At 42.1% G+C, this 101,613-nt stretch overlaps 2 protein-coding genes across 5 annotated transcripts; both read left to right on the plus strand.

Annotated features, from left to right (window-relative positions):
* Nucleotides 1-215: 215 nt before the first annotated feature.
* On the plus strand, nucleotides 216-11,943 carry BLOC1S6 (biogenesis of lysosomal organelles complex 1 subunit 6). Of its 2 annotated transcripts, none has more exons than XM_090270562.1 (5): nucleotides 216-402; nucleotides 4,588-4,729; nucleotides 9,372-9,459; nucleotides 11,112-11,198; nucleotides 11,642-11,943. In XM_090270562.1, exons 1-5 carry the CDS (start codon nucleotides 321-323, stop codon nucleotides 11,759-11,761), a joined length of 519 nt encoding a protein of 172 aa, XP_090126688.1. In that variant the 5' UTR covers nucleotides 216-320; the 3' UTR covers nucleotides 11,762-11,943. The 2 variants fall into 2 exon arrangements, with proteins under 2 accessions (XP_090126688.1, XP_090126689.1); XM_090270563.1 differs by lacking the exon at nucleotides 216-402 and adding an exon at nucleotides 502-559.
* On the plus strand, nucleotides 11,775-74,869 carry SQOR (sulfide quinone oxidoreductase). Of its 3 annotated transcripts, none has more exons than XM_090270559.1 (10): nucleotides 11,775-11,840; nucleotides 48,812-49,062; nucleotides 51,125-51,295; nucleotides 56,727-56,780; nucleotides 60,785-60,979; nucleotides 62,848-63,057; nucleotides 68,360-68,543; nucleotides 72,786-72,853; nucleotides 73,140-73,318; nucleotides 74,586-74,869. In XM_090270559.1, the coding sequence occupies exons 2-10, from the start codon at nucleotides 48,829-48,831 to the stop codon at nucleotides 74,641-74,643; spliced, it is 1,353 nt and encodes a 450-aa protein (XP_090126685.1). In that variant the 5' UTR covers nucleotides 11,775-11,840; nucleotides 48,812-48,828; the 3' UTR covers nucleotides 74,644-74,869. The 3 variants fall into 3 exon arrangements, with proteins under 3 accessions (XP_090126685.1, XP_090126686.1, XP_090126687.1); XM_090270560.1 differs by lacking the exon at nucleotides 11,775-11,840 and adding an exon at nucleotides 28,398-28,639; XM_090270561.1 differs by lacking the exon at nucleotides 11,775-11,840 and adding an exon at nucleotides 28,682-28,751.
* The last annotated feature ends 26,744 nt before the right edge of the window (nucleotides 74,870-101,613 follow it).

Below are 101,613 nucleotides of genomic sequence, written 5' to 3' on the forward strand. Positions count from 1 at the left end.
GCCCTCTTTCTCCCGTCCCCCCCTTGGTCCCAGGGCTGCGAACCCTGCACGGCTGACTCAGCCGACACCGCACCCTGCACCAACCACGAAGTCACCGCGGCGTCCCCGGAGGACCCGGGTGGAGACAGTGGGAGCAAAAAAGGCCAGGGGCAGTCGCAGACGCTCGCGGTCACGTGCCCGGGGCCCGCAGTCTTCCGCTTCCGTTACTTCCGGGTGCCACCGCGGCATCTGTCCGGCTGGGCGCTGGGTTTCTTTGGTCCCCGCGTACTGTATCTGATCGTTTGCAGAACTGCCCCTTCCCTGTTCCCAGCGGGCGGGACATGAGTATCCCTGGGCCGCTGCCCTCGAACGGGGTCTTGGCACGGCCACCCGATGGACTGTGGGCTGGGGAGCCGACGCCGGGTACGTGCTATCGGCCGGGCGGGCACCCGGGGCGGAGTGGGTGGGTCTTCGGGGCCGCCCCGCAGGAGTAAGCTGCGGCTGCCCGGAGGTCTGTGGCCCCGGCGCGGAAGTCGGGAACCGGCCGCCCTCCGGCTCAGCGGAATGGGTGGGAAACGAGGTTTGGCGGGGGCAAGCGGCGTTTTTTGGGTGCGGTTGGAGGCAGTTGATGGTGAAGTCATTCTGCGTTTGCATGACTCCAGCGCTTGTCGGCTGTTTGTTACACGCTGGTGGTTGAGGATGAATTTGTCAGAAGGATGATGTCTTTGTAATTTAGAGACTTGATGTTCCCATGGAATGCTGTCTTGCTTGTTGACGTTACTGCATCTGTATTCCTCCAGGAGTCATTCTTTATCCCAGTTCCAAGAGAAATTTATGCCCTGATGTCCTAAGGCATCCATTGAATGTGAAGGGTTGACTTGCTATGCATCCGGGATGGTGCCATTTCTGTACCATCCTTGGGGGAATTGAGAAAGTACTCACTCAAAGCAGTTTCGTGTTCTGTGGTTCAGATGGGGAACCCTAGATGAGAAAGGCTGCAGGGCTTTGGATGTGCCTTTGCTTATACCTTCCTTTCTAGAAATATAGGCGTTACCTCCAAATAGTACTCAGTCCTTTCTTGGCCATGCTTTTTCCTCAGTGATCTCCCTCTCTTCCCACCTTCCTAAGTTGCTTCTATAAATATATGGCTTCCTTGTATGTATGTGCAGCTTGGGTGCCTCAGCTTGCTCCTCTGTTTGCTGGACGCTTTGACATGGTTCTTTTGCACCAACTTCACCTACAGAATGTACGTAAATAAAAGCGGATGTCTGATCCTATTGATGATGCCAAGTCACTCTCACTTGAAACTCTGATATTACTCTGGACTCTTTCCTCTCACTTGCCTCTTACCTCTTTTTAATCTAGGGGATTCTACTAGACAATTTCCAACTCCTTTTTGTATTTTCACCCTTACAACAACAGGTGTAATGCTAGTCCGCCTCCACTCTCCTACCCTTACACCCCATCTATCCCACTACTGTCACATCAGTGCTCCAAGATAAAGCTCCAATCATGGCATTTCCTTGCTTGGAAGCCTTCAGTGGCTCCTAACTACTTACTAAATAAAGAGCCAAACCCATTAGCTTGGTGCTCAAGGGTCCTTGTAGGCTGGCCACATGGTTCTTACAGCTCACTACAGCATATGTCTTATGCTCCAACTGCCTTTTCTGTTCAGAGGAATTCCATATTCCCATCTTCCCTCATGCTGCTTCCTTTTCCCATACTGTGTCCTATCCACTCTGTCTTCACACTTTCTTACTCGTTTGGAAATAGTAGCTATCATGTTGGCGGGAATGTAAATTTTTGCCATCTTTTAGGAAGGCAGTTTGGCAGTCTGTTAAAAAGATTCGTAAACCTTTAGTTCTACAAAAACAGTGATGTAAATATGCAAAGACAAGCAAGAAAGCTCACTACAACATTGTTTGAAATAGGAAAAAGTGAAAATAACCGAAGTACTCATCCTTAGGTGTCTTAGTCTGTTCAGGCTGCTATAACAAGGTACCATAGCTGGGTGGCTTAAACAACAGACATTCCTTCTTTGCAGATTTGGAAGCTGGAAAGTCCAAGATCTAGGTGCTGGCAGATTAGGTTCCTGGTGAGGACCCTCTTCTGATCTTGCAGACAGTTGCCATTCTCACTGTCTTCACATGCTGGAGGGAGAGAGCTCTGGTTTCTCTTCCTTTCTTTTATAAACAATAATCTCATAGGGGTCCCACACTCATGATCTCCTTTAAACCTCATTACTTCCCAAAGACCCCACCTCCAAATACCATTGTATTGGAGGTGTGGGCTTCCACATGAATTATGGCAGGAACACAAACATTCAGTCCAAACCTGGTTAAACAAAGTATGTCAGGATTCTGTTCACTTAAAATGAATGTAGTAGATCCACATATGTTAATTTGGAAAGATATATAAGATATATATTTAAGAGTTGTAGAAAAATGCAAGTAATATTTCATTTGTGATAAAAATAGGGTTTAAGCATGGGTATGCAAAGACAGAAGACTGTGTAAGAAACCCCCGAGTAACTCTCTAAGGGCATGAGAAAGAGTATTTTTCTTTTCAGCTTATGCTCCCGCCTTTGTGTTCTAAGATTAACATTTAAAAAAAGAAAAAGAAATGAAAATTTCATCCACTCCTTAGGCTTCAGCACAAATGTCTACACCCCCGTTAGGAGTTGGTCCCACGCTTCTCTGGTCCAAGTGATCTTGCTCTTCTCTGAATTCCCCTCTAAGTTTCTGTTCCTCTAATGGCACTTCTCACATTCTGTGATTCTCCTGTATTGAACCATTCCATGGAAGGAGACTTGCCTAATTTATGGTTGTACTCAGAAACTAGTACATAATATATACAGACAAGCAGCAAGTGTTTTTTTGTATTAATAGGATAAGGACCCTTTAAAAAAAATCTCCTACAATAAAGTACCTTGGACTTAGTAACATTTAGTATGTATGTAAAAACACGAAAACTTAAGACACTTCCACTAATTAGAAGATTGCGGCAGGGTAGGGAGGGGATTCATGAGTTATAAAGTCTATATGGGTGAGGCAAAAGTAGGTTTACAATTGTATGGAAAATAATACAGTAATTAATAAATCATACAAGAATAAACCGTGTTTTGTGTACTCACAAATGTAAACCTACTTTTGCCCCACCCTGTATATTGTAAGAGAGGTGTATTAGTTATTATTTCTTAAAGTTTAAATGTCCTTATTTGGATATTTTTGTATAATACTTATGTTTTCTATATTATGCTTCCTATATGAAGAGAGTTGCTGTTTGCACTATAATTGTAATCAAGCCTTAAGCAATGGCATAAATTCTCAGATATACTTATTCACTTCCCATCTGATGGTACATCAGTGGCAATATCCATAAATGCTCCACACTTCCCATTGTATTTTTATTTCATTTGTAGAGTGCTACATTTTTTAGTTAGCTCTTACCTGTTTGAATATTGCCTTGCAACTATGAGAATTCCAAAGTTTGTTCATAATGTTTTTCAGGATCAGAATAAAAACCATACTATTTTATTTCCATCTCTAAAAGCTTATTTTGAATATGACAGCATGTTGTTTTCCTTAATCTTGTCAAAATTTAAATATGTGGTAAAAACTATACATGGAAATGGATTATAAGCAATGTGTTATGATAAATATATTCTATATAATGTTCTACTTTGATGTTACTGAATATTACCAGATTATGATTTAAAGAGAGATGTTTCAGAATTTAATATTAGTTTAAAATGTTTTTAGAGTACAATTTTAATAATGTGACCGTCTCATTTTTTCTCATTCTAAATCAGTGGTCCTAAAAATTTACAGACCAACCACTGAACCCTGTTAAGAAATTGTTTTATACTTTTCTTGGTAATAGTAGTGATTGATGAGTACTCATTTTAGATACTTTTGAATGCCTGGCACAATGCTTACAGTGCTTTTACTCAAAGAAAAAATATGAGGCACATTTCCTTGCATCACATTTAGGTTTACACTCAAGACATAATATGTTATTTTCTACAGTGAATTAAGATATTGATCTCAAGAAAGGAGAAATTCTTAGAAACCTTCTCTTAACAAATGACAAAACAGCCCCCCCTTTACATGTAAATAATATATCAAGTTACCTGCAGAATAAACGTTGACCCATATCTTTATTCCCATAGAAATGAAAAAATATTTTTAGGTATTGTGTTTTTAAAAAGTACATATAATTTCTGCATGTTTTTGAAAAGAAGAATTTGTTTTCATTCAGTGACTGTTTCCCACTCTTAGGCCTTAGATTTCTTTAACAATCCTCTTAAAAACTATAAATCCTCTGTCATGAAAAATACAAAAATACATAAACATACAGAATTTTGCATATGTTAATATTATTTTAATTAGACTTTGTTGTATTAGTAGCTTTAAAACTTGTTTTGAGTGCTCATAATCTGTTTTTTAGAGGACATTCAGAAGGTAAAAGTTAAAGAAAAGGATTCCTGTACTACCTTGTGTATGTGTGCTGAACCTCATTGCCAGCCTTCTTCCCTGCCTCCCTACTACTCTCTGTTCCCTGTGTCAATTTAAAAATTTTTTAAATTTGATTTTTTCTTGGGGACAGGTTTAAGTGACAGTTCTCCAGATGAAGGGTTAATAGAGGACTTGACTGTAGAAGACAAAGCTGTGGAGCAACTGGCAGAAGGATTGCTTTCTCACTATCTGCCTGATCTGCAGAGATCAAAACAAGCCCTCCAGGAACTCACGTGAGCTAACAAAAACCAGAGATGCACTCATTTCCCCTCTGGCATAGTCAATCATTTACTGTATAAGTATATACTTTGTTAAATTATATTATTTTGTAACATTTCCAGAGATGCACTCATTCCCCTCTGGCAGAGTTATTATTTACTATATAAGCACATACTGTATTAAGTCATATTATTTTGTTACATTTCATGCAATGGAGTATTTCTGTGTTTTTAGTGATAGCAAATGGAGGTGCAGGAATTTATATTACCCTAAATATAAAAAGTAAAATGAATACTTGTAGAGTATTTGGGGTCTAAGAGGTATGCCTAATCTTATCTAGACTTTCATTAATTTTGGTGTTTTACCATTATTTTATGAAAATCTTGCCTATTGGGAATGCTGCATGATGGGTATACACCTATTTCTGAGTAGAGTTGCAAAATGTGTCCATAAAAGTTACATTTGTATTCATTCGTTGGTTCACGAGTTGCCAGAAATCCTTAAGTATAGTTTATTGAGATGGCCCATTTCATCCTTTACTAGCTAAATAAAGGATTGGAGGGCACATTAAGAGAGGAACAGGATTAGGAAGAATGGAACCCATAGAGGGGGGTCAGTATGCAAAGATATACATTTTACTTGATCAACTCCCACCTGGAAACCACAGACTGAGTTTCTTCTTCCTCTAGAGTCAGGCAGGACCTGTCTGGATTGCCCAGGCTGGACTGTTTCTTTCTGTGATGGTCATCTTTCCACTGGCTCTGAGCTGCTGCTTCTCTAAGACCTACCCTCTGAAAACTTACCTCTAAAGACTTTATTAGGGCAAAAGGAGAGAAATAATCAACTATGTTCATTTTATAAATATTAGTAAGTAATATTATAATCCTTGGATTTGAAGGTGATAAATGAGTATAGAAGTAGTACTGTGTTCTACTACATGTAGTACATTTCTGTAGTTAGGGAGTTGGCAACATTCCGGTTTTCTGCTAGTTCCAAGTGAGATTTTTTTATCTCTAGTATGTGTTATGCCTTGTATTTTAGCAACAGTCAATCCTTGTGGCAAAAAAGTAATAAAGATTTTGTTGTGGAATTTGGATGAAGTGTGATAGACTGACAAAAGGTAAGAAACTCTGCAAGCAAAACATTTGGATAACACCTTCCAAACAGGAAGCTGGGAGTCAAGGTTTAACTACAGAGTTTAACTGATGAGGACATTGGCTAAACTTTAGTGGAAATCTCCACTTCCTAGGCATCCATATGATGATGATGATGTTGGAAAAATCAGCTGTTTATTACTATATTTACTACATGCTTGCCACGTTATATACCATATCTTAATTAAACCTGACACCTTCTTTATGAAGTATCATATTATCTCTGTTTATAATCAAAGAAACTGAGGTTCAGAGAGGTTAAATAACTTGAAAAAGATCACACAGGTAGTGCAAATTGAATATGATGAATACATCATACATCTTGAGAGTTAAAGCAAGATAAGCAGATTTCAAAGAAGGGAAAAAGAGAAATGTTTTCTAGTAGCTATCTCTTTCAAATTTCACTAATAATAAAGATTCAGGGGAAACAGTAGTTCCCTGAGTCCTAGTCCTGGTTCTGTCATTAAACATTTTAGTCTTCATTAAGCTACTTTACCATTGTAGAAACAGGCCTACAGATATAAAGGAGAAGGTAGTGGTAGACAGAAACTAAATTTTCTTTGTAGCTAACAATGGGTGAGGGAGACCAAGAACAAAATTTAGCTTTATATATAAGGAAGGTTACAAATAGCCTTTTTTATATGTGTCATTTTAAGAACATTGGAAAGAAAGAAAGAGGTTCTGGGACCCAGGTTCTTAAAAGTAGCCGGAAGAGGTGCAGCTGTGAATAATGTCAGTGGAGCTCCCTTTGAGATAAAATAGGCCTAAACCTTCCAAGGAAGGAGCTTTTTTTTCTCAGAGATCTTTCTTTAGATACTGCATCTGGGCTTCACAATCACACCCAGCATATTTACCGCAGATTATACAAAACTTCAAGGGAAAGGAAATTCAGTCTTTTTGCCCCACTATATTGTAGCTAAATATTCTCTGGAACTTTCTTCCAGAGTGTCTAAATTTCGGGATCACAAAAGTTGCAATTATAGTTTTGTTATAAAGCCTCAGGTACCTAGCAAAACTGGGAAAACAAGTATTGTTTGGGAGGGGGACCTCACCCCCAGGGTGACCTTTCTTGCCCTAGCATATGGCTGGTCATGTGGCTTAGATCCTTCCCTGACCTTAGAGGAGGAGCAAAGGGGTGGGAGAATAGCCTCATGTGATTCGTGTACAAGCCCTTGCAAGTCCACTCCCTTGAACATTCAGTCCTCAGGACAGTGAGGTTCTGACTCACATCAGGAACAAAGCCTTGGGTCTGTTGACCACTGAGACATAGTTTTGGTCAAGCTAGAGATAATATCTAGGCCTCTATTGTGTTTCAGCTCCAGGCCCACAAAAGCAGCAAAACCAGATGAAGCCATAGTATGGCTGACATCAGGACCAGCTACAATGACTAATGACCCCCTACACTAGCCCCGACCAATCAGTAGAGACCATGACCCTGAAAGAACACACCTAGAAAGCTGATGGATATGCTATTGAGATTCTTCCCTAGAATTCCCGCCTTTAGGAAACAGATAAAAACACATAATACGAAGGAGCTGGTTTGCTCACACTCTCTCTCTAGCACACCCATGCCTTTCTCTACCCACTTCTTCCCTCAGGTGTCCCCCAACCCCGTGTGCACATGTATGTCCCTCTCTCCCTCCACATCCCCTCACATGCCTCCATCTTTCCTTCTCCCATTCCACCCCCTTGGCCCACTACCTTTGCTTTCTTCTTCCTAAGCTCTGACGACTCCTTTTGCCTCTGTAATTTGTTTCCTGAGTATATGCAGCCCAGCTGGCTTCTTTTTCCTATGGCTCACTTCTTCTGCCTCTGACTTTATATAAAGAAACTTTCACTTGTATTTGAGTTATTTTTTTAAATAAGTTAGTGGTTGACACTTTTTAAAAAAGGATTTTATTTATTTATTATTAGGGATAGTGGAAGGGAGAGAGAAAGAGAAGGAGAGAAGCATCAGTGTGTGAGAGCTACATCGGTAGGTTGCTTCTCACACTCCCCCAACTGGGGACCTGGCGGCAACCCAGGAACCTAACCAGCGACCTTTTGGTTCACAGGCCGGCGCTCAATCCACTGAGCCACACCAGCCAGGGCTGTATTTGAGTTCTTGGCTCTGTATTATTTCTTAATGCAAGCTCAAGGACCAACAACTAACATCTGGTGCCATTTGCTGTTAGATGTAGGCCTACTTAGATTAAATTTCTCTTTGTGTGAGTTTTGGTAGTTTGTGTCTTTCAAGGAGGTAGCCATTTTTTCTAAGTTATTAAATTATGGACACAAGAGTTGTTGAAAGTATTCCTTTATTATCCTTTTAATGTCCATGGGATCAGTAGTGATGACTCCTCTTCCGTAAAGAATGTTAATAATTTATATCTTCTCTCCTTTTTTTTTTCTTTGTTAATTTGGCTAGAAGTTTATCAATTTTATTGATCTTTTGAAGAACTAACTTTTGGTTTTGTTGATTTTTCGGTATTATTTTCTCATTGTAACGGCCTCTATTTGCTTTCCTGCTTATCTTGGATCATTGACTTGCTAGTTTTCCCTCTCATTTATTCTGTATTTCACCTTCTGTGGTCTCTAGTCAGAGACCTGTGGTGTCTGCCAAACTTAGTGCTGGACGGTGGAAATGCTTTAACTGCCCTTCAGTCTCCTTACTGTTACCTCTTTTTCTCATCATTGTTCTCTGTTTAGCATAGTTTTGCAAGCAAATCATGTTATATATATTTTTGTCAATGGTTTAAAATATTTAATTAGGTGACCCCTCAATGTAACTTATTCTTGTGATCCCAGCATTGATTTTGATTTAGAGAAGTATATTAGGGAAGTTGGCTTCTCTTTCTCAATAGAAGGTTTTGAATCAGAATTTTTATGAGGAACCTTTGAAATTACGTTATCTGACTTGACTTTATAAATGAAAAAATTTAGGCCCAGAGAAATAAACTGAATCTCTAAGATCATACAACTGATTATTTCTAAGGGAATCTTGTAATTCCTAGTCTTTTTTTCTTTTCCATCTTGCTTCCTACTCATCCCTTTAGACTTATTTGTCCATTGATACTGCATTTTTCCCAACTCTAGTCTAAGAAGTCACTGCTGCTGATTTCCTTTGTGGTATTCTTCCAATTTTAATGTATATAAAACACCGAGTTTCTTGGGCAAGATAGTATAAAAAGCTTTGGAGGGGATAATACAGGAAGGTGCTAAAAATAATAACTGATAAAATAATTTTAAATGATTTGGTGATTTTAATTACTAGACTCTGAAATTGAGGCAAGAATAAAAGACACATTTAGTTATCAGAATGTGGCTTTGAAATATTATTTTGAAAAAGATTATGCTAATCCAAATAAGCCTTGAAGAATTAATAAATTAATAAATTTCTAGCTTAGTTTCTGCCTTTAACATTAACTAAGATGAATGTGATTCCTTTTAATGAACCAGCACTTACAGTATATAATGTTTATTTTGGTGTTGTGTGTGTGTGTGCATTTTTTTTTTTTTCCAGACAGAACCAAGTTGTATTATTAGACACATTGGAACAAGAGATTTCAAAATTTAATGAATGTCATTCTATGTTGGATATTAATGCTTTGGTAAGTATGATTTAGTTTACATAGTTTAAAGATACCTTGTTTTAGAAATAGGTAGGTTTATCCTCCCAACTTTGTACATATATATGTTTGGGATCTTGTCTTCTAATTTTTAAGGTTAGAATTTGTCTTTTAATAGGAAGCTTTACTTTACTGGAACTTCCATTATTTTGAATTGTTATTTTTCAAATATTGAACTTGTGATAGGAAGTAGAACTTAACTTGTGAAAGTCTGGAATAGATCTTCATTTTTATAAAAGAGACTAAAAGTAAGAAACTTTTGGGATACTATGTTTTTCCTTAAGGAAAGTGCATCTCTCTCTCTCTCTCTCTCTCTCTCTTTCTTTTTTTTTTATCAATTCATGTTTTTTTAAAATTCATATTTTATTTAATTGTATGCTATTTTCATAATGTCATAACAATGCTGAAACAGATCCTTTGAAGGTCCTTTATGGACCCTTTATATCTTTTATATAAATGACAATATTTGAAATTCATCAGAAGCTCTATAGCTTTTTGAGGAGGGAACTGATAATCTTTATTTTAAGAAACAAGAATTAAAAAAAATACGGAACTTAGGACTACCTTTCTCTTCATCATGAACATTACAAATAGCTCAGTTCGCATGATTTTATGGACTTCTAAGCATTGTACAAATGGTGGCTTATTAAAGTTTTCCTTTTATAACAACCAGGAAGTTCATGGTCTCTAGCATTAGACAGAGGCCTGCAGTAATAAATAGTAAGACTTTTGCTCTTGTGAAGGAGGCAGACAACGCTGCACTGACTTAAGACTATTTGTTGAATGAATTAATGATAAATGAACCAAGCAAATGTAATACTGTTGCTTCTGTCTGAGGGGGCAGAAACTAAGTCTTCCTTGTTTGTCTTCTCTCAGCCCCAGAGCATTCTGATTATCATCTAGGAACTGAAAACTGGAAGGCTCAGAGAGACAGGAGGAGGGTCTGTACGCTCTAGAGCTCACCAGACTGTGACTTTATGTATAGCTGCCTGAAGGTTGCTAGTCTCTGTACTGACACTGCTCTCATTTTTGGGTACCTGGTCTTCTCTTTCTGTTACCTTGACCGAGAATGTGGTGCTTTTTTTTTTTTCTTTTCTGCCATCTCTGGCTGAGATGGAAAGTCTAAATCTATAACTTCTTGGGAAGAAGTTCTGCTTGGTCTCACTTCAGAAGCTCAAAGCCCTCTCAAAGCTCTCTAGGCACAGCTTGGCTTTTCTTGATGGGCAGATACTTAAACTGTCCAATATATCCTGGCTTGGTCTTTCCCTTGTAAAGGCAGCAGAGAGTATTTTACTTTTCTCAAATGAAACTGAGAGCATTATTCAGTAGCCTTACTGAAATTTTAGGATTATATTGCATGTTTTTAAAGCAAAGTGTTACCTGTATACAATACAAATATCTCTTTTATGTTTAGTAACTTTTTATTATTCTGAACTGAATCAAGTGTTTTCAAAATCCTACTGATGGTTTAAATAAAATTTAAATATTGGAATTAAATTGCAGAGATAATTAAGGCTTTAAAAATTTTGACCAATTTAGGAAGAATGAACTGTAATTTTGGCATTGATTTATTTATCCATTTTGATATTTGAGTTTATTTTAACTTGGCTTTTCATTTATTTTTCCATGTTAAGTTCACTGAAGCTAAACAGTATCATGCCAAGTTGGTGAATATAAGAAAAGAAATGCTGATGCTTCATGAAAAGACATCAAAGTTAAAAGTGAGTTGGAAAGTTCTTTTACATTCTTTATAAAAGTAGAGGTTTAATTGTCTGTTCTTCTTCAGTACTCATTTTCTGACCTCTTATATATCTATATACAATAACATACTTAATTCATGGTACATTGTTTTCTTTTATTTATTTTTTATTGTTTTCTTTTACAACATCCTTTAGAATTCCACTCTGGGCTTTTTTACTAATAGCTGGGTGAGGAGGCTCAGATTCTCTGAATATGTCACTGCAATTCTCATTTAACAAGAGTAACACATTTTTTTGTTGTTGTTTCAAGGAGATGTTAAATTACCCAGAATGAAGTTTAAAAGTTAAATATGAAATTTATAAATATGTATTGATCACCTCAAATCAAAGCACTGTTACTTTTAAATTAGGCCCTAGCCTATAAATCTTGATTGTTCTCTTGGTTTTTGAATTTTTTGACATAGAAAAGAGCACTTAAACTGCAGCAGAAGAGGCAAAAAGAAGAGTTGGAAAGGGAGCAGCAACGAGAGAAGGAATTTGAAAGAGAAAAGCAGTTAACGGCCAAACCAGCGAAAAGGACATGAGAAGCTGAATGTGTTTGTGTTCTTCCTTCCCTGGCCCCTGTTCTTTGGATTTAAGATGACTGTGTAGACTGAAGTTAAGGTAGTGCCTTATACTATTGTGTCCTGTTTTGAAATCCTTTCCCTGGGAGTGCTGTCTCTGTATGTCCATTTTAGCCATTTAAGAAGCTGCTTTTTTTTTTTTTCTAAGTAGAAGACATAACGTCTTTTGGTTTGGATATTTATGGATAATTTTTCAACTTTTGTTTTGCTTAATTTAAAAATTCATTATTTTGGTCTTGGATCACTTTTAAACTGGAAAATGATTTCATTGTTTTTTAATAGTCTAGACTTTAAATGGTTAAAAATTAGTATGAATATTTTAGTTTCTTAATAACTGGATTTAAAAGTTGCAGTTTCTTATTTTATGAAATGACTTGCCTTTTTGGCAGTACAATACTGGTTTTGGCAATTTCCTTTTCATTGCTTGGGTAAGAAAAAATGCCAACGTTTAATCATAAATGCTGCTGGAAAAGAGGTGGTATAAGCTTTGTGAAGAATATGATATAAAAGTATGTACATAGTAAATAATAGTGTCTTAGACATAGGAGGATAGGTGAGCAAGAAGCCAGATAGATTCCACTAGCGATACTCTATCTGCTTCCTAGCATTGTTGCTATTTAGTTCTTATGTAGCCTCTGGGTTCACAGTAGACCACTGTTCCTAAAGTTTGGCAGGGGTGGGTGGTAAAGCTGTCACACACTCAAATATGCTTAAATATTTATAATACTCGGTAAGAGTCAAAACACACTGAGTTACAACTGTCAAGCTGATAAGATAGTGAGTTCAGCTTTCCAAATGGAAGATCTAACTTCTCGTTCTGTTCTCTGATTTGCTGTGTACCTTACATGTGGTTACTTTTTTTGTGCTTTTAACAAATTCTTAAAGTAGAATGATAGATACCAACTACCAATTTCATAGATAATGACAAGAATTGTGGAAAATTGGTAAATAGCTTCTTCACAGAAGAGGCATCAGGATACTGTTAGTGTTTTCTAGATATTCCCCTCCCCCCCAATATTATAAGTAGAAACTTATGTGAGGGAAATATGAAGTTTCATTGTTTAAAATTGAGAGTATATTATTTACTGTTTTAGTTTCTTTAATATCCAGCTGGTCTCCAGTCTGTTACACATAGACTGTACAGAATCTATAAAGATGTGCGATTAGAATGTGTATCTTTTATAATCCACATTACATTTTTGATAAGCTGGAATCAATACTTCTGATCACAGATCAGAATAATTAATAATGGAGAAGGCATTAGATTTGAGTGTCAAGAACTGGCCTGTTTAAAGGTTTAAATAGTTTGAAAGCCTTTTTCTTTAACAAATGACTTATGATCTCACAATTCACTTGACTTTGACTTTAGGTTAAGAATATAAATATATTTTATTTTAAAAGGCTACATGTTGCCTGAATTGCTGAGTGTACTCATTTACAATCCGAAAAAGGCTGGGCGCTGTTTCTCAGAGTGGTTTCTGGACCACCTGCAATGATTATTTAAGTGCTGGTTCCTGGATACCACTCTTAATCTGCTGAAGCAAATCTGTTTGTTTGTTTTGCTTTTTAAAAAAAGTTTCCTCAAGTGAATTCATGCACCTTAAAAGTTGAGAACCACTGGTCTAGTGGCCTGAGTCAGAGGTTCCCACATTAGACTGCATATCATTATCACCTGAGAACTTAAAAAAAAAAAGTCAGACATTCAGGAAGATTCTTACTTATTAGTTCTGAGGTGGGACTCATGCAAATTTTAAAGAGCTCCCCGCACTGGTCTAGACTATTTAGTGATTTATATTTATAAGGAGTGAAATAGTTTAAAAACCCACCCAGTAACTGTTGGGATTAATCTTATGAAATAAATTCTGAATTGCTGCTTTTGAAGTAAAGTCAGGTTTAAGATTGAAATGCATAGCAGACAGGAAATAAAGGATTCTGGTTAATTAATTGAACTTTTTGTGACCTGTATTAAAATAAATCATGTTTATTAAGTGAATGGCAATGCACCTATACTTTTAGAGTTATATTTAACTTTTGAAGATTTTTAAAAATGTCGACAATATATATTAGCATCTACTATTTTTTAAGTCAATTGTAAATTGGAAGTACTGTTACCTTGTGAGTAAAATTAAAACTTTAGCTGTATTTCAGTAGCATAGAAACATATCTTACTAAACCTGGACAAAACCCTTACAATTAATCTTATTGTATTTTTGCACAGAATAATGAATTGGTACTTGGGTTGAAAAAAATTGCCTTTGAATTTTGGGTTGAAAAATATTGTCTTTGTTTTGTAACTGTATCACATGTACTGAACTAAAATGATGAGAGTTGGTTTTGTATTTACTTTGTAGGACATATCATGTAGATGTGCAGATGTGTAATGTAACACGGATTGTGTCCTCACTGAGTTTTTGGGTGGATACAGTTTATAAATATGACAGTTAACACCCTCATGTACTTGTCTGATTTTTGAGCTTATAAAATGAATACTGCTCTTTACACATTTGTTTTAAAAGGCCTCTGAATCACCCAAAGTCATGGATCAAGCACTACTCTGAGTGTAGCACAGTCTACTTCCCTGGATGGACATTATTTCAACCATTTCACTCCTTTGCTTTCCTCTCCTTTCACCTTCCTCTTAATGTTCTCTGTACAGTGTGTCACATAATGACTAGTTCACTCCTGAAATATTTTTCAGAAGTGATAGAAAGTGTTGTGAAAAGATTCTAGTTGAAATAACCCAACTTCATGAAGTTTTTATTTGAGAATAAAAATAATAGCTACTATCTTTAGTGATTTGGTAGTTAGAAAGTGCTTCATAAGGATCCCTGCATCTGTAGCCTATAAATAATGGAAAATTCCAACTAATAGACTGTTTTAATTCATGTTTGTTATTATTTTTTTAATTTGGGAGTCCTTTGACCCCCTGAGAGAGGGACTTCTGTTGATGACCTTTGGAGGAGACATGAACTCACAAATTTCTCATAGAATTTTGTATACATGTGTTCCCTGTGATTGGGTTTGTGTATATATGTGTGTATGTCTATACACATACACAGACACACATACACATATGATTTCCTTCAAAGCAATGACTCAATGATTATTCAACCTCCAGACCTCACTGTGCACATAGTGAAAAGTTACTTAGTTTCTAGGCTTTTCATTTGGATGAAGATAGTTTCTGTATTGTATATTTGTTTAGACATTATTTTTGTATTGATTTGACAGATAATTTAAGATTTGTTCTGTTGCTAGCTTATTCATTCTGTTTTAGCTCTTTTGCATGTATAAGACCGTTTGGGTGAGATGAGGCTTATTTTAAAAGCCATTAAGAGAATGAAGGAAGTAGTCAAGGGAGACAGTTATGACTAGTTTTAAAAACACTGAAAGCAAACATTCCAAAGAAATACAATGTGAAGGCAGGGCAGCCAGAGCGAAGATAGGTAAAATCTGGAGTGGAATGCAGGTGGTGACTGAGAAAGAGAAAAGAAAAGGCCAAGGAAGTTGAAGGGAAAGGTGATGTATCTTTTGTGTACCCTGAACAAGGGAGGTTTATAGGCATGCAAAGAATAAATGAATGAAATTCATCTATTTTTAGGATAAGGTCGCCCCCTACTGTCACTTCATTTTGGTTTTGATCATAAATACATTCCTAATATGCTTCAGAAGGCCTGCAATGCTCAAATCTGGATAGGCTTGACTATTAGGACTTCTGAAAAGACAGTCAAAAGTGTAGTGAACACTTCGTGCAGGGAATATTAAGCAACAAAAACATGTATACACACTTGAAGGTTCCTGGCTTCTGCTTTGATCATAACATTAAAATTTTTAATAGTATATATGGCCTTAGTAATATTGTGGTAAGGATTGTGGACTCCAAAGTCAGACTGATGTGTGTTTATATTCCTGTTTGATTTGGGGCTGTGCACTTGCTTAAACCCTGTGTACTTAAGTTTTCTAAACTATAAATTTGGGGTAAGTGTTTCTGGCTTCATAAGGTTTTGAGGTGTTATGATATCTATATATAAGAAGTGTTGAATGATATATCATAATATCTTGAAGTCACATCTACGTGGGGGTGTACTTGTTTTGCCCTTTGTGCCTGTGTATTTTTGCTCACATGGTTTCCACTGCTTAGGATCTTCATTCTGTGATGTCTACCTGACAGACACCTGTTCATTCTTTGCAACTCAGTTGTCACTTTATGATTTTTCTAAACCACTTCCCAAAGTTCTTTTCGCTTGTGTTCTCATAGTACTTAATACATTTGCCTTAGCATTTATAGTAATAGTTATGTGTTTACATGTCTCTCAAGATTAAGGGTATTTCTTAATCATCTTACTATTTCATAATGCAGCAGTGCCTGGCCTATTGTTGGTGCGTTAATCAGGGTTCTCCAGAGAAAAAGAACCAATAAGATATGTGTTTATGAGAGAGAGACAGAGAGACAGAGAGAGACAGAGGCAGAGAGAGAGAGACAGATATTGGGCATTGGCTCACATGATTGTGGGGGCTGAAAATTCCAAAATCATTAGGGCAGGCTGGCAGGCTGGAAGGCTGGGACCCAGAAAAGAGTTGAGTTCAAAGGCGGTCTGAAGGCAGAATTCCTTCTCCCTCAGGGGACGTCAGTCTTTTTCTATAAGGCTTTCAACTGATTGAGACCCACCCACATTATAGAGGGTAATTTTTACTGAAAGTCTACTGATTTAAATATTAGTCTCATCTAAAAAAAAAGGTTTAGACTGGTATTTGACCAAATATCTAGGTACCATGGTATAGCCAAGTTGCCATATAAAATGAATCATCACATTTGAAATCAAATTGACTCTAGTAGGAGAGAGAGATACAGATATTAAAAATAGTTATAATAAAAAAACTGGATTAAATAACTGCTAAATAAGGAATATTATAATAAAAAGATTAAATTCCTGCAATTCAAACATGGTTTGTGGATAATTCAAGCCACTGCTTCCATGCCTAATAACATATGCAGTTAGGCTAGAAAAATGATAGCCAGTCCCAAAATCCTGGGAATCAAATGGACTCAGAGATAATGAGCATACTGGATGGTAGAAAAATAGGTGTTACATTCACTGTTTAGGGGCTGTGCAGGCCTCTTAAAAACAGGAAGAGTTGGGCAGTTCTAGAGCCTGCTCAGCAGATGAGCTTGTAGCCTGATGAAGTGTAGATGGGACAATGCTTCCATCTTGTGGTATTCTGCTCCCCCAGGTCTGCAGATTCTGGGTTGTCTTCATTAGTTTAATGCAGCTTGGCCTGAGCGTTTTCAAGTAGTATACAGGTTTTTTTTTTTTTTCTTTCTTTTTTAGGTAAGTGAGGATTTTCTGTGTGGTCTGAACTTTTGTTTAAACGATGAGATGTTTGAAAGTGATTTGTGTGGAACATTTGATAAGGTTTAAAACTATATTTTCCTAACTTCTTCAGTCTTTTAGTTTGATGTCGGGCTTAAGGTTTTTTATTTTTATTTATTTCTTCTCCAATTGTGTAATCTATTATCATCAACCATTTTTTAAGAAAAATATTCCAGGCCAAAGATTATGCTGGGAGCAAAGGCCCTAGGAATTGTGTGTTTTTATTCACTTGACCCTCCACATTAGGTCTTAGCTGATAGGATATGGGTTGGGCCGTGGCCCAAGGGAAGCCAACCCATGGTCTAATTGTTGAGAAATTAGCCTGGCAGGAGAAACTGTGCCTACACTATTGGGAATTCCATTGGCTTGGTCAATTACTGTCTTGGGAATATGTATTAGAATGCTCACTGGGAGAGAATCAGCCCTTTAGTAATTAAAGAAGTGAGAAGACACAGAGAAGCAGACAGAGAACATCTGAGTGTTTAGTGGGCAGGAGTTGGGATCTATGAACTTCTATTTCTGAAAGGGGAAAAGGTCTTCAGGCCCCTCAAAAGGCTGGATCCTGAATGGTTTTCCTGTATAGCTCTGTGCCACTTGGGTGGTGGTCTTTTCTTTCTTTTAAAAAAAAATATGTTTTATTGATTATGCTGTTACAGTTGTCCCAATTTCCCTTCACTCTGCTCCCCTCCACCCGGTGACCCCCTTCCTCCAGTTGTTTCCCCCTTTTAGTCCATGTCCATTGGTTGTGCATATAGTTCTTCTCAGCCTCTTCCTGTCTACTCCACTCCCTCCTACTATGCTTCTTAATTCCTGTACCATCTCCCTCCCTTTCCCCCTTCCCCTTCCCTGCTGACCTCCCCCCAATATGCTCCCCATACCTATAGTTCTTTTCCCCTCTCGTTGCCTGTTTAGTTTGCCTTTGTTTCAATTCCCTAGCTTCTGTTGTTGGTTCTTGTGATGCAGTTTTCATTTTAGTGTTCAAAGTTTTGATCCGCCCTTGATAAATCCGCTGATAGTCTAATTGGGACCCCTTTGTACATGATTTTTTTCTTCTCTCTTGCTGCTTTTAAGATTCTCTCTTTATCTTTAACTTTTGACGATTTGATTATAATATGTCTTGGAGTGGTTCTCCCTGGGTCCAGTTTTTCTGGAACTCTCTGTGCTTCCTGGACCTGTAAGTCTATTTCCTTCCCCAAGTTTGGGAAGTTCTGCTTTATTATATTTTCACTTAACTTTTCAATTTCTAGTTCTTCTTCTTCGCCCTCTGGCAATCCTATAATTCGTATGTTCGATCTCTTATAGCTGTCCCAGAGGTTTCTGATCCTCTTCTCACTTTCCTTGCTTTCTGTTTCCTCTTTCTACACTGGTTGACTGTTTGTTCCTTCCCTATGTTTCAGTTTGTTGATTTGAACTCTGGATTTTATTTCCTCACCAATTGTCTCATATGTGTTTTTTTTCTTTTCAGTATGAGTGGTTTTCAATCCTTTCTCATCTTTTTCCAAATCTTTTGTTAATTCTGTAAGCCACCTTATAACAATAGCTCTGAACTGAGCCTCTGACAGGTTTCTAATTTGTTCATCTGTCAGATTCCTCATCTGTTGCCTGGATAGCTGCGTCACCAGGATTTCTATAGTTGTCTGCCTCATTTTGACAGATTTGCGTTTTGCTTTGCCTCTTGGGCAGGCTATAGGGGGTGGAGCCCATGTACTCGTCACAACCCAGTGACAGGCGGAGATCTGCAACCTTTTTCGCGGCGCTGTGGCGCTTTGTGTGGGGGCGGGGGTCCAAGATGGATTCCTGCCGTTATTCTCCGCTGGGAGACCAGGATCCGTCCTCCCACGCTCTGGGCCTCACCGTCTGAGGCAATGCGGGGGCTGCTTTTCCCAGCGTTGGGGTCGGGAGCTGCTGGGGCTGGACTGCAGCCGGGGTTGTTCTCCCTGCCGCTGTCCCTGGTGCTACCACAGACAGCACCGCCCACTTTCACTCTTCTTACCTGTCTGACGAGCACCGCTGGTTTATAACTTAATACGTTGGGCTTCCGTGTAGTTTTATTTTCTGGAATTTCTAGTTATCTTTTGTTTTTAGGTAGTTGTATTCCTTTCTAGTTGCAGAGGAAGACCGAGCATGTCAGTCTAAGCCTCCATCTTGGCCGGAAGTCCAGGTGGTGGTCTTTTCTTAGGTTCCTATGGGATTTAATTACTGGACTAAAATTTCTGTTTTCCATAAATATCTCACAATACCATCTTTTCATCCCCTACTTTCCCCATTTATGAGATATTATGAGATAACCTTGACTGATCTCTATCTCTATTTATTGCAACTATAAGAATCTAACATTATTATTGTCTTTTAGGCTCCTCTAGCATGTTCTGTTTTTCAAAGTATTTTACTATGCATTACCTATTTTAATAGTAAGGATGCGACGTAGGAATTTCTGTGTTTCCATGCCCACTAATCCAGAAATTCAAGGAAGGAAATAACAATGACCAGCACCCAGATGCAGTCTTGCTGTCAGCCACACAGCGGCTGTCAGTGTTTGCTGGGTTTTTCCCCTTTGTTTTGTCCAATTGCTTAGAGTATTCTCATCTCTGGCTGGATTTCTAATCCCACAACTACTTCTGTCTCATTCCCAAGCCTAAAATTCAGAGCCCCAGCTCTGTCAAGCATCTGTTTCATGCCAGGTGCTTTACACAGGTTATCTCATAATGGCAGCCTTGGGAGGTCTTCACCATAACACCATATTCTCATCACCGTTTTACAGAAGGGGACATTTACAGATGAGGACACAATGAGTCTGAGTAACTGCTCAGATCACACAATTTAAGGAGTAGAGCTAGGATTTCATTCTGGAAAAAACCCGAAGTTAATGCCTTGTTAGAGAGTTTTCTTAGGCTGGAGACCCTAGGAACAGAGATAGAAATAGAACTCAGGAGATTTACTTAAAATATTTTGATAAAACTATACCAATGATAGGGAATTATATGAATACACCACTTCACCTGCTAATTCTCTTAATCCAGTTTGATAATATTGGCAGAACGGAAGTGGAGGCATGAGTGTCCCCTTTAGAGAGAGCCTCGTGGGAAGAATGCTCAGAACTCTCTGATTTCCCTGCAAAGCTGTTTTAATTCTAGACTGACTGTGAGCTCCACATGTCTCTGGTAGAAACAAGCAACAGTAAGGCTGGAACTGAGTGAGATGTGGCGAAGGAGCCTTCCCTTGAGATAATGCTGATATTGGAGCAGACGGAAGAGAAGTCGAGCTGCTGGGAGAAATGAGCAGCTCCAGAATGGCCAGGACATTCCCATTAGGGCTCTTTTGAGATGTTTCACCACCACCACCATCATCACCTTGAGAAAGCTGTCTTTGACGGTACCTTCCTGGATCTACGTTTCTGGGTCTTCAGCTTGTGGCTCAGCTCCGTCTCTTACAGCTTTATGGCTTTGGGGGGAAATGCACATTGGATTGGAAGCCAGGTTTTCTCACTGGAGGGCTCTGAGCAGTTCAGTGTCCCTCCGGCGTAATCATGCAGAGGACAGGAGATCCACAAAGCGCATCCAGCACGAGCACTCAGAGACACCTTTTATCCCGTGGCTCTCTCAGAATGCTGGCTCATACATGGGCTGTTGTGTTCACTTATAATGGCACCAGTCCATCTGATCGGAACAGTGCCCACATCCAGGCGGATGCACTCATCTCAGATGAGATGTTTCTGACTGTTAACTACCTCGCAATCTGAGCCTCAGATGAATTTACCCTCTCAGCATGGGGGAGCAGGGAGGAGATGGCTTCTGAAGGAGGGCAGATGCTCCTTTCCTGCCTGGATGGGAAGTGTAATGGCAAGGAAAGAGGAGGTGAGGCACACGTGAGTCACCTTGCCCCTCTGCAGTTACCCTGAAGCCCTCTTGTTCTGACTCGCCCTCCTCTAGCCAAGAGCAGTGTCATCCTGAGTGGCAGCTTGTGCCACTTTACAGGTCAGACCTGTTATTAAAGATGCAAACTGGGAGTTAAAGCAGGCTGTGTCACACCACCCTAATCTTTGTCCTGGGCTCCTATGGTGGCCATGAGAGTACATCTCACACACTTCTACTTACTGCTGTAACTGACCGAGGGCTCAGCTGTGGTGCTCCCAGGTCTATCTGCATTGCACTGCGGCATGCTTTCTACAGCATGCTCCTAGCCCATGGCCCACTCCCAGGAGACATGGCACTTCTCTGACGGGTGGGCGCAAGGACTCCCCACTGGCTTTGCTGAAGCTCTGCTCTGCCATTTAGGCTTCCCCCCAACCTTCCTTTCCTTTACGTTAATGACACAGTACAGGACAGAATAAGGAGGCTGAGGGAAGTGGGCATGCTGGGAAAGCTCCATTATGTAAGCCCAAAAGACCCACCACAGGATATGTCCCATGAGAGGGCACACAGGACACACCATTTGCCAAGCCATCCAAGTGTGCTGGTGAGAGGGGCACTGGCATCACTAAGGCCAGGGATAATGGAAGGAGAAGTGTTCACAAACTCAGCTTGTTAGCATCTGTGGGGATGTTAGAGGGTAAGAGGTGGCTCTTAACTGCCAGAAGCCAGAGGCCGTAATTACCTTCCCTAAAGGCAAGGGTGGAGGATAGTCAATGGGCTTCACTAGAAAGAAGTTGTGGAGATGCCAGTGGTGCCAATTTTGCACTGAGGGTCAAAGCAGGCAGACAGTTGCTGACCGTACTCCTTAGCATCTATAACAGGGGTCAGCAAACTTTTTAGGTAAAGGGCTAGATAGAAAATTTTATTTATTTATTTGTTTCTTTATTTAAAATGCTTGAGTTGATTTCATCATACCACCATGAAAAACACAGAAGACATTATACCTATAGAGGAAGACTTTGAACTAATCAGAAGGTCCTCTTGGACTTGTTCACTTCCTGTCTGCTGATCACTCAGAGAACTCTGGGGTGCACTGACAGGGTGGGAGACTTCCTCATGAACCCCCTCATCATGCAACCTTTCTACTTTGTTCTGGACATCTTTGGTACTCAGAGGCAAGGTGGTTTTGTGCTCTCACATGTCACAAAATCAGCTATTCTCCCTGTCTCAGATTGTCCAGGTAATTCTAAAGTCTGGGGTTTTCTGCTTTCTTACCCCTTTGATCAATTCCAAAAGGAAAAGTCCAGGGAAAAGCCAAAGAAGAGGCAACTGACTAGATAGAAAAAATTTAAAGGCCTAGGTAGTAAATGAAACGGCCTGTTTCTGACTCTTCATTGGGTTTATTTCCTGTTCTCCATAGTGCATGCATCCTATTGATATCTTTAGCATACTAGTCCGCTCTTGCTCATCCAGTCCAATCAGCTCTAAATCAACCGTGTAATGGATCAGTGTGATATTTCCTTGGATATCTAAGAAGTCCAGCTCTCTCAGACTCTTGTAATAGGAGGTGGGAGAGTTAACAACCCTGAGGCAAACTGTCAATGAGAATTCTTTTTCCTGACCACAGAGCTTCTGCCAGCATTTCTATCTGGATTCACAGGTTTGGCGTCCCATAGAGCAGAGCATCCAAGTGGAGGAGGTGTGGGAGTGGGTCATGGCCTTGGGATCCTTGGTTGTGTCATGTACTGCACCACCTACAGCAAGAGCTGGTGAGTGGGAGGGGCTCCTTTATAGCTGATGCTTGGTGGTCAGTGTTGGTTCCTTCAAGGTACTTCTTCCCACACTTGCCTTAGTCCTAACAGCGAGCCCCATCATTCCCAGTCTCTGTTCGTTTGGTACTCACTTTGTGCTGTGGTTACTGATTACTCCCTTTAATAAAGTGATGTATAATGTGACAATCTGTGTCTCTTCAAGAACAGTATAAACCCACCAAGATCAGGTACTGTTGTCCATCTTGTCCCTAGGGCTTAGCACTATGTTTTTCACACAATACAAGTGTTGGGTTCAACAGAATGGTTCCTACGTAGAAAATAGGCACCAAAAATGAGCCAAGACAGGTTGTCTCAAAAGACTGTTAAAAATCCAGTGAATTTATAACTTATATTTGATAAGCACCTGGAGGGTTAGTATTCAATAAAAGACTTAGGAGTTGGGGAGAGCGTGGGGATTGAGGGTCTTCCTGAGCCCTGGAGCAGGTAGCAGTTCTTCTCCTAGTTCATCTGTCTCTTTTCTATGCATGTTTTGAGAACACAGGAAAAGTCCATCCAGAAAGGAGCTTGGGGAGCTCTGAAGTTGCAGAACTGGGGTTCTGGGAATTGAGCATTTCCCTGGAGAGCTTGGTGGTGCTTTTGAGTCCAAAGGAAAACCTGCAGCATTTATTTGCCCTGAAGGATAGATTGGGGCCTCTCCCGCTTTTTGCTTCATCTGTTGGGAGTATTGCTCCTGCTCTCAGGTTCAATGTTATGACCAAGGGGAACTTTGCAGTGCAGTACATCTGCTTATACTGTAAGTAGTTAGCTTTTCCACATCTTAACCCCCATCTTTGAGAAACTAGATCTAATATTTATATACCAGGCCCAGTGTTCATACTAGTCCATTTGTCTGGCAGCCCTGTTGAACTTCTTTCTTTTCAGTATCTAGTATAACAGCTGCTTGAACATTAGATAACAATAATAGCTATAATACTATAGTCACTTTAGTAATTACCACTTATTACCTACCATATACTGAGTACTTCTTTAATGCCAGGTATGGTATTGATACCAATCACTTTAAATGTGTTAACTTATTTAATTTTCAAAGGATTTTGTGAGGTACATACTTATAAAAATATCCATTTTAATGATGCAGTAAAATACTTTCTCTTTGAGAGTGTGGTGTACAACACAAAGATAACCTTTGGTCTTCATAGTCTCACATACTCTGAGGTACTCATGGCCCAAAAGGCATAGTGTTTATTCTTCCAACACATTCTTGAGGGAGGGGGACAGATTTTATCTCATTCATAGATGAGGACATTTAGGCAAAAAGAATTTCCCAAAACCGAGTTTGAGACTTAAGTTTCTGAAACAGACGATTCCAGAATGCAGTATTTTTTCTGCAGTCTAGGGGACCCCTCTGGAGGGAGAGTCTGAGCCTTCCTGAGCCACAGCCTTGCCCTTCAGCATTCTAATTTATACATACTTAGCAGAACTCTTGGTTGCTCTAGGACTGAGAGTTTTCACTACTATGCCACCTTGCTTATGTATGTAGAAAACAACATATATATAACAAGTTCTTATATTTACGCAACCTAAAGTAAACATAGACTTTTTGTTTTGGCTGCATAGTATTCAACCCTTCTTCCCATTTTGGGGGAATACCCATAATAAGCATCCTGGGGGAAGTCAGAGGGGCCAAGTATGCTCTCTCCCTGTTCTGACGGCTATGATGCTGGCCTTTGCCATAGATTTGGTCAATGGGCACTCCCATCTGGATTCTCACTCCCTTTCTACTTGTGTCCCTCCTTCTAGAGTCATTTTTGGAGGCTATGGGAGTATTTTGCAGGTGGCCAGGCTTCCTGCTAAAAGATGGTCTGGTGATTTCTGCTTTTCAATTCTGCAAAGCTGTCCTGATTTCTTTCCACTTTTCCTGCCATCATTACCTCATCATTTTGATGGTTCTGTGAACCCCTGAGAGTCTTTAATCTCTCTTTTCTGTGTAGGTTGTTCAGAGCCGGTTTCTTGCTTGCAACCAAGAATCCTTATTGAGATAGAGCCTTTGTAGTTTGTGAAGCACCTGATGTCAATTTTTGTTATTATTTGATTTGTAGGATGGCTGTGAGGAAAACAGCACATTTGGGAGGTGTTGGGATTGCCTTTAAAAAACCTGGCATAAGGGGGGACCAAGATGGCCACGGAGTAGGAACAGTGTTCTCAGCTCGCTCCTGTTAAGGAGACAATCCAGGAGGAACAAACTCGGGGAGGAATGACTGAAACACAACAAGGACACCAGCCTGTTAAACCAAGCACGCCGTTGACCGGAGACAGCCAACTGACCTGGAGTCTGCACGATCCTTCCCCATGTGGGAAGGCCACCCTCCCCTCCACACCCCCACTCTTATTAGGGTTTTCTGGACCCAAGGGTAGGTAGGACGACGACCATGTCCAGCTTGAAGCAGCTAGAGGAGCTTGAGATCTTCGCCCATTGTCCTTTACAAGATTACAAAGGGTCCTAATATTTGAGAGGGGGGGGGATAGTTAATTTTTACGAACCAGGGGTATGGACTTGGGGGGGATTGCTGGGGGAGGGGGGGTGCTGGGTGGAGGGGAACAAGGGGGAGAAAATTGGAACTGTTGTAACAATATAATCAATAAAAAACATTAAAAAAAAAAAAACCTGGCATAATATATGATCATTTATACTCTGGCTGCTCCCCCCCTTCCCCCGCAGCGTGGTTTTGAGACCTCTAGGTGGTGTGGCAGGAGGAACACTGCTGCTTGGTCCCTATAGTAGGGACATAGAAGGAACTCATCCCCAGCTCCCCACAAGTTGCAATACAGCTCCTTAGAAGCTGGTGTCACCTTAGCTGGGTTGTTCTCTGAGCTAGGGAGGGTTTGCTGGGGCCAGGGAGTGACAGCTGCTTCTCTCTACCTCCTTATTCACCCAGGGAGGACTTTGCTACAGGAAAGGGATGAGGATGGGGCTTGCTGATTCACAAAACAGGGTACTATTTAAACTGTGCTTTTCCTCCCGGGCCTGCCCTTCCTGTTTTCAGAGGGTCCCTTTCTCTGTTTCACTCTCTATTCCTGCCCAATTTGTGCTGCCAGTCCTTCCTGCTCACTAGCCTGTGCATCTTCCCAAAGCCCTGCTGGTTTGCTTTTCATTCTCTAGGATGTTGTTGAATTGGGATGTTTGTCCCACTTAGTGCCAGCTCCTCCAATCACTTTCTCTTCCCCTTTCCTTAATGATGCTTTTTTTAGTTTCCCATCTTCCCAAGCACAGTTTTGCAACTTGCAAGCCCCACAGGGGTAGGAACTGAGTCTGATTTTTGTTAACAGTATATGACCAGGCAGCAGGCACAGGGCTTGCTTGACATACAGCAGGTGAGGACTCAGGGAATATCCATCAGATGAAAGAAGGTTGCATGAGTGAGTGAGTAAATGCTCAGCCCCCTCTTGGCTGTCTGATGTAGCAGTCCCTGCTTTTCTGAGGAGGAGGAGGGGTCTTAGGTAAGGTAATAGAATGAATGCACATAGAAGCCCCCAGCATGTGAGATCTGCTCAGGACACATTTCTTATCTGACTCAGATTCCATACCCACTAACCTCAAACCATCCAGCAAGCAGCCTGTATCCTGTGATTCTTTCCTGCCTGAAGTCCTCCCATGTAAACCAGGACTTCTTAACTGGGATGGGGAGGGTTGTGGGACTGGGACATGGGGTGCGGCCTTTTTGTCTGTCAGGATGATTGGAACGTAATCTATTGGCATTTAGAGGGTGGGAGTCAGAGATGACAGCATTGTGTCCTGTGCAGACAGTGCTACACAGCAATCATCATGAGTCCTGTGTGATTCCTGGTGCCCTTACCTCTTACCACAACATTCAAGTATGAAAAAAAGATTTTTTGTGTGTAAAATAAATTGGATCCTAGCTGAGATAATTTAAATATGCAATTTTGCATAGGGTGAAATTTCTAGGAGTTCATCTATTAGAAAAACTAAAAGAAGATTATACTTATTTTGTTCAGAGCCTTTTTTCCTACTATAATTTCATATATTTTTGCTATTTTTTAATTTTTTAAATTAAATTTATTGAGGTGACATTGGTTAATAAAATTATATAGGTTTCAAGTGTGCAATTCTATAATACATCATCTGTATATTGCATTGTGCATTTACCACTGCAAGTCAAGTCTCTTTCCATCACCATATATTTGACCCCATCTTTACTAACCCCCACACCTTTGCCCTCCAGTAACTATCATACTGTTGTCTGTGTCTGAATTTTTCTTTGTTTTGTTCATTCATTTGTTGCTTCCACTTTTATATCCCACATAGTGAAATCATATGGTTCTTTACTTTTTCTGACTTAATTTCATGTAGCATGATATTCTCAAGATCCATCCATGATGTCCTAAATGGCAATATTTCATCCTTTCTTATGGCCAAGTAGTGTCCCACTGTATATATATATACACATCTTTATCCAACCAGCTGTTGAAAGGCACTTTGTTGTTTCCATGTCTTGGTCACTGTAAATAATGCTGCAATGAACACAGAGGTGCATATGTCTGTGAATAAATGCTTCCAAAATTTTGGGGTAATACTCAGAAGAGGGGTTCCTGGGTTATATGATAACTCTATTCTTAATTTTTTGAGGAACATCCATAGTGTTTCCTAAGGGCCAGCCCCAGTTTACATTCCAACTAGCAGTGATGAGGGTTCTTTTTTCTGTTCAGAGCTTCTTTACCGGAGTTGTTCCCCATTTCAGAAAATCATGTAACAGAAGCAATGCTGTAGGTGGAACTGAGTTGCAATAAAAGTCTACCATCTGCATTTGTAGCTATAGTGTTCATAGCGATTTTATCATAGATACAGTTAGTCCCTCTGATTGAAGATGGAAAATGTTTATTGTAAAAAAATTTTTTTAAAATTATTCAAAAGTCATAAAACAAAATAAATGTAAAGAACTTAATTATACTTTCAAGGTCTTTTTTTGGGGGAAACCTTGTAACACATCCAGAGTTGCAGTAAGGCTTCTGGGGCACCCTTTATTTATTATTATATAGAATAATATTAAAAGGGGCCGTTAGGTCTGATATTATGGAGAACCACTTACTTATACTTTGCACCCACCTGCCAAGAGTAGTCAGTTGAAAAAGTCCAGTCAAGAAGGTATGACGCAACACGATGTGGAGGGCAATGGCTGAAAGCCGCCTGACCCCGGCAGCAAGGCAAGTCATCGGCTTTGCAGAGCCTGGGTTGTCTAATCTACGAGTTCGGGAGGGAACAGCAGTCTTCCTGAGCACTCGTGGAAACCAGGTGAGAAGCACAGGACGCTCCGGAGGACCCGACACGTACCAGCAGGGCCTCTACCCACAGCCCCGCCTCCACCGTTGCTCCTCCCAGTTACGCAAAGCGGTTACTACAAGGCGGGAAGGACAGGTGGCCTCCTTTGCCCCCCTCCCCCCCCACTGCCGTGCCCCAGGGCGCCCAGCCGCTCTGCACTGCCGTGCCCCAGGGCGCCCAGCCGCTCTGCAGGGTGTGCCAGGAGTAGGGCGGGCCTGCCCCGCTGGCAGCCCCCGGTGCCGGCTGGACCCGCGTTTCTGCTCTGCCCTCTGTGCGCTCACAAAGCTTGGGTGTAGTCTGCCCTTGGCCTTGGTGCCCGGGCTGCGGCGCCGGGCGGGGCGGCGGCGGGTTCTTTCCGGGCCTTTCCTGGGGGAAACCTCGTTCTCCCCGCCTCCAGCCTCCGCCCCGGGGGCGGGCAGGCGGCGCCCCAGCCGAGGCCCAGAGCCCGGGCTGGGAGCCTCAGCTTTCGCTGCGCCAACGCTGTGGCCGGAGGCTCTGCTCGCCGCTGGGTAAGAGGCGTCCGGCAGTTGATCTCTGGCCCTCGGCCCGGAGCGGGGGACCCGGCGGGGACGGAAAGCACCCCTGAGGCTGGCCGTAGGCCCACGTCTGCTCTCGCAGCTGGTACTAAGCGGACTCGTGCCGCGCGTTCCGTCCCGCTTCACACTTTTCTTCCCCACGCAGTACCCGCAGCTCTTTGCTTCTACGCCTGCTTCCTCCTGGGAGTTTCGGGCCTTGGAGGGCACGGAGGGACTGAGCCACTAGGGGCGGATAAAAACTGTAGAATCCCGTCTTGGTGTGTGGGAACTTCTGGCTCCTTCCGCTTCTTGACTGTGTCACTCAGCACCTTCCCGGGCGCGGTGGGTGCTCAGCCTCCAGGTCGACAGAGGTTGACGCTAGCCTGCCTGCCACAGTGGGGACACATTTATCCGCCGGCACAGTGCGTGGGACAGATGGGCACTTCCTGAGTTAGCTGCACCTGCGACAGGCAGAGGATGGCATTTAGGGCACGTACTGAATTGAATATACATAAAGGGGAGAAAGAAAGGGTCCTCTGGTGGAACTGTGGCTTCTTTTCTTTCATGTTTATGTCTCTTTTTAATTATAAAAACCCCAACCTAGCTTCTTGCTCAAAGACACAGAGAACAGAGCCCTGGATTTGTATGGGCTGTCGATTGCTATAATGTAGGGTCCTGACCCATTTTTGTGCCATGTACCCCTTTGGCAGTTATGGGAAGACTAAGAACCCATTCTCAGTACAGTGCTTTTAAAGGTATAACCTAAAGGCACAGTATTGTAAAGGAAACCAATTCCAAAACACTTAAATATTAAAAGAACTTATTATGTAGAAATATATATGCCTTTAAAAGTAATTCATTAAATAAGATCTAGCAGTGGCTGTAATAGCTACCATAATTTTGAAGTAGTAATGAGCATAAACAACATTTCAAGATTATAGGCCATACCTGTAATATAAGAAAATACTTGTGATTTCTGTTGAAAACAGTTATAGGTACTGTACTGCTAATAATTGCTGTGGGTTTTTTTTCCCCTATATATAATTGAAGGAAGTGTTAAATCTTAGAGAGTGAACAATAATGATAAAAGTTTAAAAAAAAATTTTTTTTCCACTCAAGTTCATTGACCCCAAGTTAAGATTCCTGATAGTGGAAAGGGCACTGGGAATCTGGTGACATGGGTTCTGGTCTCGACACTTCCACTGACTAGCAGTGTAACTTCGGCTTTTGAACTTCTTTGTGCCTTTACTTCTTCATTGTACAGTGGCGATAATCATGCTTTACTATGTATTTAAGGTGCCCAGCACTGCACATGGCACAGAGGGGTGACCTGAGTACCATTTATTAGAACTTGTTTGTCTCCCTCACTGGACTACAAGCTCATGGCCATCACCATTGTATCTCTAATCCTGGCACATGGAAGGCACTCAGTAAATATTTTTTTGGATGAATAAGTGGATTGGAGAGGGTTGCTTGTGACTACTCCTAGAAAACAAAAATTCATTAAGGGGAGAGTTGGTGGTTTGAGAAGCAACTGTTTAAAATTTGGGCTTAAAAAACTTTTTAAAATTGATTTTTAAAGAGAGGAGAAGGTGGGGGAGAGAAGTTTATTGTTCCACTTATTTATGTATTTATTTGTTGATTCTTGTATGTGCCCTGACGGGAAGGGCTTTAAAAAATAACTGGCTGGACAAATATGTAAGCAACAGGTCTGGAGTTGGTGTGCTTGAAACGACCACCAGGGCTCATGGGTCTGTGTGTGAGAGTCTGTGGCTAGTGTCCTCCCAGAGGAAATGAAAATGAGGATTCCTTTGCAGAACAGTTTCTCCTCCACTTGGCTCGTGTCTAGGCTTGTTAATCCAAGATGTTGTAACACAGGAAATGTCTTATAGGGAATGGAGACAGACACATGATGAAGTATTTCTGGTCAGAGATGCACATTTCTCTCTCCTCTTTTCTTTTCACCTTTCCCTGCCCTACCATCTACTGCATAACTCCTTTTTGACCCTGAAGATTTGGTAGATAGGAGAGTTGGAGGTAAATTTCTAGAAGCTACCCTGAGTAGGCCTGAAGCCAATTAGTTGCTTTTAAATTCCCTGTCTTAGAAGTCTATGTAAGCCAACAAATGCTGATGGTAATAAGAACAAGGAAAGTAGGTCCAGACATCCATTCCTGTGATTTACACTGTAAAAGTATGACATTGGGGCAGGAAGGTAGTGAGAGAACTTGTAAAGAACAGGAAATTTAGAACACACTGGGGCTATCTATGCCTATAACCTTGGGAAAGGCAAATACTGGTGTTATGGACTAAATAGTATCCCCTTGAAGTTCATGTGTTGAAGCCGTAACCCCTAGTACCTTAGAATGTGACTGTTTGGAGATAGGACCTAAACAGGTAATTAATGTTAAATGAGACCATAAGGGTAGGGCCCTAATCCAATATGACTGGTGGCTTTATAAGAACAGGAAGAGACACTGGGCCTGGTTATAAACCCTTGTCTTTCTTCGCTGCAATGATTCACAGCTCTGATCAATCTGCGATGTTAGTAGAACAAGTATTCCCATTTGAGTACCTGCTTGTGACCTCTATTTCCCTTTTCTGCTCATTTAGAGGATCACAGAGATTCAGAAAAGAAGGGATCTTTGAAGCCATCCCGTCCAATCCTTTATCCATTGATGAAGAAAGCATGCTTAGAATGGTTAAGGACAAGCCCTACCTGGCACTACCTGGGATGTAAACTTGAGTCTCCTGACTCCTGACACACCCTCAGACAAAACTTAGCCAGGATGGGGCACTGTGCCATTTGGTTAGACATAGGGAAGACATGAGCTTAGGGAACCTGGCACACCTGTTACTGAGCCTACCCCTCATCTTTCCTAAAGAATTCAGTTTGGTCTCTTTTCAATCATTTTTGAACAACAGATGTATAATTTGTAATTAAAGAGTCTCTTCTCATTGTGTTAAGACCTCACACACTGATTTTCAGGAAATCCTATGGCTGACCAGTGCCTGTTTATAATGAAACCCCATCCTTTAGAGTCTTCTTGTATGTGAAACTGAATGGAGATCCCAGCACTCCTGAGGCCGATGAGCAATTTTATTGTGACCATTGAACAGATTTAGGAGACAAGACCTAAGCTGATCCCTGCTATGTGATTGGGGGGAGTAAATTAATTTCACATCAAGCCTCCCTTGAAAAGAAACCTTCAATATACTTGACTAGAAGCCAACTGTGAATGATGGATTTGAAGGGGAATCAAACTGTGATGATCTACATACTAGAGCATGAGTGTTCAAGCTCCCACTGGCTACAAGCGGAAAAACAAGGCATATAATTCAGTCAAAACCTTTAACTTTCAATTGAAATAATCCAATTGGCTTATTTTTTTTCTGCTTTTGGAGCCACAATTAAGAATTTTCCTTCGGTAAATATAATTTCTATTTTCTGCTTAGCAAATGTATGGCTTAGTGAAATTGTCAGTGCCTCCCCATTATAAGGCTTTCTGATTGTAAAATGCGTGTAGGCTCGGAACACTTGGAGGATGTTTCTCAGCAGCAAAGAAAGCCAACTGCTTTATCGCCAAGCCCTCATCAGTAACCCTTAATCAGTGACTCTTTAAAGAAAATTCCTACAATTTGTCTTCAGGGAGCTAAAAAAGCCCAGTGTGGCTCTAAACCCTGAATCACCAGGGAGCTGTGTATGATTGTTTCTGTTTGCTGGACGATTTGCTCCTGGTCCACTACTAAAGCCTTGCTTCACAGCTTAATATTTAAACAACTAATAATACTTTTTTATTTTATTGATTTCGGAGAGAGGGCGGGAGGGAGGGAGGGAGAAGAGGAGGATGAGGAGGAGAGAGAGAGAAACGTCAATTTGTTGTTCCAGTTATGCATTCATTTGTTGTTTCTTATATGTGCCCTGACTAGGGATCAAACCCGCAACCTTGGTATTTCGGGATGACACTCTAATCAACTGAGTTACCTAGCCAGGGCCAATATTTAATAACATTTAAACAGCTTCAAAGGTAAAGTTTCAACTTGGCCCTGCGGGACTAAATGAAGATTGATCCATATTTATTTGTTAACAAAATCGCAATCCAGTTCCTGAACACGCAGGCCATGACAGCGCGGCTATTACTTAAGAGGAGGTGTGCCAAGCGGAAGGGTGCAGTCTGCATCATCCCTTTGTGGGCCACTCACTCGATTTCCATTTCCTTCTCTCACCCTACCTTGGACCTTTACTGCACTTTGAGCAATCCAGTGCTGTTGTTGCTTACACCCTCTCTTCATTATCTCCACCGAAACACGATCACAGTTCACATGTTTCCTTCTTCATCCCCTATGGCTAATTTCTCAGGGAAATTCCTTCAACCTGTGTTTTGCATCCACACCTTCATCTGTGTTCTTATTGTCTAACCTAAGCCCTCACTGGTGACTGGATTTCTGAAATAGCCACTTACAGACCTTCATATTCCTCCTGGTCTTTCCTGTTACAGAATAGACAAGCTCTACTTACTCTTCACCATCCCCCTGCAGTGTCCAGCACAATGCCTGGCACAGAGTAAACACTCAAAAATGCTGAACTCAACTAATTGCTCCAATTCATCCTCTCAACTTTCCTCAAGGTGTCTTCGAAGACATCTGTTTTGTTAAGAACTTCCAAGGACTCTCACTGCCTATTGGCAGGGACCACAAGCTCAGAAAGGATGCCAGGGCCCAGCAGGTGACATAAATAAGCAACATAGGCCAAGTGGAGCTCGGGGGAATGGGATCCTCATGCAGGATGCAGATAGGCAACGACTACTTGGTTCTGGCCAAGTGTGGCATGTGACAGTGTGGGCCCATCGTTGTCAGACAGGCCAAACATCGGGAGATTTTTTTTGTGAGATACCCCAAATTTTTAATGTGGGCACTAATTCAAAATATGAGAGCTCTGTGAGCCGAACAAAACTCAGCTGTGGTCTGCATTTGGCCTGCAGGTGGCTACTTTGTGACCCCTGGCTGGGATTATGATTGTCTAGGATTAAGACCCCAAACCAAAACTGTGTTTACATATGCCTTCCCAATCCTGTTTCTCCCTCTTCCCACCAGACATCTACCTTAGGCTGCCTTCCTCCTTGACCACAGTTACACAGTTATGTGATACTCATTCTAGGTGATTCTACGTCTCGAACCTCAAACCTAACCGTCCTAAACTAATCCAGACAGGCCCTTGCCTTCACTGTCCTGTTTCTGCCTACATAATTCCCCTTTCTTCAGCTGCCTCGATGCCACCTTTGACTTTTTTCCCTCCCAAGAGCCCTTTCTACCTCTCATCCAGGCATTCTCTTTTTCCTACCTCTGTCTTACCTGGATCTTTATTTGTATTTCTAATGCCAACACCTAAGCAGGCCCTTATCACTCATACCTGGGTCTCTGCACCAGTCTTCTCACTTCCGGAACTGGTTTTGTCTCTCTTCCAATTTAATTTGCTTCCTCACACTAGATTCATTTTCTCAAAGCTGCCCCTCTGTTCTATCACTTCTCAAAACTTCGATATTTCATTATGAAGCTGCAGTTCCAGAGTGTGACCCTTTATAACTGGGCTGTGACATTTCTTTCTTGTTTACACCTCACAACATTAGCCAAGTCCGGTTGGACTCGCATTGCCCAGACATACTCTGGCCTTCCCACCTTATCAGCAAAGACTTCTGGGAAACAGTTGGCACACTCAAACATGTCATTAAGAAAGGTTTAACAAAATAACTCTTTACAAAGGTGTGGACAAAGTAATGGGAACCAAGAGTGGTGAAGCAATTGTATTGCTTTGGGACCTGAAGAAGCAAGTGGAGTGAGTGATTACTAGAGGCTCAGGAGGGAGGGGTTTGAGGAATAAATATCCAAACCTTACTCTTTTTCCATCCTCTAATCTGGTTGAACCCAACTGGAAGCCAGAGGACAAGGCAGGCCAGGTGATACCTGGCCTCCAGGTCAGCTCTCAGGGCTCAGAGGGCAGAGAGGGCTGGAGAGAGATCTGAAGGGCAGTTACTAGCTCTTTGGTTCATTTACTTAATGCTATTCCCTCCTCTCGACAGTGTTTTCGCTGTCAAAAAGCTGCTAGTCTTTTACCTCCTGCTCAGATTCTATCTGTTCCATGAAGCTTTCATTGATTATTCCTTCTCTTTCCAAAACACCTAAGGTGTTTAGCTCATGTTGATTACATTGCACTTTGCTTCTGCTAGTTAAATCTAAACTGCAATATCAACCCAAGTTGTTGGAAGGCAAACCCAACTGTCCTTCCACTAATCCAGAGATGGTATAGGTGTTGGAAAATAATGGCACCCCATTTTTTGCAACTGTTCCTGAGAAAGTGGCCAGAGACATTAGTGCTACACTCTTGGCAGATGGCAGAGGTTTTCTGTCTAGACCAACCCAGGGGATGACAAGAAAGGCCCAGATACTTAACGTGTCAGTGGGGAACCAGTGTCTAAAACCACCAAGAGGTTTCAAACTCTGTGGGAAAATCAGTGCATTAAAATGCCAACAAGTAACTGAGTGACCGCAAAAAAGTTGTAAGAAGGGGAAGATAGGTAACAAGACTTGTAGAATCAACCTGGGCTGGAGGAACTGGAGAAGCTGGGACTTGGGCAGGACTTTGGGCCGTAGCTAAGATGGGAAACAAGAAAGGGCATTTAAGGAGGGTCTAAAAGTGGGGGGATGAGGGGTGAACATTTATTCCATTGCACTAGAAGTAAGCTCTGCCAGAACAAGGACTTGATGTGACATGTTCACTGTTTGTTTTTTTCCCGATTACCTAGCACAGCACCTGACACAGTGAAGCATCTCCATAATAGTTTTAGTTGGATTGGGCTGCTATAACAAATACCACTGACTGCGTGGCTCATAAAAAACAGACGTTTACTTCTCACAGTTCTGGAGGCTGGGAAGTCCAAGGTTAAGGTGCCAGCATGCTTGGTAGGGCCTTCTTTCCCGGTTATATAGCTGATGCCTTTCCCCTGTGTCTTCATGTAGTAGAAGGGCCTCAGGATCTCTCTGGGCCCTCTTTACATGGCACTCATCTGTTCACAAGGGCTCCATCCTCACGACCTAATTACCACCCAAAGGCCCCACCTATTAATCCATCACCTTTGGGGGTTAGGATGTCAACATGTGACTTTTAGACCATGGAATGAATTAATGGATTTACTCAATATCTTTACATGTCAGATGTGTACACATTAATGGAAGTAGAACTTAATTTATTTAAATGACTGTATTGAGTGTGGAGGAAAACAAAGCACTAGGACACATCTCCACCCAAACTAGAAAGAGACAGATGTGCACACATCTAACAACCCTTAACATTCTAATATTTACTGAGCCAAAATTAAAAAAAAATTTTCTGCAAAATACTTTTTTATTGTATTTTTTCCATTATCATTTAGTCCCCTTATAACCTCCCTTCCCCCTGCAATCACCACACTTGTCCATGTCCATGAGCCCTTTTTCCTTTTTGCTCAGTCCTCCACCCTTAACCTCATCAGCCATCTTAGCTATCATTCTGCTCTCTGTCTGTGAGTGTCTCTATTTTGCTTGTTGGTTGAGTTTGTTCCACATATGAGTGAAATCATGTGGTATTTGTCTTTCTCTTACTGGCTTATTTTACTTAGCATAATACCCTCTATGTCCATCTGTGCTGTCACAAATGGTAAAATTTTCTTCTTTATTTTTTTATGGCTGAGTAGTAGCCTATTGTGTAAATGTCCCATAGTTGTTTTATTCACTCATCTACTGGTGGACACTTGAACTGCTTCCAGATCTTGGGGATTATAAATAATGCTGCAATGAACATAGGGGTGCTTATGTTCTTTCAAATTAGTGTTTTGGGTTCCTTTGGATATATTCCCAGAGGTGGGATCACTGGGTCAAAAGGCAGATCCATTTTTAATATTTTGAGGTATCTCCATACTGCTTTCCACAGTGGCTGCACCAGTCTACTTTCCCACCAGCAGTATAAAAGGGTTCCCCTCTCTCCACATCCTCACCAGCACTTGTTTGACTTATTGTTGATAGCCATTCTGACTGGTGTGAGGTGATATCTCATTGTGGTTTTAATTTGTATTTCTCTGATGACTAGTGAGGTTGAGCATCTTTTCCTATGTCTATTGGCCACCTGTATGTCCCCTTTGGAGAAGTGTCTATTGAGGTCCTTTGACCATTTTTTAGTTGGATTGTTGGTGTTGAATTTTGTAAGTTCTTTATAGATTTTGGATATTAACCCCTTATCAGGTATATCAATGAATATGTTCTCCCATTCTGTGGGTTGTCTTTTTATTTTGTTGATGTTTCCTTTGATGTGCAAACCTTTTTAGTTTGATGTAGTACCATTCATTTATTTTTTCTTTTGTTTCCCTTGCTGGGGAGATATATTCAATAAAATATTGCTACAAGCAATGTCTGAGATTTTACTGCCTGTTTTCAGGTCTAACACTTAAGTCTTTAATCCATTATGAATTTTGACATTCTAATATTTAAATTAGACTTTCTAACATTAAAAAAACAAAAAACAAACTTTCCCCTGAAATTTGGCTTACCTTATTCTTGACCTACATTATTCATAGCTGAGAAGCTCCGCTATTCTTCCCTTAGCACCTAAAGCTAATAGGCTGGGCATGGGACCAGGGTTGGGGTGGGGAAATTTCTGTACATCAGCGTGAATCCTTGTATGTAGTAGGTGCTCAGTGAATGCATATGGAGTCATTTTTAAATACAGCAGAATTGTGACCATGTAGGTTTCATGTAACTCTATTCTTTCTGTAACGATATCCTTATACATTTAGCATAGCTGAATGTCTGAGATTTTGCTGACTATGTTTTCTTCTATGACTTCTATGGTTTCAGGTCTTACACTTCGCTAAATGTAATTTAATTTGTGTAGGGAATAAATCTGTAAATAAAAATATAGTTTAGATTATGTTTCCTGGTTTTTGGTTTTGCAAACTTAGCCACTCTATCATTGAGACAAGTTAGGATAGGTATAAACCTGAATTTGCACGTATATTTCTATCTTGTAGAAGATTCACCTTTCTGAGCACTTCTGGCTGGTGACACTTCCCTTTTATCAAGGTTAAAGGATAAAGAGATGTGAAAACTTTCCTCAGTGGAGAAGCTATCTGAAGTTTCAATATAGCAGGTGATAGAGTGGGACAAAGGAAAGTTAGGTGCTGTATTCTTTCAGAGTAATTATTTCATTAAAAATTCACACTGTTGCTGTATTTAGTTGCAAGATTTTGGCCCACTCACCCACATTATTTTAGCATTCTACAGTAATATGTAATTAAATTACTTTTAAAATGCCACCTGACAGTTTAATGGATATATAAGGAGAAGAGCAGGGCAAAAATGTGTTAAACATGTAAGATATTCCAACTGGACAGTCAGTGAATGCATATGAAGGTAGGTTATGACAATGTCCTGGGGTGTGTTTTAATCAGGTGTGGTGAGGACCACACACTGGGAGACGGCTGCCGTGAAGGAAGGTGTTTTTCCTCCCAGTTACCTAGGAACGGGAGGCATGGTGCATCGTGTAGGGCTGCATGGAGAAGCACCCAGGTTGGTCAGAAGGCAGACAATTTGAGGGGAAAGCATAGACCAAAACCTATATGTGGTTTTGTGAGGCAGGGGGAAGAGGCTGACCAGGTTTGGGATTGGCCAATATGAGGAATTTTCATGGGCTCTGGGATGTAAAGGCTGCCGGCATGGTCTGCTGTCCAGCCCTGGGATAAGGAGGGCAGCGGAATGCTGCCTCTTGGAGTAGAACGCCAGATGGAGGAGGTGGCTCGTGTATGGGCTCTGGGTCTATTAGCAAACTGTGCTCCTAGCAAGTGGTTTACTGTCTTTAGGATTTAGCTAGTCCTGGGAGGGGCAGGTTTTTTCTAACTTCTAGTTTTTAAAAACTTATTTTAAAAAAATTAAATTTATTGGGGTGATGTTGGTTAGTAAAATTATATAGGTTTCAAGTGTGTAGTTCTATAATACCGCATTTTGTGTTTACCACCAAAGTCAAATTTCCTTCCATCACCATATATTTGACCCTCTTTACCCTTTACCACTCCCTGCCCCTCTGGTAACTACCACACTGTTGTCTGTGTCTGTGAGTTTTTCTTTGTTTGTTCATTGGTTCCTCTCAGTTTTATATCCTATGTATGAGTGAAATCATATGGTTCTTGACTTTTTCTGACTTATTTTGCTTAGATTGATGTCCTCAAGATACATCCATGTTGTCCCAGATGGCAGTATTTCATCTTTTCTTATGGCTGAGTAGTATTCCACTATATCTGATTTATCTAATCCTCCATTGAAGGACACTTTGGTTGATTCCATTTCTTGGTCACTGTGAATCATGCTGCAATGAACATAGGGATGCATGTATCTTTGTGAATAAATCTTTTTAAGATTTTCAGGTAGCTACCTAGAAGATGGGTTTCTAAATCATATGGTAACTCTATTGTTAATTTTTTTGAGGAAAATCCATACTGTTTTTCATAGTGACTGTAGCAGTTACATTCCCACCAGCAGTGAATGAGGGTTCCTTTTTCTCCACGACCTCTTCAATACTTGTTATTACTTTTCTTGCTGGTAATAGCCATTTTAACAGGTGTGAGGTGATATCTCATTGTGGTTTTGATTTGCATGGGAGGGCAGTTTTGTTAGAACTAACGAAACCCCAAAATGTCAGTCATAGAACATAGAAAATTCAAAAACTAAAGAACTATTGTCTAATGCAGTGCCACGAATATGACTGAATTCTTTACTTGCATGTACTTCAGACTCAGATGTGATCATGTTAAGGAACCATAGCATTTCTTTAAAAATTTTAATTTTTTAAAATATGTTTTATTGATTATGCTGTTACAGTTGTCCCAATTTCTTTTCCCTTTGTTCCCCTCCAACCAGTGAACCCCTCCCTCCAGTTGTCCCCCACTTAGTCCATGCCCATTGGTTGTGCATATAGTTCTTCTCAGCGTCTTCCTGTCTACTCCACTCCCTCCTACTATGCTTCTTAATTCCTGTACCATCTCCCTCCCTTTCCCCTCTTCCCCCTCCCTGCTGACCTCCTCCCAATATATTCCCCATACCTATAATTCTTTTTCCACTCTTGTTGCCTACTTAGTTTTTCTTTGTTTTGATTCCCTAGCTTCTGTTGTTGGTGTGATACAGTTTTCATTTTAATGTTCATAGTTTTGATTCTCCTTCTTTTAAACAAGTCCCTTTAACATCTCATATAACAGTGGTTTGGATCTGATGAACTCATTCAGTTTTACTTTGTCCTGGGAGCACTTTCTCTGCCCTTCTATTCTGAATGACAGCTTGGCTGGATAGAGTAATCATGGCTTTAGGTTTTTTTTTTTTTTTTTCATTACTTTAAATGTTTCTTGCCAGTCCCTTGCCTGCAGAGTCTCCTTTGAGAAATCAGCCGATAGTCTTGTTGGGACCCCTTTGTATATAATTCTCTTCTTCTCTCTTGCTGCTTTTAAGATTCTCTTTATCCTTAATTTTTGACATTTTGATTATAATGTGTCTTGGTGTGGTCCTCCCTGGGTCCAGTTTTTTTGGAACTCTCTGTGCTTCCTGGACCCGTAAGTCTATTTCCTTCCCCAAGTTAGGAAAGTTCTGCTTCATTATTTTTTCACAGAATTTTTCAGTTTCTAGTTCTTCTTCAACTTCTGGCAACCCTATGATTTGGATGTTGGCCTGTTTATAGCTGTCCCATAGGTTCTGAGCCTCTCCTCATTTTCCTCACTTTTTGTTTCCTCTTTCTGCACTGGGTGACTGTTTGTTCCTTCCCTATGTTCTGATTTGTTGATTTGATCCCTGGTTTTCCTTCACTCACCACTTGTTCTGTATGTGTTTTTATTCATTTCAGCAGGACTAGCCTTCATTCCTTCCCTGTCTTGTTTAAGACCCGCTGTTAGGTCTGTAAGCTTTCTTATAACTATAGCTCTGAACTGAGCCTCAGAAAGATTATCTATTCGCTGGTCCGCTTGATCATATATTTGCTGTCTGGGTCAGCTGTGTGATTGGGATCTCTGTCATGATCCTTGCCATCCTGACAGTTTTTGTTTACCTTTGCCTCCTGTGCTATAGGGGCTGGAGCCCCATGCACTCGTCATTACCAGGGCAACCTTTCTCACCACCCTGTAGCATTTTCTGTAGGGTTGGGGGTCCAAGATGAATTCCTGCCATTCACTCTCTGCTGAGAAACTAGGAGCCTCCTCCTCCGTCCCCACCCCCACTGGCCCTCACAGTCCGAGGCAATGGGGGTCTGCCTTCCCGGTGTGGGAATCGCGAGCTGACGGGTCTGGTCTGCAGCTGGTGGTGCTCCCCATGCACTTCTCGCCTCCCCTTAAATATGGGTGTCTGTACTTACTGCCGTCCCGTGGCTGTTGCTGCAGCTGCCTCTGCCAGCACAGCTTGACCTCTCTGCCCCAGCTGCGTCCCTCCTACCTGTCCGGATGAACATCACTTGTTTATAACTTCATACATTGGACTTCCATGTAGCTTTATTTTCTGGAACTTCTGGTTATTTCTGGTTTTGTGGTAGTTGTAGGTCTTCTTAGTTGTGGAAGGAGACGGAGTGTGTCAGTCTAGGCCTCTATCTTGGCTGGAAGTCTGGAACCATAGCACTTATAGCACAATGTTTGTCATTTTATTGGCACCCAAAGTGGTACAAATTGGTCACAGAAACAGTTTCCTGAGTTTTTTCCAGATTTGGCCCTGTCCTTTTATAGCTTAAGTCAGAGGGTATGGTGGGTTTTTTTTTTATGTCCATTTGGTCAAACAGTGTCCTGGGCATGTCTTCGAGGTGTTTCTGGAGGAGGTGGTATCCTGCGTGAAGCAGATCACCCTCTCCACTGTGGGTAGCTTCTTCCAATCAGTTGAAGGTGTGAATGGAACAAAATGGACTCTTTCTGCCTGACAGGGTTTTCTCCTGTCTTCTCACTTGAACAAAATATCAGCTCTTCCTGGGACTTGAGCCTGCTGAACTTTGGACTGAAACTACACCATTGGCTCTCCTGGGTCACCAGCATGCTGACTGCTGGCTTGAGACTTATCAGCCTCCACAATAGTGTGAGTCAGTTCCTAGGAGTGTCCTCCACATAACAGGGAAAGTGATAATGTTTGCTTTGGTTCCTTCACTCCCTCTCCTCCACCCCCTCATGTTGAATCCTGGTTTTGTTCTTTATTGGCTGTGTGGCCTTCAGGATATAACCAGTCTCCTGCAGCTTTTTTTCCCCAGTTGTAAAATGAGGATGTTACTCTTATATCAAGCACTAGCATGGGGCCTGGTACATAGGAGTCTGGCATAGGGCTGTGATGAGCCAGTTTTACAATAGGAATCAGGACCTAGATTGTCCAAAGTAGCCGTGTTGTGCTGAGAAGGGGTTGGAGGGACATTGGCAGAAGTTGGGTCTGGTAAAAGGAGGGTACCGTTAGTCCAGCCAGTCCCAGAGGGGTGGGCAGAGTGCCCTGGAGGAGAGAGCTGTAGGCACTAGAGGCAGATATACTCAGAAGCAAATGAAGTTTCCTTCAGAGCCTCCCTCTTGCACAGGCCTAGGTGGGTGCTGGGAGTTCTGATGTGTTCCAGGAGGGGAGAGGTAGCTAGGTTGTAACCAGAAAGCATTTTTATGCTTGTATGTGTTTCTGATAAATTGCCTAAAAGATTTCAGAATAAAGAATCCTGAATCTCCAAGGATTCAGACATTTTTGTGATGTATTTTCCCATTCAAAATTAATATTAACCATTATATCTAATTTCATATTTATAATTTTGAGTCCCTAAGTTGTATAGGCTTGAATGCCTATTAAACCTGTATCTGCCCCTGCCTAGAGGCCTCCCCTCTGGGAGATGGCAGGTGGGGCCACTTGATGTAGCAGGACCCGTCCGTCCTGCCTGGCCCAGCAAAAAGGCCATCCTGAGACTGGCAGCTGGGAGAAGGTCCACACTGGGAGCTTCTTTGCTTCTGAATTGCTAGCTCCTGCTAATGCCTGTATTGCTGCTCTAAAGGGCATTCAGACTGCTGACTCACTGTGTAACCTTTGGAACATCACCTTTCTTCTCCGAGCCTCAGTTTCCCCATTTTTAAAGTGGTATCCATACCTCCAGTGTGTTTTCTGTGAATTCTAAAGCTATAGAGCTATGCACATGGGAGGGAAGTCATTATAATTTTGTTGCTCTTACTTGTATTTTTGTTGCCTTACTATTACTTGAAATATGCCCAGACTTTAATATTTCAGTGACTGAAGAGCAGAGCCAGTGTCCACTCTGACACACTGTTTTGATTTTTGTTTAGACCAGGGCCTGAAGCCATTGGCCAGTGATGTAAGCAGGAGGTGCTCAGCAGGCTCTCTCCTCTTTCAATCAGCAGGGATTATACTTCTCCAGTTAGATGACAGCTACAGTGAAGGATTTATTTTGATCCTTTGAAGGCAGCACTCCATTGATTTAGGATTAACTGAGGAATTTTCATCTAACTTTAGAGCACGACATTATTTAATTATAAAAATGCATGTGCTGTTAAATGAAATTTACATTTGTCTTATTGATTTTTTAAAAAAGTATGTGTATGAATTTATTTCACTTTGCAAGAATGTGGAGAGAAAGTGGCTGCACTCTTCTGTATCACTGGTAGTTAATTCTTATTTCTTAACAAGGAGGTATGTTTCAAGCTACCTTCTAGGGAGACTGAGAAATCATGTTACATTTATGTTCCTTAGGTTTTTTGTTGACAGCTTTTCTATTTCTTTTCTGCTGACTTCAGGGTCAAGTTTGGCCTTTCTTGTCTTTTCTTTTTTGACTTCTGGTTAAGACTGTGTGAATCCTGTTTTCTTCCAACTGTTTTCTTTTGGTTGCCACTGTAGACCTGGTTTAGGTCAAGGTCAATATCAGAACGTCCTATTGGTTCCTGAGTGATGTTTTCAGACACCACTTCAGACACCAAATGTATGTTTTTTTCTATATCAATCAGTTCTCCCACACCAGCTTGGTGTCCAGCAATTCAATTCAATTCTGATGTTAATTCCCAGAGTTATCTCAGACCCCACAGGATGGCCCCCATTATAGGTACTAGCTGCAAATGGGGTCCCAGGCAACTTACACTTCTTCCTGGCTGACCATACATTGGGGGTTCCCAGGATCTTCCCTCAGGTTTGATAATTTGCTAGAATAACACTTGGAACTCAGGAGAACACTTTACCAATGAATCAGTTTCTTATAGAGAAAGCAATTCTGGAATGGTCAGATGAAAGAAGTGCACAGCGCAAGGTTTGGAGGGGTGGGGTGGATAGAGAGCTCCAGAGGTTTTTGAGGCCCCCTGCCCTCTCTGCACATCAATGTGTTGTTCACCGACCTGGATGCTGTCAGAATCTGGTTGTTCAGGAGTTTTAGTAGAATTCAATCTCCAGCCCATCTCTCTTCCAAGAGGCTGGGAGTGGAGCTGAAAGTTCCAAATTTCTAACCACAAGTTTGGTATTTCTGGTGATCAGCCCCCATCCTGAAACTATCTAGGAATCCCACTTTGAGTAACCTCATTAGCATAAATTCAATTATGGTCAAAAGGAGCTTATTATTATTATTTGTTATTGACTAACTAATAACTTTTCACTTAGGAAATTCCAAGGGTTTTAGGAACGTTGTGCCAGGACTGAGGACAAAAGTTTAATATATATATATATATATATATATATATATATATATATATATATATATATAGTCTGTTCAGAAGGTATACAGCCATGTACTATGAAAAACAGAAACATTTACTGAAGAAGATACAAGAAACATTGTAAATAGCAAAATGACTCCTCAGTCCTCTCCAAAGTGGGCACCTTGAGACCTCACAGACTTCTCTTAATCGCCATCAGCTGCCTCAGTTGTATTTTCCTGAATCTTATCAATGGTTTGAAATCTCTTCTCTTTCAAAGGTGATTTTAGTTTTGGGAAAAGCCAGAAATCACAGGTTGCTAAATCTGGGCTATAGGGGGGCTGAGTCACCTGGGTGATTTGCTGTTTTGCCAGAAAACTCTGCTTGAGACGTGATGCATGAGCAGGTGCACTGTTGTGATAAAGCTGCCAGTCAATAGTTGCCCCTAGCTGTGGCCTTCTGAATCATCTGCATAGCTTCTGCCGAGGAATGTTGAAGCTTCATGCAAAATCTGATGCAGATTTGTTGCTCTACTGGCTCAGTCATTTTGAATGCGATGGCCACACAGTACACATGCTCACTCAAGGGCATCTACTGCCCCCGCTGACTAGTATAGGCATGTGCATTCCAGTCCACTCTCCTTGGCTGCCTGGTTATGTCTATGTCACACAAACTATCCTCATTATATTAACAGTGGCTGTACTTCCTTTTTTTTTTTTTTTTTTTTTTACTGTATCACAGTTCTTAAGTGGGATATTAAGGAATTACAATTAGGCATTACTGCCCTGGGTTGTTTGTAGTCTTTGACACAGTATCGTGCCCCACCTTCTCCACAAACAGTATTAGATTATTGTTCTGGTTTTTCTGATCTGGAAGTTAAATGGATTTATATCATTAGAATGAGAGTGTTATTGAGATTTTCTGGAGTTTTGAAACTTGGAACATTTTCTCTCATCGCAAACATTTTTTTGTGTGTGTCTTTGAAATTGTTTATACTTTACAAATGAAATTTGACTGCAATGGCCAGGCATTCTGCTTGATGGCTGCTACTAATAATGATAAAACTGGTTCAGGAGGACTTGATGTTTATGAATACTGATTCCAGAAATGAACATGGGTAACTGCTGAATAAAACTTACCTGCTTGGCTCTGGCTAGTGTGGCTAGTGTAGATTGAGAACTGGCCTGTGAACCAAAGGGTCACCGGTTCAATTCCCAGTCAAGGCACATGCCTGGCTTATGGGCCAGGTCCCCAGCTGGGGACATGTGAGAGGCAACCACAGATTGATGTTTCTTTCCCTCTCTTTCTCCCTCCTTTCCCCCATCTCTAAAAATAAATAAATAAAATCTTAAAAACAAAGCTAAACAAAAACAACTTACCTGCTTGGCTGAATGAGAGAAGTATTTACAAGAATGCTTCCTCTTTCAAGAGGTGAACCATGGAGTATTAAGCTGCAAGGGAAATGGAGGTTACATACCTCACGTGGAGTGGCTGGAAGTTAGAAAACGTAGCCAGCCCTCCTTCTCGATCACTGTTCTAATGAGGTTAACATATAGTGTTAGGACAATGAAAAGATGGCTGCCCTTTTCTGGGAAGTCAGGAGTTTTGCTGTGATTCTGTCATTCTGTGGCTATTTTAGAAAAGCAGATGCAACACCTTTCTATTCACCATAAAATATTTTTTTCCTTCCCTACCAAACAGCAACATCCTAAATGGTGATTTCCTCCACTCCTCAATCATAAAAAAACAAAACAAAAAATAAAAAACGAGATTGAGTGATTTTTAAAATTTAAAACAGTAGAGTTCATCAAAGAAAACTTGAGAAAAGCACAAAGAAGATATGAATTACAGTCACAGCAATCAAAGCATTGCTAATATTTAGGTGTTAGTATCATGAAGAATGGTTTTTACCTTTTCTGGGAAGTGTGGAAAATGCATCCTTTTAAAAAATTTAACATAAAGATAAAGATGACAGAGAAAGTAGCGCATAGTGATTTAAAGAAGGGATTGGCACCAGAGTGTCTGGGTTCAAATCACTGTCTAACACTTATGGGCTGTATGACCTTGAGGGAGTCATTTAATTGCTCCCTGCCTTAGTTTCATCATCTGTAAAATGGGAATGATGAGGGCAGCCAACTCACAAGTTAAATGCTTATGTAAAGGACTTAATATATGTTAGTTATTATTCTCAAAATATTTTATCTTGAGACTATCATGTTAAGAGAAATAAGTCAGTCAAAAAAAGCTAAGAATCATATGATTTCACTCATATGTGGGATATAAAACTGAAACTCAGACATAGTCCACAGCATGGTGGTTACCAGAGGGAAGAGGGTTGGGGGTATAAAGGGCAAAGGGGGCCAAATACATGGTGACAGAAGATAACTTGACTTTGGGTGGTGAGCATACAATGCAATATACAGATCATGTATCATAGAAATGTACACTTGAAACCTATATAATCTTATTAACCAGTGCCACTCCAATAAATTTAATAAAAAAGGGAAAAAAATTACTGTCACAGCATTAATATATGTATATAGTAGAAATTTTGTAAAATACAGAAAAGCAGAAGAATCAAAATCACCCATTATTCTAAAGCCTAGAAAAAAACCACTCACCCAGTGTTGACATTTTGCTGCTGATTTTTAGTGTATTTTCTCTTACATAGGTGAGCTCATATTGTATTGGCAATTTGCATACTGATCATAACATGGGCATTTTGTATGCTCTTTGTAAACATAATTTGGAAAGACATATAGTCTTTTATAATATCTTTATATAATCATCTTGTGTAAACATATTTTACTTAACCCTTCCCCAGAGTTTTGACATTTAGACTGCTATCCCTGCCCTCCTCTCCCAACCCCCATATTAAATTGAAATAACCATCTATTACCCTTGGTTGCAATAGTCTGGGACCTGAGCTTTCCCTGGCCAGTCTGGAGTTTTTTCTGTGACATGGATGTAATCAGATCCAATCCACAAACTAGTTAATTGAAGGTTGACCCTGCATTATGAACGAATATGTGATACATCTTTGTAAAGGTTTGTCTTCTTCAGTATTAGAGGTTACTTCCTTACACCAGAAATGGAAATACAGGGTCAAAAGATGATAAATGTTGTTTTCTAGAAGGGTCTTACAGATTCTAAAGTTGCAGCAACAATGTATGAACCTGCCTAACTTTCTGTGGCCCCCCAAATTGCTGGCTCACTTCTCAGACCTGAGACATTGAGGAAGTTTTCAGGGTGCCACACTGCTGGAATCAAGTTCATCCTATTTCAGGTCTACTGTCCGGCTCCTCCTCCTCATGTCCTGTTGTTTCTCCCCATTCCAAGGCCTTTCTTTCATCCTGGCGGAGCCCCTTACCCTCACAGCTTTCTCTAATCCCCTCGCATAGCTTTCCTCTTCTCCAGTTTCGAGGGAAAATAATATAATTAAAGTGTTCCCATTAAGAAATTAGTGACCTGAGCAGCTAGAAGTGTTAACCCCAGCTGGGTCCTTGCATTTAAATAAAGGTTTCCTGGAACAGTGTTGAACCTGAAGGAGTGAACCTGAGGTTGGAATTTGGGGCATGGTAATACCCAGAGAGGGAGATATTTTGATTCTGGGCCTTTCAAGTTATTCAGGTAGATGGGAGGAAGCCAAGGCCTGTGCCTGAGAAGCCTTCATTTCCTCATTTCCTTAATACCCAGAGCAGAAATGCCTTTTTCTAAAGGTTAAGTGTGTCTCCCAGAGGAACTATTAAGGGGAAATTGTTTACTGATTGTATTTAATGAAAGACTGCTCAGCAGCATGTGTAGATTCTTTACATAATATACAACTTTATGATGCCAAGCAGGACTCTTTTCTTGACTTTTTTATCATCTGGTTGAAATTGCCAAAGGTGTAGAGGGCCTTTGCTTGCATGTCTGTAGCCCGTGATTTGATTACATTGCATGTTCTTGGGCAAGAAGAGCCAGAGGCTCTGAATGGTGCCAAGGCCCCAATTTCCTTGGTGTGACCTCTGAGCTGCAGAGGGTGGTTTCTTAGTGGGCTATTTCTGTTTCAGCAAGGTCTTAGAGCCCCTATGGCAAGGACTTGTACGGCTGTTCCTCTGTGGACTCATATGTCTTTGGTGCCCTGAAAAGTTGAGCCGTGTGTCATAGAGGAGAATGGGTGACAGCTGGAGGCAACCACAGGATGCTCTAGAAGTTTTGATGGGTATAGACAAACTATTAGAGGCGTACTGGCTTCAAACAAAGTCCTAGATGACCTGAAAGAAGGAGGAAGGGGAGAAATGGAAGCTTAGCCAGCGGTTAGTTACCAACCTTGCTCTGTCAGAAGACTCTGGGACTACGGCCAGCGGGGGAGGCGGTCTTGAGGAGAAATGGTGGGACCAGCGGGAGCTGCCAGATGCCAGCCTCCTTCCTCTGGAAAGAAAGTGCTTTGGTGGCATAGGGGTCCCTTCCTTACTCATTGCCTTGTCTGTTCCTTTCTAGCTGGATCGAGTGTGAAGATGACCCAGCTGGTCGCTGTGGTGTCCAGCCCCCGTGCCCGGCTCTTGACCTGCTTTCTGAGGCTGGGTGCTCAGCAGGCTGGCCCACTTCAGCTGCACACAGGGGCCGGCCTCGCAGCCAAGAACCACTATGAGGTGCTGGTGCTGGGTGGGGGCAGTGGTGGGATCACCATGGCCTCCCGTATGAAGAAGAAAGTGGGTGCAGAGAACGTGGCCATTGTTGAACCAAGCGAGGTATGTCTCCCCCTTCTCAGTGCATGTGTGTGTATGTGCGTAAGAGTGGGGCGGGGTGACTGTCAGGCCCTGAGCTGTCAAGTCCTTGGGTAGGTGCTTCTGGGCACAAAAATCAGACAGTCCAAAAGGACTGGGGAAGGCAGAGGGAGGGAGGGAGGACAGATCTCTTGGCTTTTTGTGTTCTCTGTATGATTTTCTTAGGCTTGTCATACATAACACTTCACCACATGTATCTTAAAACAGTGCATACTTATTCTCTCACAGTTCTCTTAGCTTGATTACATCTGCAAAGTCCCTATTTCTAAATAAGGCCACGTTCATAGGTACCTGGTTTAGGACTTTAGTATAACTCAACCCATGAGGCCCTCTGCTGTCAGCATCATGTCCAGAGGAAAACCAATGGTCCTTGCACTTTGCTGTCTCTGGTCCAGTCTGGAGAAAGAGTGATGAGTGCAGGGACTGGGAGGCCTCTGGGAAGGTATCATTGGGTTTCAGAAATTTAAGTGCAAGGAATTATAAACAGATTATAAGGCAGAAAAAGGTAGCAAACACCAGGAGGGAAGTTGGGAAATGTTTGTATGTAAGGCACTATTTCAGGAAAAACATTTAAAAATTGTCCAAAAGCTACAGATAAATATACAAGATTTTGGGTAGTTTGTCTAAAGTTTAATAAGAAGCCAGGTGGAAACTGTATCCTTTGCAGGGCGGCTGGGAGTAAAATGGATCTGGTGCCTGTTTGGTGTGGAGGGGAGGGCAAGAAAGGCACACTGCTTTCCATGGAGTCTGCGTAGGCTTTGCGGCCGTCGCTGTCTGGTATGCTCTGATCTGAGAGGAGACTGCAGGCGCTCTCTATTTTTCTTGTTTAAAGTGACTAATTCAGGGACATTTTAAATGACAGTGATCTGAGAGCTTTGTCAGGTGGCCTACTTATAGTAGCTAGCCCATGGACAGGGCCTACTCTTTGCAATGAGACGGAGGCCCTGGACACAGTTCAGGGTGCCAGAATCATGTCTCTTTTGCCCCTTGTCTCGAGGGAGCTACCAGTGGCTCCGGTGGTTGGCACTTTCCCTCCTGTGTCTGGTTCAGTGATTACTGGAGTGGATGCTTGTTTGTAGTCTAAAAAGAAAAAAGAACATCGAAGCTTGTGCTTTCATTCCTTTTTCTGTTCAAGATGGACTTGAAATCATTCGGCTCTCCCAACTGGAGACCTCTGCCCCGTCCTCTGGGACCACAACCGTTAGTAGCTATAGGGAGATTGCAAAGCGATTCTTCTGCTCCCTTCACCTCTCCGTTGGCAGTCCTGTCCAGCCAGTCTGAGGTGTTGGGGCAGTGTTGAGAGCTCTTGGTCCTCAGTGCACTCCTTCAGTGAGCTGGAATTCTCAGTGGTCAGTAAAGCAAGCTGCCCTTAGGCCCTGGATCTAGAACTTTCACAACTAACTTAGATGCAGCGTGGATCATCTGAAGCCAGAGGACTTCAGAAAACAGTGGTAGTTTGGGCATATGTTGCATTATGGGGTAGCATTTGGTGCCTCCTGGCTGTGGGTCTAAAACCTCTGACAAAGGAGAAGGGGGCTAATAGGGCTGTTGGGGAATGTCTTTGCCTTCCACGGGCTTGGCACACCCAGTTGGAAGATAATGAAGTTTTGAGGATCCCCAGAGTGGCTGTGAACTTTTCAGACTTACCGAAGTCCCCACTTCTGAGGAACCATATTTAGGCTACTGGGCTTAACTTAATTTTTATATCTGTGCACATAAATGTATCCATAACGTATGTATAATGTATATATCTATAACATGTACATGTTAAACCCCAAATCAACTACAATGCCCACTAACGATAGTTTATGGCTTTTTTCGATGATCTTGGCAGAATTCTTGTAGGAGACATAATAGGAGACACCAGGGGATGGGTAGGGTGGGGAAGAATGACCTGGAGCCTTTCTATGTGATACTCCAAGGGTCAGGAGGGAGGGAGTAATTGAGAGTCTAGCTCATGTATCTTCAGCTATGACACTTTATCAGCCTCAAATTGAAATGACTCTCCAAATACTTTGTTCCTCAGAGACATTTCTACCAGCCAATCTGGACACTGGTGGGTGCTGGTGCCAAACAGTTGTCTGCATCTGGCCGTCCCACGGCGAGTGTGATTCCGTCTGGTGTAGAATGGATCAAAGCCAGAGTGGTTGAGCTGAACCCAGACAAGAACTGCATTCGCACAGACAATGGCAAGGAGGTAACCGCTGGGATCCTTTGGCTTTTATTAATCTGAGGGCTTGTGTGAAGTGTACAGCTATTGTCAAACTGAACAGCTTCATGGTGAGAGGGTGGTATATATGTGTGTGTGTGCATGTGTGTGTGAATTAAATACTGCACAAGAGTGGAGGGTGTGTGGTGAATGGAGGATGGGATGGATGGAAGGACTGAGTGATGTTGAATTTAATAAATGAACAACTAAGACACATTTATGAATACACCGTTTGTCCTATTGCTTAGTAGCATATCTTGCATCAGAATGTTTACTGAACAAATAATACTGCTACGTGTTAAAATAGTAGGCACCTTCCTCCCTTTTCCTTTGAAGCAGCCAGCTTCTCCACCTGACAGCTGGCTTCCCAGAGGAAGTGGGTGTTGGAACATATCCATCCCAGTCACATTCTGGGGCACTCTGCCAGAGTCGTAAGGGAACAGCATGACTGAGTTTTCCGCCAGCACTAAGGAGATTTGCGGCTGCTGGAGCTTGAGGTTCATAATGGATCAGCACCATTTAGAAGTCTCCTCCCACCCCCACCACCCAGGGATCAAAGCTTTTAAGAAACTGCTGCCCCTGAGTTTGACTGAGGCCATGAGAGCAGGACAGTGAGCTCACAGGCTGAGAAGCCATCTGCAGTGTCACATCCCCTCATCTGCTGCTGAGCCCAGGACCGTGGCTGGAAGCCGTCATGCTCCAGCTTCCCATGGTTCGTGGGCGCCCAGGGTGTTATTGGCCTTAATACCCAGCCTGCTCTCTCTCCAAATCGGGCACTCTGGCACTTAAACAGAATTGAAGAATTTGAGAGATAGTGGGGACTGAAAGGTTTTCAAGTCTAGCCCCTTCCTTTAGGCAGGAACTCATTGGCTGCAGGTATTCTTAATCTTTCCTTGGGTCATGGATCTTTTGAGCACCCAATAAAAGCCTGCGCTAGAAAAATTCACACATGCACCAAATTTTGCATTTAATTTCAAGGAGTTCAGAGATTCTTTGTAGCTTTTCCATGAACCCAGGTCAAGATTACCTGCCTGCTTTCTGTCCTCCCTCCTTTCCTCAACTATTTATTAAGCATGTACTGTAAGCTAGGTAAATTTTAGGGAATATATAAATGAACAAAAACAGATAAAACTTACTGTCTTGGATTTTATATTCTAGTGTAGGAGGTCGTATAATAGACAATGAACATACTAAGTAAGTTATGTAGAGTGTTGGAAGGTGATGAACATTAGTGAAAAATAATAGAATCAAGTAATTGGGATTGGGGTAAGTGGGGGGAGAGGGTTGAATTGAAAATAGGTTGATATTTACATGTCCCAGGGTCAAGGATTTCTCAGACAATGTTATCCCTCTTCATTTTTTAGACAGGTTATATGAAATTTTGCCTTTAATGGGTCAGAATCAACCTTCCTATAACTTCTTTCCTATTCTTTCTTGGGCCTGCAGGGGATTATTGGATTTAATATCTCTCTTGTTCCTCGTTCTTCTTGTAGTGTGGGAGAGAATGTCTTTTTGTGTGGAGAAACCCTTCAACTATTTGAAGATGGTTCTTATTATATATGTCAGCCTTTCTTTTCAGGCAGACTTGTCTCCTTGCCCCCACTTTTCTCAGCTTTTCCTCATATTTCATGGTCTTCTTTTCCCTCACTATGCTCTTTACCCTGCCTTTGACATCACAATACTTGTTAGTGCTTCCATGAAAGAGGCACCTGGAAGAGAAAGCAACTCTACAGAACAGCCCAGAATAACGTGGCACCATTCCTGGCCCGCAGGCAGTTACAGCCCAAGTTAGCATTTGTCTTTTTAGCAACAGTTACCACAGTGCTGATTCTTGGTGGGCTTGTGGTCAGTTCAGACTTCTGGGTGTTTTTCTCACATGATCCACTGCCAAGTCAGGCTCCCCTCATCCTGTTACAGGACCCTGCCAATGCTATTCTAGAATAGCTGTGGGATTTGATTTCTGCTGCCAAGAAGCATGACTCCCAATGAAAGAGTTTGGTGAAAAAGGAAAGGGGTTGTTTATTGAAAGGTATTACAAATTTAGAATAATGGCAGATTTCTGCCATTAAGTACTGTTCCCTTTAAAACCACCCCAAAACACTTAGTCCTGCCTCCCTTTGCCAAACCAGGCCAGTTGTAGAATATGCCAGTCAGAGGTACCATCCTTCAGAAAAGCAGAAGTCCGCAGCTCAGCATCCCCAGTTACGGTTCAGCTCCAAGCATCCCTCACAAATCCGGTGGCTGGGCAGGTCCCGTGCTGCTCCATCAGCTCTACCTCCCTCTTCTCCAAGCAGACTCAAACCTGGGTGGCTGGGCAGGTCCTCGCTGCACTGTCAGCTTTGGTGACCCTGAACTTCTGGCTTTCAGACCTCCTCTCTCTTACTCCAGACTGCGTGGCTCTCCTTTTTCACTCCAGACCATGTGGCTTCTCCCTTTACACACCAGACCTCATGGGAGACCCCCTTCTCTTTAAGCCCACCCTCATTTAAACTGCGTGGACTGGAACTTCCTGTGTGACTTCATATCCAGCCCCTCTTGTGATGTGCCATTTTTGCAAGTTCCCCCATATCTTTTACCTTCTTTTGGCTGCCACATTCAGTCAGGGCAAAAGTTCCTAATGATGCAGGGACGTGTGGGGTGGGCATTCGCCCCCTGCCTCTTGCACAGGTGCTATATCCTTGCTATGTCATGAGTCCATGAATGTTTTCACAGTTACTATACAATTCACTCTGGGTGGCAGCCCTCTTCCCTTCAGGAAGGCATGGCTGTGAACTTGGCATTGTTATGCAATGTATCTTAAATGCCATATCATCCACTCCCACTTTCTGCCAGTCAAGAATTGTGGAGGATATGCTCTGCACCCTGTTACAATCCTAGAATAAATAAATAATATTTAATATATTATTTAATAAAATATATTTATTTATTTTAAATTAAAATTTTTATGTATTATTTTCCCCCTGTTGATGAACTTCCTTATTTTCCCCTGTATGTCCAGGAGAGCAGACTGAATGAAACAGATGATTGTTCCCAATTCTTAAGATCGAGCTTTGGGGCTCATTTCTCTTGCTAGCCTGATGCCAGCTAACGGGGCCAGGAGTCTTGTGTCTCATAACCCACAACATCCCTTTGGTACGGCAGTGCCTGCCTCCTTGACCAGACCCCTTTACATTACAGGAATACCTCAGAGCCCTTTGAGGTTGGGTTTGTGTTTTTTTAAAACTTTTCTCATCTCTTGAGAATGAGAGGCACTGGTAGGTCTTCTCACTTCGGAGCCCTGCTTAGACTGCTGAGGCCTGGACCCTTAGGAAAGTTGTAGTGTCTTGTTTCTGGGCCAGGGAAAAAGTTGGTGCAAGCTGATGGGACTTTCTTCCAAGAGTTTTAAAGCAAAAGTATTCCATAGTCTTATCCAAAATCTGAACATAACATCCCATAAGAAATAGCATCTTGTCAGTTGCATGAAGTACATGTTCAAGAAATGTTGCCGTTAATATTTTTAAAATAATAAATGAAAATAAAGGAAAAAGAAAATATCTATTGAATATCTACTATGTGCCAGCATAGTTCTTAACTGTTGGTTGACCAAAAGCAGGTTTGCAATCTGAATCTATGATGATACTTTTCTTTTTCTGAATTACTAAGAGACATCTCTTCAGTAGATGAGCTGGAATTTTGAAATGGATGAACATCCTGTTTACTAACTTGTTAGTTACCTCACTGACCCCATGTATAAAATTAAAATATTTGCCCATATTTAGACTTTTGGAGAGATCTGCCCTGTTCTCTGCAGTTGCTCCAAAATCCTATTGACAAGTTTTAGCAATTCCTTAGGGTTTAGACCATTTGACCTGGAAACTTGAATTCACTCAAAGGCTTGAGGCTTTCTTCTTATTCTTTGCTACCTTAGGATTTATTCTTCCTTATTGATTTCTCATAATCTTAAGCTTATCTGTTATTACTAGTCCTAAGAAAATAATCAATATTATGTTCTAATAGAACCATCAAGGCACACACAAACCAAAGGCTTTTCTTGTTGACAGTGTTCATATATTTTACCTGTAGATCATCACCCTCAGACCCCATGTCACCTCTGACCTCACCTACCTTGAAGACTCAACACAGTTCAGTGAGCCTTTTAATAGGCCTAGTACACTTTCCCACACAACAAGGAATTTCAGGGCACCCACTGTCTATGGATAGGCAAATCATATGGATGACGATGTATATATTATCTATCCACTTTGATAAATTGTATTTTCATAAGCAACTGGACTCAATCATCCATCCATCCATCCATTCATCCAACAAACATTACTGAGTTCCTCGCTTTAATTTGGTGACTCTGCTAGATTCTAGGAATATAAAGAATAAGACACAATCTTTATCCTCTAGGAGTGTTTGATGTGGTGGGAAAAGACATGACTGCTATCTAACTCTACAAGTGCTATAAAGCATCATGTGCACTGTGCTAAGGGAGCTGCAGGGAGGGGCCCATAGAGAGACAGATTGAGTCATAGGAAGGCCTCACTGTGGAGGAGCCCATGGAGCTGAGTCTTCTGAATGCTGGGGCAGGACCTCTGCAGTGACTTGCTCCTCTTGCTCCCCACCATGAGCCAAGCACTCTTGCATCTTTGAGTCCCCTTTCTTTAACTGTGATCTGCACAGCTTGCATGCTGTGCTTCTCTGCTCAGTATAAGAGTGAGGCAGTCATCACCTGATGTTCTTTCTTGGCTCCTGACTTTCATTGCTATCATTCTCCATCTCCAATTTCCTAGGCAAGTCCTTTTACTTTACATCCTTCTTGCTGACTTCTGGCTTCAACTTGTCTTTCTCCTGATCCTCAACCCACATTTCCATCAGCATGAATAATCACAATACTCATATTTGAAGAAGGGCCTTTTAAGTTCCATTAAACAGGTCATTAAATCATCTCAGATACATTGTATCACATCCTTTTCAATGACCCTCAAAAGATCAGTTTCTCAATTATGATATTGACCCATCCACATGACAGGTCAGATTTGATTGGGATTCACACAATACCCCATAGATATTAAAGAAAGTTGGTAGTTTTTAAGATTAGAAAGTCATTCTCCCCCTTCTCAACAGGAAAAACTGTTAACACAAGCACTGCACGAAATGTTGTGGTCTCTTTGACATTATTCTCCATTGTCTCAAGCTCTCAAAAGCCAGGCAGGTTATGCAATATTTGTGAAGCAGTGAGGTATGAGAATGGTGGGTGTGATGACAGACTGGAGCGTGTATCCCCCCTGATGCCCTGCCCACCACCCACAGCCCCAACTCATTCACATGGGAAAATGGAAACACTGTGTTGGCCCCACTAGTCTGGGGCCCAAGTCAGCTCTTGCACGGCCACTTTTCAGGTCCTGGTCTAAAATGGCATCGTTCTGTATTGCAGATCTCCTACAGATATCTTATTATTGCTCTTGGAATCCAGCTGGACTATGAGAAGGTACGTTTCAAACTACTTCTGTGTTCCCTGACCTATTTATGCTAACATCAGACACTGCCTTTGGTGGCTTTATATTAATTTCGACAAGAAAAAGTACTAAGTTATCCTCATCTAGTTTTATTCCTCAGCAGTCTTTTTATGGTTTAAAAAAAATCTTCTCTAAGAATCTGTCAATGATAATATCATCTAGCTCTAAGCTTTAATCATAATTCAGCATGTCCATGCCCTAATGGGAATTCATGCAAAAGAGCAACTTTTTCTACACTTCCAAGGAAGCTACCTTTCTATGTAGGACTGAATTGGCTGTATTACAGATTAAAACTTCTTTTGAAGGTAAGACTTAGATTATGAATTTCTAAGCAGACTCTAAGGGTAGAACACCAGTAGTTAGTTAATCAGGAGCTGGAGGGAGGTTGGGGTCTTGCTGTGTGGAGGCCGGGTGTTGTGGTACAAAGTGACCGACAATGTAACTACTACCCTGGATGTTCCTTCAGTCTCTTTTTCCGTGACCTAGGGAGCCAGATGCTGTCTGACAATTGTGGGATTCAAGTTTAGTTTTCTAAAGCATCATGGAGTAAGTCAGTAATTATTATGATTTCCAGAAGTTTTCTGGGGACTGTGGATAAATAGTTGGAGCACATAAGCATAATGAGAATAACCAGGGCGCAAGCGCCAGGAATGTGATATAGGGAAGGGCCTCTTCTGAGTTGGCTCAGTAAGGGTCTTTGAAGTGTATTTCTGTGTCAAAATCAGAATCATGGTGTGTCCCGGGTTAGGGTGGTGACAGTATCCTGGGATGTGAACATTCAAAGAAACGATTGAGTTGGTGTGAAGGTCGTGATGAGTTTGGGCGACGGTGGCATGGTCATGAGTTTCACATAACGACAAGCTGTGGAGTAGACTATATGGAGAAAAGTGCCAGCTACACTCAGAGGTGTCGACTTAGCAAATGTGGTGTAGCCCCATGGTGCTGACTTCCCAAGAGTCCCGGTGCCATCTGAGGAGGACTGTGAAGAGACCAGTGCTGAGAGTCCTTCACAGCCTTGTGCAGCAAACCAAGAAACAATAATATTTAAATGTAGGTATTATTTTGGAGTCTCTCCTATGTACCAGGTATGTTCTCCTCACAGCTACTTGAGAGATAGGCATTTTTATCTCCATTTAAGAGACAAGTAACTAAGGCTATTCTGTTACCTGGTACTCTTTGATTGCAGACTATAGAAAACTACCCACATTATTGTAAACAGAATGGGGATTTATTTGATGAGGACACCAAGGTGTCTAGATCTCTAGGGAAGAAATGTAATTGGGTCTTCAGAGGGCTTAGTCGCTGATCTGGGTACTGTTGGGCCCCAGGCAGCCTCTTTGCCCCTTTCTCCTACCACCAGCCCCAAGGGGTCTCTGCAGCACAGCATCCTGCTCACTGGCTTGGTACGTGTGTTAAGATAGTCCACGGCTCCCAACATACAATCTATTTCTGTGCAACCAAAGCAGGGGTCAGACCTCATCTCTTCCTCTTCCTGCCCCTGCCTCTCTGCTTCAGAGTTCCCAGAAAAGCACTTAGATTGGATTAGGGTCATAAATTGCCCTTTCTGACCAGATCTTCCACCTAATGGCACCTTTTCCCTTAACAACAGTTTCTTCAGATAGAGAAAAACAATGAAGGTGATAAGAGAGCAGCTGTTTATCTCTTGAATAACTTTGCTTTGGAAATGACTAAGTATGGAAGTCTTGTAGGCAGAGCCCTAGGCAGTGGTCAGGGGCCTTGGTGTCTAGTTCTATAAGATTCTAGGTGGGTCTCTTAACCTTGCTCTACTTCAGTTTCCTCCTCTGTGTCTATGAGCCAATAATATCTCCCTTCCTCCCTCAGAGGAGTATAATGAACATTTAATGCTAGCATATATGTGAAACTGAGGAAATATTAAAAGGCAAGGTAATGTTATAATAATAAATGATTATTGTTGAAACTGCTAATATTATAGCTACTTAAACTGTAGCAGGAGATATGATCCATAATCGGGAATAGTTGCTCTTGGCATTGAGTGTGATGAAGATCACAGGACTCTTTCCTTGAGACCTGAGGGATGGGTGTCAGTGACTCTGGAGTTGGTGGCCCTACATTCTGGAGAACAGCCTGGGGAAGGTCTGAAGGACCAGTGCACTTTGATGACTGTTTTTTTTGAGACTCTCCTTCTCTTGCTGGAAGAACTGATGCTTGAGTCTCTTATTTCAATCTGTGCCATTTTCATTGCTCCCTCTGAACATTCTTCTTTTTGTTTGTTTGGTCACCACAGAATTCTAATAGTAAAAAATAAATAAATAGAACTTCAAACAAAAGTCATTAATCAAAGACTGGTTGAATCAGTTTTGGTATATCCATACTATTGAACATGTACGATACCATAAAACAAAGAAAGAGGTTACTCTGCAAGTGTGCTAAAATGAAAGACATTGGAGAAATACTAGTAAGAAAGTTTTAAAGCATTACCAAGAAGCATGTATGGCGAGTGTGAACCTTCTATCATTTAAGATAAGTCCCTGATTATCTTACTGGCAGGAATACATGACCACTTATGGAGCACTAACCTGTGAGTGTCATTGTTTTAAGTACTTTACACTGTGGTCTCCTTTACTCCTGTCAAGAATCCTCTGAAGCTGTTACTTTTATCCTTCTCTTACAGATGACGAATATAAGCTTCTCAAGCTTCAGTGCCCATTGAATCACCTTTTAAAACAGATTTCTGGGCTTGCCCCCAAGTTCCTAATTCAGTAGATCTGGAGTAGGGCCTGAGAATGTGTGTTTCAGCAAGTTCCCGGATGGTGCTGGTGCTGCTGGTCTGGAGACCACACTTTGAGACCCATGGGCTTAGAGATATTAGTACTGAGGTTTAGAACACCCATAAGTGGAAAAGCTAGGACTCAGGCCAGGTCTGTCTGAAACCACACAAGTTGGCATTTATGCTGCCTGTCACTACCAGAACCAATAAGTAGAGACAAGGATTGAATCCTTATGGGCACTTTGTTCAGATGCCATAGATCTGAGAAGATGGTGGGTTATGTACCTTCAAAAACCGTCTTAACATCTCATCTCAAGCCAAACATTTTATGAGAAGAAAGGGTCAGTAAGGGGTTTGGAAAAATGGTTAATTGGATAAGAGTTGCAGTCCACAGAGATTTTCCTAGTACTTCTCTATCTGCTGACCGACAATTCTTTATCTGCCAGCTTGGACATTCCCTCTCTGGAACACAATGGCTCAGATACCATTTCCATTGCTTGCATACCCCCTGGGGCACAAAGGTCGAATTGCTTGTCAACCTCGTAGAGTCACTGGTTCTCCAAAAAGGAAGAATGCCTGGATTCTTGTCCTCACTCTGATGGTGCAAAGAGATGTATTCAAATCATGGTCTCAAGGCCAGGGAGGCTGAGGGGCTCCCCTGGGCTGAGTCCACTCTGCAGCTTGACAGGGTGACTCAAGGTGCTGTAGCTTTGATCTTAGCAGACCCCTCACCTACCTGCTTGCTGCATGGTGTGTGAGGACTGAGGCCTAATAATTGTATTGAAAGATGCAAGGTTGTAGAAATTGCAAAGAAAAGCCTTTTGCACTTCTGATAAAAAATTTATTTTTACAGTTTACTTTCAGTTTTATATTGTATTGGTTTCAGGTATACAGCTTAGTGGTTAGACAATCGTATACTTTACATAGTGTCCCCTTCAATATTTCCAGTACCCACCTGGCACCGTAGATAACTATCACAATGTTATTGACTACATCCCCTATGCTGTACATCCCTGTGACTACCTTGTAACTATAGATCTGTACTGCTCAGTCCCTTTACCTCTTTCACCCAGACCCCCAACCCCCTCCTCTCTGGCAACCACCAGCGGGCTCTCTGTGTCTATGAGTCTGTTTCAACTTTGTTTGTTTATTTATTTTGTTCTTCATATTCCACATATAAGTGAAGTCATATGCTGAAAATTTTTTTCTTCATGTCCTTTGTTGCAGATTAAAGGCCTACCAGAAGGTTTTGCCCATCCCAAAATAGGGTCTAATTATTCAGTTAGTACAGTAGAGAAGACATGGAAAGCTCTGCAGGACTTCAAGGAGGGCAATGCCATCTTTACGTTTCCAAATACTCCAATAAAGTGTGCTGGAGCCCCACAGAAGATCATGTATTTATCGGAAGCTTATTTCAGGAAGGTATGCCTCCTTTCTGGGAACAGAGACAAGGTGGGGACGGGGGGAGGAGATGGTGCTAAGCTGACGATAGCCAGAGTTCCATTTTATTCATGTCAAAATACTTTTTTTAATTTCTAAATTTTTGTTACATACATATGAAATTATATAATTGGAAGTTTATAACATAGAAAAGGAAGAAGTTGATCATAATCCAGTTGTTTTAATACAGCTGCTGTCATCAATTTGACATGACCTTCCATTTTTTCCCTATGCATGTTTTCTAAAACATGGTTACAATCATACCGTACATACAAACTTAGATGTATTACATGATGTTAAATAGTCTTTGTAACATACTTAAAAAAAAAGTCTTTACCTGAGGATATGTTTTTATTGATTTTAGAGAGAGAGGAACGGTGAGAGGGAGGGAGAGAGGGAGAGAGAGAGAGAGGAAGAGAGAGACATTGATTGATCCATTGCCTCCTGTATGCATCCTGACTAGGGATTGAACCTGCAACTTTCTTGGTGTATGGAACAATGCTCCAGCAAACTGAGCCACATGACCAGAGCTGTAACATACTTTTTAATATGTTTAAAAGTCTGCTGGGGAGATATGTTAGAGACTGCTTAAATATTTCCATATAGTTAGACAATTAGTTGCACATTGTTCATTTTTATACATAATATTCTCAGCTTCCCCCTCTCAAGTTCAAGGTTATGAATATGTTCTGGCTCTTGATATACATTTTTGTAGTATAATAGGCAAAATGTAAGTTCTAAAGACAAAAAGAAAATGTTCACCTAGAACTTCAAACCTTAGTGGGAAGAGAGATTTGGGTGGGGACGCTTTCTCAGCATTCCTCAGATACCCTCTGTCAGAACAGGTGTTCGCAGCTCGAGAACACAGTGTGAGGCTGTGGGGAAGCTGCTCTTGCCCTCCTGCCCTTCTGTGGGAAGTCGCGTTAGATACACTAAAGCGTGGTCCAACTCCGGACAGTAGCTGGATTCTAAGCAGCCTGTGGTCCTGTAAAGGGACAGGTGGGGAGAAGGGGAGGGGACGGTGGGACTGAAGAGATGTTGAATGTGTGCTTGGAACCCAGCACAGGCAAGGGCCTCACCTGAGTCATGAAAATTAGCACCAACCCTGTGGGGTTGGGAATTAAGGAATGGTTCCAGTCATCATATCTGTTTCTAAGAAAGAACCTGTCTGGGTTATGAGAATTCTGAGTTGACACAGCCCTTTGATGTTCTTACCTAACTTCTTTCAAATAATGAGATCCAGGTGAGTGAATCCTAAAAGCTGCTGAACAAAGGCAAAGAGTAGTAAGATACTACCTGTTTCTTTACTCCTGGGAATTCTCTTTGCTTACCTCTTTTCTCCCAGCAATTGGGTGGTTGTGAGAGAACTCTCTCTCTCAGTTGACATAAGATCTTAGATGTTTGGGAGAATACTAGTCTCTCTGGAACATGAACAATGCTACAGTGAAGGGGACATGGTAGCTTTGTCTTGTTCACTGCTGACCCCTTAGCACCTAGAACAGTACCTGGCTAGCTCTATGACCTCATTTAATATTTATGGAGTGAATGAACAAATGAATATGTGAATGAACAATCCAGCTCTATTTTTATCTGGAATAATCTCTTCTGTGGCCTTCAATTGAACAGTGCCCACCTCAACCCCCTGACTCAAATGTGTACTTCATTGCTGTATTGCTGACAAAATAAGATGGAGGCAGTGGATTGTCCACACCTCGCCCGCCAGGCTGTAGTGATGGAGAAAGCTGGTGAGGTCTCCTGAAGGTTTTAATTCTTGTCTCAAGAGGGAAAAAAGGAAAGATGGGAGGAATATAATGCTTTGGTGTTTGTTGTTTCTCTTTCCTTTTTCTCAGACAGGGAAGCGATCCAAGGCCAATATCATTTTCAACACTTCTCTTGGAGCAATTTTTGGGGTTAAGAAGTATGCAGACGCCCTGCTGGAGATCATCCGGGAGAGGAACCTCACTGTTAACTACAAGCAAAACCTCATTGAAGTCCGAGCTGAGAAGCAAGAGGCTGTTTTTGAGAACCTGGACAAACCTGGAGAGACCCAAGTGATTTCAGTGAGTGGTTAGGTGAACAGTGTCACAGATGCAGGTGGCATTGTGGCTCCTGCTTCCCTGTCCATTGAGTGCTGGGGGAGGCTGGTTAAAATGAGCATCTTAGGACAGGGATGGGGGGAAGAACCAATAAGAGTGGGGAAGAGAAAGAGGTAGGAGGCTGTGTCCATGGGAGGAGAGAGGGTGTATCTACTGGTACCAGGTAGATTTTTATCCTATTTTATGCCTCTACTTTTCTTGCCACGGAGTCACTTGAAGCAGTCAAATATTCTACAACTTCATTTACTTCCTTGAATTCAGGAAGGGCTTCTTTAAATGCAGGATCTGGTGATGGATTGAGTTTATGGTATGGGAGAAACAGCCCTGCTTCTGGGTAGTTCAAGAATGACAGGGATGCCTTTCACCTCTGAAGAGGCTGTCTTGATACATTTCATCTGTGCACTTCAAACTCTTTGAAAGATCTGGTGGAGCTGCACTCTACTTGGAAGGATCCAGCCTCTGTATGTACATGGCCTTGGCTTCTCTGTGTCTCAGTTTCTTCTTCTGTGTTGGGAAGAGGACTTTTATAGAGGCATGTGAGGAGTAAAAACAAGATGAAATGGCATCTAGAGAGGCATGCATGGAAGAATCATTTGTTTATATCATCCTGGCAAGAACTGTTAGCGAAAACAGTACACAGTCGTATTTTATTCATTCAGCATTTTTAGAGGAATGACAGGTTCAATAAAAGTGAATTCTGAAGTAAACCAAAGATTAGTCTTCTAAACATCAAAACTTCACATCATAAGCTTTTTTAGCTCAAGCTCTTTCTGAATATATTACACTCTTCTTCTTTTACATGGAGTGTATAGAGTATCATTTAAAATGTTATTGATGACTCAAAGTCATAATTTATAAAACTTCTTTTTGAAAATAACCTCAATTTAGAGAAAGTTGCAGAAATAAAAATAGGAAATGTATGAAAATATATATAGAAAACTGTAGACAGCCTTCACTTAGATTTAATATTACATAGTATATGCCCCGTATGCCCCGACTGGGGATTGAACCTGCAATCTAGGTATGTTTCTTGACTGAGGATCAAATCCCACAACGTTTTGGTGCATGGGATGACTCTCTGACCAACTGAGCTACCCAGCCAGGGCTACCATTTAAAAAAAATTGAATTTATTGGGGTACAAGTTTCAAGTGTACAACTCAATAAAACATCATCTGCACACAGCATCATGCGCCCATCGCCCCAAGCAAAGTCTCTTTCCGTCCCCATTTCCCTACCTTTGCTCACCCCCTCCTGTCCCCACCCCCTTATTCTGTGGTTATCACCACACTGTTGTCTGTGTCTATGGGTTAGGTATATATATTTTTTGGCTAATCCCTTCACCTTCCTTCATCCAGGAATTTGTATTCCAGTTTTGTTTTCAATAGCATTTACAATATTTATTCTCCTCCAGGAAAGAACCCAGTCTATAGTCAGGTATTTCATTTAATTACATCTCTTTTGCTAGCCTCCTTTAATCTGGAATGTTTCCTATGACATTGGCATCTTAGAGTAATACAGCCTCCCTCCCAACACTTTAACTGTTTAATTGAATGTTCTTTATTTCAGGTTTGTCTGTGTTTTCTTGTGATTAGTTTCAGGCTATGCTTTTTAGACTGAAATGCTGCATAAGCAGTGTGTGTCCTTATAGGGCAACACTGTTGAAAGCACCCAGTGTTCACCTCCCCCTCACTGATGATGTTCATTTATACCAGTCAAGATATGGCCTAGTTTCTCCACTGTACAATTGTTCTTTTTCTCCCTTGCTGCTTCTAAGTCTGTGGGGAGACACGTAAAAGGCCATGTAAACACCCTACTCCTCATTAAAGTTTCCCCCTGGATTTAGCATCCATTGTGATTTTTTTATCACCTAATCCAATCTCTACTGCAGTGGTTACAAAATGATGATTTTCCAGCATTTTTTTCTATATTTATCAATAGGCTCTTGGCATTCTGTCAGCAAAAGCTCTCCCTTCTCTTAATTCATTTTTGGTATGAACTCCTAAGTTCCCATTTATCCCCCAATGGTTTATAATTTATTATTTGGTGCTCAAATTGTCCCAGATTTGAGGAACCCTTTTAGGTGGTTCCTATTTCCTTGTGACATTTCCCCATCATATTTTTGAGCACTTTCTTACTTTCAGAGTCATCATTATGAATAGATCTTATATAGTTATGCTCCTAGGGCCTACTGGGTGGTTTAGTGCTAGTTAGCACCTTACAGAAGCATCTCAGACTACTGTGTTCTTTGATTTTGTGTGTGTCCTTTTTGTAGTTTTCCAGTTTCCTTCTTTCTGAGCTGCCAAGGAGTTGTAAGTGATGTTGGAAGTCTCACCATCTTTAGCTCTTCGTAGTTGCTGCTTCCAGTATTTTACTGGATGGAAAATGAGATGGCCAAATGTTAAATTTTATGTGAAATAAAAGTGAATGGGCTATGAGTGAGGGCCCGAACCATACTGTTTTGGACAAAATGTATGATAAGCTTAAGTGTGTGTACTTTATTACTTTGTTTCTCGCTGTGCACTGGATAGTTGAGCTTACAGATAGAGGCTTGGATAAATAAATGGCTATTCTTCTTCTAAAGGAATTGTAAATAAAGAAGACATTTGTATTCCTTTTGAATTATAGATTTCGGGTCATATTTTCTTCCTAGACCCAATTCCACTCTTCCTCTTTTTTTAAAAAACAATTATTTACATATTTTATTTTATTTTATTTTTTCTTTCAATTACAGTAAAAAACAATATTATATTAATTCCATGTGTAACAACATAGTGATTTTTATAACTTACATGATGATTGCCCTGATAAGTCTAATACCCACCGGACACCATACATAGTTATTAAAATATTATTGATTATATGCCCTATGCTGCAATTTACATCCATGTGATTTTTTTTTTTATAACTACCAGTTTGTACTTCTCAATCCCTTCACCTTTTCACCCATGCCCGCTCTCCCCCCACCCCCCCATCTGAAAACCATCACTTCTCTGTATCTATGAGTTTCTGTTTTGTTTGTTCCTTTATTTTAGTTTTTAGATTCCACATATAAGTGATATCATATGACATTTGTCTTTCTTTGGTTTATTTCACTTAGCACAATACCCTCTAGCTCCATCCAAATTGTTGCAAGTGACAAGATTTCACTTTTTTTCTGACTAAGATTCCATTGTATATATGTACCACATCTTTATCCTTTCATCTATTAATGGACACTTTGGTTACTTCCAAATCTTGCTATTGTAAATAACACTGCAGTGAACATTAGGGCGCATATATTCTTTCAAGTTAGTGTTTTGAGTTTCGTTGGATATATTCCCAGAAGTGGGATTTCTGGGTCATAAGGCAGTTCCATTTTTAATTTTTTGAGGAAATTCCATACTGTTCTCCACAGTGACTGCACCAGTCTGCATTCCTGTCAACAGTGTGCAAGTGTTTCCTTTTCCTACATCCTTGCCAGCACTTGCTTGTGGATTTATTGATGATGGCCATTCTGACAGGTGTGAGGTAATAGCTCATTGTGGCTTTAATTTTTATTTCTCTGATGATTAGTGATGTTGAGCATCTTTTCATATGTCTATTGGCCATTTGTATGTCCTCTTTGGAGAAGTGTCTGTTCAGTCCTTTGCCCATTTTTAAATTAGATTTTTTTTTTTTGTTTTGGTGTTGAGTTTTATAAGTTCTTATAAATTTTGAGTTCTAACTAATCAGATGTACTATTGGCAAATATATTCGCCCATTCAGCAGGTTGTCTTTATTTTGTTTATGGCTTCCTTTGCTGTGCAAAAACTTTTTAGTTTGATGTATTCCCATTTATTTTTGTTTGTTTCCCTTGCCTGAGGAGACATATCAGAAAAAATACTGCCATGAGAAATGTCTGAGATTTTACTGCCTATGTTTTCTTTTAGTATCTTTTGGTTTCGAGTCTTACATTTAAGTTTTTAATCCATTTTAAGTTTATTCTTGAGTATGGTGTAAGAAGGTGGTCTGGTTTCATTTTTTTGCCCAGTATTTCATTTGTATGGATATTGGCTCAAGTAAAACATCATGCCTTTATGATGCTTATGAAAAATATTTAACTTAAAGATATCTGGAATTCACAAGATTTAGACGACAGTTTTTTAAAAAAGTATTTATAGTGAACTGAAGCAGGGCAGACATGGCCTTAATAATTTGGTGGATGATGGTTGCTGACCATTCCATCACTTAGCCCACACACTCCACCTTCATTAACAGGCCCAGCCTCAGGGACCCATACCCCTAAGGAGCCGCTCATCATTACCCTGCTGAGGAGCACTGAGCATTTTGCAGTACTCCTTCTTCTTTAATGTTAATTAAGCTTATAATTGTCTGAGAGTGACAAGCCACAATGAATGCGTGCACCTCCTTATGGAAACTAGGGGCTAGTGACTTTCACAAGGTCGGAATTGTCTTAAGATGGTAACGTTTTCACCTTAATGAAATGTTTTGTGAACATTTGAATCAATTTGAAATTTCTAGATGTAATTTATTAAAACTAAATCAAAAGAATAAAAAGGATGAACTACAAAAAGTAGAAGATACATAAACAAAAACCTTAAAGAAGCCATCAAACTCAATCAGGATGGGTCAGTGCACTATTGCCAAGGGTTATCTTGATAGAGCTGCTTGGGAAAAAATACCCAATGCCTTCTATACTGTCTGTAAACCCAGTACTGAATCAGACCCCTCTTCCCTCCAAAGTGCTAGCCAATATTCTTACCACCCTTTATTGCATTTTATATTGGCGTTTTGGCTGCTTCCTTCTAAGGGTTGACCCATATTTGGGAATGGTGCTCTCTTACCAGCTCCTACAATAGCCTTTACGTTTCAAGGACTCTGAGAACCTCTGCAGTTTCACACTTGCAAGTTTACAGATGCTGATCAGGGAGAGAGCAACTGAAATATGCCACCCTCTTTGTTTTAGTTTCAGTCTTAGGAGAAACATCAATGGGTTCTTTCAGAATGTCAGTGAGGTTCACTCCAGTATCTTAGATTCCCCCATGCCTACTGCCAAAGAGAACACGTGAACTCTGTGGGGAGACCACACCAACCAAGAGAATGGTTAGTTATTTTGTCACCAGACTGCAAGGGAGCCGGTAGGATCTTGGAGAAGGTGTAGATTAATATAAGCACTAATTGTATAGTGCTCTGTGCAGCCATAGCAGTATATATATGGGTGAGGAAGATGGGGGCTGTAAAACTATTGGAAAAAACACAAATTTGGATGCTCTCCTTTTTCTGTAGTATGAAATGCTTCATGTGACACCACCAATGAGCTCACCAGATGTCCTCAAGACGAGTCCTGTGGCTGATGCTGCTGGCTGGGTGGATGTGGACAAGGAAACTCTGCAGCACAAGAGGTACCCTAATGTGTTTGGGATTGGGGACTGCACCAACCTTCCTACATCAAAGACTGCTGCTGCAGTAGGTAAGATCAAGTGCTGTGTTTCTTCCCCTCTTAAAATGATGTCACCCCCAGGCACCATCAGAATGGAAACAAAACTGGCACAAATAGCATTTCCATTAATAATGAAGAAACGTTTGAAAGCTAAAATGACCTTGACTTTCCTGACACAGAATCAAGTTATTGATGAACTTAGTGTTGTGTAAAGAAGAAAGAATGTGTGAGGGCTTTGCACCAGAGTAGAATGACTTTTCTAGGCCAGAGGGGCTGTTTTTAAGGGGACAGTGCATTAGGGAGAGGGTACCACTTTTCCAGTGCTCTGTAATTCTGTTACTTCTCATACTGCCACGTGTTCATTCCTGACCTTCTTCACCTGACACCAGGCAGGTTGGCTATTTTTCTTCTGCCTGAAATACTGTAAAGCTAGGGAAGCATTTATTTCCCCAGAAAACACATGCAAGTCAATGAATGCTTGCAGACCAGAAAATTGTTCTGTTAAGACAAATACAGTGGAGCATGCCCTGATTGGTACACCATTAAGACCTTAGCCTGGAAAACTAAATTCTTTACCTCAATGTTCTGCTCTAGCAGTGATGGGGAGAATTGCCTTGTAGATTCCATCCTCTGTAGACAGGAACTGTCTTCTCTAGATGTTGTAAAACACAGGCCTCCCTGCCGATGGGGATGGCAGTGTTTTGTGTGAATTATTCACCTGCAGTTCATGGTGTTACTTGCACTGGCAACTTCAACCTAAGACTTTTCTATGAAACCCACTGAATGTATTTTCCACTATTAATAGTAATTTCCCCACAACTTTTTTTAAAAAAAGATTTTATTTTTAGAGAGAGGGGAAGGGAAGGAGAAAGGGAGAGAGAGAAAGAAACAGTGATGTGTGAGAGATACATTGATCAGTTGCCTCTCTCACGGCCCCCAACTGGGGACCTGACCCACAACCCAGACCTGTGCCCTGACTGGGAATTGAACCAGTGACCTTTTGGTTCACAGACTGGCACTCAATCCACTGAGCCACACCAGCCAGGGCTCCCTGCAACTTTTTATTTTAAAAAAAACTCAAACCTATGAAAAATTTGAAAGTACAATGAATACCTGTATACTCTTCAGGTATTAACCAATTATTAATATTTTGTGATATATGCTTTATCACTCTATGTAAAAAATTTTTTGCCAAATTACTTGAAAGTAAGTTTTGACAGCATCATACTTCACCCTCAAATACTTCAACCTGCATCTCCTAAGGAAAAGGACTTTCTCTTCTATATCTGTAAGACCATTATCATATACAAGAAATTGAACACTGTATTATAAAATCATCTTATGTACATTCCAGTTTGCATTTCTCCAGTTTTCCTAAAAATGTTCATGGCCCAACCCTCCCTTAAATGCATGGGCCAGTCAGGGATCACACACCACATTGTTTATCATGTCTCTGGTTTCCTTTAATCTAGAACAGACATTCTAATAATTTTTTTTTAAGTTTTATGACATTGGCATTTTTGAAGGTTCCAGGCTGGTTATCTTGTAGAATATGTCTTAATTTTGAATTGCCTCCACAAAGGAGACTCCGTGCCTCTCACTGCAGCACCGCAGGAGCTCATTATGCTAACTTGCTTCCTCCTTGGTGAAGCTAGATTTCATCATTGGGTTCTCTTCATGGTAAAATTATCTTTTGTCTTTGTGATTTATAGGTAGACTGTGAGCGATACTTTGAATTTACATTTCTCTTAATGTAAGTCTGCTGAATTTATGTGTTGAAAATACCTGTGCTGTATGTGAGGCTCAGATTACCCACCTTTGGCTTTCTTCCACAAACATAAATTTGATTCAGTGTTCCAAATAGATAATATTAAATATGATTAAATAAAAGGTTCTCAGAGTGTGTCCCTGTTGTTCTTACCTTTTTTAAAAACAGTCTGTATTCTATTGTATGGTTGCTTCAGAATTTCCACACTTATATTTGCGTTGTTTCCAACCCATATTTACTTCAAACTGTTGCAGTGAATGTTTTTCTTTGTGTCTATTTGATCTTCTCTTTAGTTTCTACGTAACAATACTCTTAACTTTCCCCAAGTGGATCTATATTTTTCCCCCTCCCCACATCCCCTGAGTATCCCTAGCAAGGTTTACACTTGTTCCACAAATCTATGTCTGGCTTTACCTGCCACCAGACAGGCAACTCACCTCAGTGGAGACCATTGTGCTAGAGAGTGAGACCCTCTTTCACCACACTGAATCTGGCTTTCCTGGGGCTCATGCCTCTTCTGCTGCTTCTCTCTGCCCCAGGATTCTTACTGAATTATATCAGCACAGCCAAGACCAGCATGTGGCACTTAACAAAAGTTAACTGAAGGCTGGTATATAACAGAAGGGGTTTATAATACAGGGAACCGCCCCCCCTCAACTCATATACGGGTGTGCATGCGTATACACCACCACCACCACCATACACACCCTTAAACCTGAACAGGTGGCACCCTCTGGCTCTTTTCCCTCCTTCTCTTTTGGCCTCGATGCCCTGCTGCAGGGGCCTCTTTGGGTTTTCTCAGTACAGATTCTAAACTCTTTCTGGCCCTCAAAGAGGAACAAAGGTTTCCAAATGGGAAATATGATCTTTAGAGATGTGACCTTGCCCACAACAGAGATAGCTGGTTAATATATTTTAAGCAGAGTTATTTATTCTTCATTTTTTCTGAATCCCCTCATTCCAGTAAAAAAAATCATTGCTCCTTTGGGCATCAGCAAAGTCCAGCTTGCTGCTTGTTTTTGTACAGCTGGCTGAGATGAGTTCTACAGATGAACACTTATAATCGATGTGATGATAGGGAACACTGCCTTTTTTTCTCATTCTTTAAAAAAAAAAAGAATTGCATTCTTCTCATTAGTAGACCCATAGCCCCCCCCCCCAAATTATCGTACATTTGTATTTTGAATTTTGTTAATAAAAATTTTTGTTTTCTTTCTTGTTATATAGTATCTTTGGTTTTGCCTCTTGGCCCACAAGGTCTAACATTTTTATTTAAAGAAAAAGTCTGCTGATTTCTGATTTTGGGGATTGCAAAATAATCACTGTAATAAGAGCATTTTATAATGTGTAGGTAACCCATCTTTGCTCAAGAGTAAATCCAGTCTCCTACCTCTAGAGACACAAACTGCTTTTATTTTTAAAAGGGCAGTCTTTTTTTTTTTTTTTTTAATGTATTTTTCAGTTACAATTGACATACACTATTATATTAGTTTCAGGTGTACAACATAGTGATCAGACATTTATATACCATATGAAGTGGTCACCAATAAGTCTAGTATCCACCTGGCACCACACATAGTTATTACAATATTATTGACTATATTCCCTGTGATTTACTTTATATCCCTATGACTATTTTTATAATTGGCATTTTGTACATCTTAATCCCTCACCTTTTTTACCCATTCCCCCAACCCACTCCTAACTGGTGATCACCAATTTAAAAGGGCAGTCTTAATTATTAAAAATTGAACACAAACTGGGATTAGATGATATTAAGGAATTATTGCTAGTATTTTGGGTGTAAACATATTATTAAGTATGTGTTTAAAAAATTCCTCATCTATCAGATATATACACAGAAATATTTATGGGTGAATTGTTCTGTTTGCTCTGAAAATACTCCAGGAAAAAAGTGGCATGTGTGATGGGACAGACGAAACAAGAATGAGAGTTGGAAAACTTTAATAAAAAGGGCAGTCTCCCATTCTTGCCACCAAAACCCCAAAACATCTGTCTGTCTCTATTTGGTCCCACCTCAGACAGGGCAGTCCAGTACAGAGGAAAGCTTACTGTTTTTATACACGTCAGCTAGGTTGCGTGCGACACAGGGACATCCTGGGGACAAGGGGACACAGGGACATCCCAGGTGCCCGGGGATACTGGGCACACAGACCAAGCTGACAGCCATTAAACCCTAGGAGGAGGGGGGTGGGGTTGGGGTATGGCCACTCTTACAGTTCTTCCATTTGAAGTCGCCAGTCCGCCTGTTAGAGAGCTGGCTCATCAGTTTCAGAATTATGGGGGCACCTGTGTGGGCCTGTGAGGAACTGAAGAACTTCTGGTATCCAAAAACTTCAAATAGTCAGTTGTGTTCTAGTTATAATTTAGAAGGATGAGGAAAGGAATCTTAAAAACTGGTTCACATTAAAGTTATTTGCAAATCAGTTTTCATGGAAAACCTAGATGCTTATAGTTTTCTGACTTCTGTATTTCTCTTACAGCTGCCCAGTCAGGAATACTTGACAGAACAATTTCTCTGATTATGAAGAATGAAACCCCAGTGAAGAAGGTCTGTATCCTTGTAAGAGTCACTGTCTCATTATCATCTTCCATTCTGCATGAAAAAAATATTTTCCTACAATTTTACCACTTTCTTAACTGGTTTCGCCAACATAGGCATTTCAGTTTTTGCCTTTAGTACTACTTTTTGTTATATAATTTCCATTTTTAACTATACAAAAGTTAGGATATGCAAAAAAAATTGCAACTGCTTATAGTAAAGAATAAATTCTAAGGTATCTATATAACATCAGGAAAAAAACCACTTTCCAACTCAGTGTCATGTGTGATTTTAGTATGATGGCTACACATCATGTCCACTGGTGACTGGCTACAACCGTGTGATTCTTGCGGAGTTTGACTATGATGCGCAGCCGCTGGAGACCTTCCCTTTTGACCAGAGCAAAGAGAGACTTTCCATGTACCTCATGAAGGCTGAAATGATGCCCTTCCTGTACTGGAATATGATGCTGAGGTAAGTGCATCACTGGGGAAGAGGCGCGCACCTTTTAGGTTATTGCACCCACTTGTGAAGGGTGGTTGTTTCCATAAGGCCTTCCAGCTTTAGAAGAAATTGACCTAGAGCAGGACTGGTGGATGGGACCCTCCTTGCTGTGCCATTTCTCTTGGTTTAGTGATGGCAGCCTGAGAAGGGAAGCCTCAGCCACAGTTGGTGGGAGAGATGCTGCCCTGGGTGAGAGACGGGAGCTGCAGCACAGCCACCACTCACAGGGGATGCAGCATCTTCCCTTCATTATTGGCAGTGACCAAGTCTCTGTCTTCCATGTTCTGGCTTTTTCTTCCTGCTGGATAAATAATCATACTACTACTACTCCTAACAATAATGGTAAATCACTTCATGGATTAAGTACTTTTTCATCTGCTACCTTACTTTAGTTTTTGTGTTATAAGAAAAATTAAACAGTGATTAACAGCATAAGCTTTGGAGTCAGACCTGTGTTTGGGTCATGTGTTTGTCACTTACTAGCTGTGTGTCCTAGGGCCAGTTGCTTAAACTCTATTTAAGTTTCTTATCTGCAAGTGAAAGTAATATTGCCTACCTCAGAGTATAGGGATTAATGATTAATGAAATAACACATTAAAAGACAGCTAGATAGTAGGCATTTGATAAATAAAGTAACAAATTAATAATTTCTCTTCTTTGTTCCAAACAATGACAATCTCATTCGACTTGTCCAAACCACTATGAGACAGGCAAATCAGGATATCTATACTAGTGGTTTTCAACCAGGGTGATTTTGTTCTGCAGGGGGCATTTGGCAATATTTGGAGACATATTTGGTTGTCACAAGTGGAGGACATGGTACTGGCATCTAGTGATCAGAGGTCAGCGATGCTGCTAAACATCCTACAATGCACGGGACAGCCTTCACAACACAGAAATACCTGGTCCAAAATGTCACTAGGGCTAAGGTTGAGAAACCTGGACCTATAATTTATTTATAAGTACATGAAAGTAGAGAGGATTATAGTTTGCATGTAGTAGAGGTTTGCTGAACTGAATCAACATGTCCAGGCTCATAAAGCAAGTCAATGTCAAAACCAGAACTCAAAGCAGGTTGTCCCCTCCTGGCCACAGGATCTTTCTACCTCACTAGACAAAACTTGCTTTATGTGCTGATAAGCATGGTCTGTGAGCAGTCTGGCTTTCTTTTCAACAACCTGCTGAGGTCACCCCCATCTTTTTTGATGCAAGTGTCTTCCATGTCATTTCTTAACAGGGGCTACTGGGGAGGACCAGCCTTTCTGAGGAAGTTGTTCCATCTGGGTATGCATTAAGGACAGCTCAATGCTTGCTCTTTTTGGATGACTTCTGGACCAAAATCACAGTCAATGATTGACCAAGAGCAGCATGAAGAACTCCAACCCTAACCCGGAAAGAGTTTACTGCTGGATAGTGGATGATGGGGACTAAATGCCTCCCTTTCCACTACCTCTGGACGGCCACCAGGATGAGCTTGATTCTTTGGAAATATTAAAATAAAAGTGACAGCCTCGGTTCCCATGCCGTCTCCCCACCCCCTGCCTGCTTGCAGCTGCCTGGGAGTTTCCCATGATAGTGGGGTGCATCAACCCAAGCTCCGTTTGGCCTTGATCAGCCCTCAGACTCACAGCTGTGAGATAACAACTGAATTCAAGTTTCCTTTTACTTCCTCCTGTAAGACAGCCCCCTCCTTCCCTAGGGCCCTGGAGTTGGGCCATACGCGGCACGGCTTCCTCCCCGCTTGCTAATTTCCTGCAATAAACTTCTTTTCTTCTGCTCGCTGCGTCCTCATGGTTCTCTGAGCGACACCATTTTTACATTATGGTGCCGAAACCTTGGATTGGGACACTGGCTCAACTGGGACTACTGAGTTGGACTCAGGCCCGAGTTGGCCCCAATCCTTGGATCTGGAGTCGCTCAGACCCCCATAGGTAGGCAGCTCGAGCTTCCCCTCTGGCTTGCCGACCCCTTCTGCATCCTTTTTCCTCTGACCCCTCCCCCAACTGCCATCTACTCCGAGTCAACACCCGACCTCGGATTTATGGGTGAATTCTGCGCCTCCGTTTTCTCCGGTGGTTGTTTCCTGGTCTAATCCAAGACCATTCCAGGCAATCCAGCCCTAAATCTGAGTGCTCAAGTCAGAACCACTCCTTGGGTTCAATACGGACCCTTCTTTCCGTAGCCTGATGAATCCCAGGGACGCTTGGGATAAATCAGTGCCTCTCCTCTGGGCCTTTGGTCCTCTACCCTCTGGTCGAAATGGGGACGCTTGTCTCGACAGAGTGCAGAGCCAGAAACGTTGGCTTGAACTCGCCATCCTCCTCCCCTTCCTTCTTGGACCCATAATAACCAGACCCACAATAACCGTAACTGTCGCCACGGCAATCAGCCAGTCCCTCCCACCCCAAAATACCCATCTTGGGTGTTTAACCCGTAATCTCAGACCTCTCCAACTAAATGGAGAAGTCAAGGCACTGTCGCGTGGCCCCATTATCCTCTAAATAACCAAAGTCAGTAGCCAAAAAATGGCACACTTAACTTCGGAGTTCTCACAGACCTCCATAACTTTCTCTGGCAGTTGGACAAGAGGTCAGGATTTCCCTATGCTCAGGCCTTCTAGACTCTTCAAACCACTCTCTCTCTGCAAACAGCTCACTGTCCACCAGATTCTCATCCGAAAAAACCACCTTCCCCTTGACCTTCTGCACCCCCTCTAACCCCTTCTCCTTCTTCTCACAGAGACCTGCAGCTTTGGGCGCAGCCAAGGACCAAGGGGGCTGCCTACTGCATTTTCCCATTTCCCAAGATTTAGTAATCAACGTCCTTCCCTTCGATTTTGGATGTCCTTTGTTCTCAGAGGCGTTTGTGCTGAGCCACATAATGCCCCTTTTCTAATGCTAATATTGTTAACTGTAGCTCAACGCTCCCCCGCCCCCATTATATTTGCCCTTTACTGTTAAATATTTTTCCACTGGTCTAGAAGCTTTTTACATTTAAACGCTTTCGCTCCGGCTCCCGGACCCACGCTGTCAGACCCCAGCTCGCGCCGTGGCCGCCAGGGCTTGGCGCCAGAAGCTAGAGCCCCTCGGCCTCGGCCTGCCTCCACCTAAAAGCGACCCCACCCCGCCGCCCCAAACTCCCCACCTGGCACTGTGCCCGGTGCACTCCCGTGTCCCCGCACTGCAGCCGGAGAGCGGGCGCAGGGCTTCCCCTCCCCCGGACCCCGCGTGCGCCGGTGCCACCGGCCGAAGCCGGGCGCGCTGCTGGGCCCCCGGGCATCACGGACCCCGCCCACCGAGGGAATCTCCCCTCGCCGCCTTCAAATCCTCGGTTGCCTGACCCCTCATGGTTCCCAGCTCTTCAAAACTCGGGACTGCGCCTCCCTCCACCAGCTCCCGCCCTCCCCGCCCACAAGGCCGCCCACGGAGCGAGTGCAGCCCGCGCTGGGCGCTGGGTGAGGAGAGGTAGCGGGAGGGGCTCGCTGGCCCGGGCTGCGCAGCTGCTGCGCCCCCGCGGCCGCCACCGCCACTGCCGCCGGGCTGGACCCGCTGAGCCTGCAGAAATCGAGGTCAGGCCCCACCTCCAGGGGCCCAGGACTCCCGACCCAACAGGCAGCCAAGCTGCCCCACCCCGGCCGCCGGGGCTGCTCCTCATCCCTCCTTCTCCTCCTCCAAAAGCTCCAAAAATTACAGACAAGCCCCCAAGCCCCCCAAATAAACTTATTTAAGTCGCCTTTTAAATATATACAAACCAACAAGAGGAGAGGGAGAAGGAGCCACGGAAACGGAAATAAATACAAGCACTCTCTTTTGCTGGCTGATGCCCTAAAAAATTCCTCCAAGGAAAAAAATTAAAATAAGCCTAAAAGCAAAGCCTTACCATCAGGCAGCCTCTGGGCCCCTGTTTCCAGTGCAGTCAGGAGAAACACTGGACAAAGCTCTGTCCAGACCCCCGCTTACCTCCTCTCAGTCCCTGCCCTTTCTGTCAACAGACAGGTCATTGGAAGGTAAGGTAGACTGTCCATCAGTCTCTAACCGAGGGACTAGCCCGCCTACCCTGGCAGTGGATCTGGACGCTGGCCTTAGGGTTCCAGGCCTCCTTGGACCTGCCACCACATGACGGGCCCGGGTTCGAGAGCCCCGCCTTCCACCATCATGGCTGCAGAACCCAGGGTAAACATATTGGTAGCAGGTAAGCTTGTCTCCTTTATCCTTGATACGGGACCTACGTATTCTGTTCTGCCCGAATTTTCGAGGCTCCTAACTCCCTCTGCCATATCGGTTATAAAAATAGATGGCAAGGCAACTCAACTCCTAAGTACCCCTCCCCTAACCTATCTCATTAAACATCAGGCTTTCACACACCCCTCTCATTCTTTTTCCAATTTTACAGCAGTCCCTTCACACAATCCCGGACACTCCCTTACCATCCTGGCTAACAGCGGTTAATCCCGAAGTCTGGGACACAAACAATCCTTCCATCACCTCTCACCACGCTCCAGTCTATGTAACCCTAAAAAATGCCTTCCATATCCCCAACAAGCCTCAATACCCATTAACCCCCTTGGCCTTTAACGGTCTGAAGCCTATTATAGACTGCCTGCTGGGAGCAGGTCTGCTCCAACCCGCCACTCTCCTGCCAATTCCCCCATGCTAGCAGTAGAAAAACCCAACAGATATCACCGCCTTGTCCAGAATCTATGTACAATCAATAAGACCACCGTCTCTATCAACCCCATTGTCCCCAACCCTTATTCCCTCTTGTCGTGCATGCCACCCCAAACATCCTCTTTTACTGTCCTGGACCTCAAAGATGCCTTCTTCACTATCCCACTCTCCCCAGCCTCCCAAGACCTCTTTGCCTTCACCTGGACCGACCCAACCACAAAAATAACCCAGCAACTGATGTGGACAGTCCTGCCTCAAGGGTTTCGAGATAGTCCACACCTCATCAGTCAAACCCTAGCAGCTGACTTACAGCAGCTTAACCTTCCCCCAAGCGTCCTCCTACAGTACACAGACAATCTCCTCTTCCGTGGTCCATCTGAGAACCTTTCTCATCTCCATACCGCCCAGCTCCTAAACTTTCTTGCCAGTTGGGGATACTGCGTGTTGTGAAACAAAGGCCAGTTCTCTCAAACCCAGGTCACATATCTCAGAATCTCCAGCACCCCCACTCATAAACACCTAACTCCAGAAAGACAGGACCTAATAACTACCTTCCCCCTGCTTCATACTAAACAGAAACTCCTATCATTTTTAGGCCCCGCCAATTTTTTCAGAACTTGGATACCTGATTTTAGACCCCTAGCCAAACCTTTATATCAAGCAACAGCTAGAGACTTGTCTAAACCCCTAGGAAACTCTCAAGCCCTCCTTAAGCCTTTCACCACACTCAAAGTAGCACTCAGTCAAGCCCCAGCTATAGCCCTCCCAAACCCAAATAAACCTTTCCTCCTATACACCGACACAAAAGATGGCTTTACTCTCGAGCTGTTAGCACAGCAATATAAACCAGACCAATGGATTGTAGCCTATTTTTCCAAACCACTCAATTCCCCCTTCCTAGGGTGCCCGGCCTGCCTCCGCACCTGAGCAGCGGCAGCAATTCTCAGTCAAAAACCCCTTAAGTTAGTTCCCTTTGCCCAGGTAACAGTCCACTCCTCCCATGCTATTTCCAGCCTACTAACACACCAGGCCATTGCTGCAGCCTCCTCTTCTTGATTTCAGTTCTTTCACGCCCTATTACTTCAAAGTCCTCAAAATCTCCCTACATAAATCAGCTCTCACCCTCAACCCTGCCTCATTACTTCCCTTCTCCCACTCCCACACCCATACCCATGACTGCACTCAACATCCCTCCTCCTTTTTACACCCCTTCCCCAACATACAAGACACCCCTCTACCTCAGGTAAAATCCTGGTTTACATAGAAGCTCCTACAAAGTTGGCCCAAAAGGAGCAGAATATGCCATCACTACCCTCACTTCCGTCATTAAGTTGGGACACTTGCCCTCTGGCACCTCTTCCCAACAGGCATAACTTATTACCCTAACGTAGGCCTTGACCCTTACAAAAAATCAGCATGTCACTATATACAAATATACCTATCACATCATACATTCATACATAAAAAACACATTAACATTATTGCCCAAGCTAGGGAACAGGCATACGGAAAATCCTTACTTAAAACTTTCCTCTCGTACTTCTCCTCTCCCTTCAAAGCAATCCTAGTGCCTCTCATAACCCCATGTTTCCTCAAACTGCTAGTTAACTTTATTCACAAAACGGTCCAATCCATGACAGCATCTACCGTACATAATGTACTCTTATTAAGATCTTTCAGATATCAACCCGTGGCAAGAGATAACCTGGAGCCAGCAGTCAATCACCTCTCATCATCCTAACTCCGCAAGAAGTCGTTATATAATAGAGATTAGATGACCCCCTCCCAACCGGTCTCCGCCACCCCCCCAAAAAATCACACCCCACTCCTCGCCTCCTTTTATTAAAAAAATGGCTAGAATGACAACCTCGGTTCCCACGCCATTCCCCCCTCCCCCCGCCTACTTGCAGCTGTCTGGGAGTTTCCCATGATAGTGGGGTGCATCAACCCAAGCTCCATTTGACCTTGATCAGCCCTAGACTCACAGCTGTGAGATAACGACTCAATTCAATAGTTTCTTTTTTCTTTCCCCTATAAAACAGCCCCCTCCTTCCCTAGGGCCCTGGAGTTGGGCCATTCGCGGCACGGCTTCCTCCCCGCTTGCTAATTTCCCTCAATAAACTTCTTTTCTTCTGTTTGCTGCGTCCTCATGGTTCTCTGAGTGACACCGTTCTTACAAAAAGAATAGACTTCTATTTTTTAAACAAAAAGCTTGTCATTGAGAGTCTATGAAAAAATTTTGTCTGGACTAGTGGAATGAAAGGTCATAGCATTTGGAAGGAAAAGATGGTGGTGGTGGAATAGCTTACCTGTTATCCGCTATGAGTATTCAGATGATAGCTGGCAGAGAGTCTGTTTGGATTAGCATAAAACAAGAGTCATTCCCAGGGAGAATATTATTTTAAACAGTGTGTGTGATAGCCCTGAGCATGTGGTGCTTAGAACTGTTGCTGCGGTAGCACAGAGGCCGAAGCATGCAGCCACTGCCCCTCTGTACGACCACCATGTCTACGCAGAGGCCACACCTTCTCCCAGCCCATGGTGGATGTGGTGGAATGTGAGCGCTGGCCCATTGCTGTAGGATGTGGGACTCCTCTACTGGGCAACTTCTGCTCCAGAATTGCCCATCACCATGGCTGAAACTTTCTTTGAACTGTGTCAGGTTTGAGATGCCCCTTCTCCCTCTTTTCCCAGGTCTGAGAGCCTCCCTGCCTTCTCTAGCCTTCACAGAAACTTCTTCCCATGCAATCTTTTGCAAATCTAATTCTGTCACGGCACCTGCTTCTCAGAGAGCTTACCCACAGTGAGAAAGAGGTTAGAGAAATGCTGATGTGTTTGGTAAACATTTACTTTATTCGGTCCCAATTTTGGCCATGAAAATTGTGAAGAAGTTCACATTGGAAATATTGCAAGAAATAGTTACAGCTTAGTTCAGCAGTGACTTCAAATCCATTTATTCCCAATGAGTTTGTAGAAGTTTACAGTTTAAGTTCACTGGGTGTTTGAAAGCTTTGTACCTTTCATCTTTGTAAGCTTCAACAAAGGGAAATGCACAGCAGTCTCTGCAATGCCTTCGAGTTTTACAACAGTTTAGAGTTCAAACCTTTATAGTGTTACCTAGGATTGCCAAGTCTCTCTGGTGTCTTGGAGTTCTGGTGGCTTTAGAAACTTGGCTCAGGCATTCATTCATGAATTCAAACATTTCCATCTGCCAAGCACTATTCTTGCCAGGAGATGCAAAGGTGAACCAGGCATAGAAGGGCTATGCCCACATTTTTGTGGTTCCTGTGATAATTTCCTCTTCTTTTCCTGGGATGCCAGGGAGCATGAATGAGGCCTTGATTTGATGTGGAAAGTAGACTTTCCTTGGTGGCATGTGTTCTGGAAGAGGCCAGGACTCCACCCTAGCAGCAGACCGCTAACCTTGCTCCAAGAATTGGACATATTTTCTGGGGTCACCACACATTCTGCCTTGTCAGAGATCTTCCTGTTTAGCATCTGCTATACTGGCATAACTATTAATAGCATGTCCTTTCATTCTCCAAAATGTCCCATTTGGACCATAGATTATATGACCACTCTAGTGATCACACTCACCCTTGCACCCCCTACCTGGCCCTGAGTGCCATGAGGTGCTTGTTGCCTTGTTTGCTTTAATGGGATTACTCTGCCTAGTTCTCTGAATCCTGGCAAGGAAACCCCGTGACTTTCCAAAGCTCCTGCCTGAGACCTGTGGCCTGGCTCCTGGCGGGCTGCTCACCCAGCAGGCATGCGAGTCAGGGAGAGCTGGGGGTTGTTCACCTCAAGGGATTCTCCTCTGATGGGCCCAAGGGCTCCTGGGAATGACCAGCCGGCACTCGCTTCCTGGGTGTGGGCAAAAGCTCTGGCAAGGCCGGTTTCTGCATTTTCAGGGGCTATGATTCTTGGAATGGCTGAGGCTCTGGGTTGAGTCACTTTGAAGTCCCTTGCAGAGTGAACTGGAGCCTCTTGGGTCTGTTTATGATCATGCTTTCTGAATAAACCTCCAAGCATCTGGGAATTACTTTGGGGTTCACACTATGCTGGGCAGAATTTATTGCCAAAGCTGGAGGGAGCAGTGGCCACTATTGGCTGGTACATTGGCCTCCAGCTTCCATTCCTCTGAGCTGGGAAAGATCAGAAATGTACGTGCTGAATATCACGAAAAGCTTGGCTTTCAAAACCTCATCCCCTGAACCAGGAATGTGGGATTGGCCCAGGGAGAGGTCTTCCCTCTGGGCTACCTCCAGTTATTAGGATCCCGCGTCAGGATGAAGGAGTAAGACCAGGACAGGAACAAGGATAGGAGGTTTCTCTAAAGGCAGTGCCTCAGGGTGGAGTGAGGGCTCTGACTCAGAGGATACCTTCGGAGTCCAGAAATGACCCCAGCTCGGACCGCTGACTCGGCAGTTCCCCCCTCTCTCCTGCTCTTTGTCCCTAGAGCTTCTTCCCAGGAATTAAAATTCCTGCCTTGGCATCAGCCCTGGGTGGACTGTGGGTGTAATAAAATCAGAGCTGGGGTGGCAGCTTAGAGACCCCTGGGAAACAGGGAGGGAAACACGGCTTAGGTCAGCAGGGGGAACACAGGGTTTCAGATTTAGTTGATTTTTTCTGGTGTTAAAAGCATTTTCAGGGTTTTTTTTTTTTTTTTTTTTTTTTTTTTTTTTTGTTGTTGTTGTTGTTGTTACTGTTCAACTTCAGTGGAAAATTTAGAGAACAGAGATAAAAGAAATAAAAATTACTCCAAATCCATAACCCATTTATTGAAACAACTAATCACATCTTGGTATCTTTTTATCTATTGACCTAATGTTTCATATAAATGTCCTAAAAACAAATAGGATCGCAATATAACTACTGTTTTGTGTTTTATACTTAATGTGCATTGAAGACCCTATGGTTGGTGCAGAGAAGAGGAGGAAGAGATTGGTGAGTAATTAATTACTTAAGGAGCACAGATCCTTTGAGCTGGCTGAGAAAAATCACTAATTAATTAATGTAACCAATGTGTGTCCTGTGTCTAGCAGGGTAATGATATGTAATTGGCACTAGATATTTTTCTCATGGAATTCTACAATAATCTGATGAACAGAATTATGAAAGAAATGGAATATTATTCTTTTTGAGGAAGGTGGCTTTTGTAATCCAACATTGAAGATTGATTTGGTGCTCATTGTTATAGTGTACTGGATAACTCCAGTCTGATTTTAAAACAAAGTACCTGATTTGTGCCCTAAGACCACCGACAGAACTTTTGTTCAAAATGAGCTTATTGTGATCATTTCAGGGAGGGAAGGGACAAGAGAGATGCTTTGGGTAAGATGAGGTTTTCCGAATGGATTAATGAAAACCAGCTCTTTGGTTAGGCTAACTGCCAAATAGCTAAGAAGACTGCTCGTCTATATGCTGGAAAAAGCCAAGGTTAATGCTTTGCAACAGATAGGTAGAAAGGTCACAAGAGGCAGTTAAGAAAGACGCATGATGAAATACTGGATGGTTTTCTCCCCCTATTGATTTTTAAAAAGTAGGTCCCCAGAGTAGAGTAGAGCATGCTGTGGACAGCCCTGAAGTAAGTCCTAACTTTCCATGTTTGCATGCAGTAGAACTCCGTGATTGCATCTGTAGGTACAATTCGGGGCCACTCCCAGGCCCACAGTGGAAACGTGCTAAAATGGCACGAGCTGGGTTCTGATCTTCTTGAGGGACGGCCCATTGGGACACAGGATTTGGAGCCACAGACTTGGATTTGGGTTCTGGCTCTCCTGCTGACTTTCAGCTCAAGCATTTTAATCCCCACATTCTCACCTGTAAATGAATAATAATACCCACTTCACAGAGGTAATGTAAGCATTCAATAGAGGCATAGCTTTAAAGCAGTTTAGCTGTTATTGTCATTGGCTCCAGTAGTTCAACACAACACTCAGAAACACAACTTCCCCTTAGACTAGAAATTCCTGCCTGTTTGGGAGAAACAACATCCTTGTAATAACTGGAAGGCAGGCGGATTCTGTTACTGACATCACCACACTTTCCTGCCTCATTTCAACGAACTTTCAGAGTTGGGAAATGCCCAGTGTTACAGATTAACCAATGTGGGTTAGTGGCTAAGAGCACAGATCTGGATCCAGTCTGCTTGGGTCTGAATCCCAGATTTGCCTCTCACTGGCTCTGTGACATAGCGAAAGTCACTAAAACTCTCTGGGTTCCAGCCTGCTTATCTATAAAATGGGGATTACAACAGCATTTACCTTACTGGGTTACAGTGGGGATTCTTATGTGCTCACCAAATAGCAGGCACTGCTATTATTAATTGCCTGAAGTCAGTCAAAATTCTACTTCCAAGTCAAAAGGCTGATTCCCTGTAACTTGTAATGAGGTATCCCAAGAAACAGCTGGGCTCCTTTCCTGGAGGTATTGTTTGGCTGAATTTGGTTAGTTTATATCACAGAAACTCTTTCTCTTCATTATCTGTTGATCTCAAACAATCCCTTTCTACAGGGTATAGAAATACATATGATAGACATATTATTGGGTATGCTATTGGTTATAGGAGTTCAATGACTCCAAGACTTAGCAATTACTCCAACGACATTGTGAGGCATCTAATATACACAAGCCCCGGGAGTTAAGAGATGAGAGTCCTTGTTCTCAGTGAGCTCTGTTGGATTACTTATGTGAGGTGCCAAGGTAGGTGTCCTGTCTGTTTGTGCTCATGGCCTTCAGAATATGCCACTGACTTATACCAGGCATTTGAAAAATATCCAAAAGAAGATAAATTTTGAGCTAAGTCCCTGTATAAGTCAAGAATCATTTGGTTCCAAGTGACTAAAATTCCAACTCAAATAGCCTAAGCAAAAATGAGGAATTTCTTGGTTCATTTAACAGGGAAATTCAGTGTCAACTTCAGGCTTGGCTAGATCTAGGAGTCAAGTAATACAATCAAGGTGTTCTCTTTTCATTTAAATTTCTCAATCCTTTTTCCCTCTGAGTCAGTCTTCTAAGGCAGACAGACTTTCTCGGTGTGGCCAGGGAAGAGGGTTACATACATATCCTCCTGGCTTGGCCTCCCTAGAGGGAAAAAGGAACTTTACTTTCTAAATGTCCCCATATCAGCTCTGGGAAGGATTATGATTATCACGTCATAAATAAATGTATTTTCCCTATCAGAATGAGTGCAGGGATTTGTCTTTGCTCAGTGCTATATTAGTTGTGTTAGTTGCACCTAGAAAAGTATAATCTAGAACAGCACACAGAAAGTTCTCAATAAATATTTGTTAAATAACTGACCTCATCAGCTAAATTTTGGCCATATGCCTACTCCATAACCAGGGAAGTGGTGTTTGCTACTGAAAGGAGGTTGGTAGAAAAATGTCATGAACACCCCTAAACCATTATGATTTCTGTGGTCCTGAAGCACAAGAAAGATTTGACCAGTAGCAGAGAGTGGGAGCTTCCCAGGCACAGGGAACAGAATGTGTAAAGGGTTGGAGGAGGGTGGATAAAATATTGGACCACATGAAGTCAGAGTGTGGAATGGGCTTGTGGAAGATCTTGGGTTGGGATCTCTTATGTTGCTTTTTGTTCCTCCACTTTCTGCACCCTGTTTTCTGCCCTGGGAGGCTGACCAGCTTGGGCTGAGGGAATGGTCTCTTCTGCTGCCTGGTTTCTGGCTGGGTTTGTTGGTAGAGATGGGAGAGAGGAAGGAGAGGAAGGTTGTCTGTGAGTCTCTCCCTGCAGTCTGTCTTGGCCCCATGATGAGGTAAGAACAGAAATTGAGAGTAAGAGTTTAGAAATGTGTATAGCAACTTGACAGGGAGATATTTTATCTGTTGAATCTAATACTGAAAAAAAAAATTGGGTTTTTATTTTATGTTTTCTCATTTCACTTTTTTCCTAATAGTTAATGTTGAATTCTGTTTTACAGAAGTAGTAGTGGAAAAAATTAGATTAAAACATTTCAAACAAACGAACAACCCCCACCCCCACACACAAAATTCCCAAACTTGATTCTTCAGCACAGATGGTTAGAGAAGCCCAGCTCTGCGTAACTATCTCCTTCTGAGTTCTAATGACTACTCCCTTCCCCCATCATGAAGGGCCTGAGGGTAGACACAGCTCAGCTCTGGAGCCTGAGTGACCACACTGTGCCTGTGGTTCCCCTGACCCAAGCCATCTTTGAAAATAAGCCCACTTTCCATGATCCTAACTTGACCGTGTTATCTGCTTCCTATTGCAACCCTGACTAGCATAAGGTGACCTAGAAGGGGATGCAGAGGTTTACACTGCATTTGCACTACATTTGAACTATGTGACTGAGACTGCATGTGGCCCTCAAAGCCTAAAATATTTACTGTCTGGCCCTTCACAGAAAAAGTGTGCTGACTCCTGAAATATTGGGAAATAGGTACGTACAGCACTGTAGCTATGGCCGGGGAACAAACATCATGGAAAACTTCTGTGGTTTTTAGGAGATGAGGAGGCCGCCCAAAATGCGGGAAATACTGGCCCCATTGATCTCAGCTGTCTGCCACATCAAAGCAGGTGACTGCCTGCAAGCTTCAGGTCTACAGACACATGTGCACATCATTACCAGAGGGCACAGGGCTTCTCTTCTGTCTTCCATGGGTGTAAGTGCCCCCTGACCCTTGCGGGCTCTAAGTGCAATTGCTTGTCTTTTCCCAGCTTTCCTTCTAGGTACAGAGGTGAGTGTAGAAGAGACAAGGATAACACAGGTCTAGGGCTTTGGGTTGACTAATAAGGGGTGAGGGATATGGAGGCTGGGACAACTCCCAGGCTTGGGTGACTGTGGTGGATGGCAGTGCCACCCATGGAGAGGGAGAGGAGCAGACAGTTCTGGACAGGAAGAGAAGCACTATCAGCAGGTTAGATGTCCAAGTCCCTGCCACCTGTGGAGTCATAGCCATCACCCCAATAAGGTTTTACTCTTACTCCTTCACTTCAGTGATATTCATGGAGTAAAGCCATAAGGTATTTTGATATAAAAAATTGGTATTTCAAGCCTGAGATAACTGATCTTGCCACAGCTGATGACTGTCCAGCTTTCAGGCTAAAGAAGTTATAAATCTTCCTTTTGATAGACCTTCCATGAATTGGAAAACACAGACAGTCTCTTTGGCCCACAGACCTGTTGGCGTGTGTTGTCCTGTGAATGGCAAACAGAGGCCTGAAGCAAGACATTGACATGAGAAGAACAGACTGGAGGGAGGGGTGAGAGGCAGTGGTGGAGAGGAGAGAAAGGGGTGTACTTGGGATGGGCCTCATTAAAAAGGCAAGAGGTCACCTCTTCCTTATACGGGGGCAATGGGAATATGGGGGGAAAGGGCATTGGTACAACTGCTGACCAGCCCTAGGACTCTGGCCCTACTTTGTTTACTATCCCAGTGGTCAGTAGGGCCCTTCCTCCCAGAGCAGGTGCCCAACTGTTGACTGGGGGCCGGTGCTCTGAAATTGAAAAGACTGTGGCAGAAAGCTCTCCCTTACCCCCATGTCCTCCTTATCTGAGCAAATGGAGGCATTGAGAATCAAGGACCTCAACTGTGTGCCTTTTCACTCCAGCAAAGCTGATTTTATTACCATACTTCCTCCAAATACATAATAGTCCATCTTGTAAATCCATCCTTAGATCCTACTAATCCACTTTATATCTGACTAATTAGTGGTTGTCTTCTAAATGAGGAATGCTTTCTAATGGTTTTTATGTGCAAATACAATACTGTAGGTGCTTAAACATCAATAACTGTTTAAACTAAAGGCCAGGGCCCACTAGCTTCAGTAAGAGATGATAAGGGCTTGAATTAAGTCAGTGTCATTAACGAAGGAGGGTTGGAGATAAACAACATAGTAATTTGAATGACTGTAGTTAAGATGAAACTTTTCTAGAGTCTAATTCATAAATCTAGAAAAGAGTTGTCATTTGTGACTAGGAGCTCTGTGTTCCTTGTCATAAGGCCTAAAGAGTTTCAAGATCACTTAGCCCATGAAAAGCAGAACTAGGATTTGAAACAGTGTCTGGGAAAAATTGTTGATATCAGGATTACTTTGTAAGGCTTCTCATAGTTCAATGTTGTCATATTTCTGCTCAGGGGTAAGAGAAAAAGAAGAAATGTATTAGTTTAAATTCTCTAGTTTTCCATAGCAATTCATAGGCTTACATATCGAGAAGTCTGGAAAGGGCATTAGGAATGGCTGGGTCCAGAGGCTCAATTTTTTCCTCTCTTGTTCTTGCTCTGCCTTTCTTTGTGTGGGTTTTTCCCTCAGGTATACCGCTTGACACATTGACAAAGTGGCCCCAGGGAGCATCAGACTTACCTGATTCTTAGAGCCTACAGTCCCTCTTTTCTGATTGTTAAAATGGTAGACATTGGGGAAGAGATATTATGGTCCAAGTTGGATTTGTGACTTTTCTTGAATCAATCATGTGCTCAGTCTTGGGAGAGAGGATTGGGTCAGCCCTGTGTGAACCACGTGGACTGAGGAAGGAGTAGTGGTGATCCTCCAATGAGATATTGGGGTTAAAAGTCTGAAAGCTACAAGGATCAGAAGGTGGACACTCTTCTTCTCCATTATCAAGGTTCATTTTATTCATTCATTCTACAAATACTTACGTAGCAGGCGTGGCTGGCTAACGGGGGTTCTCGGGAGTAAGATGGGTTCCTGTCTTGGAGGAAGTTAGGGTCTAAAGGAGCCTGAGGTCTCAGGAAGCGTCCTCTCAGGCACTTGCATTCTCCTGACTCAGAAGGGAAACTGCAGCTCCTCCTGGGTGCCTGTAGACACCAGGGATTCCTGCCAGTACCTGTCAACAAGGGCCCTTTCAGCTTCACAGGGGCTCTCAGTGGACTCTGTGTCATAGAACCAATGATGTATCCGCCCGCGAGGGAGCAGGAGGAGAGCGTACCTGGCTGGGTCCTGGAGCCCGGGCTGTGGGCGCGCCCTACGGGAGAACTGGCGCACCTGCGTGCTGCGGAAACCGGCCGGGTCCTGCTGGGTTCCTCTTGTTCCTGATCTTCTACAGACTGGGCCTAGGAGAGCTTGATTTGAAGTAACGCTAAACTGTGTGCATTACCACCTGCGCCTTATTAATCAACATCACGGTAGGCGCTAAGTAAGGGAGTCCAAACTCCGTGTCACGGGCAGCCACTGCGGGTCTCTCCAGCCCCTTCCCCAACAGCCCACACCGCAGAGGGACGGCGCCGTTCTCCCTTACCTTACCGTTTTCTGCTCGGTGAGTCAGCTCAGCCATAATCATAATCGACATAATATTAATTGCTACAATTTTGAGTACTTTGAGACAGACACCGGCTAGGCGTTTTGCATCCAATTTCTTATATAATCTCCAGGATCACCACATGGGAGGGTATTTTACCTGTCTTTTTACAGGGGACTGAGACTTCGAAGTAACTTCCCCGGCTAGTGACAAGGTCAGGCCAGAGCCACAAGAGGGCGCTCCTTCCTTTTTCTATATTGTCCTATGGGTCTCGCTTTTCCAGGGGTAAAACCCACATTATATTATAACAAATGTAAAAACCCACATGAACACCTTACATATGTGTGTGTGTGTGTGTGTGTGTGTGTGTGTGTGTGTGTGTGTGTGTGTGTGTGTGTGTGTGTATATATATATACACATATATATGTTTGTTTATTTACTTGAGGAGATGGATAGCATTGGGAATATAGACTGTAGGTAGGATGAGCACATTTCTGAAACTGGAAATTACACTACATCTGGTCTGACAGTAGGCAGAATTTTTGAATTTAGGAGTCTTGTACTATCCGGGATGTTGGTCATCGATACGATATGGGCCGAAACTGTAAAGATGCGAGAGGCCTTCATGATTTATGGCTGGCAAGCCACATGTGTGTATATGCATGCAAGCTTGCACACTTACTTAAAGCTTCCTCTCAGGTTAGATCTGGATTCTCTCTTGCCTGGTAACACTTAGCACTAAAGTTTAAAGTGGCTGTTTTCCCCTGCCTAAGATAATCTAAAGGTACCAGTCTTCCTCTTTCTCCATTTTTCTCTCCCTATTTCCCCTTGTTCCCAACTGTTGGTCTGGCTGAGGGTTCTGCCTGTCTAAATTCTTATTCTTTACAGAGGAGAATATTGGTATTGCAATAGGCCATTTCTGAATGCCCCATTTCAATTGGCCATTTCTAGTTGTAAGTAACCGCTCTATTTTACTATCAATTGATTTAATGTGATAGTTTTAAAACCTTCATTAAGGAAGTTTGTATTCACCGATTCCTCCCACCAGACTTTTGGCTTCTGGAGGGCCAAGTTTCTGTCTACTTTATGCACTAAAGCCTTATTATGTACCTGTGTGGGCCTTTAAAAAAATTTTATTTTATTTTTTATTGGCATTATTACAGGTCCTCATTTTCCTCCTCCTTCACCCGCCTCCACCCAGTCCCCATTCCACTTCCCCTCTGGCTATCACCACACTGTTGTCTGTGTCTATAGGCTATGTATGTATGTCCTTTGGCTAGTCCCTTCACCTTCTTCATCCAGTCTCCTCCTCCCCCTCCCCTGTAACGGCTGTCAGTCTGTTCCATCAGTTTCATTTGATCATTATATTCCACATATAAGTAAGATCATATGGTATTTGTCTTTCTCCGACTGACTGATTTCACTTAGTGTAATAATTTCCAGGTCCATCAATGTTATTGCAAAAAGTAAGATTTCTGTGTGTTTTATGGCTGTATTCCACTGCATATCTGTTGTTCCCAAACTGGTGGGACAAGAAAAGTTTTTTTCTGAGGATTCTGTCTATATTAATTTGGGTCAAAGCCTGGAGATCTATGTTACATGCATGGTGGCCCACTCCCATGGCATGTACCTCTCCTGCACTGGTGCTTCCCCCAGCTTATATCATGGTTTCATGGGGTGGGTGGGGGGATCCCTATAACACTGGGAGAAGAGCTATGGTGGGGGTGTTGTCAGGGGTTGAAAGTGGACTGCTGCCACAATACTGCCCCATTTAGCAGTGGCTGTTAGGACTGTGGTAAAGGGAAATCCTCTCAATGGGCAGGGCTGTGAGCAGCGCTCTTGTTTGCTCATTTTGTGTGGAGGGAGAGGTGGCCTGGGGTAATTTACTGGGCAGCGGCGAGTAATTTGGGGTGTCTGAAAGGAGCATGATTGGAAGATTCAAGACCAGGAGTCTTGGGAAGAGACATATGACTGAACCTATGGGAGTGGGCACAAAGTACACAGGTCTTTGTGTTGACTGCCACTACCCAGCTGATGGGTCACTCAACACAGGTAGACATGGTGACTCATCTGGTAGATGTCTGTCAGCCTCTGCTCTTGGTGCTCACACAATGGGCCCATGATTGGAGGAGCTACAGTAGCAGGGACAGAAGCTTTGCATGGGCTCCCTCTGTCCAAAGCTGGTCCAGTTACTGTCACTGCTGAGTACCCAAAGTGGTGGTGGAGACCAAGAATGAGACCTTGATATGGTATCACTTCTTGAGAAGTTCACCTGGACAATTGCTGGCAAGTTGATTCCATTTGGCCTTTTTCACCCTATAAGGAGACATCCTTTTTGGAATTGATTTCACCAGATATTCATTTGACTTTCCTGTGCCTCTGCTAGTATCATCCAAGGGTTCATGGAGTGCCTACCAACTGACATGAGATCCCGCATATCAGCTTTTCAGACCAGAGGCCTCATTTTTAGTGAAGGAGATGTGACACTCGGTATATGAGCACAGAGTCCTCTGGGTCTACCATATATGACATCATCTGGGAGCTGATAGAAGGTTGGAATGGCTTATGGAGCCTTTTAGCCCTCAACTGGAGTCAGCTCTGGATGCTGATATTTCCACAGAGGAGGCCAGAGGCCAGATGAATAGGAGTGAGAGTCTGGGAGGGCATGTTCAGTGGAACAAAGATGTCTAGGAGCAGGGGCTCTGTGAGAGCTTAAGCCTGGGGCAGGGGGGGCAAGGGGTGGCAAACAACCAAACAAAACCCAGAAACATTTCTATCATCCTTCATTGTTTTTTGCAACATTCACACTTTTCTACCTTTATTGAGATATAATTGACATATAACATTGTATAAGTTTAAGGTGAACAGGTTGATTGGTTACACTTATATGTTGTAATATGATTACTACCATAGCGCTAACACCTCTATCATGTTACATAATTACCGTCTCCTTTTTTTGGAGAGGGGGTGTAAAAATATTTAAATCTACTATCAGCATCTTTCAAATATATAGGATAGTACTATTAGCTATACTCCCAATGCTGTGCATTAGGTCCCCAGAACTTAATCATTTCTCACAGGAAGGTTGCTCTCTTTGACTAACTTTTCCCCATTTCTCCAACTCCTCGGCTCTGGGAATCACCATTCTACTCTCTGTTTCTACAGATTCAGGTTTTTTAGATTCCACAAATGAGATCATGTAGTATCTGACCTAATTTTCTTGATTCTTTGATTCGTGCCCCTTATGGTCACTGTAGATGCATTCTCCCAACCTCTGCTCAGGAACTAAAGGCCTTGAGCAAGAGTGCTGTGTTAGAGTAGGGTCCTCCCCGTAGAGAGATAGCATGAGCGAAGGTGCAGAAACCAGGGAGATGTGGCCCTGTATACAAAGGGCAGTGGCTCTTGTTCTCAGGAATGTTAAGGTGAGGCTGGACCTGCTCTGCACGGAGACTGAGTACACAATCATAGCATTTTCCTTCAGATCTTGAGGGATGCCTCTGGGATCAGTGAAGATTAGGTGTGTGTGTGTGTGTGTGTGTGTGTGTGTGTGTGTGTGTATAAGTTATGAGTACAATCTTGCTTCTCCCCTGAAAAGGTAAAACATCATCTTAATTATTTACTTAGCTGTACTCTCATGTCTCTGAACAGCCATTTCTTCATAATAATAACTGTAATAATAATATAAAAAACCAGCAACGATAATGATAATTGCCTGTCTCCCTGGGGTACTGTGAGGATAAAATGAGATAATGAACTCAAAAATGCTTTGTAATCCAAAAGGTCTATACTGACACGTTGTTAAATACCTATTATTGTCACTACTGTCATGGTGTGGACCTCACTCTGGTATGTTGAAGTGAGAATTTATGTGATGTCAGTCTTTATTTTGGACAGTGTGTAAAGACAGCCTTAAAACATTTTCTCTCTCTTTTGTGGGTGACGTCTGTTTTGTAAAGAAGTCAACCAGGTTTCAGGTGGCTTACATATACCATCTTATGTTAATTAAAAATAAAAACCTTGTTATTACATGTAGTCATTATTATTGCTCTTCCTTTCTAAACTATTTAAGAGCAAGCTGGCAATGCCCCTACACCTCTAAACACTCCAATGGGCCTTTCTCCCGAAAGGGCACTTTCCTAAAGAGCCAGCACAGATTCTTCCAAATAAAAAACAAATCAACATTGATATGTTCCCATCCAATCTGTAGACTCTGTTTAACTGTCCCAACAAGGCCATTTTTTCCTTCTGGTCTAGGACCCAGCCCAGCATTACATTGTATTTAGTTGTCATATCTCTTTAGTCTCCTTCAGTCTGTAATAGTTATAACTTCTCAGTATTTCCCTATCTCCTATGACCAGAGAGACTTGAAGGCTGACCTTCAACCTGGGTCTGTCTTATGTGTTCTCATGACCAGACTCAGGCCATGCGTTCTTGGCAGGAATTCCACAGAAATTTGAGGTTGATTTTGAAAATGTAAGATTTTCCTTCTCCTTGTTAAGACTTCCTTGGTTGCCCTGGACTTAGTTATCCTTTCCTTCTCTGAACAAACAACACTCAGTAGAAAACATGGATCTGTATATCAGAGCACATTACATTAAAGTGATTAAATTATGCTAGGCAGTATAAATGGCACAAGTTTTCGAGGTTAAGAGCTAATCTCATCTTTATATTTGTTTTTTCCTCTGCTATCATTTCTCTCCCTGTAGCCCATAGTAGATGTTTGATCAGTTTGAATTAAAACATAAATAAAAGTACCCAGTGAAGATGAACTCAAGAGATGGGAAATAGGGTGGATTTTCAGGAATTACTGGGAAGATGATTGTAGCAACCTTTTCCATAGCCTTCAGCTATGGTCACAGTCAATTTCAGCTTCTGTAAGTTTGAGTACTCTAAACCCCTTCTGCTTGGGTTTTTATTTTATAAATTTCAGAGATGGCAGATAATTGATTGACAGTTGCACATCAGATTTCAATGTCAACTGCTCTTGATGGTTATTTCTGATCGACTTTCCTCTCTGGAGAATTCTTACAACAGATCTTAGAAAAGAAAAAAAAAATCACCGTGTCAGAATTTAATGCTTTTAGGTTAAAAGCAGGCAAGAAAGCAAGTGGATAAACCTATAACCAATCATCCCAACCTCCCCCCTGTTATAAAACTTTTATATTTTTTCCATATCCAGATAAACTTAATATCAGCTAAGTTTAAGATTTAGGTTAGATATCTTCTGCCCTGTGCGGGTATCAGAAGCCTTCTCTCAGATTGTTTCTACTATTCCAATGCTGCTTTTGAAGAGGGCTATGATGAATTACACCATTCGTGCTGTAGGTGGCGCTGTGTACTCAATGCACGTTGGTCTGCGTGTCTTCAAGGTTTGCGCTTGAAGAGATGGCATCTTTTTAGTTAAACTTGATCTATCCGCTCAGCCTCTGTCGAGCAAGTCTGGGAAACAGATTAGCCAATTTCTGACCCTAAACGGAAGGTCAGCCATTCCGTGCTTAAATGGACCGTTCACCATAGGCTGGATCATGTCGCAGGCTGGGCTTTGGAATTATGCCCATACGCTGTGAAAATGACCCTAAGGCATTTCTTCGGAGCCTTTGGCCGTGGAGTCTTTTTCTGGGTTTTGTACTTGGAAGCCGGAGGCTACATTAGAATCACATTCTAAGGGTATGAGGGTCGGGGAGTTGGGTTGAAAACAACTCATCAGCTTTCTTGTAAGCAGCACCTGCTTGGTGTTTCAGCTGACATAGCTCAATGACTAAACCCAGTATTGCATTTTAAAGCGGGCATTTATTTGAATGAGGCCTTTATTGCCCTCACCCAGTTCCCCAGTCTTTGGAACTCCTTTTTGTTAAGACTCTTCATGACCATTCAGGAAAACCAGTCTCACGACTTTATGGGGGCTCCGCGATTGTGTACCTAAGAGCAGAGTGCTGAGTGTGTTATTTGACAGCTGAGCTGCAGGATTGCAAACTCTTCGATTAAACTTGGAGGTTTCAGATTTCAGAAAACGAATCCGTGTCTTATTTTTACAGAGTTTGAACACGTAGAACTGAGATTGAAAAGCATCTTAGAATAGTGTGCTAGAATCCTTCTAGTATATTACAATTCTAATTCCCTGAATACATTTACTGAAGGCATGTCTGACTTCAGGTGTCTCATATTTTTTTTTCATTGAAGGGAATGAGATGACACTTCCCATCACATTTCTATAATGAAGTTATTAAGGTTGAATTTGATTATTTTTTATTTATATTGTTTTCAGATGACTTCTCTTTTTTCGTGTGACCAGCAGATGGCGCTATGGAGTTCCTTGATGTGACACACTTTAGTTTGGCGCTGCTTAATGAATGAGGTTAAGTCACATTTGCTCCGGCTGGAGGAGAATCTTGAGCTGTTTTATTCAGTCCTACAGGAGGATGGAGGTTCTCCCAAGCCCCATCACTATCCCTATCCTCTGCACCTGGGTCTTTGTGAACCTCAGGTTGTGTGTGTGTGAGTGTCCACTGGCGCAATCAGATGATGATGAAGCAGATTCTAAGTCTGGGGCAATGGGCCGTGTGCTGGCTAAGAGCTCCTCCCCAGAAGGCAGAGGAAGGATGATGATTAGCGTGGCTACTTGAATGGATGGGGGTCTGAGCCATCTGTGAGCATGACCTCAGCTTCCATTTTCTCCCCATTGCTGGGTTTGTTGCTTGAACTCAGGCAGAGTATGTGGGCATATCTTTAGATGTTGCCTGCGCTTCTGTCCATGTGTTCTCTCCAATCCTCTTATCTCTTCCTTTTCCTTACCTTTCTCTCCTCCCCAAAATCTCCCAATCACTTACTCTAGGAGTGGGAAAGACTATGTCCAGTCACATATCTTCTAAATCTTTTTGTTTTACCCATGTGAGGTAGAGATTTCTATGTTCCTCATATCTGGTTCTTTCCTTCTTGGCATATGCCCAAGATGATAAAACTTTCTAGCCCCTCTTGTAGTTAGGTGGGTCCATGTGATTTGTTCCAGCCAATAAAATGTGAATGGAAGTGGCCCTTACTGATTCTAGGCAGTTATGGACTGAATTGTGCACCCCTCCAAATCCACATATTGAAGCCCTGATCCACAATGTGTATTTGGAGAGAGGGCCTTTGAGGAGGTAATTAAGCTTAGATGATGTTAGAAGTGTGGGTCCTTAATCTAATATGATTGGTGCCCTTATAAGAAGAGGAAGAGACACCAGGGATGTGTGCACAGAGGAATGGCCATGTGAGGACATAGAAGGCAACTACCTGTAAGAAAAGGAGAGAGGCCTCAGGAGAAATAAAAGCTGCTGACGCCTTGATTTTGGACTTTTAGCCTCTGGAACTGTGAGAAATACATTTCTTTTCTTTGAGCTACCCTGTGGTATTTTGCTGTGGTGGCCTGAGAAGACGTATACACAGGCTGAGGAATTTAAAGTTGAATGTGAGCTCTCTATTCTCTCTCTTCCTCTGCTGCACTGACCTTCCAGGTCATGTGTTCTAGGTGATGTTGCTAAAAGGTGGAGGAGGAAGGCCCAACCCAAAGAAGTTACCTGGTGCCAAGCCATCAGTATTTCTGGTTCGTTTTTTGCTGCAGGATAACCTAAGATTAATTAGGCAGACTAATTCAACCTGGACCTTGCTTTTTGAAAGCAAAACCCAAGCATCTGACCCTTTGGTTCTATAGTTCCATGGGGTGAATCTTCCTTGAGGCAGCAATACCTCATGTCTGGATGTATGAATGGGGCTGGCTCACAGGGTGACTGGGAATATGGAGGTAAAAAGAATCGGTTAAAAGATCAAAATATTATGCTGCTGCAATTATGTAGGGACCATAGCGATCTAAGAGGTTTCTCTTAGCATTCAAGCTGTGCTCTCCAGGTCTCAGAGATTTGCTAAGATGTTTGAAGTAGAGGTCAAAGGCAAGGTGGGACTCTGGCTTTTCTCTCTTTAATCAGAATAACTCTACTTTTAGTATGTTTAGAGTTCTGGATGAAATTTAATTTAAATGAAGAATTTTGTTGCTAAAGAAATTTTTAAAACCACTGTGATAGTTCCACAGTCAAAGAAATGCAGATTTTTTGATTCAGCTTTGATTCGATAGGTTCAGGATCATAGGCCCCAGTTCAGCTCAGTCTCTCCATCCTCTTGGGGAAAAAAAAATCTGACTCATGGAAATACATTTGTATGAAGTACAGGATTTACTTATTGTGGGTTTTTATGTATTGATTTATATTTGAAAAGGTATTTATGGAAGACACCAATGGCATACAGGATGTAGCAGTGATACCTAAACTATGGCCTGAAATTGGAGCTATTATTTCTCATGCTGCTGCTCACAGCAGACATTGCTAATTGATAACAGAACTCATTCCTACAGAGGTTAGGTTTAGCTCTATAATTCTTTTCAACATAGTACTCTAGCCAATGTCGTCCAACTAATTGGGATCAGCATATGAAATGAGACCTCTTTTATCATATTAATGCATAATCAATAATAATTGGGGTTTATTTATTTGTATCTTTGAATGCTGGGTTTCAGAGCTGTGATAAAGTTGGTAACTCAGTGGTCAGTACTTCTGGAAGCCCACAACAGCCATGCTAATGACATTTTTTAGACTTAAATGAGAGATGTGTTCTATATAAAGGTTCTAGTGGTTGAGTGTTTGAAATTAAAAGGTATTGGTCATAATCCTGGATGATAATAGTTGATGAGCCCAAAGTGATGAAACTGCAGAAAATTTACTGATGGGGCTATTTACAGAGGTTGGGGCAGTGTCAAGGGATCCAGAGATGGATGAGGAAGCATCCAGGTACTAGCAAAAGTGGGAAGCCATTCTCAGCCCTTGGCCTGAATGGGCAAGCAGAGGGGATGGTGTTACAGGGTCCCAGGAAGAACTGGAGATCTGGAAGAGGGGCCCATCTACAGGACCTGTGACCTTAGGCTGAGGGACATACTGAGGCAGAAAAGGCAGGGAGGAAGCTGGGGGAGCAAGCACCCTGACCCTTCTCTCTTCCCATTGTTTGTTCTTTTGGTGTCTTCCAGTCTGAACCCTACTTGCTAAACAGCTCCTTTAGTAAATGCGCTGCAGTTTAGTGAGGAAGCCAGAGGGTGAGGAGCTCTAGTGATGCCGACCAGAGGTCAGCTCAAGGGTACAGAGAAGGGAGGATAGTGGGTCGGTGGGTGGGACGAAGAGTAACCAGCACGGAGAAGTATCTGCACCTACTGCATGAGGACAGGAGCATGTTCATTGCTGTGTCTGCAACATCTGGAACAGTGTTGGACACACAGTCAGTGCTCAACACATCTTTTGAATGAATGAATAAAATACCCCAAGTAACTGGACCTATGATGTTTATAACAAAACACCCTACTCAGAATTTAGGAGTTACTGAGGATTCCTAAATAAGTGTCAGACATGGTGTTTGTCCACTGGGAAGTTGATTTATGGCGTATGACTGAAAAATACTGTAGGTTTAATTTGATTCTACTCATCTGTAAAGAGTTGGTGTGAGGCTCCAATAAAGTTATATATTTTACAAATAACTTCCATTTCTATTTGAGTTATCTATTGCCATATAGCAAATCATTCCAAAACTTAGTGACTTAAAAGAACCATTTTATTTTGCTCAGAATTTTGTGGATCAGGAGTTTGTGAAGGACTGGGCTGAGTATCAGCTGGGTGGCTGGGAACTGGGAGGACCCATTTTCAAGATGGCTTCTTCACTCTCATGTCTGGTGCCTTGGGGGCTCCTCGGCCTTTTTTCCTCCATGTGGCTCTATCCTCCAGGGCCTCTCCACAGGGCTTGGGATTCCTATAGTGTGTGGGTTTTAGAGTAGTAGCACTTTTTAATGTTGGCTGGTCCCCTAGAGCTGCGAGGAAAGTTGAGGGCTGTGCCTGGAATGGGCACATTCACTTCTGCTGTGTTCTATTGGTCAAGTAGTCCCAGGGTCAGCACAGGTTCAAGCGGTTGAATTCAAGGTGGACAGAATATGGTGGGGGAGTAGCAAGTTCACACCACAGAAGAGCAGGAAGGATGGGAAATATTATTGTACCAATTTTGGAAAATACAATCTACTGGTACTCATTTATATAGCCCTTTGTTCAGCCTGTTCAAGGGCTCCAGTTCTTTCTCAAAGCCCTTCTCTTGATTTTAGCCACAATTTGTTAAACGTTTTGTGTATATGAGGCACAGTACTAAGTGATTGACATGCATTATCTTCCTTATTCCTTACAATGACCTGCCCATGAGTTAGAGTCCATTATTTCCATTTTACAGGTGAGAAAGAAGTACATAGAGAACAATGGTGTTGCCTAAGGTCATTCGGGTAGTAACTCCAATTGGCCTTATTTCAGAAAGGATTTATGATGCATGAAAATACATATAATACCACAGAACAGAATAAAATAAGTAAGTTAGGAAATTGTAGCTGAGAGAAAGGTAGGATAAAGTGGGGTAGGTGGTTAGTGCACTCAGGGTCTGCTCTGGTTCTGGAAGTCACCTTGGGCAGGCCACACACGTGGCGTTGAGATATCTAATGGCCAAGGCAACAAGGAAACACAAGCAGTTCATACAAAAGAGAGGAAATGGTGTTGCTATTTCTGATGCCAAACTCAGGAAAATATTCCTGTTATGGGCCCCTAAAATGTAACAAGCCTCATTTTCAACAACTCCCATTGTTAGGTTTCATAGGGATGTTTCTTTTAAAATGTTTGGAACAGTTCCAAATCCAAACATGGGATAACACAAGACATCAGTAAGTAATGTCTGTTATTAAACCTGTGCCCAGACTCCCCACCCCCAACCACTCAGAAATGTTAGCCTTGGAGAGAGTTACCTGAGGGATCCTCAAATCTCCTTAAAGGACTAAGGACCCACAAGGTGGGGGTTAGGGGGTAGTTGCAGGGAGACCTCTTCAGAGGGAAGCTTTCCAATCTCTGCTCAAGGGAGGTGGGATTTTTTTCTCATCACTACTTTTGCAGGTAATTATAAACTAAGTCATAAAACAGATAAAAATGTAGGAGAAGAAAGAAAGAAGAGAAAACTTAATAAAAGCAGGGTAGAGGCTAAGAGAATATGAAAACATTGAGATTTCATAAGAGAAAGTTGAAAAAGAGTTGAATAAATATTCCAATAAAAGAATAAAACCCAATAGAGATAAAGGCTAAGACTTAAAGTAATTGTTTTAAGATAAAGAGAATAGAAGAACGGAATCATTGAAATAAAATAAGAGGAGTAAAACAAAATAAAGCTAAGATGAGATTAAGGTTAAAGCAAGGCATAAATGAAATAAAAATAAAAATTAAGAAAATATTTCAGGATAATAAGATTTAAGATAAAAGAGACAATAACATAAATCAACAAGGTAAGAGATTAAACAAATAAAATAAAAGAGATAAAAGATAAAGAGGATAACAGACTAGAAACTATGAAGAAAATGTAAAGAACATAAAAGTTGATGGGTTTGAAGCTTAAGTACAAGATGAAAGAATTAAGAGTGCTCTTTGAGTGTTAATACTTTACCAAAGATGATTAAGAGAAAAGTATTTAAAAAAGAAAATAAAAGAAAGAAGCTTGAACTGAGAGGAATAGATAATAAAAGTAAAGGAAGGGGAAATTTAACACAAATCAAGACGATAAAATTATCAGTAATATTAACAAAGAAGAAAAGCTAAAAATCTGTGTGATGATCTCAGAATGTTTCCCTGATAATACCAACAACTACCAAAGATGAATCTATTGCAATATCTATTATGAATTGCCAAGGTGGGCCTGGGTCCCTGTCCTGGAGAATTCCCTGTTGTGGCAGAAGCACTCATGGCGATATAAAAATGGCAGGACCCTTCTGAGCTGCCTTTTTGCCTAGAAGCCTGCACTTTCTGCCTTCAGCATTTTCTTTTGCAGCAATGGCATGGCAGTTGCTCTGTAACTCAGTCAGATGGGACAGAGGTGGGGCACAAGCAGTGGCAGGCTCAAACTATGTGAACATCCTGGGCAAAAATCACATGAGAAAGTAATTCTACAGGTGGTGGGTGGGGAGAGATGAAGGTGGAAGACAGGAGGGATTAAAAGTAGCTTTTTATAGACATACAAATGGCCAAAAGCTACATGAAAAGGTGCTCAGCATCACCAATTATCAGGGAAATGCAAATCAAAACCAAAATAAGATATCACCTTCCACCTGTTAGAATGGCTATTATCAAAAAGACAAGAAATAATAACAAGTGTTGGCAAGAATGTGGATAAAGGGAACCCATGTACACTGTTGGTGGGAATGTAAATAGGTGTATCCATTATAAAAAACAGTATGGATGTGCCTCAGAAAATTAAAAAATAGAACTACCATATGATCC

Source organism: Furipterus horrens, unplaced genomic scaffold (assembly GCF_987537825.1).
Source record: "Furipterus horrens unplaced genomic scaffold, mFurHor1.1.pri manual_scaffold_3, whole genome shotgun sequence".
Lineage (NCBI taxonomy): Eukaryota > Metazoa > Chordata > Mammalia > Chiroptera > Furipteridae > Furipterus > Furipterus horrens.

What these genes read in the sequence shown, in the direction of transcription:
- BLOC1S6 (XM_090270562.1), top strand. Translation starts at nt 321, where the DNA reads ATGAGTATCCCTGGGCCGCTGCCCTCGAACGGGGTCTTGGCACGGCCA. An exon ending in CAAGCCCTCCAGGAACTCAC is followed by an intron (nt 4,730 to 9,371) that starts GTGAGCTAACAA and finishes TTTTTTTTCCAG; the next exon opens with ACAGAACCAAGTTGTATTAT. An exon ending in AAAAGACATCAAAGTTAAAA is followed by an intron (nt 11,199 to 11,641) that starts GTGAGTTGGAAA and finishes TTTTTGACATAG; the next exon opens with AAAAGAGCACTTAAACTGCA.
- SQOR (XM_090270559.1), top strand. Translation starts at nt 48,829, where the DNA reads ATGACCCAGCTGGTCGCTGTGGTGTCCAGCCCCCGTGCCCGGCTCTTG. An exon ending in ATGAAACCCCAGTGAAGAAG is followed by an intron (nt 72,854 to 73,139) that starts GTCTGTATCCTT and finishes GTGTGATTTTAG; the next exon opens with TATGATGGCTACACATCATG. An exon ending in TACTGGAATATGATGCTGAG is followed by an intron (nt 73,319 to 74,585) that starts GTAAGTGCATCA and finishes ATTTCTTAACAG; the next exon opens with GGGCTACTGGGGAGGACCAG.